The 103407-nt window shown below is 39.9% G+C and overlaps 1 protein-coding gene across 6 annotated transcripts; it reads left to right on the top strand.

Annotated features, from left to right (window-relative positions):
• The first annotated feature begins 1803 nt into the window (after positions 1–1803).
• Positions 1804–101190, top strand: Rbm6 (RNA binding motif protein 6). Of its 6 annotated transcripts, none has more exons than XM_021172247.3 (22): positions 1804–2186; positions 13508–13613; positions 14778–14888; positions 22646–23930; positions 25098–25187; positions 28699–28768; positions 43340–43413; positions 73928–74002; positions 78316–78376; positions 82084–82350; positions 82719–82879; positions 84067–84164; positions 85174–85216; positions 85355–85436; positions 85678–85763; positions 86148–86294; positions 89639–89734; positions 90896–91162; positions 94375–94449; positions 95512–95609; positions 100059–100188; positions 100948–101190. In XM_021172247.3, exons 3-22 carry the CDS (start codon positions 14845–14847, stop codon positions 101071–101073), a joined length of 3375 nt encoding a protein of 1124 aa, XP_021027906.1. In that variant the 5' UTR covers positions 1804–2186; positions 13508–13613; positions 14778–14844; the 3' UTR covers positions 101074–101190. The 6 variants fall into 6 exon arrangements, with proteins under 6 accessions (XP_021027906.1, XP_021027905.1, XP_085684129.1 ...); XM_029481231.2 differs by lacking the exon at positions 1804–2186 and adding an exon at positions 2211–2635; XM_021172246.3 differs by lacking the exon at positions 13508–13613 and having other exon boundaries at positions 1805–2186.
• Positions 101191–103407: the final 2217 nt, after the last annotated feature.

The raw sequence follows: 103407 nt of genomic DNA, 5'->3' as shown, positions 1-103407 counted from the left end.
CAGGTGCCCCTTTAATATATTTTATATACCATTTGATATACCATATATTTTTAATATATCATATATTTTTATTTTTTTATTTTTCCTTTCTAGCTTGCTATGTTTGTTTAAAATGCTCTTCATGAGACTTAACCAGAGAACAATAAAGTCCATGATGGGCGATTCTGAGACTTCCTTTGTCAATGTAATTAAGTTGAGTCTCATCACCTTACCCTCAGACAGACTCTTCAGACAAAGGCAAGATGTAGTCACATTCTTCACAAAGATACCACAAAAACAGTCCCTAGACCACACACTGAAATTCTCCACTGAAACCTCTTGGGCCAGGTCCGCACAGTTCAAATCACTCTCAGTAACAAAGCCTTCCATATTCCTACTAGGTTAGCCCATTAAGCCCCATTTAAAGCATTCCACTGCTTTCCAAATCTAAAGTCCCCAAACCCACATTCTTCCAAACAAAATCATGGTCAGGCCTGTCACTACAATACCCCAGTCTCTGGTACCAACTTCTGTCTTAGGTTTTTACTGTTGTGAACAGACACCATGACCAAAGCAAGTCTTAGAAATTACAACATTTAATTGGGGCTGGTTTATAGGTTTAGAGGTTCAGTTCATTATCCTCAAGGCAGGAACATGGCATCCAGGAAGGCATGATTTAGGAGGAGCTGAGAGTTCTACATCTTTACCTGAAAGCTGCTAGCAGAATACTGACTTCCAGGCAGCTAGGATAAGAATCTTATAGCCTACACCCATAGTGACACACCTACTCCAACAGGGCCACGACTTCTAATAGTGCCACTCCCTGAGCTGAGCATATGCAAACCATCACACAGGGGTTCCTTTTTGTAGCCCAGACTGTACTAGAACTCACTCTGTAGAACAGGCTTGCCTTGAACTCAGATCAGAGGTACATCTGTTTCTGCCTCTGGAATGGAGGGATTAAAAGTCTTGCACCATCACTTCCTGGCTCCATGCCCAGCTTTTTCCAGTGGGCATTTATGGCAGCAGCATTTATTGATATTTTATTTGTCACATATGTACAGTCCCCTCAGAGGCTAGAAAAGAGCATTGGATCCCTTTGAATTGAAGGAACAGAGGATTGTGAACCGCCACGTAGTTTTTGGGAATTGAACCTCTGGAGAACAACCAGTGTTTTTAACTGATGAACTGTTTCTCCAAGTGTCTTTCTTTGACCTTGAAGAATTGAGTTAGGCTACAATACCATATCATATCGCCAGGGTATACACACAAGGCACCAGGTGGCTGGGACCAGCAAACCCCTCACAAGGTAGACAATCTACCTGAGAACTTGGGAGTCAGGTGTTTTAAGATCATTAGCTAGAAGATTCTGGAAGAGGCTGCGTATCAACAGTTACTTTGCTTGCTTTCCGTTAGAATTACGATGTGCAGTTTTTGTGGCGAGTCACGCGTGTCTACATTTATTGCCTAGAGCTAGCGGGACCTGTAGAAACAAGTTTTATTATTATTTTTTTATGGGTTGAGCTACTGAACCCTTTTACACGGATGATTTCCGCCTGGAGTGTTTGACTAGAAGTCTGTCGGAAGGTAAAAAAGGACGAGTCTTTGGGTCCTAATACTTCAACTCAAGCACTACTTTTGCATTTATTCTCTGGATGGACTTAGGCAGAGAGGTATTATGTAGCGGAAAAGCCAGCAGCCCTTTGCCGTAAGGGAATAAGACCGGAAAGATCCCCTCCCATTTTCTGCACCCGAACTGACAATCTCTTTCCCAAGGGGCAAGGCAGGATCGTCCCCCAGCACCTGGCAGGGAGTGTCACTAGGCTGTCTAAGCCACCCGGACCCCTTGCACACTTGCGAGGAAAGCACCAGAGAAGCAGCGACAGCACTGAAGCCAAACCATATCTCCCGGCAGGCCCTGCGGAGAAGCGTGCCTTCTCATTGGGCAGTGGCTAACAGCGTGCCTTTCCATTGGGCAGCAGCTCCACCAGCCGTCAAAGCCGCTGCGCGCAGGGCACGGCGGGAGAGGAGGCCGCGGGATTTGCGGCCGTACTTCATCTCCCGGCGGGCCCAGCGCTGAAGGCGGTGGCGCGACGCCTTTGTGGAAGCCGGAGCCCACCGGGAGGAAGTTCCGGTCTCCGGGACGCTGGGTCCGTGGCGGCCACTGAGGAGGAGGAGGAGCGGGCCGCGGCGGCTACGCTGCTTTGGTAAGGGCCCAGGCTAGGAGAGAGGGCGTGCCCGAGCTGCTGGGACGCGGTCAGCGGGCCTGGCGGCTCTGGTAGTCGCGGGCCCGCGCGGCCTAGCAGCCGTGGCTTCGAAGACACGGGGCGGCCGCGGCCTCCTCGCTCGCTTGCGAAAACAGTCGTGTGTCGAGGGAGGCGCCGCTCGCGGCAGGAACGCCCCGGAACGGTCGCGGGCCCGGGGCGGGGCCCGAGGCGGCTGTAGAATTACCGGTCCCTGCACGGAGCGGCCAGCTGTGGGGCGAAGGACCCGCGCGTGGTAGCGGTTCCGGCGCTCAGCTCTGTGGAGCTGCAGGAGGGATTTCTTTCTCTTTCCCCTTGTGTTTGTGATCCTGTCCTGAGAGACATCACTAGATACGGAACTCTTATGCCCTGCAAGTAACCTTGGCCGCCCACCGAGACACCCAGCCAGGAAGGTGCGAGAGCTCAGAACCTGGCCCACGGGCCCGTAGAACCGGGAGGAGGGCGAGGGTGACTGGTGGGTTCTGTACCGGTTGGGCGAATGTAGGAGGAGAGTGATGTTCCCACATATTCGTGCTTTAGATTCCTTTCGGCGTTGTAAATAATGTGCTTTTCTTTTAACTTTATAATTGACGTTGAGCTAATGAATTCAAGTGTAGGGTTGCGTTTCTTAATTAAAAACAAAAGGCCTGATTTGTAGAGCACATATACTGGAGGTAGTTTGTATATTTTCTCCTCCCCCTCACTCTAGGCTTTCTTATTAATTTCAGACTAATTGGATATATGTGAAGGAGTAGGGTTTTTTTCTTTTTTATCCGCTTGATCAGAACGTTTTTCAGAACTCTGGATTGTGCCTTAGGATTGTTAGTTTCCAACTTCCTGTTGACTAGATATGCCACAGTTAACATTACTAAGCTTGTGAGAATCAAAGGGAAAAGTGTCAACAGCTAATGACAATGTGGAAAGTAACTTAGCACTATATTACCAACTTGAGGAAACATACTGGTTGAATCTACTGCCAGGCTTAGTGGAGTTTAATTCTGAAGTTTAGGAGGATGAGGCAGGAGGATGTCAGTTTTGAAGCGTCCTAAGCTGCATTGAGACCCTTAGAAACTGAGTCTGAATTTTAGCTCCTTAACTAGTAGTACACTTATATAAATGCTTATCTGTTTATAAAATCTATAGGATTATCTATAGTATATGTGGTCTCTAAGGTAGGTTAGGTAGGACTCAGTTCTCAACCGGCGGAGCACCCTTGCTGCTCATTGAATCCAGGGCGCAAGTTCTCTACCACTAGGACCAGCCTCCTTACAGAATTTTCTTATCGGGCTTGAGTTTATTCTTACCTGCAGGATCCTAGGTTTTTGTGGCTCTTCACAAGAATTTTTGGTGGGAGAATTATTGTTGTCGTCCCCCACACCCCCAATAATACAGGGTCTTTCATAGCCAGGCTGGATTTGAATTAAACTTGCCTTTAAAAAAACTCCTAATCTTTCCACTTGAACTTTCTAGGCACTACAATTGGCAGCTGTCATTCCTAGCTAAGGAAAGGTTATTAAATATATATACTCTAGGCTAAAATCCTTTGCTACTATACTATATACTCAGCTCAAAATGTACTCTTGAAACAGAAATTTGCCACCATGCATAGATGTATAAAATGATGTTAATGACTTGGTTCAGAATCAGAGTTAAGTAGATAATAAAACTATTGAAAAGTTTTTTTTGTTGTTGTTGTTGTTTTTTGTTTTTGTTTTTCGAGACAGGGTTTCTCTGTGTAGTCCTGGCTGTCTTGGAACTCACTCTGTACACCAGGCTGGCCTTGAACTCAGAGATCCACCTGCCTCTGCCTCTCAAGTGCTGGAATTAAAGATGTGCGCCACCACACCCAGCTTGGAAAGTTTTAATTTATTTATTTGAGACAGGGTTTCACTATTCAGCCCTGGCTGGCCTGGAACTGGCTATGAGGACTGGGCTGGTCACAACTTACAGAGATCTGTCTGCCTATGCCTCTAGAGTATTGACATTAAAGGCACATGCCTACAAGCCTGGTGTGAGTCTGTTTTATAACAATTGGTGTGTAACTCGGTATAGTAGAGTTGATAACTGTAGAGTTTCAGAAGTCAGATGTTGAATCCATGTACCCTTCACTAACACAGACAGTGAACAAATTAACTTATTCAAGCTTCAGTTCTTCATCAGAAATAAGGTTAATGAATACAGCCATCTCATGTAGGATTGTTGTTTTGGTGAGTTAGATTTATTTATTTATTGTGGTACTGGACTTTTTCCACCATTCCAAGCTTGTGGGATTAAAAAAAGAACCCATAGCTTTGTGAATTTTAGATAATCGATCTCCCACTGAGCTATGTTCCCAGCTTAGATTTTTTTTTTTTTTTTCGAGACAGGATTTCTCTGTGTAGCCCTGGCTGTCCTGGAACTCACTCTGTAGACCAGGCTGGTCTCAGAAATCTGCCTGCCTCTGCCTCTGCCTCTGCCTCTAAATAAATAAATAATAGCCACCACTGTTGCTTTTTCATTTTCCTTTGAAATCATAATTTTGTATATGTAGCGCAAGCTAATGTAAACTTATAGTTCTGTCTCAGTCAGGTCAGGACAAGTTGTGGAAGTTGGTTCTCTTATCCTACCATGGGGGTTGTGAGAATCAAATTCAGGTTGTCACGCCTGGCAGTAGGTACCTACTGAGCCATTTCACCAGCTCCCACCTTTTTTGAGACAGAGTCTCTCCCTGGGACCTATGACCTGCTAGTTGGGCTATATTGCAGCTGTCTTATCTCCAGGATTCTCCTGTCTGCACCCTCCAGTGCTGAAATTACAAGCATGAACCATCACTCCCATCTTTTTATTTCTGATCCTGGGCATTCAACTCAGGAAGCAGTTTACCAACTGAGCTATTTTCCCAACATCCTCCATCCCTTTGAGATAGGGTCTTGCTAAATATCCTGGCTGCCTCAGCTTCTCTGTGCTGGGATTTACAGCCTGTGCCTCCAAGCCTGGTAACTTGTCTTTTTTTTTGAGCTACAGTTTCATGTAGCCCATGCCAGCCTAGAATTCCTACTACTACTGCAGTCTCAGAGTTATAAGGTGTGTCACTTTACCCTACATTGTACTGTATATACTATAACAAATTTACCTTTTAAGCCATTTTAAAGTATACAGTTCTGCAGCATTAGTTACATCCATGTTAAAAACAACAGTGGCTATTGCTAAAACTTTGTAACCATTAAGCAAGTAACTTTCAATTTCTTTTTGTAGCCTCTGATAACTTTTACTCTGTTTCTCTATGAATTTTGTGTTTCAAGTATAATAGAATGATACAATATAGTCTTCTCTGTGTTGGCTTATTTGGCTTAGTATAATGGTTAGTATAAAGTTGATTGATTGGATAGTATGTATCAGAATTTTATTTCTTATCTCATTGAATAGTATTTCATCCTTTGTGTAGAGGACTTAATTTTTTTTTTTTTTAACAAATGTATGTATGTGAGTGAGTCTGTATGTATGTGCAAGTGAGTGTAGTTGCTTATGGAGGCCACCAGCATTGAGTCCCATGGAGCTGGAGTTGTAAGTAGTTGAGAAGCACCTTATGTGGATGCTGGTTCTCTGCAAGAGTAGTAGTCATTCTTAACTACTGAGCCATTTCTCTAGCCCTTAGAGTACATTTAAAAAAAAATCCCTGTCTCAAAAATCAAAAAATAAAAAAAATAAATTTAACACTTGGCTATAGTAAATAGTGCTGTGAATGTTGATGTACAAATGTCTTTGATACTTACTGTTTGGTTGTTTTTGCAATGTACTGTCAAACCAAACCTCAGGTTTTATACATAGCATGCTATTCAAGCGTCCTACTAGTAAGCTAAAAACCCCACTCCAGCTCTATTTTAACCTTAAACTTTTTCCTTTTTAAAAAATGTAATAATTTCAAACTAAAATGTAAATAACCATTAAGCTATTAATTATTAATAAATTATTACATTACTAAATAATTAGATAATAATAAAATTGATTTTAAAAACTAGAGTATCACTCTGTAGCCCATGCTGTCCAGGAACCAACTTGCCGTTGTAACCCAGACAAGCCCTGAATTTGTGCATGTTACCTCTGCTTTGGTCTTCCGGCTTTTGGTCCACCAGCACTGGGAGTGCTGGTGTCAACCACCATGCCCAACTTTAAAATATGTATTATTTTGTATTTTTGAGACAGGGTTTTATGTAGCAGCCTGAGCCTTGTAATCACTATGATTAGTGACTGACCTCTTATCTTTCAAGTGCTGGGGTTCCAGGTGTTCACAGCCTCCTGTGGTTCCAGCACTTGGGAGGCAGAGGTAGGAGGATTGCTGTAAGCTTGAGGAGAGCCTAGTTTACAAAGAAGATCTAATCTCAAAACAGAAATCTTATAATCCAGCAATTATATTTATAGGTGTACCCAAAGAGATTGGAGGCAGAATCTCAAACAGGTATTTGTATCCATGTCCATAGAGCAGTCACTATTCATAATATAGCTAAAATATGAAAGCACTCAAGGGCTCAGTGATAGGATGAACGAAATGACACCTGTGGGTATATTTATACTTTCTTTGGAGTGAATACTCTTCAGCCTTAAGAAGGAAGGTAAACATCTATAATCACTACCTTTCTTGTGTGCTAGCCTAGGGTATGCAGCACCAAACAACAGAGACCTGTTTCAAAGGAGGTGGGCAGTGAGGAACTATACCTGAGGTTGTCTTCTGATATCCTCAAGCTTGCCAAATGAATATACATACATACATACATATACATTCCATACACACATGTATAACACGTACAAAGATAATGTTTTTACAATTTTTATTATTTAAATTTATGTGTATGGGTGTTTTGCCCACATGTATGTCTTTGTACCAAGAGTGTGCTTGGTGCCCCAGGGGCCAGAAGAAGCTGTTGGATCCTCTGGGACTGGACTTACAGAAGGTTGTCCAAGTGCTTGTAACCATGATCCATCTTTTGTTGTTGTTGTTGTTGTTTTATTTGTTTGTTTTTTCAAGACAGGGTTTCTCTGTATAGCCCTGGCTGTCCTGGAACTCACTCTGTAGACCAGGCTGGCCTCAAACTCAGAGATCCACCTGCCTCTGCCTCCCAAGTGCTGGGATCAAAGGCGTGTGCCACCACCGCCCACCATTAACCATCTTTCCAGATCAAATATAAGATTTCCTAATATGTTTTTTTTTTTTTAAAGATTTATTTATTTATTATATGTAAGTACACTGTAGCTGTCTTCAGACACTCCAGAAGAGGGCGCCAGATCTCGTTACAGATGGTTGTGAGCCACCATGTGGTTGCTGGGATTTGAACTCCTGACCTTCGGAAGAGCAGTCGGGTGCTCTTACCCCCTGAGCCATCTCACCAGCCCCCCTAATATGTTTTTTAAGAACTTTTTTTTTTTTTTGGTTTTAAGGTGTTTATTTCAGAAAGGCAGAGAGAGAGAGACAGAGAAAGAGAGAGGGGCCAGCCATGGCCATGTGGGGGGGGGGGAGGGAATGCGGAGAGAAGGGGAGCAAGAGAGAAGCAAGCGGGAACAGCTGTAAGAGAGCAAGAACTTTATTTTTATTTTGTGAGTATGAGTGTTTGCCTACAAATATGTATATGTACCATGTACATGCCTGGTTCTTGCAGAGACCAGAAGAGGTTGTCAAGCCCCCTACAACTAGAGTTGCAGATAGTTGTGAACTGGCTACCATTATTATTCCAGACATATAAAGGTGCTGACTTGTAATGAGGATTCCTTTTTTCTAATAACCTACTTATTTTTTGGTTTCCTGGAAGTCAGTTTTGCAATTATTTGGTGATGTTTGTTTTTATGAGACAGAGTTTTTCTGTGTAGCTCTGGCTGTCCTGGAGCTAGTTCTGTAGACCTAGGTAGCTGGTATTAAAATTTTTTTTTTTTTTTTTAAGGCAATGTCTTAGATAACCTAGTCTGGCCTCAAATCCTGTGTAGCCAAAAGAAATGTTTTTATCTTATTTTAGGTGTGTAAATACTTTGCTTAATGTATATGTGAGCACTCTATGTACCTGGTGAGAAGGTATATCAGATGGTTTAGAACTGGAGGTGTAGATGGTTATGAGCCACCACTTGGATTCTAGTAACTGAACTCAAGTCCTCTTTAAGAATTGTAAATTTAGCTAAGCCATGTAGCCCTGGCTGTCCTGGAGCTCACTCTGTAGACCAGGCTGGACTCAAATCCAGAAATCCACCTGCCTCTGCCTCCCAAGTGCTGGGATTAAAGGCGTGCGCCACCACGCCCGGCTTAAACTACATTTCTTAAGTGCTTTCAGTTTTCCTATCTTGATTTTTCTTATCTACTTGATAAAGGTTTGATAAATCTTTTGTCCTATTTTGTCCACAGCTTGTATCCGAGATTAGTGAGTTCTGATTTCTCCAAATCTTAATTGATCACTCCTATCCTTTTTTGTATTGGGCTTGAAGTCTGAGTCTTGTGTTAGGTACTTGCTCAGTCACTGCCCTGTCTTTTATTTTTTAGTTTGTTTGTTTATTTATTTATTTATTTTTGGTTTTTCGAGACAGGGTTTTAGTTTTTTTTATTTTACATACATTGGTGTTTTGTCTGCATGTACATCTGTGTGAAGGTGTTAGGTCCCCTGGAAATGGAGTTACAGCAGTGCTTTGCCTTGTGGGTATTGAAAACTGGACCCAGGTTCTTTGGAAAAACAGACAGTACTCTTAACCACTAAGCCATTTCTCCAACCTCCAGTCTTTGATAAGACCTGAGCTGCCAGTTTGGTTTCTCTGTCTTAAAACACAAAACAAAATTAAAATTATATTTCTTTGGTGCTAGGGATTGAATGATGGGCTTAATGTATCATAGTCAAGTGATCTGCTCAGGTACATTTTCAGCCAGGTCTTTCTGGAAATCCTGTGGTTCATATGTTGGCCTGATGATGCTCCTTCATTTGTGATATTTGTCATTCATTTTAGTTCATGCTTTTCATTTCTGCTTCTGTGAGTTGATAATTTTATACTCTATTATTTTCAAGTTTTGTGATCCTTCTGCTTGATCAGTTAACTATTGTTGAAATCCATTTTTTTGTTTGTTTGTTTTTGTCTTTTTTTTTTTTTTTTTTTTTTTTTCGAGACAAGGTTTCTCTGTATAGCCCTGGCTGTCCTGGAACTCACTTTGTAGACCAGGCTGGCCTCGAACTCAGAAATCCACGGGCCTCTGCCTCCTGAGTGCTGGGATTAAAGGCGTGAGCCACCACGCCCGGCTGAAATCCATTTTTATTATAAGCAGTGTACTTTCCAACTCCAGAATTGATTTTTCAGTTCTCTGTACAGTTTCACTGCATTTATTTATTTATTTATTTATTTATTTATTTATTTATTTATTTATTTTAGAGACACAGTTGGTGGTGGTGGCATAAGCCTTTAATCCTTGTTTATGCACTTAGGAGGTATAAACAAGTTAATGCCTGCTTGCCTGCCTGCCTGCCTGCCTGCCTGCCTGCCTGCCTTCCTGCCTTCCTTCCTTCCTTCCTTCCTTCCTTCCTTCCTTCCTTCCTTCCTTCCTTCCTTCTTTCTTTCTTTCTTCTGTATATGTGTAGCACAGGAGGAGGAGTATGGGGGTCAGAGGACAACTTTGTGGAATCTATTCTCCTCTTTAACCTTTGTGTGGGTTCAAGGGATGGAACCCAGATTATCAGGCTTGTGTGGCAAGCACTTTTACCACCAAATGAATCATCTTGACATTATCAAACATGGTAGAAATGTTTTCACTTTATAATATGACAAAGACAGCCACTTATTAACTGTTAAGGAAATGTAATTAAGCAGAAAATTTCAACAAACTTTAAAAAAATTTTTTTTTGAGACAGAGTCTCTCCTTTCTCAGTTTTCTGAGTGCTGGTGTTATATATGTGTGCTAGTGAATGCAGCTTTAAACTATTTTCTTTTTGGTGGGTATGAGGGGAGACAGTCTCATGTAGCCCAGGCTGGCCTTTGAACTTGCCATGTAGCCTAGTATAGTCTTGAACTCCTCATTCTCCTTCCTCTGCCTTATTTCTTTGATTATAGGTGTTTATCACAATGCCCAGTTTTGAACTATTTTCTAAAGAGACCTCCATTGCCAGAGATCTTTGAATAGTTTCCTAGTCAATCATCTTGAAGCAGTTCTTTTTTTTTTTTTTTTTTTTCATTTTCCATCTCCACTTTTATTATTATTTTTTTTATTAGGTATTTTCCTCAATTACATTTCCAATGCTATCCAAAAAGTCCCCAATACACTCCCCCACCCACCCACCCCCACCCCTTGGCCCTGGCATTCCCCTGTACTGGGGCATATAAAGTTGGCAAGTCCAATGGGCCTCTCTTTCCTAGTCCGCCATCTTTTGATACAAATGCAGCTAGAGTCAAGAGCTCTGGGGTACTGGTTAGTTCATAATAATGTTCCACCTATGGGGTTGCAGTTCCCTTTAGCTCCTTGAGTACTTTCTCTAGCTCCTCCATTGGGGGCCCTTTGATCCATCCAATAGCTGACTGTGAGCATCCACTTCTGTGTTTGCTAGGCCCTGTTGAAGCAGTTCTTAAGTTTTCTTTGTGAAGGGAGTCACCTTTTTTCTTGAATTTATTTATTTTTTTTTTTAAAGATTTATTTATTTATCATATGTAAGTACACTGTAGCTGTCCTCAGACACTCCAGAAGAGGGCGCCAGATCTAGTTACGGATGGTTGTGAGCCACCATGTGGTTGCTGGGATTTGAACTCTGGACCTTCGGAAGAGCAGTGGGGTGCTCTTACCCACTGAGCCATCTCACCAGCCCTTTCTTGAATTTATACCTTAATATATTTATAGTTAGTAGGTCCTTTTGGATTTGTTTTCCTCTTCCTGTTTTTTTGTTTGTTTCTTATCTTATGTAGGTTTCTTTTTTTTTAATTAATTTATTTTTTTTTTAGGTATTTTCTTGATTTACATTTCAAATGCTATCCCAAAAGTGACCCAGGATACCCCTCGGTGCTCCCCCCCCCCCACACACACACACTCCCACTTCTTGGCCCTGGCATTCCCCTGTATTGGGGCATATAAAGTTTGCAAGACCAAGGGGCCTCTCTTCCCAATGATGGCCGACTAGGCCATCTTCTGCTACATATGCAGCTAGAGACACGAGCTCCGGGGGTACTGGTTAGTTCATACTGTTGTTCCACCTATAGGGTTGCAGACCCCTTTAGCTCCTTGGGTACTTTCTCTAGCTTCTCCATTGGGGGCCCTGGGTTCCATCCAATAGCTGACTGTGAGCATCCACTTCTGTGTTTGCCAGGCCCCGGCTTATGTAGGTTTTCTTATGTAGCTTGGGGTGTCATAGAGCTTGATGTGTAGATCAGGCTCATCTCTGCTTTTATCACATCAGGCTCTTCTTGCTTTTTGAAAGATTCTTGGCCTATTGATCTTGGTGTTGAAGATGTTGAATCTTAACATTTCTGTTTGATTGTGTGTATTTTTGCCTGGAGTATTTTGTATAGATTTCTTTGCTGGAGAATTTCCTTAGTTGTTTTTATCAAAATTATCTACCTATATGTAGTGTGGTGCATGCTTTAAGCTGCTCTGGGAATGTGGAGGCCAAAGGATTAGGAGCTAAGATCATCCTTGGCTTCATACGAAATTTGAGTCTAAGTGAGATCTTGTTCCCCAAGACTAAAACAAACTAGGTGTGGTGGCTCATGTAGTAATCAAATAGTTCAAAGGCTGAGACAGAAGATTACGTTGGTTTCTAGGCTAGCCTAAGTTACACAGCAAGTTCAAGGATAGCCGAGGTTATAGTGTGAGACCATGACTTATGAAAACCCAAGCAAATCAACAGCAACAATTAAAACAAAACAAACACAAAGAAAGAGAAAGCCTAGCATAGCAAGCTGTTTGCCTAAAATCTTAGCACTGGGAATGTAGAGGCAGGAGGATCAGACATTCAAGTCAGTCTAGCTAAGTCCTAGCTTGAGTTATATTTCTGACTAAACTATCTTTCCAGTTCCTACATGCTGCTTTTGAATGGCCTGATTTCCAGGTACTTCAACTGACTCCTGGTTTTCTACCCATTATCTGTTAACATTGATATCTGCACCTATAGCTTGCTTTATGGTTTTCATTAATTCTGAAAAAAAAAAGGCTTCCATGAGATCCAAGAGATTTCTGAATAATAATAATTATTATTAATGTTATTATTGTTGTTATTTTGAGATGTGGTCTTAACATGCTGATCTTGCTGGCCTAGAATTCACAGAGCTCTGCCTGCCTGAGTATTGAGATTAAAGGCATGGGTTCCTGTTTGAATTCTGAGTTAGATGAAATAGAAACAAGGATTTTGTTTCAGTTCTTCAGATACCCTTCCCTTCCATCTGACAAAATGGAACAAAAGAATAAAATAATTTGCAAATATATTTGCTCTTTTCTTACAAAGGAGCTCAGAACTAGACTGCACTGTTTAAAGATCAAAATTACTGCTATATTGAAGAGGAAGAGGGCAAGGGAAGATAAAAATACCATGCAATGTTCCTACTGTTTTTTTTTTTTTTTTTTTTCTTTCGAGACAGGGTTTCTCTGTATAGCCCTGGCTGTCCTGGAACTCACTTTGTAGACCAGGCTGCCCTCAAACTCAAAAATCCGCCTGCCTCTGCCTCGCAAGTGCTGGGATTAAAGGCATGCGCCACCACTGCCCAGCATTCCTACTGTTTTGAAGATGGCTTTTTCTTTTAGTTTTTTACATTTTAATTATTTGTGTGAGGGCAGGTACATATGTATGCATATGCCATCACACATGGAAGCTAGAGGACAGCTTTTGGGAGTCAGTCCTCTTTACCCCTCTTTAGTCCCAGGTTGTCAAGCTTGTTGGCAGGTGCCTTTATCCTTTGAGCCATTTCCATCAGCCCAATTTTTAATTGGATTTCTTATTGTATATGAGGTGTATGAATGTGGGTATAAACATCCCACATGTGTGTGTGTGTGTGTGTAGTTCAGAAGACAATTTTTGAGAGATGTTTTTCTCTTTCCACTATGGTGTCCAGTGATGGAATACAGGTGGTCAGGCTTATTCTGAAAGGACTTTTACCCCATCTTGCTATCTTGCCATATGCTCTTTAGTTTTTTCCTTCGGTTACTGCTTGTTCTTTGGATGAGTAAGACCTTGAAAACTTCGTTTCGGCCATTTTCATGACTGGTGGATTGTTTATTTATTTTTTATTCTCTTGACATCAAGTGTCCTTACAAAGTATTTAATTTTGATGGTACGCTTTATTTTTTTTCCTTTTATTTGTTGTGTCACATTTAGGAAACCCTTGTAAATCCACGAAGATCTTTCAGTAGCTACAAGAAAAGTCCTGGAGATAAGTTCTCAGCTTCATTTAGTTACATGCCTGCCTTCAAAGCAATCACTGGTGAGGATAATAAGTATTGTGATTAACTGAGCTAGTTAGTGTAGGATTAGCCACATAGACTGAGGAGGAGCTTCATGCTAAGATGGCCTTTGTAGTAGTAATGGGCACATAAGTGCTGATAAAATTACTCAGGAGAAAACTATTGGAAGGGAAATATTCTTTGTTCACTAAGAAGTATAGGATGCCCCAGAATATACATTTTTTTTTTAATGAAACCTTGAATTTTGAAAAAAAAAGCTTTTAAATATTTTTATTTATTAAATTTCAAATGTTATCCCCTTACCTCTTAAATATTTTTTTGTGTGAGAGTATTTGCATCCTACATTACTTGTATGAAGGCAAAGGCATCTGTGGGAATCAGAACACACATTTTTTTTTCTTTTCTCCATCATTCCTCTCCCCAGCCCTCCTTTCTTGAGGCTGGGCTTCTCTGTGTAACAACAGCTTTGGCAGTCCTGGGACTTGTCTTGTAGACTAAGCTGGCCTGGAACTCATAGATCTGCCTGCCTCTACCTCCAGAGTGCTGGGATCAAAGGCAAATGCTATGCTACTGCCTGGCTTAGAACACACATTTTTAGTTGAAAAAAATTTTAATTTTTTTTGTGTATGTTCTTACCTGTATACATACCACAACATGTTTGTGGAAGTCAGAGGACAGCTTGGGAATTAGCTCTTTCCTTCTACTGTAGGTCCTGGGGGAAAGTAGTCAGGCTCGGTGGCAAGTGCTTTGACGTGCTGACCATCTCACAGCTTTAAACTTTTTTTTTGGACAATGTTTCACTGTGTATCCCTGACTGGCCTTGATTTTACAGATATCCAAGAGCTTCCAGAGTGCTGGGATTAAAAACATGTGCCACCACCCTAGGCTGAAAAAAAATTTTTTATAAAGATTTTTTTAAGTGTGTGTGTTTGAAGAAATTAGAGGATAACTTTTGGGTGTTGGTTTTCAATATTGTATAGATCTAGGGAATTGAACTCAGGTTGTCGGGCTTGGGGACAAGTGCTATAACCCACTGAACCTTCTCACTAGCACTGTATAAATATTTTAAAGTGACTTCTGAGAATATCCTTGATATTTATCCCTGATAAAATTAGCAGCAAGGATTAAGTAGTTTGGCCTATACTTTATGTTCTAAAGTACTTACCTAAGTTTCTTTTATACAGGTACCACCGTGCTAGAGTTTGGTAGGAAAAAGATCTACTTACTGAAGCTTTCTTGACATAGAAAGAGATGTGGGGGGATTCTCGATCTGCTAACAGAACAGGACCTTTTCGGTAAGTCTCAAATTTTAAACATTGAATCTGTCAATTATTTGTAGTGTAACTTTTGGCCTAGCATAACAGCAGATGTTTTCTTTGTGGAGAACTAACTAAGGGTTTAGAATTTCTCAAGTGACTGAGAGTATATAACCAGTGTGCCAGGTGTTTTTCACTTCTCTCTTTATGTGCAATTGAGGATAAAACCTAGGACCTCCTATGTGCTTGGCAAATGCTTTGCCTCTGAGCCAGAGCCTTAGCCCCTTGATAACCTTTTACCTGTCCTGGAACTTGATATGTAGACCAGGCTGGCCTCAAATTCACAAGAGATCTGCCTGCCTTTGTCTCCTGAGTGTTAGGATTAAGGGCATGCACCACCGTCTGACTGAAATCATTCATTCTTGTTTATTTATCTATCTATTTTCTATTATTTATTTCCTACATGTGCAGGCATGTGAGTACTGCAGCACAGGTGTGGTCAGAATACAACTTGAGAATTCGTTCTCTCCTTCGACCACATTGGTCAGGGGTCTGAACTTACATTTTTGGGCTTAGCAGCAAGTACTTTTACCTGTTGATCCATTTTGCTGCCTCCCACCCTGCCAAGTCAAGGTTTCTGTGTAGCTTGGCTCTCCTGGAACTCATTTTGTAGACCAGGCTGGCCTTGAATTTAGAGATCTGATTGCTTCTACTTCCCACTTGCTGGGATTAAAGGGTTGTGCCATCACACCTGGCAACATTTTTAAAATATTAAAAAATTGCCAGATTCATTTACTCATTTATCTGTTTTGTTTTTTTGTGACAAATTTTGTGAAAAATGGTATGGACTCATTAATAGCCCAACTGGCACTGTAGTTGTGGCAATTTTTCTTTAGTATCCCACGTGTGAGATTATTTACTTTTGAGATAAGGTTTTACAGTGCATCCTGGGCTATGATCTTCCTATCCCAGTTTCCCAAGTTGCTTGTATGCATCACCACTCTTGTCTTCTTTTTGAATTTGTTAATTCTTTCATCTCTTTTAACAAAGCAGTATAGACTTGGAAAGCTAATAAAATATGTTGTTTATGGGAGCTTAATTAAGGGGCTGGAAGGATGGCTCAACAGTTAAGAGCATTTTTGCTATTCCAAAAGATCCAAGTTGGGTTCTTAGAACTCATAATCAGAAGCTTACAACTTTCTGTAACTCTGGTTCTCAAGAACCCCACTTCTGTTCTAAACTCCTCAGGGAACTACACACACACACACACACACACACACACACACACACACACATATACACACACATATACACACACACACATATACACACACACACACACATATATATACACACACACACACATATACACACACACACACACATATACACACACACACACATATACACACACACACACATATACACACACACAAATAATCTTTGAAAGCTATGTTAATTTCATTGATTTATGTCTGGCTCTAGAGCTGTGTCTTGCTAATGACATTGATATGCTTTTCTGAGTGACACATATGGACACATATGTCAGTTTTAGGGGTTATTGAGTACAAAGAAGAGTGAAAGAGTGGTTGTACCACTGAGTTATAAGTGGATTCTGTTTTAGTTTTACAGGGAATATTTAAAAATATTTATGTTTATGTTTATGCACATTGGTATCTGTGTGAATATATGTTGAAGCCAGATGCCGATGACAGAACCCTCAGAGCTGGAGGTACAAGTGTTTGTGGGACTAGGCATGACAGTGTCTCTTTGCATAATCCAAATTGACCCTAAACTTGCAGTTCTCCACTCTCAGCTCCTCAAAGTAGTGGGAATAAACTTTTTTAAAAAACTAGATAATTATTTTATTTTATTTTACTTGTATGAGTTTTTTGTTCACATGTTGTCATGTGTACCACATGCCACATGAATGCTGGTGCCCACAGAGGTCAGAACAGTGTTTAGAATCCTTAGAACTGGAATTATAGATGGTTGTGAGCTGCGATGTGGGTACTCTTAACCACTAAGCCATCACTGTATCACTGACGTAAACTTAACCAAAGCATAGTCATGCTCAGTTATTTATAGATTGTGTGGGGCTGCTTTCATATTGCAGTTATAGATTAAATAGTTGTGGTAGAAACTGTATACGCTATAAAGCCCCAGTATAGTATATGAACTATCTGGCTTTTTAATATATGAACATTTAGTCCAGGCATGGTGGCACATGCCTTTACTCTTAGCACTGAGGAGACTGAAGCAGGTGGGTCTTTGAGTGTAAGGCCAGTCTGGTCTACCTAGTGAGTTCCACAATATTCAAGGTTATGTAGAGAGACCTCAAAAATAAATAAATAAACTAAATTAAAAAAATTTCAAACTCCAGGCTAAATTGGTGCTTATATGTAAGATTTAAAAAAATATTTATATTATTGTCTGTCTTCTTAGTCTATATGGATAATTAATTATTTTGTAAGTTAGGCTATTATACTATTAAGGTGGTTTAAGTAGTCATTCAAAAACATTCACTCAATTTTAAGAACACCATTGTTTTGTTTTGGGTTTGGGTTTTTCTTTCTTTTTTTTTTTAAAGATTTATTGTTATATATGAAAGTACACTGTAGCTGTCTTCAGACATACCAGAAGAGGGTGTCAGATCTTATTATAGATGGTGGTGAGACACCATGTGGTTCCTGGGATTTGAACTCAGGACCACTGAAAAGCAGTCAGTGCTCTTAACTGCTGAGCCACCTCACCAGCCCCCAGTTTTTGGTTTTTCAAGACGGAATCTCTGTGTAGCCCTGGCTATTTTAGATCTCATTCTGTAGACCAGTCTGGCTTTGAACTCAGAGATCCAGCTGGCTCTGCCTCTTGAGTGCTGGAATTAAAGTCATGTGCCACCAACGCCACCCATCTTTTAAAAGAATGATTTATTCATGTATGTGGGTATATGTCTGCTTACCGTGTGTGTGTGTGTGTGTGTGTGTCTGCTTACCACATTTATTCAGTACTTGTGGAGACCAAAAGAGGGCATCAGATCTTCTGGAACTGGAGTTATAGCAAGTTATGAGTAATCCTGTGGGTGCTGGGAATCAAACCCACTTCCTTTGGAGGAACAGTCAGTGGTCTTAACTAATGAGCTATTTCTCCAGCCAAAGCGTCTTTTAAAAATTATTTTTTATAGAGTATTTTGTCTTAGAACCATTATTATTTTTTTTGTTTTGTTTTGTTTTGTTTTTTGTTTTTCCAGACAGGGATTCTCTGTGTAGCTCTGGCTGTCCTGGAACTCACTCCGTCTACCAGGCTGGCCTCAAAATCCACCTGCCTCTGCCTCCCAAGTGCTGGGATTAAAGGCATGGGCCTCCACCTCCCGGCCAGAACCATTAAATTTACTTAAAATTTTATTTTCTTATTGTAGGTTAATAGTTGACTTAAAAATTTGTTTTTATTTTTGCTTTTTGAGACAGTGTACTGAGATCTGTGAAACAGCTCTAGCTACTTGCAACTTGATTTGTAGACCTCCAACTCACAGAGGTGCTCCTGCCTCTGCCTCTTGGTATTAAAGCCTGGCCTTTTTTCCTTTTCCTTTCTTTTCCTTTCTTTTCTTTTCCTTTCCTTTCCTTTCCTTTCCTTTCCTTTCCTTTCCTTTCCTTTCCTTTCTCCCCCCCCCCCCTGTTTCTCTCTCTGTCTCTCTGTCTCTCTCTGTCTCTCTCTCTCTGTCTCTCTCTCTCCAGAATTTCACTCTTTCAGGCTGGCCTTGAACTGGAGGTGGGACTCCTGCCTCAGCCTGAGCTACTTGGATTATAGGTATGAGATACCATACCTGGCTTTTTAAAGTTTTTGTTTGTTGGTTTTGTTTTGTCTTTTTGTGTAGGCCAGGTTGGCCTTGAACTCATGATCTTTATGTGTTCAATCTCACTAGTAGCCCTGGTGAGCCTGAAACCTACTATGTAAACCAAATTGGTCCCTAACTCACAGAACTCTTGACTCTGCCTCCAGAATGCTTGGATTTTTCTTTGCTTTTGTTTTTTGTTTGTTTGTTTGTTTGTTTTGTTTTCAATACAGAGTCTCTATGTAGTCCTGGCTGTCATAGAACATGATATGTAGATCAAGCTGGCCTCCTAGAGATCCTCCTATCTTTGCCCAATTCACTAATTAATAATTGTTAAGATTTTTACCAGAGGGAGATAGTAATCCATTTTTGGGAGACTCAAAAAATAAGAAAGGCTATTTTTCAGGAAAATGTCTTATTTTCTCTTTGAAATACTTTTTTTTTCATAAAATTGTTTTATGTTAGCTTAAAATAATTTCTATAACCTCTGGTGTTTATTGTTTTGAAGTAGGGTTTCACAGTGTAGCCCTGGCTAGCCTTGAATTTGGCTATGTAGACGAGGCTGGCCTTGAGCTAAGAGATAAAAGGCATGAGCCATCACACATGGCACTGCTGCTGTTTATATTAATAGAACTGACTTGATTAGACATAAGAACTGCAGTGTGGTAGGTTACTCTAGGTCTGCTTGACTTAGAAGGGTAAGATAGTCTTCATGGCAGGATTTAAGGACAATGCTGGGTGTGCTCTGGTCAAAAAAGTGCCTACTTTTAGATGCCTCAGCAGTCATTGCATGAGGGTCTGAGGAAGCTTGAGTATTCTCAAAAGCCAATGAATGACTTTAATGACTTTTAAGTATGGGAGACACTGTGGTTAATGGTAACATTCTAATTTTTGTGTTAAATTTTATTCCTTATGAATATTTAAGCTTGCTTATGATGAACCAAAGAGACATAAATAATGTTAGTGTTATTGGGAACCAATAGAAGCTTTTATGTTCTGAAAATCCACTAAATGTACATTCTAATGTTTAGGATAATGTTTCAAATTTCTATTTATGCCGGGCGGTGGTGGCGCATACCTTTGATCCCAGCACTTGGGAGGCAGAGGCAGGCTGATTTCTGAGTTCGAGGCCAGCCTGGTCTACAGAGTGAGTTCCAGGACAGCCAGGGCTACACAGAGAAACCCTGGCTCGAAAAACCAAACCAAAACAAAACAAAACAAAAAAAATTTTTCTATTTATTTTATGAAAGGGCTTGGTACTCCTGAGGAGACAGTTTTTTGGGAAAGAGTGCTTGCTATTAAGTCAAGAGGACCTGAGTTTAAATCCCTAGTATATTTAAACAAAACAAAAGAAAACAAAAAAACCAACTAAATAAAAGAAAACATGTTTTTGTAACCTGTGTTGGGTGGAAATTGAAGTGTTTTGTAAGCTCAGTTTAGTTAGCCTAGCTGAAACTGTAAACTTCAGATTCAGTGAGAAACCCTGTCATAAAAAATAAGAAGAGAGCCATAGAAGATGCCCAGTGTCCTCCTTCAGCCTCTGCATACATGTACCCATGCAAATGCACCCCCACACGTGTACATATATAATACCCAAATAATAAATTAAAAAACCAAAAGATAGAAAGAAAGTGGTGATGGTATTGGACCAGTCTTCCTGAGCTGAGTTACCTAGTGTTGGTTGTCTTTGGCCTTCTACTGTGGGGGTGGAGCTTGAGCTCAGAAGGGTCTTATGATAGAATCAGTATGTCTTGGGAGGAGAATCTTGAGTTGATTCTGATAATCTACATGTTCTTGTTGTCTTGCCAAGCAGTAGATAGCTCTGTAGCCATTTTTATTTCCTTTTTCATGTGCCTTCTCTGGGATTCCCCGGTGTCTAATTGCCTACTTAAGTTCCTTGATTTTTTTTTTTTTCGATTTGTTGAAATAGGTTCTCATTCTAAGGCTACTCTTAAATTCAGGATCATCCTCCTCAACATTCCAAGCAATGAGATTAATAGTTGTAGACCACCCTTTGTGGCTGTCTCTTGATCTTTGATAAAAGCCAAAATGTGTAAAATGCTCTAGTGATTAGGCAAAGGAAAGATGTTGAGTAGTTTGAAAGGCTGGGCAACTCTTATTTATTTCTCCTTTATTTTTATTTTGTTTTTTGTTGCGGCCTGCCCGCAGTCCACAACACGAACGGTTCAACTGAGAATGGCAGTTCGAACTGAAAAGAGGAATCTAGACGGGGGCGGAAGAAAGAATGGAGCCAAGACAACAAACATTCTGATCAAGGCTCAATTTTACTATTTCCAGACACTCAGTTATAAAGGAAGGGGGAGGGAACCCAACTTCCCGCCAAGTAACTCAGGGTCCAGTAGCAGGACGAACACGTGTGTGCCTCCAGGCAGCAAAGGCAGGTTCCAGCAGTAGGCGTGGCAGGACGAATGAGCCGGTAGCTCCACCCTTGAGCAAGCAGGTTCCAGGCTGGGGGAAGGGAGGCCACAGTTTTTTGTTTTTTTTTTGGTTTTTTTTTGTTGTTGTTGTTGTTTATTCAAGACAGGGTTTCTTTCTCTATGTAGCAGCCCTGGCTGTCCCAGAACTTACTCTGTAGACCAGGCTGGCCTTGGTACACTCAAGAGATCTGCCTGCCTCTGATTCCTAAATCCTGGGATTAAAGGCATGTGTTACCACTTACCAGCTTGTTTATTTCTTGAGTTATATGAATGGATGTTTTGTCGAAATGTGTATAGATCATATGCATGCTTGCTTCCCAAAGAGGCCAGAAGCGGGTGTCAGATTCTCTGGAACTGGAGTATACAGGTTGTGAGCTGTCACATGGGTTCTGGGAACCAAACCTAGGGCTTCTGGAAGACCAGCAAGCACCTTTAACCATCTCTCCTGTCCCATTTATTCTTTTTTGTTGTCCTTTTTCTAACTGTAAGTATTTTAAAAATTTGTTTTATTGCAATAAAAAGTTAGCTTGAGGCATTAGAATCTTGTCAGCTTTTTCATTTTGGACATGAAGATAATGCCTAAAGAACTAATGTTCTAGGTGACTTTCAGCTTTAAGTTCTTACATAATTTAGCTTGGTGTAGATGACCTAACATGCTTTGTGGAATGATTCATGTTGTCCTCTGTGATAATATACTCTTGGAGGGCAACATGAATGGGAGGGCCCAGCTGAGGATCTTTCTGAGTAGAGGCCCAATAGAGCTGGCATTAATGCTGCTACTGGTCACAATGATATGCAATGACTCCTTTCTGGACTATACTCAATTGGATTAATTACAATCCATGATGTAGATATAATGAAACATTTGGAAATGTTTACCATTGTGTGCAGCAATTAGAAAGACACTTCCTGAAACTTACAAGAAATTTTATATTTTGAGGCTGAGCATGGTTGTTTATTATAATCTAGTATTCAGGAAGCAGAGGGAATAGAGGGTTACTTCAAGTTCAACACCAGCCTGGTCTACATAGTGATTTCTAGGCCAGCCAGGTTATTATATAACCAAGTCCTGTCTGAAAATCAAAAGAAAAACCAACCAACCAAACAGAAAATTGCACTGATTACCCCGGACTCCACATGTGTAGTAATTGTCATAATGACCTTGGAATTTTAAGTTCCTTGGCTGTAGAAACTGGGAATTTTTGTAGTATGTTACCTTTGTTAGCTTATCTGGTATTGCGGATTTTCCCTGTTGCAGGACTGGGTGAAAGCTTTTTCTGCAGCAGTCATGTTGAAAACCTTGTGTTGACTTACCTCGTGTTCTGAAATGGGAGCATAAAAGTTTACTCGGACACCTCATCTTAAAATAGCAAAACTTGCTGTTTTCTGCAGATCTAGGACCTTGTTACAGAACTCTGCCCCCCAAAATATGTTTACAGAAGAATATGCTGTGATTAGAGAAGAATATGCTGGTGTGTAGATTTCAAACTCTCTGGACAATATGAATAACCCTGTCTTTGTTTCTACAGTGGGAGCCAAGAAGAAAGGTTTGCTCCCGGGTGGAACAGGGATTATCCTCCTCCTCCTCCTCCCCTTAAGAGTCATGCTCAAGAGAGACACTCTGGCAACTTTCCTGGCAGAGATTCACTTCCCTTTGATTTCCAGGGGCACTCAGGACCTCCCTTTGCAAATGTAGAGGAGCATTCTTTCAGCTATGGAGCTAGAGATGGACCACATGGTGACTATCAAGGAGGGGAGGGACCTGGACACGATTTCAGAGGGGGAGATTTTTCATCTTCGGATTTCCAGAGTAGAGATTCAGCACAGTTGGACTTCAGGAACAGGGACATACATTCTGGGGATTTTCGGGATAGAGAAGGACCACCTATGGACTACAGGGGTGGAGATGGTACTCCTATGGATTATAGAGGTAGGGAGACACCTCATATAAATTATAGAGACAGGGATTCTCATACTGTTGACTTCAGAAGTAGAGATGTTCCTCCAACTGACTTTAGGGGGCGGGGCACTTATGATTTAGATTTTAGAGGCCGAGAGGGACCCCATTCCGATTTTAGGGGAAGAGACTTATCAGATTTGGATTTCAGATCCAGAGATCAGTCTCGTTCTGATTTTAGAAACAGAGATGTATCTGATTTGGACTTCAGGGATAAAGATGGAACACAGGTGGACTTTAGAGGCCGAGGTTCAGCTACTACTGATCTAGATTTTAGGAACAGGGATACACCACATTCGGATTTCAGAGGTAGACATCGTACTAGGACTTACCAAGATTTTCGGGGCAGAGAGGTAGGACCTTGTATGGAATTTAAAGATAGGGAGATGCCTCCTATGGATCCAAAAGTTTTGGATTACATTCAGCCTTCTCCACAAGAGAGAGAACATTCTGGTATGAATATGAACAAGAGAGAAGAATCCATACATGACCATGCAGTAGAAAGACCTGCTTTTGGTGTTCAGAAGGGAGAATTTGAGCATTCAGAAACAAGAGAAGGAGAAACACAAAGTGGAACTTTTGAACATGAATCTCAATCAGACTTTCAAAACAGCCAAAGTCCAGTTCAAGAACAAGATAAGCCAAAGCTTTCTGGAGGTGAACAACAGAGTTCAGATGCTGGTCTGTTTAAAGAAGAAGGTGATTTGGACTTTCTTGGCCAACAAGACACTGATTACAGAAGCATTGAATACTGTGATGTGGATCACAGGTTGCCAGGAAACCAGATTTTTGGCTATGGCCAGAGCAAGTCATTTTCTCAGGGCAAAATGTCCAGAGATGCCCAACAAGACCTTCAGGTATGTTGATGAGGTGATTCATAATCCTTTTGTCAAGGTTGAAGTATAGAATGGAAGATGTTTAGTCACTAAAGCCTTCTTATACAACCACGCAAAAGGAAATTCTGTATTTGAGAGTGGAATATAGGAGTTTAAACATCCAAAAAAGGCCCTTGGCTCAGAACATGTTTTTGATGTGTGTTTAATCATTCTTTTGCTTTATTGTGCTTATTTAAATGTCCTGTTAAATTGATTTCAAATGATCAATCTTTGGGGAGTGGTCTTAATACTATTGCAGTCCCTGTGATTTAGGATTTATTTCCTTATTTATGTTCATTTAGAGAATAGTTAGAAGTATTTTTGCAGTCATGAGGATATGATGATGTTAATGTTACATACATGATTCCTCTTATAACTAGCTTACTCAGCTTAAAGGTTAAGTTTCTTTTTTTTTTTTTTTTTGGTTTTTCGAGACAGGGTTTCTCTGTATAGCCCTGGCTGTCCTGTTAAGTTTCTTGAATATAAGCAAGTACAGTTATATTTTCAATTTAATTTTGAAAATTATCTTAAAATAGATTTTACCCATCTCCACTTAGGTTTCCTATGTGATTTTTTTTTTTAAGACAGGGTTTCTCTGTGTTACCTTGGTTGTCCTGGAACTCACTCTGTAAAACAGGCTGGTCTTGAACTCGGATCTACCTCCCTCTGCTGCCTCCCAGGTGCTGGGATTAAAGGCATGTGCCACCACCTGGTTTTTTTATTTTTTGTTCTTTTTTTTAAAGATTTATTTATTTTATTTATATGAGTATACAACTGCTCTCTTCAGACATGCCAGAAGAGGGCATTAGATCCCATTACAGATGTTGTGAGTCACCATGTGGTTGTTGGGAATTGAACTCAGGACCTCTGGAAGAGCAGTCAGTGCTCTTAAATGCTGATCCATCTCTCCAGCCCCTGTCATTGATCTTAATACCAAATAGTATGTTTTGAGAATTTTATTTTCTTTAATTAGTCTTAGCATACTTATAATCCAGTGATATTAGGAAGAATGAGAGATTATAATTGCTCATATTTTTACCATAATGCAAATCACTTTTGATCTTGAGTATATATTATGTTGACTTTATTTTTTTTTTTACATGCAAAAATAAATCTATTTGTGAAATAACTTTACATTCTGAATTCAAGGATCAAGATTATAGGACTGGCCCAAGTGAGGAGAAACCTAACAGGCTTATTCGATTAAATGGGGTTCCAGAAAATGCCACAAAAGAAGAGGTAAGACATATATTTTCTCTCTCTTTCAATTAAAAAAAAAAGAAAGAAAAAGCCCAGATGTGGTAACACATGCCTATAACTCTACCACTTGGGAAAAATATGCAGAAGGATTGTCAATTGAGGCCAAACTGGACTACACTGTGAGATCTTGTCTCAAAATGAAAAATAAAAAATAAAATTTATGTTCAAAAAGTATAGATTTATGGGAATATATAGAGGTACAGTGTCAAGTGTTGTGATATATGCCTATAATTAATACTCATAAGGCTGAGAGAGAAGGATCAAGAGTTTGAGCCCTGGGGGAAGATAATGGGATGAAGTAGCAATGATATTTATGTATGAAAATATCACAACTAAACCAATTTGTATGCTAACTAAAAACAATAATGAAAAGTCCAAAATGATTCAATGCCAAAGTTGGGCTTGCTAACAGAAGCTAAAGCTGAGCCTGGTAGCACAGGCTTATAATTCTAGCTATTCAGGAAGTTGAGGTAGGAGGCTACAGAATGAGCTTAGGGCAACCTGGGCAATTTAGTGAGAACCTGTCTCAAAATATAACTATAAGGAACTGGAAATACAGTGTTTACTTTATGCATACCTTAAGTTCTATTTCCAGTACTCCCTCCCCCCCTTCCCCCAAGGCCAGCTGGGACTAGCTACTCAGCCATTTTATTTTGATAAATAAATAGCCAGGGATGACATACATTCTTTGACCTATATTCCTCAGTGTTAACATCTGTAGTAACTCTAGTATGATGTCTAATTAGGCCAGGAAGTAATTTTGGAATAACCTGTAGAGCTTATTTGATGTCACTGACTTGAAAGTTTGAAAAATGACTCATGACTGCTATCTTGAGACTTGATAATATCCTTGAGACCATATTATATCAGGAGTACATGCACAAAGATGCAGTCGACTCACAGTAGTAAAGACTGGGAGCTAAGCCAAGTATGGTGGCACATGTCTTTAATCCCAGCACTCAGGAAGCAGAGCCAGGAGGATCTCTGAACTCCAGTGTAGCCTGATCTACACATTGAGTTCCAAAAGAGATATATAGACTTTGCATCACAGTCAATCTGGGAGTTACCTAACTGCTCTGTTTAAAAGGACTTTCTGTCCAAATTATGACAAAAAAGGGGAAAATTAGTTAGAAGTAAATATGCCAGACATTGTGAAATGCTAACAAGCATTTGTTCATTTAATTATTACAATGTTCTATGAGTTAGTACTCTTAATTTACTCCACTATTGAGAAGCCCTTGTTTAAAGGTCTTGGGACAAGTTATATTTCAAATGTTACAACCTTTAGATTTTGGAATAGTGTATATATTTTGCTAGCTTGACATTCCTAATCTGAAATCCAAAATGGTTACAAAGTTTCATATTTTAAGAGCATTTTGGATTTCAGAGGTGGGGGGTGGGGTGGGGGTTGTTTGCTTCCCCTCCCTCCTGGTTCCCCTTCTTCTTCTGGATACAGCCTTAACTATGTAGCTTTGGCTGGCTTGCAGCTTTTTATTTTATTTTATTTATTTATTTGTTTTTTTTCGAGACAGGGTTTCTCTGCCTCTGCCTCCCAAGTGCTGGGATTAAAGGCATGTGCCACTACCGCCTGGTACCTCACCTCAGTTTTTAGTTACGGATATCTTTCCTGTATTGTGTGTGCACCAGGCACTGTTATAGACACTGAATAGTAGACCAGTGAGTATAGTAATGTTGCTGCCTTCCTAGATAACACTAAAGTAAGCAGAAGTTAAATAGTACAGGGCTGAAAAGGTGGCTCAGTAGTTTGAGGCCCCAAGATTGGTTGGTTGGGCCTGTTCAACAGTTGTGAACTCCAGGGAATCTAACACCTCCTTACCAGCCTCTGAGGCCCTCTGTACCCCTGTGCACATACGCACACATAGACCCGGGTACACATATCACATAATTACAATTTTTCTGGTTTTTTTTTGTTTGTTTGTTTGTTTTCTTTTGGTTTTGTTTTTTTAAGATTTATTTATTTATTATATGTAAGTACACTGTAGCTGTCCTCAGATACTCCAGAAGAGGGCATCAGATTTTGTTACGGATGGTTGTGAGCCACCATGTGGTTGCTGGGATTTGAACTTGGGACCACTCTTAACCACTGAGCCATCTCCCCAGCCCTTGTTTTTGTTTTTCCAAGACGGCATATAATACTGTTTTAGAAAAGAGAATCCAGGTGTAGTGGCACACACCTTTAATTCCAGCACCTGGGAGGCAGAGGCAGGCGGACTCTTGAGTTTGAGACCAGCCTGATCTACAGCTTGAGTTTCAGGACAGCCAGGCTTACACAGAGAAACCCTGACTCAAAAAAGCCAGAGAGAAAAGGGGAGGAAGAAGAAGAAAGAAAGGAGGATAGTTTTTAGTAGTGATAAGTTTTCTGGAGAAACAAAACAAAACAAAGTAAAACACTAAAGATTTAAAAACTCTTGAGTAGCCAAGAGAAAGTAGAGTCAAGAGTTTCAAGGTCATCATTGGATTTGAGACCAGTCTGAGCTAAACGAGAAGAGTTAGCATGCCATCAGGATTGGACTGTTTCCTTTTTTCTTTTGAAAATACATTATTTATTTATTTATTTATTTATTTATTTATTTATTTGTGCATGTATATGGAGCAAGTGTTTGCATGCCTAGCACACATATGGAGGTTAGAGAACAGGGTTGTTTGTTTGTTTTGAAACAGGGTTTTTCTGTTGTCATGGCTGTCATAGAACTTTTGCTGTAGGCCAGGATGGACTCAAATTCAGAGATCTGCCTGCCTCTGTCTCCCACGTACTGGGACTAAATGTTCGTACCTGCTGAGCCATCTTGCCAGATACAGGATTTGGCTACTTTAGATTGAACTCAAACCTGAATGTAGTGAAAGAACCAGGTTGTTTGTGGATAGAAGAAAACAGTAGACTAAGTTCAAGTTGTGTGGCTCTGCACTGCATTGGATTTACTCAGTGCAGCATAGAAAGTGCTGGGTATAAATCTAATTCCTTCAATATGCTAGGCAAGCACTCTATTACTGAACCTCTTTTTTTTTTTTTTTTTTTTTTTTTTTTCCGAGACAGGGTTTCTCTGTGTAGCCCTGGCTGTCCTGGAACTCACTTTGTAGACCAGGCTGGCCTCAAACTCAGAAATCTGCCTGCCTCTGCCTTCCCAGTGCTGGAATTAAAGGCGTGGGCTTTGAACCTCATTCTTAACCCAACTCTTATTCCTATGTATATTGTATTCAGTTTCTGTCCCTTTTTCTCTGTGGTGTGCTTCCCTCTCTCTGTTCATGGTGACATAAAGCCTGTGTGCCTCCTGGCCAGCTGGGATTATAGGTTTGTGTCATTATGCCTAATTTCATTTATCACATTTTGAATTCTTACAGTGTGTATGGTTTAATTTTGTCTTCATAAAAATTTGTAGATTTAGTTATATAAAGTAAAAACCAGTAGGGAAATAAAAAATTAGCACTTACCATGCTTTGTATAATTAGTGTAAATGTCATATTTTTGCAGATTCTTAATGCCTTTCGAACTTCTGATGGCACGCCTGTAAAGGAGTTGCAGTTGAAGGAGTATAACACAGGTGAGTGTTTTAAATGTGCATAGAGTCTTGGTTTAGGAAGAGTCTTGGAGATATGTCTGCATCATATGCTACTCAAAAATTTGTTTTTTAAGAAATCACAAGTATGATTTCCAGAAGTTTCCTGTCGGTGCCTTCAGATAACAAGCAGCTTTAGTCTTAACTGTGGTTCTTTGTATGGCTCTGTGTCCACACGTGGGCGATGAGGATGCGTGTTCCAGTTCTTCTGAGTGCCTGTGAGATATAAAGTGAGTGTCATAGCATCTATCCCTGCTTTACATGATTAAATTATTAAACCTGGTATTTATGTTCTTCACAATGGTGGTATGTTTACATTTGAGCCTAGTGAGATTTAATAAGCTTGCTGTGTATGACGTTTTACATTTCATTGTCTCAAAGTAAAATTTAACAGCTTACCAGAGAAATTGCTAGCTCTGAGAAGAGTCTTGCCTTAGCTCAGGTTTGAAATTCATGAATAGATCTAGAAGAGCTTTCTGCTTGACTTCTGTCGCAGTCTGAAATGCGTGTATGTTTTAGTGTTTTTGAGTGCCACCTTTGGATTACTTCCTTTAACTCTTACTACAAGAAATTAGGAAGAAGTGGAATACCAAGCTCTCAAAGTTTTAAATTTTTATTCTTTTCTCAAATATTTTATCTTGACCCTTCCCTCTCCTTTTCCCAGGCCCTTCTCTACCTCCCCTTTGCCTCAGATCCACTCCTCTTCTGTTCCTTCAGAAAAGGGCAAGCGTCCCACAAAGCAAATCAAAGTGTAATAATCATTGGCACATCCCCTCAAGGCTGGATAAGGCAACCCAGTAGGAGGAAAAGGGTCCCAAAAGCTGGCAAAAGAGTCAGAGGACACCCCCTCCCCCCACATACACATTAGTACCATAAGCACACCAAATTACACAAATATAACATATATGCAGAGGACTTGGGTCAAATAAATATTTGGCAAATATTTTTTTGGATCCCATGATATGAAATAGATTAAAAATAAAGATAATTAGCCTATCTCAGGAGTGGCATACTCCTTTAATCCCAGCACTTGGGAGGGAGAGGCAGAAAGATCTCTATGAGTTGGAGGGCATCCAGGGCTGTACAGAAACCCTGTCCTCAAAAACCAAACCCAACCAACCAAATAACTAAATAAATAAAATCTAAGTGATCCGTTTTGGAGAATTTTAAATCGAAGAAAATGGAGCATTTATCTTTTCACAGAACATAGAGTCACAGTAATATATAGTTAAAGGCATTGTCAATCATCATGTTGTATTTTGGAGGATTCAGCTGGTTTCTATTAATTCATTGTTTGTTTGTTTGTTTGTTTGTTTGTTTGTTTTATATGGCCTGGGCAAGCATTCTATCTCTGAACTATTAATTCAATCTTACTTTACTTTTAAATAGTTTACCATGGAATGAATTTTTTTTTTAAAGATATATTTATTTATTTATGAGTACACTGCAGCTGTCTTCAGACACAACAGAAGACAGCATCGGATCCCATTATGGATGGTTGTGAGCCACCATGTGGTTGCTGGGAATTGAACTCAGGACCTCTGAAAGAACAGTTGGATCTCTTAACCTCTGAGCCATCTCTCTAGCCCTGTTTTCTTTTGTTTTGTTTGAGATCGGGTTTTTCTGAATAGTCTTGGACTTTTACTCTGTAGACCAAGGTGGCTTTGAATTCAGAGATCCTGCTTCTGCCTCCCCAGTGCAGGGATTAAAGGTGTACACCACTACTACCTGGCTAGCTTGGAACGGAGTGTTTATATCTAATAACTTCTTTTTTTCATGAGTTCTGCAGTGAAAAGTTACACACAAAAATAAATTATTGTTTTTAAAATAGTGTGGCTTTTTTTTTTTTTTTTTTTTTTTTTTTTTTTTTTTTGGTTTTTCGAGACAGGGTTTCTCTGTATAGCCCTGGCTGTCCTGGAACTTACTTTGTAGACCAGGCTGGCCTCGAACTCAGAAATCCGCCTGCCTCTGCCTCCCGAGTGCTGGGATTAAAGGCGTGCGCCACTATGTCCGGCTAGTGTGGCTTTTAAGTTCAGAAAGTATACTTTTCCTGTAATTTGGGAGAAAACCCCAGAAGTATCATTTCTCAGAAAACAATTATTTATTTGGTTTAATTATACCACACCTTTACTTTGTGGAAAATTGATTAAGAGTAGATATGTTGTTCCTTTGTGCCTCAATTTGTCATGTTTGTGGCATGTGTCTGATATATGCTCTCTTGGTAACTAAAGGTAGACTTTATAGACTGGATAAGTATTTTAACTTAATTTAAAGGGTGATAGGACAGCCTGAGCTTCAATCTTGTGTCATGAACTGTGCCTTCATTAAATATTGATACCTTTAGTGAAGAAGAGATATGTGGGTTTTTTTTGTTTTTGGTGGTTTTTGGAGACAAGGTTTCTCTGTGTATCCCTGGCTATTTTAGAACTTGCTCTGTAGACCAAGCTGGCCTTGAATTCACAGAGATCAGCCTCCTGAGTAAAGAAGAGATATCTTAATGAGTAAACAGATGATTCTCAACCATCTGTAACCAGCCCTAGAGGATCTAACAAGTCCCAGCCTTCTACTGTCTTCTCTGTCTACTAGGCACATACTTGGAGCATTGATACACATATAGGCAAAAAGCCACAGACATAAATGAAATAAATAGAAGGAAATATATGATGAAGAGTGAGTATCCCTCTTGACACACACACATAAACACACACTCATTTATGTACACACATGTATTATCCCTCCTCCACCCCAAACACAAATTGTACTTAAAAGGAAGAGAGACAGAAGGTCTGCCTAAGGTATATAAAAAGTTCAGTTCCTGTTTGTGCCTACTTGAGACTCGATCTCAAAACTACTATGACACCTGAACTAAGCCAATTGTTTTAGATTGGGTAATGTCCTGCCAGAGTTGAAATAGGTGTTACTTATAATGGGTAGTTTTAGAATATATAGATTTGATCCTTTTAGTTTCATTACAAAGCCAGGAATGATGATACACATTTGTAATTCCACTGAGGAGAACAAGGTATAGAATCAAAAGTTCTATTTGATCTGTTTACTTCTCCCTACTGCCCCCCCACTCCCCCCCCAAAACCCTTAAAAACCATCTACTGAAAATTTGCCCCCCAAAACTTATTATATAATGTCGTTTTAGATTTCAGGATTACAAATGAGATTATACACCCTGTACCTTTCATTTGGTGTTTATAAACAGCTTTCTTAATTATATATCACCTTGACTTTTTATATTCCTGGGAAAGTGAAATGTCTTTTGATGGTTAGATAATAAATACTACGTACAATTGGAATAGAATTGAGCAGTAGAAATGGGGAGACTGCTTATATACATTTCAACAAAAGAATTGTGTTGATAAAAAGAAGCCAGTTGGGCTGGCGAGATGGCTCAGCAGGTAAGAGCACTGACTGCTCTTCCAAAGGTCCTGAGTTCAAATCCCAGCAACCACATGGTGGCTCACAACTATCTGTAATGAGATCTGATGCCCTCTTCTGGTGTGTCTGAAGACAGCTACAGTGTATTTACATATAATAAATAAATAAATCTTTAAAAAAATATTTAAAAAAAAGAAGCCAGTTAACACAATATATACTTATATTAATCTCCACAGAAAGGGATGAGATGTTAACATATACTGAAGTGTGGTTCAGCCTTGAAAACAATGAAAAAATCAGACACAACCAACAACATATTTTTATGACTTTTTTTTGTTTTTGTTTTTGTTTTCGTTTTTTTTTGGTTTCTCTGTATAGCCCTGGCTGTCCTGGAACTCACTCTGTAGACCAGGCTGGCCTCGAACTCAGAAATCCGCCTGCCTCTGCCTCTGGAGTGTTGGGATCAAAGGTGTGCGCCACCACGCCCGGTATGACTGTATTTTTATGGGTATCCATTAAAGGTTCCAGAAATAGAAAGGAAATTAGTGGGAATGAGGAGTGGCTGCTTAATGGATAACTTTTCACTTTAAGGCAGTAAAAATGTTTTAGAACTAGATAGTGTAGTACAATATCGTAACTATAATTAATTATATAGTTTAAAAATATTACTTTTTTGTATGTGTGCACGTTTTTGTTTGAGTTTTTGTGCACCATATAAGTACAGATGCCTGTGGAGGTTGGGAAAAGGCAATAGATCCTCTCTAATTGAAATTACAGATGGTTGCTGGGCAATGGTGGCATACACCTTTAATCCTGACACTCAGGAGACAGACACTGGTGGATCACTTTAAGTCCAACATGGTCTAAAATAAATAAGTTCTAGAACAGCCAGGGCTGTACAGAGTAACCTTGTCTCAAAAAAAAAAAAAAAAAAAAAAAAAAAAGAAGTAAAGGAAGACAAAGCAATCAATCACAGATGGTCATGAGACACCTGTGGGTACTGGGAACTAAATCCATGTCCTCTGCAAAAACAGTAAACCTGGGGCGGAGAGATGCTCAGTGGTTGGGAGCACCAAAGGACCTGGTGTCTGTAGCTCCATGGTTCCACACATGCACATGGTGCACACATATATGCTTGGAAGCAAAATACCCATACACATAAAATAAAAACGTCTTTTTAAAAAGCAGTAAATACTTTCAACCAATGAGCTATGTTTCTAGATTTATACTTTTTTTCTGGACAGTACCTTGGGCTAGCCTCATATTCTTGGTTTCTACCTGCTAAGTGCTGGAATCATGGGTACCCACCACCATTGCCACAGTGAACCCAGGGCATTGTGTGTGTTATCAACTGAACTATATCATCAGCCTTTTTTTTTTTTTTTTAAGGTGGTAGGGGGTGATAGTGATGGTAGGGTAGTGGACAAGTTTTTACCAAATAGCTTTGACTAGCTCGAACTCTTTTTGTAAACTAGGCTTCCTTCAAACTCAGAGACCTACTTGCCTCTGCCTCCAAAGTTTAAGGTTTTTGTTACCAGGCATACTCTAAAGCATACAGAATTTAGAAAATGGGTATTTGGGTTATGTATCCTATCTTACTGAATAGTTTGTAACATCTTATAATTCAGCTTTTTTTTTCTTAATTATTATTTTATTAGATATTTTCTTTTTTTAAGATTTATTTATTTATTTATTATATGTAAGTACACTGTAGCTGTCTTCAGACATTCCAAAAGAGGGCATCAGATTTCGTTATGGATGGTTGTGAGCCACCATGTGGTTGCTGGGATTTGAACTTGGGACCTTTTGAAGAGCAGTCAGCACTCTTAACCACTGAGCCATCTCGCCAGCCCATAATTCAGCTTTTTAAGGGCATTTATTACTTTTTTTTTTTTTTTTTTTTTTTTGGTTTTTCGAGACAGGGTTTCTCTGTGTAGCCCTGGCTGTCCTGGCACTCACTTTGTAGACCAGGCTGGCCTCGAACTCAGAAATCCGCCTGCCTCTGCCTCCCGAGTGCTGGGATTAAAGGCGTGCGCCACCACGCCCAGCTCATTTATTACTTCTTATGCTCATGGGTTCTTCTGCCCTCAAAATTTAAAGAATTTACTATTCTGTTAGCTTTTTAAAGATTTACTTTTAAGTATATGGCTATTTGCCTATGTATATGAACTTGCACCACATGTGTGCATTGCCCACAGACTGATTACAGTTGATGTGGCATTGAATGACACCTATGCTAGGTGCTGTTCTAGAATTGGGGACACAGGAGTGAAAGGAAGACTTTGGTCTCTACCTAGGACCTCAGTTAGTCATTGGTTCCAGATACTTTTCTCCTGTATTGATCCTCTCATTACTCCGACCCTCAAGTCTGTTCTTTCCTTATGAAAAACAGATTTACAGTTTTTTTTTTTTTCTTTTCCTGATTGATTATTTTGTGCCCAGGGCGTTTGAGTGAAGAGGGAAGTAGGGGTGGTGTGAGAATATGATTTGGATCACTAGCTTTTTGAAAGGATCCGCACTCCTCTTTGACTTTAATAGCCTCTTTAAAGCACAAGTAGATTGTGCTTATTTCTTCTCATCTTGACTCTCTCATTAGAATAAGCTCTTTAAGGTAGGACATTAAATGCTTTCATTGTATTTATATAGTACCATCACTGCAAGTAGACTGGAAATAAAATGGAAATTAATGGTTATTTCCCTGGATGCAGAGAACTATAATATCATTGTAATCAGGATAAGATGACCCCTGGGATTAAATTTAGATTTTGAAATAAAAACCCATACACTGTGGTGATGCTTACTTACCACCTATAATCTCAGCACTAGGTAGATTAACTCCAGGGTTCCTGGGGAGTTGTGGCCACATAGTGAGGCCAGAGAGAATCTAAGTAGCCGATACCTTAGGATCTTGTCTCAGACAAAGGAAAACAACATTTTTTTTTCCTTTATTTTTTTATGTGGTGCAGAGGAACAAACCCAAGGTCTCATATATGTTCTACCACTAATCCACATCCCTACCTTCTCTCTCCCTCTCCCCCATCTCCCCATCTGTCTAGGATAATCAGTTGGCACAGCTGAGAAACTAAATAAAAGAGAACCACATCTAGTTTCAAGATTTAGCAAGTAGGCTTCTGTTTATTTTCCTTATTTCATCTGTTCTATTGTAGGCTTGCAACCCTTATATGCATAATTGCAGGGAAGCAAATTAGAGATGCTCATAAAATACCAAAGTGATGAGTTCTGTGTAAACCAAATTCTTTCTTCCAATGTTAGTTTGATATAAAATTAGAGATTTTCTTAATTAATCCCAGCACTCGGGAGGCAGAGGCAGGCGGATTTCAGAGTTTGAGGCCACCCTGGTCTACAAAGTGAGTTTCAGGACAGCCAGGGCTATACAGAGAAACCCTGTCTCGAAAAACCAAAAAATAAAAAAATAAAAAATAAAACAACTTCTATACCTTTCATTGTACTCTTCCCATTGATAGGAATGCAGATACCTGAATCAGTTCTATTACTTTTCTTTTAAAATCCTGTATTTCCAATTAAGTAAAAATAGGTAAGTAGGACCTATTGAACCACGTTTTCTACAATTTCTATCAGTCTTGGTTTTTTTTTCTTACTTTCTCCTCCCACCTCCACTCTGTCCTTAACTGTGAGTTTCTCAGTGTAGCCCTGGCTGTCCTGGAACTCACTCTGTAGACCAGGTTGGCCTTAGACTCACAGAGTGCTGTGATTAAAGGCATGCACCTCCACCACCGCCTGGCTGTGTCTGTCTGCCTTTCTGATTGACTGAATCTCAATCTCTCTCTCTCTCTCCCACCCCTCCCTCAATTCCTCCATTCCCCCCCCCCTCTGTTTTTCAAGTTAAGGTTTCTCTATATAGCTCTGGAACTCACTCTGTAGAATAGGCTAGCCTCTAACTCAAGAGATCCACCTGCCTCTGTCTCCTGAGTTCTAGTATTAAAGATGTGCACACTATGCCTGGGTCTATCATGTGCATTTTACATTTATAATATTTGCATCTACAGACATAATACTTTTGTTAAGAGAAAAGGTTTTATTTAAATCAGATTTTAATAAACACTGACTTTCACAATCTTATAAAATCCTTGAGAGAAAGCTTATTGGTTAGGAGTGCTTGCATACCATTGGTACCAGCACTCTGGGGGGCAGCCAGAGTTACATAGTGAAAACCTGCCTCAAAAAGAGTGCTTCTGTACTTCCAGAAGACAGGTTCAGTTCCCAGCACCCATGTTGGTTACCTCATTATTGCCTGTCATTCAGCTATAGTGCGTCCGATGCCTCCATGGGTGCACATGAATACACATACATAAAGGGGGGGCAATAAAAATGAAAAAATCCTAATCTTCCTCTTACATTTCATAGTTGGCATATCTATTTTGCAATTGTTGAAAGTTAACCAATAGTCTCTTTTTTTTTTTTTTTTTTTTTTTTTTGGTTTTTCGAGACAGGGTTTCTCTGTGTAGCCCTGGCTGTCCTGGCACTCACTTTGTAGACCAGGCTGGCCTCGAACTCAGAAATCCGCCTGCCTCTGCCTCCCGAGTGCTGGGATTAAAGGCGTGCGCCACCACGCCCGGCTCCAATAGTCTCTTAAATAGGAAATTAATTTAGGCTAATGTTATTTGAATTTTTCTAGATCAGTTTGAAGATAGGGCTACCTATCTCATTTACATAAATAAATTTTTGTTAGGAATGTTGGCCTTTTGTAAACTAACAATTGTCTTTAACAATTTTGGATTGAGTTTGTTGGCATTGTGGAATCAATCCTTGTAGGGATAGACACCAAAAACTAGTTTTTGAGTTGGGGTGGCTATTTCTTATCGGGTCTCTGTTTTCTCTACCTTACCCCTCCAAAAACTATCTAATTAGTTTTCATAGATACTTTTGATAACTAAATGATTAATGAAGATGGAGAAGATTTGAAATTATATATATGTATATATATACACATATGTAACACATATGTGTACATATATATATACACATACACATATGTAACACAGGGTATGTCACAGTGCTTATGTGGTCAGAGGAACTCTGGGAAGTGCTTCTCTCCTTCCACCATGGAAGCCCTAGGGTTCAATTTCAGATCATCAGACTTGGTAGTAGTATCTTGCTTGCCAAGATTTGAAAGTATTACCTTTTTAAAATTTTCTTTCCCTTGTTCTTTTCTTATCCTTCTTAGCTACCAAGAAAAGCATAAGGAATATTTCTAGAAGATTTGTGTATTTAGGTTAAAAAATAGATTCAGGTTTGCTTATTTTAATAGTTATGTAAGACCTGTTAGCCTACCAAGATGTCTTCCCAGAAGACCACCATTAATAAAAAGGTAATAAAATAGATATTTTGTTCCTTCCTTTGGTAAAAATATGTTTGTGGAATTGTTTACCATCTTGAGTACAAGGAATTCTGAATGCAGGATTCATTGTCAGGTTTCAAAATATTACTTCTCTAGGTAAAATATATTCTGTGACTATTAGAACTTTTCCTGTTAACTATCAGATTAATTCTGATAATTGTAAAATTTGGGAAAAAAGAAAATCCCAGGTTATTCCATTAAAGCAATGCAATCATTTTAATTTTTTATATTCAGTTGTATTGCATTCATCCATTTTCAGATTTTTGTATAATCAGCTAATGTTGCTTGAGTCCTGCCTCCCACTCCTGCATCCATACCCCTTTCCTTCTCACTGAGTCATCATGGAGGTGGGGATAAGACTTGGCTGTGGCTTCATTTGGTTTCTGATTCCAAGTTTCTCTGAGTGTGAGAATTTACTGTGGTTGGTGGCTGTGCTTCTGTTGTTTAAAGTGCTGTATTTTTCATACATTATGGCCCTTAAATGCAAGCCAACCTCTTCATCTGGTGTCAACCAAAGGAACACTGATCTGTTGCAACGCTGGAGGAAAAACTGGCAATGTTGGATTTACCTATATTGAAGGATGGTATGTTGTTCTTCACCTTGGGCTCTCCAAGTATAATTTTGACAGTGCATGGTTTTTATCTTATATGCTGATTTTTGTCTCTAACTTCTGAGTTAGATTCAGTTTGTATTTAATTCCAGTCTTTTTTTTTTCCTGTATAAATTTTACATAATTATCCAGAAGGATATATTTATTTTTAATCCTTTATATGTTACATATTTCCATATTGCTACATAATTTTTATAGTCATCTTCTATAATAAGAATTTCTAGTTTTTGTCCTTTCAGCAGAATTGTGGGAGCCAATGGAGTCACTTACTGAGAGTGAATACTTTCTAACTTGCTTATTTAGCTCAGTCAGTGATTCACTATACATATTACAATAGGAGTAACCATTGTGCCCATTTGTTCTCGGGCATGTGGGACTCATCCTGCATTGGGGCTGAATAAATTTAAAATTAAATCTAAATCAATCTAGCATCTTCTTAAAGAGTGAAAGGCTAGGACCTGGAGACACATGATTATAATCCTAGCTACTCAGAAGGCTGAAGCAGGAGAATAGCAAGTTTAAGCAGCCTGGTCTACACAGTAAGGTTTAAAGTTAACCTAGAATCCAAAAATAGAGGCACTGTCCTGTAATCCCAACACTCTTTAGTACAGTCAGGAGGATTGCTCCAAGTTTGAGACCACACAGGGCAATGTAGCAAAAGCCCTGTCTCAGAAAATTAAAATATGTAAAACAAGACAAAAGAAAAAGAAGTCAGCCTGTGCAATTTAGCCTTGTCTAAGAATAAAAATACCATGTGGGTAACCCTGAAATTATGTACATTCAGAAAACACTAAGTGGACTCAGCAGATTGCGTTTATATATTTATGTGCTTATACATGTAACAGTAACAAATAAAAGAGACCTTGAATTTTAGAAGAAATGTCGGGGTGGGATATGGGAGAGAGGTGGAAAATGACATTATTGTATTTTAATTTTTAAAAATTTTGAGTATCGAGCTAGACGGTGAGGTGGTTCAAGGGTAAAGGAGCTTGCCACGGAGCGTGACAATCTGAGTGTCATCTCTTGAGACCTACATGCTGAAAGGAAAGACAATGATTCCCAAAAGTTGATCTCTGAGCCTGACGATAGAGATGCAAACCTTTACTCCCAGCACTTTGGAGGCAGATGCAGGTGCATCTCTGAGGTTGAGGCCAGCCTGGTCTACTGTGCACAGTGAGTTTCAGGACAGCACAGGGCTACATAGAAAAACCTGTTTCAAAACAAAACAAAACCAAAAGTAAAGAAAAAATAAAGTTGATCTATGATCTCTCCATACATGTAAACACACACATGCCACACACACATGTATGCGTTTTTAAAAAGTATATAGAAGACTGAGATTAGATTGATGGTTTAATTGTAGAGCTCTTACCTATCATGTTCCAAAGTTCAATCCTTAATACTGAAGAAATGGGGCTGGTGAGATGGCTCAGCGGTTAAGAGCGCCGACTGTTCTTCCAAAGGTCCTGAGTTCAAATCCCAGCAACCACATGGTGGCTCATAACCACCCGTAACGAAATCTGATGCCCTCTTATGGAGTGTCTGAAGACAGCTACAGTGTAATTATATATAATAAATAAATAAATAAATATATTTTTAAAAAAATACTGAAGAAATGAAGAGATACAGTAGTATGGTTAATATTATCCCTTTGAATGTGAAGTGCTTGACTTTAAAAGGCTTTGTACTGATATTAAAACTAAGGTATATTTGAGCAAATTACTTTTCCTGCCTTTGTTTGTTTTTCCATCAGTTAAATGAATTTAATAATATATACTTCTATAGTAGTCTTGTGGGGATTAAACAGTATATATAAAATAATTTTGTAATAGAACCTTGTTTATAATAGATACTGTGTAAATGCTTAGTGTCATTGTCTTCTGGCAGTTTCTGAAAATCGTTATGACTATGAAGTTTGAATGCAGAGACTATTTGGGATCAAGATTGGACACCTTAAAAAAACCTATATAATTAAAATTTAAATATGTTTTCTTTTGCTAGTTACACTTTAGTGCAGAAGAAACTTGAATGATAGGCTTGTAAACTTAATGTTATTGTAAAGTTGATATGTACAAAGTGATCATTGTTCCTCTTGTAGTCTATGTATTTTCCTTTCCAGTGATTTTAGTATCAATACCTGCTTTTTCCTTAGCAAAGTATCAATTGTCATGAGTCAGCTTGTTTGTTCTTCCCACACAGCCTTTGCATTCCTTCAGGCCACAGTGTTTTGATCTTTTGGGTGTCATAGCAAGGAAAATGTAGGGCTTTGCAGTCTGGTTTTAGTGTCTGGTTTTTGGTGGTTTTTCTTCTTCTTTCCTCCAGCTCCCCATTTTGTCAGTTGTGGAGAAAGTTTGTTCCCTACTCTTGTGAACTCCTTTGATAATGTTTTCAGTGGTAATCAAAGCCTTCAAGAGAACATCTGTTTGATCTATTGCTTTTCCTTTCTGATTATGGACATGATTTTGAGTATTTGCAGTAGAAATCTGGTGATAAAAGGTATCTATGCTCCTGGTGTTATTCTTCATTGCTTTCAAAGTATGTTTAGAACCATTTACAAAATGTAGAAAAAATATATTTTTTATATATACATACATATATATGTATGTATATATGTGTATGTACATATATGCACACACATATATATATCATATATATATGTGCACATATATAGCATGCATATATATATATATATATATATATATCTCAGACTGAATTTGTTTAGGAAATTCCATTTGAACTGAATAGAAAAAAATTTCCATATTTAACAGGTTGCATACAAGTATGTATACCAAAAGACTTGTGTTTCTTCAAAGATTGACTAGTAAGAGAAACCTGACTTGTGATACTTTAAGCAAGTTGGTATTGGCCAAAACTATGAAATAAGGATAGAGAAATTTGTCTCTAGATAGGTATGGTGATGTACACTTTTATTCCCAGCACTCTGGAGGCAGTTGCAGGTGAATTTCTGTACTTTCAGTAACAGCCTTTTTCACTTAGAGAGTGCCAGGCTAGCCCAATTTACATGGGTGAGACTTTCTCTTTAAAAAAGAGGATGTGGGTCACACACACTCTTTTAATTTCAGCACTTGAGGCAGAGGCATGCAGATCTCTGTGAGTAAAAAAGGCCAGCCTGGTCTATAAAGTAAGTACAGGTAGCCAGGGTTCTTTAATCCCAGCACTGGGGATTAGTGGATCTCTAAGAGTTTAAGGCCAGCCTGGTCTACAGAGCAAGTTCCAGGACAACCAGGGCTACATAGAAGAACCCTTGGTGGGGATATTTGTGGAGGGGTCGGGGGCAGCATAGGACTCTCTGAGATAATGCTGAGGTTTTTAGAAGCTTTTGGTTGTTCTTTCTGGTTATTTGGTTGTTCTTTCTGGTTATTTCCTAAATTAAAGCAAGAATATACACCATTTGTAGTTACCAGGTCTAAAATCATAGTTGTTACCATAAAACATTTAAGTCCATTTATTATACCATGTAACAAGGAATCCAACCCATTTTACCAAATTTGTTATGTTTATTTTTTATTTTTTTAGAAAGAATCGTTAAAATTTGTGATCTTATGTGTATAAATGTTTTGCCTGCATATATGTCTGTATACTATGTGTGTATGTACTTGGTGCTTGTTGAGGTCAGAAGACGTCATTGTCTGTAGTTTCAGAAGTGAGACACCATGTAGTTACTGGGAACCTGAGACCTTGGGAAGAGCAAGATTATGCTCTTAACTGCAGAGCCAACCCTCCAGCCCTTATTTTATTTTCGAGACAGGGTCTTACAATTTAGTCCAGGCAAACTTTGAATTTTCGTTCTCTTGTGTCAGCTTCATCGGGGCTAAAACGATAGGCATATGTCACCAGGTCAACTTCTCTCTGTCTTTTTGCCTCTTGTTGGTTGCAAATTTTGAATCCAGAATCTTATACAGCACTGAATTAGACTCTAGCTATTACCTTTGTTTGTTGTCTTTAATGCTTTTTAAGACAGTTTTTCTATGTAGCCCTATCTGTCCTGGAACTCACCCTGTCCTTTTGATACCTCAAGGAGTATCGGGTTTTTTCTTGTAATATCTACTTTATATTTAAAATTTACATAGGTTTTATGTTGTATTCTTTCCCTCTATTTTATTTTTTTATCTGAATAAATCACATCTATTTTTTCTGTTCCATTTGCATACTATAATTTCTAGAAGTTTCTTTATCTTGACAGGAATGAAGGAAACATGGAAGCCACATGTGGAACATTGCAATAAATCTATCTTCGTAGTTATGTGGTGGCAGTATCAGGAACTATGAGGCAGGTTAATGAGGAGAGTTTAGCAGCCTGTAAATCCCATGACTTCCTAGTTTCATGGGTCATTAGAACCTCAGGTCTGAGCTGCAGACATTTTTCAGTGTTAAGGTGAAAGGTATTTTATGATAATACCTAAAGTTATTGAACATACATTGATTACTAACAACTGCTATCTTTCCCTCTGCTTGCTCTACCATCAGCTTTTTGCATGTAAGCACAATTTTGGATCCAGTTATTCATATTTATGCTTTTATATCTTATTTTTTCATAAAGTTTTTATCTGGCTTATGACTTGAGTGTGAAACCAGGGGAGGGAGGGTGGTGGTGGTCGTGGTTGAAGTGGTCTGTTCCCTGTCGCCCTCCCGGAAGCCTACTGTGGTATGCAGATCTTGCATCATTTAGTCAGTACTTCTTTGAAAGTGGTTTCTGCTAGAAGAATGGTGACTCTTAGCACAGCTTTGGAATAATTGCTTTTCTTCCTTCTCTCTGGATACATTTTTTTTTCAGATACTTTCCTGTTCTTGTTGGCTGTATTTCCAGAAGATTCAGCCTGTCATTAAAATGTTTTGGGTCTCCACATGAACTTTCTGTGAAATTACTCAGTTCTGTGGTACCTTTTCTTGATCAGCAGTGATAAACAGGGCTTATAATCGTCTTAGTTAATAGGGGGGAAAAGCCATTTGGCATGAATCCCAAAGTTCAGAAACACACAGACTTTTCCTTCAGTACTTTTTTTCTGTTTGAGAAAGCCCTTTTGCTTAGTATAGAGGAGGGAGGGAGTGAATGGGAGGGCTTGTGTTTAAGGGGTTCAGAACAGGGGATATAAGTGTGTCTTTTATGTTTGCAAGGCACTAACACCACTCCCGTCTGTATTTAAATGCTGTCCCCAGGTTACGACTATGGCTATGTCTGCGTGGAATTTTCACTCTTGGAAGATGCCATCGGATGCATGGAGGCCAACCAGGTTGCTTTATACTTCGGTCAAATGATGCTGAAAGGATATATATTTTTATATATGGGGCGGGAGGGTTTCAAATAATTTCACTTTGGAAAGGTACAAGAAATCTTCAACTTTAGAGTGTACAGTACTTCCAAATACCAATTGTGCAAAGAAACCTTTTTAAAAGCTGAGAACTATTGGACACAGTACATTTTAGAAACTAGGTTCCGGATCCAGTTCCAGATTGACTGGGTTCCAGAGACTGTACATGGAACTATGACAGATCTGGAGTGGTCCCTCTACGGTGTGATAAAGATGTGTGGGCTCCTGATATAAATGATCCTCAGTTATCGAGGCTCTCTAGGACAGTTGATGGCAATACACAGACTTAGTTCCTTGAAGGCAACTAATGATGATTTTTGTGGCACTAAGGACCTACCTACCTGTGTTATGTTTGAAAGAATGCCATTGAGGAGAAAAGAGGAATGGATAGTTTGTGCCCATCTCATTCCTTCCTGTTCCTTGCCAGTTGTAGTGTTGTCTTCAAGTTGTTGGCTGCTTATAGTCAAAGCTGGAGAATCCTGAGTTCAACTTGTTGTTTGGAGTTTTAGGAGTTATTCAGCTTCCCACCATTTATTGTCATCTATGTCTAATTGAACCCTGACTAGTAACATGAGAAGAAATTAATAAATAGAATCCTTCTTGTTATGTTTTTTTCCCTTGGAAAAATCAATTTGCTTTGTCTCAGGTCCTGTATCCTGAGATAGAAGAGCAGCCTAGGGATGTAGTTTGTCTTGTGTGTCTGCACATACAAGTGCACGCTCACGAGTACTTGCACAAGCATCAGTGCAGCACAACAGAAGGCTCTCCCAAAGGAGACTCATGATATGTAATCTTTTCTGTAGTCTAGTGCTTTTTCATCAGCCTAGTGCTTTGTTCAACTCAACATGATTCATGACATTTACTGTCCCCTACCTCCACCCCACCCCACCCCTTTTTTGAGACAAGGCCTCACTATGTAGCCTGGTCTGGCCTAGAACTTACAGAGACACATCTGTCTCTGCCTCCTGAGAATCAGAGGCCTGCGTTACTATGCCCAGCTTTACTGTTCACTTCTTTTTGGGGAAGGGTTTTCCCGCATTGGAATGGTTGTAGTATTGTGGGTTGTTTGTTTGTTTTGTTCATTTATTTTAAGGCATGATCTCAATCTGCAGCCTAAACTGGCCTAAAATTAACTGGGTAGCCGAGGGTAAATTTGAAATTGTGGTAGTCCTCCTGCCTGTTTAGGCTTCAAAGTGCTGAGATTATAATTTTGAGTTGCTGCCTTAGTTTGGTTTTTATTGATGTAACAAAGCACCATGACCATAAGCAGCTTCAGGATGAAAGGATTTATTTTAGGTTAAGGTTATAGCTCATCATGAATTTTGAAGTAGGGTAGGAAGTCAAGCAGGAACTAAAGCAGAGACCCTAAAGGAATGCTACTTACTGGCTTGTTGCCCATGTCTGTGACTTGCTCAACCTGCTTTCTTAGTCTGTCAAGGACCAGTTCCCTGGGTGTGGCATTCTTTCCCATAAGCTGGGCCCTCTCAAATCAAATCATAATAATTAATAACAATAAAGGCCTAATAAGTATTAATTATGAGAAATTGTGTTAACGTCTTATTTTGTAAAGAAGATTTAACCATCTTACCATTGTCTCACTGTCAGTAGTTGAAATACAAGTGGGAGGAACTTGACAGATGAGATCTCTTTCGTACTATTCTTTCCTAAGAATGCTGGGTTCTGATTGTTTTGTTGGTTTATATTTGTTTTGTTTTTAAAAGACAAGTTCATATAAAAAAAATAGAACAGGTTGACCTGGGACTCTATAGTAGACCAAGCTGGCCTGGAACTGTCAGAAATCCATATGTCTCTGCCTCCTGAGGGCTAGAATTAAAGGCCTGTGCCACCACACCCAGCTTATCAATGCCTTTTTTTGTTGTTGTTTTTTCGAGATCAATGCTGTTTTTAATCTTCAAGAGTATCAATATTGCCTGGGGAAATAGCTCAATAATTGAGTTTGCTTGGCAAGCACAGGGCCCTGGTTTCAATTCCTAGCACTCAAAAAGTACTATATATTAAAAGATTAAACATTATCTTTTCCCTCCTCTAAAGCATCTAGTCCTTAAAGAGTATTGTCAACTAGAACTAGGGCATCATTCTTTACAAACTCGTTCTTGCTCATAATTCGTGCTCCTAAGTTCTGTTGGACCTGTGCCTGGAAAAATGTTGATTGGTATTAACAACATTCAAGAGAAGGTAGTTTTAAGATGCCTGTTGCGCTCCTCAGCTATTCTGTAAACAGTTGCAGGGCACTCAGGTCCCCTAGTAATTAGGGTATTAGAATAAAGCAGGAGCAGCGCACCAACAGAACACCTCTTAAGAGGTGTGGGAGCCGCTGTGATAAAGTGCCATGAGAGGCTTTGTTCCAAAGTGCAATTAAGATAGTCCTCTGTCTGAGCTTGGTTGTTTACCTGTAATCCCAGCACTTGAGAAGCCTAGGGTGGTAGGATTTTTAGTCCATCCCAGGCTACATAGTAAGAGTCTGTCTCAAAACAGAACAAACCCTCAAACCAGCTCTATCTTTTCCTTTTAGGACCTTAGGATTCTATACCTAGAAAGGAGACAAGCCTTACCTGGGTTGGCAATGATAGCTTATTAAGTAAAGGCACTTGTTGCCAAGACTGGGGGACTGACTTCAATCCCCGGGACATACTCCCCACTGCAACCCATGGGCTGGAAGGAGAGACAACTTTTCTGAGTTATCCTCTGACCTCCATATAGATGCTATGGTGCATCCCTCAAATTAAATATTTAAAAGTACATCTTAATATTCTTTACAGTCAACCTCATTTCCTAGACTTTTATTCCTCCCCTGACCATAGAATCCTCTCTTGCTGAACCCCATAGTCCTCATGATTAGAACATTATTCTTTTAGTAGCCTTTTTCATACCTCTGGGTATATGTAAGTCATCTTGATGGGAAATTTTTTGATGAAAGAAACATGACATCTCCAGGAAATCCTTTGTACTTGTACAACATGAAGAAGGAGGAATACAGGTTCTCGAGTCAGGTCTTAGTTCTTAGAAGTTGGCTTACCTGTGGCAAATGTTTTAACCTCCCTTGGTCTGAAGTCCTACTGCTCCTAGCATCTGGATGTGCTTTAATAGTATTTGGGGGATAGTCTTCACTCCCTTTGCTCCCAAATAATTGCAGGGCTGTTCTACGCCTGTTCTAGCCTATTTTAGCTCCTGAATAAATAACACAGAAACCTAGTGTTTATTAATAAGCTGCAAGCACTAAACGAGGTAGCTTCTGACCCATTCTAACTCTACAGCTTCCTATTTCCTAGTCACATGATCCTTTACCGTCAGTCATGCTCTTGCTCTAGCTTGCTGTGCTCCATTCGTGTCCTTATAGGGACTTCTCCTGGTCCCTACACATGGTCTCTTCTTCACACTTTTCTTCTCTTCCTCTTTTCCTCTCTTCTCTCTCTCTTCTCTCTGTTTTCTCCCAACCCCCATCCTCTTCTTTCTCTCTCTCCTTGGTATTCCCTCACTGTGCTTGGATGCCTCACCCCCTCTCCTACCCAGCTGTAGGCTGATCAACTCTTTATTAACCAATCAGAGATGATGGAAAACAAGTGTAACATAACATCGAGACTGATGATTCTGAACACACGGTAGTCAGGACTGCAACTAGATAGATATCTGGGCATAGAACTCAGCATCCTAATATTCAGTGCACAAAACCATCTCCCAACAATGAACCCCAGTGTGGATTGAACGTGGTCATTCATTTTTGAGTGTTGTGTGCAAGGATGCTGAGGATTCTTCAGGGAACAGAACTATATAACTTAATTTTAGACTATATAACTTAATTCTCATGAAGAAAAATAGGACAAGTAGGTTGACAAAATTAAAAATAGCACAATATATGTTAGTGCTGAGTGCTATTTAAACATGAAAATGACTATTGAGAGAACATATGTAGTTAGATAAGCTGAGTGATTGCATTTGAAAAGTGATTCTTGACTAATCTATGCAGAATACGTAATAGAGCAACTGACACATGGTGAACATTTGAAACTAGATAAACTTGTCTTTTCTCCATCTTCTCTTTCTACATATCAAATGATTTCTGATCATAATTCTAGCAAAATAAAGGAGTTTTTGGGATCTAGATTTAGATTAAGATCCTTAATGCCACATTAGTTATGGGACTTACATAGGACAAGAATGGGACTTACATAGGACAAGAATGCAAAGAAAGGTCTGATTCCCTAGGTCTATCTAGTTTCCTTTTTCCCGAGTTTTACTTAAAGTACTTAACAAATTGATAGATCTCTGATATGTCAGAGATCTGCTGAAAGCCTCTGAGCAGGGCCAGGTTGTGTTTATGGATAGTTCTAAGCCCAGGTTTCTATCAACTGCTGTAAATTGACTTTGCTGTTTTCATGACTTTCGGCTGTCTTAATAAGAAATCTCTTTATCATTGATTGATATTTGTAGATCTAGGGGATGGAAATAAAGGAGGATTCAGCTAGCTAGCTTTGTGTAATATGGTAGATTATGTATGCATTTGTGAAGCTGCTCAAGATGATAACCAAGGCCCCTTCTAGCCTCCTCTATCCTACATCCAGAAGTAAATGGGAATGATCTCTACAACAGTAATGTGACTAGGGAATCTCATCAGAGTAATAAGTCAGTGGTCTGTCTGGAGAAATCACTTCAGCAAATATGAAAATGTGAGTTTATTAGCTTGTGCCCTTGTCACCTTTGACTAGATGAAATTTAGCAACTTTGTGAAGTAGGACTTTCATTTTTATCCTTCATTGAGAATTTTTTGTTTTTTAAGGTAGGTTTTCTCTATTGTGTGGTTCCTACTGGTCATTACTTAATTGTTACAGTTGCATTTAATATTTATTAATTCATTTATTTATGAGATAGGGTCCCACTGTGTAACCTTGGCTGGACTGTAACTCACTATATAGATCAGGCTGGGTTTGAGCTCATACAGATCCAGTGCCTCTGCCTCTTGAGTGCTGGAATTAAAGGTATGCACCACCAAGCCTGGTCAGGAAATGAATTTCTTTTCTTTTCTTTTTTTTTTTTTTTTTTTTTTTGTTTGTTTGTTTGTTTTTGGAGACAGGGTTTCTCTGTATAGCCCTGGGTGTCCTGGAACTCACCCAGGTGGCCTCGAAATACGCCTGCCTCTGCCTCCTAAGTGCTGGGATCAAAGGCGTGCTCCACCACTGCTCGGCTAGGAAATGAATTTCTAGCAGTGTCATATACCTTCTCTTTTCTTTGTTGTCCAAGTTTAGTACTGAGGAAGAATATCATGTGCTTTTGTTGCGTGTACTATTGCACTAAGATTTTGAGAGATAAGTAAGAAGTATGATGTTCAGGTATCGAGCCCTTTCCTTGGTTGCATGAGCTAAACTCAATGAAATGGTTGCTAATTGTTCAGCAGGAATTTGCAGATTTGGTACTGTGATGCTGCCTGTTCTTTTTGTTCTGATCTTTTCCTAAGAAATTGTTTCTCAGGATTTTTAACTGATTTTTGTTGTTTGTTTTGTTTGTTCATTTGTTCCCTGGGAGGGGGTCATTTCAAAACAAGAGTTTCTTTGTGTGGCTCTGGTTGTCCTGGTTCTCGCTGTAGACCAGGCTGGCCTCTAACTCACAAAAGTCTATCTGCTTCTACTTCCCAGGAGCTTGGATTAAAGACATGTGTCACCACTGCCAGGCTCTCAGCATGTTTTTTGTTTGTTTGTTTGTTTGTTTTTCTGAGAAAGGGTTTCACTGTATAGCCCTGGCTATACTGGAACTCACTGGCCTCAAACTCAGAAATCTGCCTGCTTCTGTCTCCTAAGTGGTGGGATTAAAGGCGTGTGCCACTACTGCCTGGCAGGCTTTCAGCTTTTACATGACACAATTATTCTGACTTTCTAAGGTACAAAGACAGAGGCTGCTGTTACCATCTAACATAAAAATTTCTTCTAACGCTATTTTTTTCTTCTGTGAGAAATGAAGGCTGTGAAATATGTGTTTTACAAAACTATTTTCCTGAGTTTGGATTATTTGAAAAGACTAGAGTGGCGAGGGTCTCTGTGGCGGTCTGTTCAGGAAGCCAGGTCTTACTTACTTTTTGTGTCTTAAAATATCTTAATTTTAAAAAACAAAGCAAAACAGGATGTGTTTATGGGTACCCATGCCTGTGTAGATGTCAGAGGACAACTGTGTGTAGAGTTTGTTCTCTCTTTGCACTTTTACTAGGGTTCCTGGAATCAAACTCAGGTATCGGGAATGGGCTGCAGGTGCCTTTACACAGTTAATTATCTCACTGGTTCAGCAAATCTTTTTTGTATTTGAACCAGGGCCTGTTTCAGATCCAGGCTGGTTTCCAAGTGATACTTTTCTGGCTGCAACCTGTAAAAGTGTGAAAGTTTAAGTGTGTATATTACTATGCCTCCGGAAAACCTTTTTTGAAACAGTTCTCACTATGTAGCCTTGGTGGGATTATACCTCCCTGTATAAAGGGAGGTCCTTGAATTCACAGAGCTCCTCTACCTGTCTCTGCCACTGGGACCAAAGGTGTGGGCCATCATTCCAGACCTAAAACAAAATCTTAAATGTGATTTGTCCTTGTGATTGAAATTGATGCTGTGGAGAAAGACTTATTTGTGGTGACCCATCAAGGAAAAAGTGAAGACCCAGATTGTTGGATTCATAATCAAGTTAGTAATAATGATGTAATGTAATCTGAAACATTTCAGAACTTCAGTTCTGTGCATGTCAAGAAGCAAAGGCAGCAAGAGAACCATTATTATTCCCAGCAATAAAAAATTGATCTGTTTAACTCTTCAGGTTGTATTTTCACCTAACAATTCTCACCTCAAAACATTTACTGAGAAAAGTTGTGGTTTCCTAGACAAAACAGTTTATATAACTTGTGTTTAGGTCATAAATTAACTGTGCCCGACTTCGTGGAAACATCAATTCCAATACCTTTTAGATGTCCTCAATACAGGTATAAGCAGAAACATGGGGAAATGCAGAAAAATAGAGTGTAGAGTAAGAGTTATTGGAGGCTCTTGTTCTTAGGAGAATTGGTGTGTTCAGTCAAGCCAAAACACAGGCTGAGGTAGAACCCAGAATCTGTGGCTTCTCAAGAGAGTTGCCAGCATATAAAATCTTAATTTGTTTTTTAAAAATTAATTTGTTTTATTTATTTTGTGGAGTGTGAGGGGAGCACCTGGATGTGTTTGGAGATCAGAGGACCTTTTGCAAAAATCATTTCTCTCCTTCCACTGTGTGGGTGCTAGGGATTGAACTTAGATAGTCAGGCTTGGTGCCAGGTGCTCCCACCCACTGAAACATCTTGTTGGATCTAGTTTGTTTGTAAAAATATTTATTAGTTTTGACTTTTGAAATAGATTTTTTTAGCCGGGCAGTGGTGGCGTACACCTTTAATCCCAGCATTTGGGAGCCAGAGGCAGGCGGATTTCTGAGTTTGAGACCAGCCTCTTCTACAGAGTGAGTTCCAGGACCGCCAGGGCTACACAGAGAAACCCTGTCTCGTCACACGCCCTCCTCCCCCCCCCCCCCCAAAAAAAAAAGAAATAGATTTTTGTAGCCCAGGCTGGCCTCCAGCTTATTGTATAGCCAAGGCTGATATTTCACTGCTGATTCTCCTGTCTCTATCCTTTATGTGCTGTGATTGTCAGCTAAGTAAGTCTATTGTTATTATTATTGTTGTTATTTTATACTTATTTTATGTGAATGAATGTTCTGCCTGCCTGTGTGTTTGTGCAACACATGCATGCCTGATGCTTGAAGAGGTTGGAAGAGGGTGTGGATCCCCTGGAACTAGAATTGTGGATGGTTGTGAGTCACCATGTAGATGATAGAAGTCAAGCCTGGGTCTTCTTTCTGCAAGACCAGTGAGTGCTCTAAACCAATGATCCATCTCTCCAGCCCTCAGCTAAGTAAGTCTCAAATTATAGCAGTTCCTGTATTAGTGTCATGTAGTATGTTCTAAAATAGAAATTAGTGGCAGTTCTCAGAAGTGGAATGCATTTTTTTGGTGGGCGGGGGAGAGTGGTTGAATTTGTGGTTTGTTTAGTTTTTCTTTCAACAATATTTCTCTTTTTAAATAAATTTTCATTTTATGTACATTGGTGTTTTGCCTGTGTGTATGCTTGTGTGAGGGTATCAGATCGTTGAGTTAAGACAGTTGTAAGTTGCCCTGTGGGTGCTGGGAATTGAACCTGGGTCCTCTGGAAGAGCAGTCAGTGCTCCCAACCACTGAGCTATATTTCCAACCCTTCAACAATATTTTATATTTAGGCTATTTGTTGAAATTGTTGGTCAGAATACTGCTATATGGCCTCCATATGTCTTCCAGTGCATTAGCTCTTGAGAAAATTTTTAAGTTTTTTCAAGTGAAAGCAAGGGAGGAACAAACAGTGCAACATGAAGTATGGTCAGACCACAGTGAACATGTAACCTATGCCTTTAAAGCTCTAGGCACTGACCGCCAGCCTCTAGCTTTGCTATAGCTCTGGCACTAATTCTACTAATTACTTCTTTTATTTGTTTTGTTGTTTTGTTTTCCAAGACATAGTTTCTCTGTGTAGCCAATATATAGACCAGGCTGCCTTGAAATCAGAGATCTCTGCTTCTCAAGTACTAGGATTAAAGGCATGCTCCTCCATGCCCAGTTTGTATAAATAGTACTTCTTGTAAATGTCCTGGACTTGCTTTGCAACCAAGGCTGGCCTCGAACCTACAGAGATTTGATTGCCTCTGCCCCGCTGAGCGCCAGGATTAGAGCTGTTTATCACCATGCTTGGCTTTGTGAATAATTTTGCTATGCATAAATCATGACTCATTTTTATGGATTGAAATAATTTAGTTTTAATTTGTTCTAAATTGGAAAATGCTTAGTATATATATTTATCACATCTCTTTGTTTGAGCCAGTATAATTTTTTTTTTTTTTTTGGCTAATGTTGAATTTCTATTAAAATAGCGTTTTTGTAAGGTACTAGTTTTCTTAGTTTTGTGGTTTTTAGAACTTGATTGCATATGGTGTCTTGGTTTGTTTTCTGTTGTTGTGATAAATACCAAGACCAAAAATAACTTGCAAAGGAAAGGATTTACTTCATCTTACAGCTTTCAGTCTATCATGAAAGAAGCATTCAGGGCAGGAACTTGGAGACAAGAACCAAAGTAGAACCATGGAGTAATGCTGTTTATTGGCTTGCCTTTCATGACTTGTTTAGTTTGCTTTTTTTATATAACCAAGGATCACTTGGATGACAGTGCCCTATCAAGAAAATGTCCCACAGGCTTGTCCTCAGGTGACCCCAGGTTATGTCAAGTTGACAGAAACTGAATAGCTCAGTTGGATATTGGGGGAGAAAAACAAAAACAAAACAGAGCGGGCTCGGCAGTTAAGAGCACTTACTGCTCTTGCAGGGAGCCTGGGTTCAATTCCCAGCACCTACCTAGTGACTCACAAGCATCTGTGACTCTCCTTCTAGGAGATCTAGTGACCTCCTACTGACCTTCTCAGGCACCAAGCACACATATGTTGCATAAAATACTTATACATAAAATAAATGTAACAAAAAATTAATGGTTAAAGAAAAACTAAAAGTATTTTGATTCTGAAGCCAGTGGTTAGACAGAGACATAGCTGAGTTTGTGTTTTGATGGTAACTTTGGCTTATGGCCTTATAAATGCGTTATGATAGAATCTTTAAGGACTTGGGGTTGTGGGGCTGGAGAGATGACTTGGTGGTTAAAACAATAGGCCACTCTCCTACAATATCCAAATGAAGGCTTAAAGCTGTCTTACTTCCTGTCCTTTGCAGGCAACAGGCATACACGTGGTACACAGACATACATGCAGACAAAACATTCACATACATTAAATACATAAATTAAAAGAAAGAGAGAAGGAGGGAGATGTAGGAGCTGATAAGAGATCTTTAAATCTAGCCGAGCAGTGGTGGCGCACGCCTTTAGTCCCAGCACTAGGAAGGCAGAGGCAGGCGGATTTCTGAGTTCGAGGCCAGCCTGGTCTACAAAGTGAGTTCCAGGACAGCCAGGCTACACAGAGAGACCCTGTCTCGAAAAACCAAAAAACAAACAAACAAAACAAACAAAAAAAGATCTTCAAGTCTTTGGGGGTGTGCGTTCGGTGGTGGTGGTGGCGGTGATGAACTCTGTGAGTTCTTAGGAAGGGAAGTACAAAAGCACCTCCACAGCACTCCCCGCTGCTTTGGTGAAGTGTTCACTCTTACACACTCCTTCCATAGTGTGGCATCTTTTACGTTGAACAACTGGGGCTGCTTGATCTTGAACTTTGTGCCTTATAGAACTGCAAACTAAATAAATACCTTTTGGTTTATAAGTTAGCCTGTCTCAATCATTTCATTATGATAGCAATAAGCTTTCCAGTACAGAAACTTGATACTAAGAATACTTTCAGATAGTGTAAACTTGTCAGTCACAGCAGTGTTAGAATTCCACCATCAATACTCACTGGTTTTTTTTGTGTGTGATGTTAATTTGGTTTTTGTTATTTTATATATGTTTGCAAAGCAAAGCCTAATACATGTTAAGCAAGTGGCCTACCACTAAGCAAGCTTGCTTGCTCACTCTATCTCACTCCTTATATATCTTGTTTTTCTTTTCTTTCTTTTTTAAAATTTTATTTATTTCATAGATGGGGTTCTCACTGTGTAGTTTTGGCTGTCCTGGAATGTGTTATGTGGCCTGTCAGCCTGGATTCTCCTGCCTCTACCTCCCAGGTGCTGGGATTAAAGGCCAGTGGCAATGTGCCTGCAATCTTTTCTTACTGTTTGTTAATTTGTGTGTGTGTTGAGGGGAGTGGAGTGGGAGAGGGTGTTAGTCAAGGCTAGGAGTAACCATGAGATTTCCTGGTGCTGGAGTTAGACTGTAGTATGAGCAACCTCATGTTAGTACTGGAAACCAAAATTGGATTCTCTGCCTCTTAAACATAAAACTGTTTCTCGGAGCCTAGCTCATCCTTCTTGCAGCAGGATCCTACTGTGTAGTTCAGGCTGACCTCAAAGTCTGCATCCTCTTGTCTCAAGCTCTAGGGTTCCATCTGGCTTCCTCTCAAGCACTGTTATTACAGGCAGTTCATACCCAGCTCTTTATGTAGCTGCTGTGGATCTATCTGAGCTTGGGTACTTGTGCTTGTGTGGCAAGCACTTTGCTGACAGAGTCTGCCCAGCCCCTTTATGTAACTTTTGAGAGTTTGGTGGTTCTAGCAGGAGAGCTTGGATACTCAAGTAGCCTTGGCTGGAGTGGTCTTCATTTGTTGAGGAAGTTTTTTCTCTTGAACCGGTAGCATAGCTTGAGAAGAGACAAGTTAAAATGTTTGTAAAAGTATGTGACACAGTTGCTAGTATGAAGTAATTGCTTTATAAAATAGAAATCTTTTTAAATGCTGTTGGACTTCGAACTTACCGTTTTTTATTTGCCTTCTGGAAGTCACAGATGCTCAAAAAATGATATCATGTTTTTTTATAGCTGCTAGATTCTTTTCATTTTTGTTATTTTGAGACGAGAGCTTGCTGTATTGCCCTAGTGGCTGCAGCTTTCTGTCTAAACAAGGCCAACTTCAAACTCGTAGCAACTCTGTTTCTGCATCTTGAGAGCTAAGATTATAGGCAGTGGTCTAGCTTCTATATGTTTGACAGCCATTGCCTGTTCTTTTAGGGAATTGAGATGCTTAGATAAAACTTGGATGGATGGATGGATGCATGCATGCATGCATAGGCATATAAAGACAAATGATCCTTACCATTAACTGCAATCCTAGCTGAGAATTTTTGGGGTGTAGGTGGTGGTGGTGGTGGTGGTATGTGTTCACATGAGTTTATTTGCCTAATGTATATAGGCTAAAGGTTAACAATGGTATTTCGGGCCGGGCGTGGTGGCGCCCGCCTTTAATCCCAGCACTAGGAAGGCAGAGGCAGGCGGATTTCTGAGTTCGAGGCCACCCTGGTCTACACAGAGAAACCCTGTCTTGAAAAACCAAAAAAAAAACAAAACAAAACAACAACAACAAAAAAAACATTGGTATTTCTTCCTCAGTCACTCACTCTACCACCTTATTTACTTATTTGAGACAAAGTTTCTCATTAAACCTGAACTTCCGTGTTTTAGCTAGATTGACCATTGAGTGTGCCCTCAGGATCTCCCCTGTCTCTGCCCCCACATTGGGTTACAGATGCTCACTGCTGGATCTGCCTTTTAACGTGCGTTCTAGGAAGATCTAAGTTCAGGTCCTTATGCTTGAATAGCAAGCATGTTACCTACTGAACAGCTTCAGAAGTGTGACAATGTTTTGAAGTTATTGCAAGTAGTTCTTTCATCTCATAAGTTTTGAATGCAGTGAATGTTACTGAATACCTTTGAGTATGCTGAACTTAGGTATTTTTGTCTCCTATTTTCCACAAGATAAAGTGTTTACATGTTATCCACCCTCTACTTCATACATTATGTAGTTACATTTCTGAGAAAGTGTATTGGTGGACATGGGTCAACTTATTTAAAATAGCAGTTGCTTTTGGGCTGATGAGATGACTCAGCAGGTGAAGGCAATTGTCTTCAGTCTAAATTTTTCCTCATTTATGGTCTCTTGTAAGAGATTTATCGTTTTCATTTACATGTGGGTCTAAACATGTTTTTAGTTAGCCTCCATGATAGAATAAGATTACTATTTGCATATGGATATATAATTGTTTATGTGTCGTTTGTAAGAAAAACTGTATTGAGCTAGGTATGGCAGGCCACTTGGGAAACTGAAGCAAGATGATTGATTACCTTGCATTCAAGGCTAGCCTGAGGTACTTTGTGAGTTGCAAGCTAAGCTGAGGTATAGAATGAATGAGTCTGTCTCGAAAAAGAAAAAACAAAACCTAACAACAACAACAAAACAATATTCTAATCCTACTGAAGTGCAGTTCTTCCTTGTCCAAGATCTTTGCATGAGTCTTTTTTTATTTTAAGAATTATTTTTTTGGGGGCTGGTGAGATGGCTCAGTGGGCAAGAGCACCCTACTGCTCTTCCGAAGGTCCGGAGTTCAAATCCCAGCAACCACATGGTGGCTCACAACCATCCGTAACGAGATCTGACTCCCTCTTCTGGAGTGTCTGAAGACAGCTACAGTGTACTTACATATAATCAATAAATAAATCTTAAAAAAAAAAGAATTATTAATTTTATGTATATCAGTACACTGTAGCTGTTTTCAGACACACCAGAAGAGGGCGCCTGATCCATTACAGATGGTTGTGAGCCATCATGTGCTGGAATTGAACTCAGAACCTCTGGAAGAACAACTAGTGCTCTTAATGGCTGAGCCATTTCTCCAGCCCTGTGCCCCACCCCCCTTTTTGAGCCCTCTCTCTGTTTTGTCTTTTGTTCTTTCATCAGTCCCATACTCTCTTGTTTACTGTGTCTTATTTACTCAGTTTTAAAGTTAGTGTATATCAGTCTTTTACTAATTTTTCAGTATTGTCTTAGTTTTAATGCTTTGCTTCTTCACACAAACTTTTTTTTTTTTTAATTAAGTCTGAGTTTATGGGCTGGAGAGATATTACAGAGGTTAAGTAAGAGCAGGTGCTGTTCTGGACATATGGTACATGCTTTTATTTCCAGCACTAGAGGTAGAAGCAGGTAGATCTCTTATGATATTAAGTCCTGATCTAGTGAGTTCTACAACAACCAGGACTGTGTAGAAAGACCCTGCTCCAAAAGACAAAAAAATAAATAAATAAAATAAACCTTTTTACAAACATTAAGATTACTTCCATATAAACTGTAGGATTCTTTATTGATGTCCACAAATACATTGCTTGAATTGCTACCACATTGATGGCCTTGAAAAATATTTGGCTCAGTGGTTAGATCATAGGCTGCTCTTTCAGAGTACCCAGATTCTGTTCCCAGCACCCACATGGTAACACATAACTGCCTGTAAGTAGGCTTCCAGGAGCACTTGCCTTCACATGGTGCACATACAGACAACCAGGCATACATTTGTATTATATTTACAGATGAAATTAGTAAGAACTGACATCTTAGTGATATTAAGTGTGTCTTTCAGTGAAGTTGAATCAATTTACGTATTAATTGATTTCTTTGATTAGCATTTGCCTTGAACTAAAGAGTCACTTGCCTCTCCCTCCAGGGTGCTGGCATTATTATGCCACTATGCTCCAAATGACCTCTTATAATTTTTTCACATGGTTCTTATACATATTATTAGGTTTGCATATTATTAGGTAACCAACTTTTGCTTATTAATTTAGTATTAATGTCATATTTTTTATTTTGTTTGTTTGACTGCATGGTCCAAGCTGACCTCAAATTTATAATCCTTCTACCTTGGATTTCTCAGGGCTGGTATTGCAGATGTGCATCACTGTCCTCAACTACTATTTTTCCATTGTTATTTTTTTCTTTTGTTTTTTAATTATTTATTTTATGTGTATGAGTGTTTGCTTGCATATGTGTCTTCCTTCAGAAAAGGGTGTCAAATCACCTGGAACTGGAGTTGTGATTGCTGGGGACTGAACCAATGTCTTGTACAACAGCAGTAAGTGCTCTTACCTACTTATCCATGTTTCTATCCCCAAGTCTAGTTGTCTTAGTCAGGGTTACTATTGCTGTGAAAAAACACCAACCAAAAGCAAGTTGGGGAATGTGGTGGTTTGAATATGCTTAGGCCCAAGGAATAGCAATATTAGGAGTTGTGGCTTTGTTGGAGTAAATAAGGCCTTTTTGGAGGAAGTACATCACTATGGGGGTCAGTTTTGAACCTCTACCCAGGACAGCAAGAACAGTACAGTAGAGTCAGTTTCTCCTGACTGTCTTTGGATCAAGATGTAGAATTCTCAGCTCTTCCAGCACCTGCCTGGATGCTGCCACAATTCCTGGTATGATGATAGTGGACTGAACTTCAGAACCTATAAGCCATCCCCAATTAAAAGTTGTCCTTTATAAATGTTGCCTTGGTCATGGTGTCTCTTCACAGCAATGGAAGCCCTAACTAAGTAAGACAGAGAGGAAAGAATTCTTTTGCTTACACTTCCACATTCATAGTTCACCATTAAAGGAGTTCAGGGCAGGAACCGGAAAGCAGGAGCTCATGGAGAGGCCCTGCTTCCTGGCTTGTTCAACCTGCTTTCTTAAAGAACCCAGGACCACCAGCCCAGGGCTAGCCCCACCCATAAGGGGCTGGGCCCTCCTAATGACAAATTAAGCAAATGCCCTAAGGCTCTCCTGTAGCGGGATCTCATGGAGCCACTTTCTCAATGAGGCTCCCTTTTCTTTAGTAACTTTAGACTATGCCAAATTGACATAAAACTAGTGAGCACAACTGACTGCTTGTTAACTTGACATACACACATTATCACTGTTTAGCCATAACCTAACCTTACCTTATCTTTCCTTTCCTTTTTCTTTTCCCTCTCCTCTCCTCTCCTCTCCTCTCCTCTCCTCTCCTCTCCTCTCCTCTCCTCTCCTCTCCTCTCCTCTCCTCTCCTCTCCTCTCCTCTCCTCTCCTCTCCTCTCCTCTCCTCTCCTCTCCTCTCCTCTCCCCTCCCCTCCCCTCCCCTCCCCTCCCCTCCCCTCCTCTCTAAAAGAGGACCAGCCGCCTCCTCCTCCTCCTCCTCCTCCTCCTCCTCCTCCTCCTCCTCCTCTTCTTCTTCTTCTTCTTCTTCTTCTTCTTCTTCTTCTTCTTCTTCTTCTTCTTCTTCTTCTAATTTATTTATTCAGACACACCAGAGGAGGGCATCGGATCCCCATTCCAGATTTTTGTGAGCCACTATGTGTTTGCTGGGAATTGAACTCAGGACCTCTGGAAGAGCAGTCAGTGCTCTTAAAGGCTGAGCCATCTCTCCAGCCAACCTTCCCTATCTTGTTCATTGCTAATATTAACATTACAACATAAAACATCCAAACTTTTAAGACCCTCAACTGTACAAATTCAAACACATAGTGTTCAGTCTCTTAAAAAGTCAAAATTGTCTTTTAAAATTCAAGGTCTCTCCATTGTGAGATCATAGAAAGTCAAATATCAGATACTTTATTTTGAGAGGGAAGAACTAGAACAGGCTGGGCAGTGGTGGCGTACGCCTTTGATCCCAGTACTCGGGAGGCAGAGGCAGGTGGATTTCTGAGTGTGAGGCCAACCTGGTCTACAAAGTGAGTTCCAGGACAGCCAGGGCTATACAGAGAAACCCTGTCTCGAAAAACCAAATTAAAAAAAAAAAAAAAAAAAGAACTAGAACTAGAACAGAGTCAAAAGCAAAGCAAACTGAATTCCAGGCTGTTTAAATAACTTTCTGGCTCCTGCTATCTACAGAGCCAACATAGACTGTTTCCTAAATTCAGGCCCCCTCTGTTTCATAGCTGCTATTCTTGCTGGTTCTCCCATGCTGGTACTGGCATCTCTAAAATGCTAGGGGCTCTATCTGCAACTGGGCTGCATTTTAACCAATAGCCTCTTCTAAGCTCTCTCCAGGGACTCCCCTGCTCTCTATGGCCCCTTAATACTCAAAAATAGTACCACCTGGGTTGCTCTATACTAAGTTTGACTGCCAGCATAAGGTCCACCTTTGTCCACCTTTGAATCACAGCTTCTGTATGCTAACTCTGAGGAATCACTTTCCTGAAGATTTCACCTAAGTGACAGTGGTCTTTTAATCACTACTAATTTCTCAGCTCCAATGTACCAGTAAACCAAAGGTACTGGTCTCTTGTTAATCACAGGTGACTCTTCAGCTCTAACTGACCAAACCAGTCTTACTCAAAATAACAAATGACTCTGATGGAGTTTTTAAACTTCCTTCTGAGGCAGGCCGTGATGGAGCATGACTTTTGATGCCAGCACTTGGGAGGCAGAGGTAGGCAGGTCTCTCTGAGTTCAAGGATAGCCTGGGCTTACACAGAGAAACCTTGTCACAAAAAAGCAAACAAAGAAAAAAAATATTTTAAATTATGTGAATATATAGGTGTTTTTTTGTTTTGTTGTTGTTGTTTTTTGGGTTTTTTTTTTTTTTTTTTTTGAGACAGGGTTTCTCTGTATAGCCCTGGCTGTCCTCGAACCCACTTTGTAGACTAGGCTGGCCTCATAAATCCGCCTGCCTCTGCCTTCCAAGTGTTGGGATTAAAGGGATGCGCCACCACTCCCGGCTTTTTTTTTTTTTTTTTTTTTTGGTGTGGATATATGCTTATTTAATGAATATGTGTGCATGAGAGTGCAGATACCCTCAGAGGCCAGAGGCATCAGATCCTCTTGGAGCTGGAGTTACATTTACAGGCAGTGGCACTGTGAACTGAAGGTGTGTTTTCTACAAGTGCTGTTAGCTGCTAAGGCCATTTCTCTAGACTCTAGTATGGACTGCTTTTAAACTTTTTGACATTTATTTTTGGGGCTTTATATTATTTAGAAATATGTCACTTAATTTCATCGTGTTTGGGGGTTTTGCAACTGGATTACTGTTCCTGACATCTAGTTTAATTCTCTAAGGAGCATATGTTGCTTAATTTGTCAAAGTATGTTTTATTTTCTGTAATGTGGTGTATATTAGTGAAAATATACATGTGAGCTTGAAAAGGTTTAGAATGTTTTTGATAGCTCACAGATGCTGATTAGATTACTTATTGATGCATTTTCTTCCAAATTTTTCTTGGTAAATACCATATATAATTTTTATAATCATTTAGTAGGATAGTTGATACAAATTGTTTGGTTTTGTTCTTTTGAGACAGAGTCTCACTCTGCAGACTTCTGGAACTCCGTACATAGACTGATATGACCTCAAATTCTCCAGGGTCTGCCTGCCTCTACCAAGTGCACAGATACAAATAAGTAAATCTTTTTTTTTAATTTAGTTTTGAAATTATGGGGGGGGGTGATTGTCTGTGCATGTGAGCACAGAGCCTGTAGTTATCAGAGGCCCTGGATACCCCTGGATCTGGTGTTATAAACAGTTGGAAACCACCTGACATGGATGCTAAGAACTGAACTTACATCCTCTCCAAGGACTTTTAACTATTGCACAATCTCTCCAGCCCCTTAGAAAAAAATTTTGTGTGTGTGTGTATACATGAAAATTATACATGGTTTGGTTTGGTTTTTTTCTATTTGTTTCTCTTTACAGATGGTTGTGAGCCACCATGTGGTTGTTGGGATTTGAACTTATGCCCTCCAGAAGAGCAGTCAGTGCTCTTAGCTGCTGAGCCGTCTCACCAGGCCCCAGATTTTTTTTTTTTAAAGATTTATTTATGTACCCGACACACGCCTTTAATCCCGACACTTGGGAGGCAGAGGCAGGTGGATTTCTGAGTTTGAGGCCACCCTGGTCTACAAAATGAGTTCCAGGACAGCCAGGGCTATACAGAGAAACCCTGTCTCGAAAAACCAAACCAAACCAAACCAAAAAAAAAAAAAAACCAAAAGCAAAAGGATTTATTTATGTATTATATGTAAGTACACTGTAGCTGTTTTCAGACACTCCAGAAGAGGGCGTCAGATCTCATTACAGATGGTTGTGAGCCACCATGTAGTTGCTGGGATTTGAACTCAGGACCTTCAGAAGAGCAGTCAATGCTCTTCATCGCTGAGCCATCTCTCCAGCCCCAGATTTTTTTTTTAAACGTTGAAATTAAGTATACTAGTGGAATATGAGGTGGAAATTCTCAGAATCCCTTAATTTTGTTTCCTTTGTGTTCTTTAAAGTCTTCGCTATTCTGGAATTTTCTCTTAATTATCTTTTGAACCAAAAAGCACTGAAGGAAGGTATATTTGTTGTAAATGTTATTCCATATAGTTTTGAGTATTTATAGAGGCCAACTGATAGAAATGTATACTTTTTGGGGGTTTTGTTTGTTTGTTTTGTTGTTGTTTTCGAGACAGGGTTTCTCTGTGTAGCCCTGGCTGTCCTGGAACTCACTCTGTAGACCAGGCTGGCCTTGAACTCAGAAATCCGCATGCCTCTGCCTCCCGAGTGCTGGGATTAAAGGCGTGCGCCACCACGCCCGGCTTTTTCATTTTTTTGATGTATTATAAGTGTTGATGATTCTTTAATTTTCATCATTGTACAGTTTTCTAGTCTTAAGACTATGTCACTAATTGTGTGTGTCTGTCTGTCTGTCCTGAGCTCACTATCCAGGATGGAATCTCTGTCCTGAGCTCACTATCCAGGATGGAATGTTTGAATTCAGAAATTCATACACAGCATCATCTTTTTTCCTTTTTTAAAAAGATTTATTTATTTATTCATTTATTTATTTATTATGCAGTGTTGTGCCTATATGTATGCTTACATGCCAGAAGAGGGCACCGGATCTCATTAATCTCATTATAGATGGCTATGAACCACCTTGTGATTGCTGGGAATTGAATTCAAAACTTCTGAAAGCTTAAAATAGAAGACCTTTGTACTTTAAAGATGTGTGCCACCAGAGCCTGCATCATCATTTTGTATGCAGTTGTCAACATAGTTGACATAGAAATTCTCCTGTGTTTGGTCCCTTTTACTGTCAGCAGCATTAAAGGATTCTTTTTATTCTGTTACTTTGCCATCAGAATATATCATAGAATGGGATTGGGAGTATAGGTCAGTTATAATAAAGTGTTTGTTTGCGGCTAGACCCTGGGTTCAATTTCCACCACCGCTACCCAAATGAAAGTTTATAGTATATATGCTAATGTGTTTGTCTGTTATCTTCCCACATAAAACATAATCTTAAAACGGGTGGTAGGCGTACACCTTTAAGCCAAATAGGGAGGCAGAGGCAGGCAGATAGATATCTTTTGAGTTAGAGGCCAGCCTGGTCTACAGAGTGAGTTTCTAAACTGTTTCCAAAAACCAAAATAAAATTAAGTTAAAATTAAAGACATAGATCCTGAGTCTCTCTGTGTTGCCCAGAGTGGCCTCTAATGCCTGGGTTTCAACACTGTTCCTACCTCAAACTTAGACTTCTAAGTAAATGGCTTTATGTGCATACAGTGCTGTTCTCAGCTTCCCTTGGCTGTTTTGATTACTGCAGCTCTCATTCATCCAAAAACTATATATTCTATACCCAGTTGATACCTGAAGCCATAAATACATCTTGTTTATAGTGTTATTACATATTTTGTTGCTACATAGTTCAAACTAATGCTTTTTTCTATTTTACCTAAGTACTTAACACTCATCCTTATAATTTTAGAGAGAAAAGATTCATTTTATTGCAGACTGTAGAAGCCACAACATAGGTTGTTATTTTCTTTCATTATTAAATTGAAAGCTTTAGCCTTTTTGATCAAAGGTAGAACTTTATAACTCTTCTTTAATATATTCCAATTGTGAGCAGCGTTTGTACCCATAATTTTAGAAATGAGGACATCTTGAATGTTAGCATTGTGATGATCTGGTAACATGCTGCTGCTAAATGATCAACATAGTGGGTACCATGTGCATATGTCTCAGGCCTAATGGGGCAGAGCAATGAAATGTCTTATCATGCTACTCAAAACTTCCCAATTGTTTGTCTTTAGTGTTGTGGTTAGTATTTTGAAGTGCTGACTATTGGCAACTGAAGCTTTAAAGGGAAACCAGGGACAAGAGTGGAAAGCTGCTTTGTTTGTTTGTTTGTTTGTTTGTTTGTTTGTTTATATTTTGTATCTTTGACACAATTGAAACTTTTGTTTGGTAGGTTTTGGGTTTTTTAAGACTGGATTCCTCTGTGTAATAGCCCTTGCTATCCTGGACTCACTTTGAAGCCTCCAGAATGTTGGGATTAAAGGAAAGTAACACCATGCCCAGCCACAAATGAAAATTTAATGCAAGTTTAAAATGGAAGACCTTTGTAGATATCCTTATAAACATGTCTATTCCTCCCAAACCAAAGTCCCTCCAATATCTCCAAGATTCGTATTCTTTAGTGACTAGAGTTTTCTTTCTTTCTTTTTTTTTTTAATAAGAAATATGATATTTAGGGTCTGGAGAGATGGCTCAATGGTTAAGAATACTGACTGCTCTTCCAGTGGTCCCAGCCATCTCATGGTGTCTCACAACCATCTGTAATGGGATCCAAAGCCCTCTTCTGGTGTGTCTGAAGAGAACAACAGTGTAGTCACATACATAAAATAAAAACATAAATCTTTTTTTTAAAAAAGGGATATTTAAAAGTAGCCAGGAGCATATGTGGTAAAACATGCCTGTAAGCCTTGGAGCTGGGGGATCAGGCTTTATCATCACCTACATAAAAAGTTTGAGACCAGTCACAGATAGAGGAAGTGAGATAGTTCAGTTATGAAGACCCTCGTGGTAGAAGAGGAAAACTCAAAACTACCACATGTTATCCTCTGATGTCCACACGTATGCATGACATTGCCTGCCCTTTTCTCCCACATAAATAACCCTTATGAAAAATTTTAAACTCTCAGAAGTTACCCAAAAAAAGGATTGAAAATAGTAATTGAATGGGTTAATTATGTATTAGATTCTGCTAAAATAAATAATATTCTATGTCAAGGACTGGCCTCAAGTGTATTGTGTTCCTGGAACCAAATTCATCTTGAAACCTTTGCTAATTTTGACTGTAAGGAGTAGGTTTCAGTAAAATATGAGTTCTCTAAGGATACTGCACACTTGTGGTACACAAGTTGATGTGTGGCAAAACATCCTTACATATGAAATAAAAATAACAGTTAAAAATATTTTTTTTAAGTGCAAACTAAGACATAATGGTACATACTTATTATCCTAGTACTGGAGTTGGTGGCAGAAGGGTAAGAAGTTCAAGTCCAGCCTTACATAGTGTGATGGTTTGTATATGCTCAGCCTAGGGAGTGGCACTATAAGAACGTGTGGCCCTGTTGGAGTAGGTGTGTCACTTTGGGTGTGGGTTTTAAGACCCTCATCCTAACTACCTAGAACCCAGTATTCTGTTAGCAGCCTTCAGATGAAGATATAATACTCTCAGCTCTGCTACACCATGCCTGCTTGGATGCTGCCATGCTCCAACTTTGATGATAATGGACTGAACCACTGAACCTGTAAGCCAGCCCCAGTTAAATGTTGTCCTTTATAAGACTTGCATTGGTTATATTGTCTGTTCACAGCAATAAAACCCTAAGACACATAGTAAGTTCAGTGTTAACCTGGCCCTATAGGGAGACCCTATAGGACCCTCTGCCCAATATAAAACAAATACCAGGCTAAGGATGTGGTTTCAGTGAATAAAGTACTTACTGTACAAGGATGGGGACCTGAGTTCAGAGCCCATGCACCTTTAAAGAAATGGGTGGAGTGTGACAGGGTAAACCTTTAGTCCCAACTCTGGGAAAGTGGAAACAGGCAGATTTTGAGAACTCTAGTCCAGCAGATTATTGGGCTCCAGGAGTTTTGTTGTTTGTTTTGTTTTTCAAGACAGGGTTTCTCTGTGTAGTTTGGACTGTCCTAGAACTTGCTCTGCACAGCTGGGTGGCCTCAAACTGACAAGAGATTTACCTGCCTCTGCCTCCTGAGTGCTAGAATTAAAGGCAAGTGCCACCACTGCCTAGCATGAGAAGTCATGTCTTTAAAAAATTAGAGGGCTGGTGAGTTGGCTCAGCAGGTAAGAGACTGACTGCTCTTCTGAATGTTCTGTGTTCAATTCCCAGCAACCGCTGGGCAGTGGTGGCGCACGCCTTTAATCCCAGCACTTGGGAGGCAGAGGCAGGCGGATTTCTGAGTTCGAGGGCAGCCTGGTCTACAAAGTGAGTTCCAGGACAGCCAGGACTACAGAGAAACCCTATCTTGAAAAAACAAAAACAAAAACAATAAAAGAAGTATCCTCTGTTTTGCCTAGAGTTGGTAACATGGTTCAATGGGTAAAGACTCCTGTCACCAGACCTTACAGACTGAATTACATCTCCAGACCCACATGAGAAGAAGAGAACTGACTCTTGAATGTTGTTCTCTGACTTCCACATATGTGCTGTAGTATTCATGCTTACACACACACACACACACACACCCCGTATCAGCTGAGCATGAAGCTAAGTGGTAGAGCACTTACCTAGCATGCCAAAGACCCTGGGTTAAAGGCCCCCACCTCTATGTAGGGGTGCAGGGGTAGTGTGATTCCAATGGCAATAGCTTGTGCCTCAGCCATAAATTGGATTCTGTAGTAGGATTTTGTTTTCAGTGGTGGTCCCCATAGTGGCCTCATCACTTGGATTCTCAAAGGAAAACACAAATGTTGTTCAAAGATGAGTGTAAGCATAGTGGATAGAAAAGACAGCCAGCTAAACTACAGAACTGCTACAAAGAAATCTTTGGTATTTCCCTCAGAATTTCTGTTCACTACTTATTTCTTATTCCTTTGCTTTTGTCCTGTTTTCTTTCTTGTTCTTTTGTTTGTGATAGGCTCTCTCTATGAAACGTAGGCTGGCCTTGAACTCGTGATCTTCCTATATTAGCCTTCTGAATGTTGGGATTGCAAGTGTATGCCACTATACTTGGCTTGTTTGCAATATTCACAGTCACACACAGAGCAAATATCATTGTGTAGCCTTGCTGATTTGCCTGCAATTTGCTTTGTAGACCAGGCTGGTTTTATCTCCCAGAGATCCACCTGACCTCAGAGAACTAGGATTAAAGGTGTCTGCCACTTTGCTCTTTTGGCCATGGGAATTTTACAGAATATTTGAACCATAACATAATCCTTGCATTGCTTGGGAGGCATGGTGTGAGGTGGCACTTGACTGCTTGACACAAAGAGTTCTATAAAAAGTACGCTTTTTTATTCTCAAAGAGGTGTCTTATGTTGCTTGCTGTGTAGTGCCATGGATTGAACTTAGGGCCTTGACTATGTCAGGCAAGCAGTCTACCACTGAGCTATAAATGCTCTCAACTAAAGTTATTGTAGAGACTTTAAGAGCAAAGCAATCACTTTGACAGGGCTAATTTGAGAGATAAGCAGTGCTTTTTTCTTTTCTTTTCTTTCCTTTTGTTTTTGTTTTTCGAGATAGGGTTTCTCTGTGTAGCCCTGGCTGTCCTGGAACTCACTTTGTAGACCAGACTGGCTTCGAACTCAGAAATCCAGGTGCTGGGATTAAAGGCATGCGCCACCATGCCCGGCTCAGCAGTGCTTTCAAGAAGCAAGGTCTGATGAACATAGTAATCCCAGCTCTCAGGAGGCTGAGGCAAAATGATCATTGTGAAATTCTGTCTTTAAACTACATCAACAACAGGGGCAAGAACAGTGTCTCAAGTTAAAAGTATGTACTATTCTTGCAGAAGACCTGAATTTAGTTCCCACATCAAGTAGCTGGCAACTGCTTATAACTCCAGTTCCACAAGGCTCTGATGTCTCTAGCCCCCTTGGGTACCTGCATGTGTGGACATGAGTACAATAAAAAGTCCCCCTTTAAATTGATGTCTCTGTAAACTCACTCTAGGTCCGTTGCCTTTGCATTTATTTAATCTTTATTTTAAAGATTAATTATTAATCTTTATCCTCTCATCAGAAACCACCTATTTGGTGTAACACGTATTATGAAGCAACTGACTCTAAAACTAAGCTTAGTTAAAAAGAAAATTTTACTTCATACTATTTATGTATGTATGTATGTATGTATGAATGACTAGGTCTGTAATCTTGGATAAGCTATTTCACATGAGTAAGTTTTCCATATACTCAGGAGAGTCTCAATTTACTAAAGTTGAAATGATAATTGTGAGAAATGTCTTTGTAATGAATTGTTCTATAAAGAAAGGTTAGCCAGGTGTGGTGGCACACGCCTTTAATCCCAGCACTTGGGTGGCAGAGGCAGGCGGATTTCTGAGTTCCAGGCCAGCCTGGTCTACAAAGTGGGTCCCATTCCGGCCAGGGCTACACAGAGAAACCCTGTCTCAAAAAAAAAATTTTTAAAAAGGTTAAAGATATTTCTGATCAACAGAGCTAGTTCTCAGCTTTCAGTGACCTCATTCTCTCACCCTGTGTTTGCAAGAAAAGTAAGCAAAGAGTTTTTCCATGTGAGTTACAATCACAAAGCTTACATAATTTTTTCTACTTATGAACCTTTTCTTTGTATACATCAATGTTTAATGAAAACATCTATTATGTTACACAATGTGGTGGTTTGACTATGCTTTGCCCATGGGAAATAGCACTATTAGGAGATGTGGCCTTGTTGGAAGAAGGGTATATAGGCAGACATTGAGGGCTCCAGTGCTCAAGCTCCACCCAGTGCAGAGACAGTCTCCTCCTGGCTGGTCTTTGAATCAAGATGTAGAACTCTTGGCTCCTCAGAAACCATGTCTGCCTACATGATGCCATGTTCTCACCATGATGATAATGCACTGAACCTCTGAAAGTATAAACCAGCCCCAGTTAAATGTTTTCCTTTATATAAGAGTTGCTTTGGTCATGGTGTCTGTTCACAGCAATGAAACCCTAACTAAGATACATAGCAGTCCTAGTGTCCGTATCAAGTATATTTTTGTCTAAGCATTTACTGGCAGTGATCTTGTGCAGAACCTTCAGAATCCTCAAGCCTTGGTTACTAGAAACTGGGGTAAATGTAGAGTCTGAAATGTAACATAAGTGCTCACAGGCTGACTGTCTCTAAAAGCAGCTAGTGAAAAAGAAAATGGATGTAGATCTTTGAATTCCGAAGTCTTCAGTCTCAGAATTTGCTCCACTTCAGTATAAGTGTAGTAGAGAGTGAGTTCTGTTGCTTTGCCATTCTCGGCATAAGTGTATATGTCTTTTTATAGCTTCCTGTTAAAACTCTGAATACCTACATGGTATTTTGTCAAATGAGGGTCTTGGGCTTGAAGGGTTTTTAGTAGCTTTTAGTCTAATGTAAACTTAATTGAGTACTGTAGAAAGACTATCTTGGATTTTACTTTTAAATACATGACACTTTATTAGGAACCAGGCTACTATATTTAATTAGGCTGATGCCCTTCATAGTACCTTTGCTTTATTAGCTTAGTGATCTTTTACATGATGAGTAAAAGTGCCCTAATATATTCAAATGGTGGGTAATAGACAATTAAGAGTGGACAGCCACTAAAAGTCTGTGTCATTCTATCAGTTTACTAACCTATTCCCTATCAGGTTGTTTCCTTAGAAGATACTGGCAGATCTCTGCTCTGTGAGAGCTAGAAAGGGGACTGGCAGGGCTGGGGAAGGGTGCAGTGAATATCTGTCACTCCCATATTTTGTATATTTGAGCTACCCTTGTTTGATGATAGCTGCATAATCAACCCATAGATAACCCTGATTTTTTGTTGTTGTTGTTGTTTAAGTTTTTTCCATTACTGTTCTTATTAGAACAATTGATTGTTCTTCAGCGGGAATATTAAAACTATTTCACAGTCTTTAGCAGTTTCATGTGCCTTGATGTCTCTAGTTGTGTATGGATTGACTATAAAGACTGCTTGTGGGCTGGTGAGATGGCTCAGTGGGTAAGAGCACCCGACTGCTCTTCCGAAGGTCCAGAGTTCAAATCCCATCAACCACATGGTGGCTCACAACCATCCGTAATGAGATCTGACTCCCTCTTCTGGAGTGTCTGAAGACAGCTACAGTGTACTTACATATAATAAATAAATAAATAAATAAATAAATAAATAAATAAATAAATAATAAACTGCTTTTTAAAAAAAAATCTTAAAAAAAAAAAGACTGCTTGTATTGTAGGAGAAGATAAGGAGTCATTGCTATCAAGCTGAGCACTGGGGAAGTAGAGATAGGAGAACTGCTGGAAGTTTGAAGCCAAATGAAAAGTACATTTGATACAGTATTACATGCCTTTATTCCCAGAACTCGAGAGACAGAGGGAGGCTGATTTCAGTGAGTTTCAGGCCAGCCAGAGTTACACAGTAAAACCAAGGCTCCAAAAAGAGAAAAGGGAGACTGATCTTGAAACATATGAGATAATCTTAAAACTTGACTACCTATGGGACTCCTGGCTGGGCTGGACTAGTAGTCCATTCCTATGATAAGGATTATCCATCAAAACTGCTGGAACAGCATACTTGTCTGTTGAGAATTATAAAAACTTACCTTTTGCCTTAGGAATTCCTAAATCTACTGATGTGACCATGTGGTGAATTCAGAATATACAATTTCACAGTAGTGCTTTGCTCTAGTGATTGTTCAGTGTTCAAATGGCAAACCTCATGTTTTGGAGATTGAATACACAGATGTGTACTGTAAAAGCAATACCTCTCTCCTGAGGTACTTTATGCCAAGGGGTATCTGGGAATGGTTCTATTCAGTTTTTTGTCTTTGCAACAAGAACTATCTAAACTATATTAGCTACATTTGGTGCTGATTCAGAAAGCCAAAAAGATTTATTGTGAACCTTTAAAAACTGGATCAGCGGGCCGGGCGTGGTGGCGCATGCCTTTAATCCCAGCACTCGGGAGGCAGAGGCAGGCGGATCTCTGAGTTCGAGGCCAGCCTGGTCTACAGAGTGAGTTCCAGGACAGCCAGGGCTATACAGAGAAACCCTGGATCAGCAATTTAACAACTAAAACAAAATGTTATCACTAAGGTATAGGTTTTGCCTAGAGTAGTAGGATACATCTTTAATTATAACATTGGAGAATCTAAGACAAGTTGTTCTCTGAGTTTGAAGCCAACTGGGTCTAGCCAGAGCTAAATATAGTAAGACTCTGCCTTTTATAAGAAAGTTACACACGTTCACACACACACACTACTATGTAGTAGCCATTCCTTTTGAAAGCTTAGCCTTTAAGAAGACTGAATTAAGCCTAACCCTGGTGATATATACATCTTTAATCTCAGCCCTTGGGAGGCAGAGGCAAACAGATCTCTGAGTTCTAGACTAGACTGGTCTACAGAGGGAATTCCAGGACAGCAGTGCTATACAGAGAAACCCTAACTTGAAAAACAAATTATAGCAAAATATAAAAATAACAAATAATAAAACAATAAATAAGAGTGAAATAGGTTGAGAAATGTCCTATTTGACAAACTAGCAAGGTAAAGTGAATATTTGACTCCATCTAGTTTTTACCTACTGATACTAGTCCTTTTTTGAGAATTTAAGGCTCAAGGTAATTAACATTTATTTAAATCCTCACTTTATGATCTGTAATAAGCTTTTTACATAGACTAATTAACATAATCTTTAACAATTATTTTATCAGTTAAAAATTGTTAATTCCAGGGCAGTGGTGGCACACTCCTTTAGTTCCAGCATTTGGGAGACAGAGGCAGGTGAATCTCTGTGAGTTCTAGGCTAGCCTGGTCTACAGAGCAAGTTTCAAGACAGTCAGAGCTACACAGAGGAACCCTGTCTTGAAAAAGAAACAAAACAAAAGAAGGAGAGTATTGTTAATCTCACTTTATGGAAGATGAGGGCCTTTCTGAAGGTCATGGAATAGAAGCAAGATTCAAATTTAAGGAACCTGCTCCAGAATCCAGATTGTTTTAGCATTTTTTGTTTTTTACCTTTATTTAAGAGAGAATTTATCAGTGGAAAAGTGTGCCATGGTGTACATGTAGACGTTAGAGAACAACTTGCAGGAATCAGTCCTCTCCTACCATATGGGTCCTGTGGATTGAACTCAGTTTGTCTGGTGTGGTGGCAAGCACCTTATGCACTGAGCTATCTTACTAACCTGGGTTGGTTGGTCCTCTTTCATCCATTAGTTCGTTCGTTCATTGGAAACAGGGTTTTCCTGTGTAACCTTGGCTGGCCTGGAATTTGCTATGTAGACCAGGCTGGTTTTGAACTAAGAATCCTCCTTCCGCTAACTCCTGAGTTTTGGGAGAACCTATGATCTTCCAGATGAGATGCACGGAGATGCACTGTCTTCTGGTTTGGAAAGGTGTTGCATTGACCAGTTTTCCTACATGGATAAAGCTTAACAGAAAAGTATAACCCTGGTTCTCCCTTCATACAGCTCTCTTTCTCTTTCCTGAATGGCTCCTGGGGGTAGATTCCCTGTTCCTAACACCAAGCACAAGTTGGTGGCTAAATGAGCCAAGAGGACCTTCTCTGTAGTCAAAATGAGTTTTGTGTTGACATTCAGCAGCTGGTCATCAGCCTCTCTGAACATGGTTCCTTATCTGTAAAGTAAAAGTGCTGCTTCTTGGGATCATTTAGGGGATTAAGTGATATAGCACACTTAGCAGTTTCTGGCTCTGAGTAAATGCTTAGTATATGTTAGCAATTTTTATTGGTATTGTTCTTTAGATTTTAGAACAATACTTAAGCAGTTTGTCAGAAACTAGATTGTAAGACCCAGTTAGGTGGTCAGTTTTGTTTTGGTTTCATTTAATAAGACAATAATCTTATTCTATGTATTTCTCTTGACTCTTTTGGTGTGAAAAGCAGAGAGGTAAAGCATTATTTGACAGATGTATGGATTCAAGCAAGAAACTGAGGTCCAGTTGCAAGGAAATGACTTGTATAATTCAGAGCCCTATCTGAGGAGACACAGAGGACCCTAGAGGGCGGAGAGTGAACACAGCGCAGGGGCTAGTTCCAGAGTCGCATCTTCGGTTAGTTCAATTACCAGCGTGGGTGAGGGTCCCTTGTCAGTAAGCAGAGATCCTTCCCCTCTCTGCTCCAGTATATTGGCTGGCTCGTATTTATTTAAACTTTTTTTTTAATGTGAAATATAATTTGTGACTTATCCAAGATAGGCAGGGAAGCTCTCTAACTAGAGGTTTGTTGAGACCCCTTGTTCCACCCGTTCTGTGCCAGCTTTCCCAGAGGCTTATGTGCCAATTGTTGCTCCTCAGATTTAGGGTTAGCTTGCTCTGTAGGCTCCAAATTTGGTGATGTCGCCGCCTCTGTCATGTAATCACCACTACCACCACCACCACCCCCACCAAAGGTGTTGCTGCTCCTGACCATTCACAGTTTGCTGCTATTAAGAATATAATCTGCTGTGGAACTTTTACCTTCCTCCTTTCTTCCTGTCTATGGTGTTGTACTTCTTTCTCCTGGTGCTTTTGCTGTACAACCAATATGTTAGACATTGAAGTTACTAGCTTAAAACCTCTCCAAGGAGACTTGTTAGCCACAGAAAAGAAGACAATTGAGAGAGAACCTATGCCTCTGTGCTTACTAGTGTGGGAGTGAGGAAAGGGCACTTGCTCAGGAGAATGCTCTACGTGACCTGGAGAAGTAATTGGGCATAGCCTGCACAAGGACAGTGCCCTGGCCTGCTGGAGGCAAGGCGGAAGACAGGATTTACCTTCTCCCACCCACTCCCTAAACTTAGTCTCATCTGCCACACACACTATTCCAGGTCGCTGGCATGAAACAAACAACCTTCTCATGTATTGGTGAATATTCTTATTTTTCATAAAATGTTTCAGCTTGGGGATTGGGAAGGCCATCTGTGCCTTCCTTTCTCTGTTATTCTTAAGGGTTATAGTTAATGGCTTTTTTTTTTTGTCTTTCTTTTTATAGGGAACTCTAATGATCCATGACAAAGAGGTCACTCTTGAGTATGTACCAAGCCCAGATTTTTGGTACTGTAAACGAGTAAGTACTAAAAATTCTATTTTAGAAATAAGCATTCCAGAGGCACTGTTCTACTTGCCACCTAGCCCACTGTTTCCCTGCATTACACTCAATAAAATAGTCTTTAAGAGAAAAGAAGTTAACATTCCACATCTCCATATCTCTAGGCATGCTACCTATGAAAATTTTAAGCCATACTCTTATTGGAGACCTTATTGCAGTGAGACTGAAAATTCAGTTTCAGTTTTTATTTCTAATAGTTTAAACTTAACTACAATGTAAATGTGGTGGTGCATGCCTTTTATCCCAGCAGCTCTTGGGGGGTAGAAACAGGCAAATCACACCTCTCAGTTTAAAGTCCAGCTGGTCTAGAAAATGAGTTCCAGGACAGCCAAGCATACACAGTGATCCTGTCTCAAATAACTACCACAACAAAAAGTGATTTACAAAAAATGTGTAAAGTTTATGATGCATGGTTTATCAAGTCAGAATGTGTGTGTACATATACACACTTAAAACATTTTATAGATACACATACATATAGATACATGTATATATAAGTATATATATGTGTGTGTATGTATATATATGTATATATAAATGTGTGTGTGTGTACAACGTACCTAGTGCGTACCTGGGTGGATGACTCATTGTTAGTTAAGATCACTTGATGTGAAAGCAAGAAAACATATATTTATTGCTCGATTTCCATCTTTCCCATATAAAGCCCATGTAGAGCTGTTCTTCCAGTTTTCTTTTTATTGTTGTGGTAAAACATCATGACCAAATTAACTTAGAGAGGAAAGGTTTTATTTTGTCCTACAGTTATATTGCATTATGAAGGCGAAAATTCAAGTCAGCAACTTGGAGGCAAAAACTAATGCAGAGGCCATAGAGGAATGCTATTTACAGGCTTTCTCCCCATGACTTACCTTGCTTTCTTAAACAATAAAACCCAGAAACACCTACCAAGGTTTTGCATTACCTACAGTGGGCTAGGCCCTCCTATATTAGTCACATATTAAGAAAATGTCCTAGGAATTTGTCTACAAGGAATCTAATAGATACTTTTTTTTTTTCAAGGATTGCTCTTACCAAATGACTCTAGCTTGTCTAAAATTGACCAAATAAATAATAAAAAAAAGTACCCAGGACAGCTGTACCTGCTAACTCCAGCATGGGACAAGGTGGACAGAGACAAGTAGGTCCCAGGAACTTGTAGATTAACCTGTAACCAGCATTGGATGGAACACTGAACTGCAGGTCTGAATGAGAGACCCGCTCTTTAAAAATAAGATGATATCTTCCTCTAGTCTCTGTTTGCGCACACATGTGTGCAGACAGAATAAATACACAGTAAATTATATATGGTTTGGAGAGATAGCTTAAACAGGGAGGAACTTGCCATGTAAACGTGAGGACCTGAGTTTGATCCTTAGGACCCACAACAGGTGTAGTGGCACATACTTGTAATCAGCTCTGGGGAGAAGAGATAGGAACTTCCCAGGGCTCCCTAGCCAGCTGAGCAAGTTAGATGACTTGTCTCAGAATACAGAGTTATTGAGAAGTGACACGCAAAGTTGAACTGTGGAGGTGGGACACCCCCCCCCACACACACACACACACATACCCAAACATATATGCTTGCATGTTAGGGTTGGGGGAATATAGCTCAGAAGTAGAGTACTCACCTACCAGGTTGATAACCCTGGGTTCAACCTACTCACCTATCAGGTTGATACCTTGGGTTCAACCTCCATTATTAAATCTTTTTTTTTTTTAATTTTTTTGTGAGTGGTTGTTTTGCCTGTGTATATGTCTGTACATGACTTGTATGCTTGATGTCCATGGAGGACAGAAGATTGCATTAGATTCCCTGGAATTGGAGTTACAGAGAATTATGAGCCATGTAGGTGCTTTGAATCAAATCTGGGTCCTCTGTAAAAGCAAGTGTTCTCAACTGCTCAACCTTCTCTCTAAGCCCTGGGAAGAGAGTCTTAATAAAGAATTTTCTAGATCAGATTAGCCTGTGGAAATGTCTATGGGGGATTGTCTTAGTTTTTAGGAAGGCCTGTCCATTTTGGGCTAAACCATTCCCTAGGCAGGAAGGTGTGTTTTTGTTGTTTTTTTTTTGTTTGTTTTTTTTTTTTTTTTTGGTTTTTCGAGACAGGGTTTCTCTGTATAGCCCTGGCTGTCCTGGAACTCACTTTGTAGACCAGGCTGGCCTCGAACTCAGAAATCCGCCTGCCTCTGCCTCCCGAATGCTGGGATTAAAGGCGTGCGCCACCACCGCCCGGCTTGTTGTTATTTTTTTGAGACAGGGTTTCTCTGTATAGCCCTGGCTGTCCTGGATTCTAGCCTTGTAGACCAAGCTAACCTCAGACTCAGAGATCTCCCTCCCTGCCTTGAGTGCTGGGATTAAAGGCATGCACCATCACCACCTGGCAGGGAGGCTTGAACTGTATAAGAGAAGAGAAACCCAGCTGATGCAGAACAAACAAAGGTGCACTTATTATTTTTGTTCTTGACTCTGGATATGTTGCAACTAGCTGCATAAGCTTATGCCTTGACTTTCTTGAAATGGAGAAGTGTAACTTGAGTTGTAAGTAAAATAAACACTTTTTTTCTCCCCTATGTTGCTTTTTGTCTGGGTATTGTCACAACAGAAATGAAACCATAGCAGGAAATTAAGGCAGGAAGGAAGATGACAAATTCGTGAACATTCTGGATCTTGACCCTATCTGAAATACAAAACATAATAAACAACAAAAAACCCACATAGTTCAGAGGCACATTAAGTACCTTCACAATATTGTACAAATACCACCACCACCACCACCCCCAGAGATGGAGCTGGGGATTGCTGGTGAGCAAACATTAGACTTGACCTATGCTAAAGTCTTCTGCTATTGAGTCTCACTGGGTGGTAACAGTTTACACATTTAATCCCAGCACCTGGGAGGTAGAGGAAGATGGATCTCTGAGTTAGAGGCCAACCTGGTCTACAGAGTGAGTTCCAGTACAGCCAGGGCTACACAGAGAAACCCTGTCTCGGGGAAAAAACAAACAAACCAACAACAACAACAACAGAAAAAGATGGGGTCTTATATGGTCCAATCTGTCTCAGCCTCCCAAATACTGGGAATAAAGGTATGTGTTACTATGCCTGGCATATTTAGGTGTTTGATCTATTGCAGTGTTTTAATTATATTATGGTGCTAGGGCAATACCACAAAGCCATAATTAGCCTCTGACAGTTCACCTTGTGTTGTATGATGTTAAGGGTGTATGTAACTTTGGTGTTTGGCACATGGCATTTTTAATTCTTTTTTTTTTTTTTTTGGTTTTGGTTTTTGGATTTTTGAGATAGGGTGTCTCTGTGTAGCCCTGGCTGTCCTGGAACTCACTTTGTAGACCAGGCTGGCCTGGAACTCAGAAATCCGCCCGCCTCTGCCTCCGGAGTGCTGGACTAAAGGCGTGTACCACCACGCCCGGCTTGGCATTTTCAATTCTCAATATTTCATTTGAAGAAACTGTTTCACCAACTGAATCATTTTGAAGTCTTATCAGAAGTCCATTTATCACTGGGGAGGGGGGGCAGTGGTGTACACCTTTAATCCTAGCACTCAGGATGAGGAAGAGGCAGGCTGATCTCTTGAGTGCCAGAACAACCAGGGTTACACAGAGAAACCCTGTCTCAAAAAAATCAAAAGAAAAACAAGTCTCTATTTTATATTTATATATTTATTTTAGATTCTCTAACTTTAGTATAAATTTTTATGTTTATCCTTAAAGTCAGGACAATGGATATTGGGATTTTGGGTTTGTTTTGGTTTTTTGTATGTTTGGGTTGGTTGGTTGGTTGGTTGGTTTGGTTTTTGGTTTTTCTGGGTAGCCTCAAACTGTCTTGGAACTCATTCTGTAGATGTTATGCCAGACAGATGACCATATATTGGATAGTTTAATGGCCGTGGTGTTAAGGGTGGAAAATAACTTCTAGAGTTTCTTTGGGAGTAATGAAAGTGATTTTAAATAAAATTATGTCAGTGGTTGCACTACACACATACTAAATATTATTAAGCTGTATACTTAAAATATATAAATTTTATAATACCTAACTATTCCTACCTACCAAGTTAAGATACTGACCCTGCTGTTGGAGCATGGTAAGCAGCAGGGTCAGTCTGCCATTGTTAATAAATGGAGCTATCAAATACTTTGAGGGTATCCTAGGATAGCCTCAGATATTTTGTCAGTTATTCCTGTCTTAGATATTCATTATTGTTTCTAAAAATGGTTTGGGTCACATTAAAGTCTTTCTTTTTTCCCTGCAGTGTAAGGCTAGCACTGGTGGCCATCAGTCTTCTTGTTCATTCTGCAAGGGCCCAAAGGAAGGTAAGTGTCCTAAGCAATGAATAAATTATTTACTTTTATTTTATTTTTAAAATAGACATCTCAGAGGCTAGAGAGATGACTCAGTGGTTAAGAAAATACACAGTTCTTTCAGGGACCTAAGTTTGGATCTCAGAACCCACATAAGGTAGCCCACAGCTGCCTTTAGTTCTTGCTCCAGAGTATCCAAAGTTGTGTTCTGGCCTCCCTGGGCACTTAAATTCATGTGGATACACTCAGACAGATACATATACATAAATAAAAATAATATATATTTTTAACTGACCCAGCCTATAATCCTAGTACTTGAAAAATTATAGCAGGATTTTGCAGTGTTTGAGGCCAGTATGTGCTACATTGCAAGAGCATTGTCAGAAAACAAAAGTTAAAAAGCATCCTTAATGAAAACTAAAGATTAGGGAAAAAATAGTATAAGCTTTAAAAGAAATGGATGAGGGAAGTAGAGAAGAGAATTGACACCCTAAAAACAAATCTATGAAGCTTTAAAAAATATAGTTTAGATCTGGCAAGATGGCTCAGTGAGGAGAAATGTGATTTCAGTTCCCAGAACCCATGTTAAAAAGCCAGAAACTGTAACACACAACTGATTACTGGCAAAGGTCTGCAGTGAGATGAGAAGCTGACTGACCAGCTTCCTAAAGTATAAATCAGTGTCGCTGAAACAAGAGAGACCTTGGCTCAACAAGGTAGGAAGAGAGAACAGACTCCTGATAGTTGTTTCTGACTTCAACATGTGCACTGTGGTAGTTAGACACAGGTCACGTACGAACACACTGATTTAAAAATTTGGAGAGGAATAGGCATGTTTGTGCATGTTTAATTGCTGTACTCATAAAGCAGAGATAGGTTTATCTTTTATGAGTTAGAGGCCAGCCTGGTTTACGTAGTGAAAAATGATGATGATGATGATGATGATGATGAGGTTTGTTTGTTTTGGGGTTTTGTTTTTTTGGGTTTTGTTTTGTTTTGTTTTGTTTTTCGAGACTAGGTATCTCTGTGTAGCCCTGGCTGTCCTGGAACTCACTCTAGAACTCAGAAATCCGCCTGCCCCTGCCTCCCAAGTGCTGTGACTAAAGGCATGCGACACCACTGCCCAGCTTATTTTATTTTTTGAGGGTCTCACTATGTAACCCTGGCTGTTCTAGAACTTGCTCTATAGGTCAGCCCTGAACTAGGAAATCCGGCTGCCCTCCTGAGTCCTGGGATTAGGTGTGTGCCACTGCTGCCCTGCTAATTTTTTATCTATTTTTTTCTCCCCTGAGTACAGTTTAGGGTTAGTAGCCTATTTGCGTAGCATTCAACTCTAGAAAGACTTGTTAAGGTGCTTGGGCAGATGAAAACCCTTACATGGCAAGTATCAGAGATGAACCCGTATCACTTTCTGAGGGTTTGATCCTCAGTAGGTTAAAACACAAGGAAAAAGAAGAGGAGAAGCACAATCAGATATGCTCACTGGTCATCTGCTATTAGTATGTCATAGAATGTCTCTTTTTGAGCCACATGGCTTCCTTAGTGTATGAATTACAAAAATAAAAACAGAAAAGGCTTATTGATTGGGTAGCTCTTGACAGTTATTCTTCAATTTCCACACATATGCCATGACATACAGCAATATGCATAAACTAAACAAATGAATAAATTATCTTTAATTATAAGAAGAAAATGAATCGCAGAAATAAATCATAAAAACTTATAAACAAATAATCTGCCATAGGCTGTATTGTGACAGCAGAAGAAGCCTCCAGACGTGTCCTTTGGGTGTGTGCTTCTAAGTCCTTAGCAACATGTCTTTGCTCATTTTGTTCCTATATTGTTTCTCCTCCTCTTTCTCTTCCCTTTATTCTTTTCCCCTTCCTGTTTTTCTCTCCTGTATACTGAGGCTCTAACACAGGACCTAGTATGAGACTATGTAGTTTCTTAACTATGTAGCCCTAGTTGGCCTGGAATTGCTATGTAGACCAGGCTGGCTTTAAAATCACAAAGATCTTACTGCCTCTGTCTCCCAAATACTGATTTTGATTTTGGGCATGTCTAATATAGCCCAAGTTGACCTTGAACTCACTGTGTGAACCTTGAAGAACTTCTGGTTCTCTGGCCTGTACTAACCAAGTACTACAGTGTTGTTACAAATGTACCCTGTCATAGTCAGCTATTTAGGCTCTCATTCTGTAACCCTAGCCAGCCTCAAACTCGTGATCATCATGCTAAGCTTCCCAAGTGCTGGTCCCTACATATGTGTCTATTGTTGGTAATATAATCAGGCCCAGCGGGTATTAAGATAAATTTATTGTATATGTGTAAGCATTTAAGTGATTAGTTTTATTGTTGGGTTTTGTTTGTTTGTTTGATGATGTTTTTTTTTTTTTCATTTTTTTGATGATGCTTTTCATTTTTGCATGTATGGGTTTTGCCTACATGTCTGTCTGTGGCCCATATGGTGCCCACAGAGCCAAGAATGCAACTGTAACTGAAGTCACTGGTGGTTGAACCCACTATCAATTCTGGGAACTGAACCCAGGTTTTCTGGAAGAGCAGCTAGTGTTCCTAACCACAGAGCCATCTCTCTAGGCCCTTGCCTTTTGTTTGCTGGTTGGTTGGTTTTTATGAGATAGGATTTCTCTGTATAATAACCCTGGCTGTCCTCACTTCAGGCTTACAGAGATCTGCCAGCTGCTGCCTCCTGAATTCTCAGATTAAAGGCATGGGTCATCATGCTGGGCTTTTGTTGTTTTTTATTTATTTATTTATTTATTTATTTATTTGGTTTTTCTAGACAGGGTTTCTCTGTGTAGCCCTGGCTGTCCTGGAACTCACTCTGTAGACCAGGCTGGCCTCGAACTCAGAGATCCGCCTGCCTTTGCCTCCCGAGTGCTGGGATTAAAGGCGTGCACCACCACGCCCGGCTTGTTGTTTTTAAAGATTTATTTATATATGTGAGTACACTGTCACTGACTTCAAACACACCAGAAGAGGGCATGGGATCCCATTACAGATGGTTGTGAGCCACCTGTGGTTGCTGGGAATTGAACTCAGGACCTCTGGAAGAGTAATCAGTGCTCTTAACCAATGAGCCATCTCTCCAGCCCTTGTTCTTTTTAAATTTATTTTATTTATATAAGACTGCTCTTCTTCTGAGCCATTCCTTCATCTTCCATTTAGGATTAGGTGTTTTATTTTAAAATTTATTTTTATGTGTCTGTGTGAGTGTAAACCACCTTTGTATAGGGGCCAGAGAGGTCAAAGAGACAAATATTAGCTGCCTGGCCTCATAGACATGCTAGGACACAAATGCAGTTTGTTGGAAACAGTATCAAGCACTCTTTACTGCCAGGCAATCTCTCCAGACCCATGAATTTTTTTTTTTAATTTGTGTGTATATTTGCCTACAGGTATGTATGTGTACCACTTGAATGTTTGGAATGCACAAATGTCAGAAAAAGGAGTAGGATTCCCTGGAACTGGAATTACAGATTCACTGACATGGGATATTCAGAACTGAACCAACTTCTCTGCTAGAGCAGTAAATACTGTTAGCCACTGAGCCATCTCTCTAAACCCTTTTCCATTTGTTTTTAATGACCTCAAGAACCATCAGAAATCTTTTGTAGGTATTTCTGAGATGATATTAAAGGCCTTTGTTAGTTTCATGAAGTCTTATATATTTTCAATTTAAATTCCCCTACTGACAGAAGTCAAGCAGGAACTAGTGTCCTATCCTCAACCTCAGAAAACATCCATACCAGTACCTTCAGATAAACAGCCCAACCAGCCACGACCTGCTGATAAGGAGCATGAACTCAGGAAACGGGAGGAAGGCCAAGAGTCAAGATTAGGACATCAGAAGAGAGATACAGAAAGATACTTCCCTCACTCTCGAAGGGAAGGGCTTACTTTCCGAAGAGACCGGGAAAAGGAGTCATGGTCTGGAGAGACACGCCAGGATGGGGAGAGTAAAAGTGAGTGATTTGTCAAATTATGTGACAGGTTGGAAGCACAAGTGGCCTCTATGCAGCTGCTGTGCACAACAGCTAGGGGAGCTGTGCCCAGCTTAGAAGGCGTTGCCTTCACCTAGCTTTCCTAGTCAGAGGGATCTGTATCTTCTACATAGGAAATTGCTATATATATATATATTTTTTTTTTAATGCAGTAAGATGTGATTTTTGGTTTTAAGTATTGATAATAAAAAAAGTGGGAAGTATTTCTTTATGAAAAAAAAAACATTAGTAGAGCAAAGTAGTATGTAGACTAAAAAATGGCCATTAAGTTCTCTGAGCTTCAAGTTTTATGTCTTTCCTTAATATCTGTCTGTGCTTGCTTCATACAGCAATCATGCTAAAACGTATCTATCGTTCCACTCCACCTGAAGTAATAGTTGAAGTGCTGGAGCCCTACGTGCATCTCACTACTGCTAATGTCCGCATCATCAAGAACAGGACTGGCCCCATGGGTCACACTTATGGTTTTATAGACCTTGACTCCCATGCAGTGAGTATTCTTGCTTTAAAATGAGGAGTGATGACTAAAGAGCCCCTGGTAATATTTGGGGAAGCAGTGAATGGGGGTGCATGCCTAGAGACCTAGCCGTCTAAAACCTGAAGCCTGTAGATGACAAGTTCAAATGTAGCCTGGGCTACAAAGTGAGCCCCGGTCATAATTTATAAAGGGAGAGGGAGCTTGAGAAGAATCAGTAGTGAATTCTCTCCTGTGGGACTAATGGTCATCTAGGGCATGGTGGCACTTGCCTTTGATCCCAGCACTCGGGAGGCAGCGGCAGGTGGATTTCTGAGTTCCAGGACAGCCAGGGCTACACAGAGAAACCCTGTCTTGAAAAAAGTCAAAACTCCATATGGACTTTTAAGAACAAAGCTAAGCACCAAACTCTTGTACGTTTTAATTTTAGCGTGCTTTCTAAGTTTTTCTTAATTACTTTTTTTCTAGTCACAGTTTGTTTTATATTTCTTCTTTTCTGAAAAGTATATAATAGATTGTTTGTTAGGACATTTCTTCTTTTCTGTAAAACATATAATAGATTATTTGTTCCTTTGTTTGTTTGTTTTTGAGATAGGGTCTCTCTACATAGCCCTGGCTGTCCAGGAACTCACTCTGTAAACCAGGCTGGCCTCGAAACAGTGATCTATCTGCCTCTGCCTCTGCCTCTGCCTCCTGAGCATGGAAATTAAAGGTGTGTGTCACCATGCCTGGCTTTAATACAGTCTTGTGGTATTTGTGCACTTTTTCAAGACAAGACTTTGTAACTCTGGCTATCCTGTAACTCAACCTGTAGAGTAGGCTAGCCTCAAACTCACAAAGATCACCTGCCCCTGCCTCTCTATTGCTGGGTTTAAAGTCATATGACATTACACCTGGCCACATCAAATCATTTTTTAAAAATATTATTACCGCAAGGCAGTGGTGGTGCATGCCTTTGATCCCAGCACTTGGGAGGCAGAGGCAGGCGGATTTCTGAGTTTGAGGCCAGGCTGGTCTACAGAATGAGTTCCAGGACAGCCAGGGTTATACAGAGAAACCCTGTCTCAGGAAAAAAAAAAAAAAATCCAAAGCATTATGCCTAGTAATTTTATCTTCTAACAAGTTGAAAATTATGTTCAATTTTTTTTCTAAGGATGTAGCCCTTTTTATCTTTGGGTTCAAGATTGTCTTTGGTTCTTTAGGAAGCTCTTCGAGTAGTGAAGATTTTGCAGAACCTTGATCCACCATTTAGTATTGATGGGAAGATGGTAGCTGTAAACCTGGCCACTGGAAAACGAAGGTAAGGCCTCATTCCAGTTTTAGGGAAGAAATTGTTCCTCCTGGATAAGAGACAGATAGTAGGGCATTGTGACTTCCCAGCATGAGCTGTCTCAGGTACATACTTTTAACATTTTCTTTTTCTGTAGTGTGCTTTATTCTAATTATAGAATTGTTTTCATTTTTAAATAGTAAACCTGGACATGATGTTGCAATCCCAGCACTCAGGAGGCAGAGGCAGGTGAATCTGTCTGAGTACAATGCCATCCTAAGTTTCACAGCAAACTCCAGGCCAGCTCAGTGTCCATTGCAAGACCCTGTCTCTAAATGCATGCATACATACATAAATACATAGATAAAGAAATAAGTATAAAGTATTCCTGGATGCTTTAGGCTTTGACTGCCTGCTATCTTTATGGGCCAGAACAGTTGGGATAGTTTGGGGTTTATGAGTGCTTTGTTTTTTATATATATACATATATATATATATCTTTTTTTTTTTTGTAAAGCAGAATCTCACGTTATACCCCATACTGGCCTGGAACTCACTGTGTGGCCCAGAGTAGCCTCAGTCTTGAGAAGGCAAAGGGCACAGCCAGAGGCTAGCACACCTGGTTGATGTGTTTAAATGTGCAGGAACAAAAGCCTCTCAGGAGATCTTCATATGTTACTATCCTAAGTAAATGTATGTAGTCTCCCATTGTCCTAGCCTCAGTCATCCAGGAATGTCTGATTCAGTTACTCTTTCCTCATCTTGACCAATGTGACACCTGGGAGATAACTCATCAGAGGGATGAGTTTATAGAGTAACTTAGCACCTCTACTTAGTTGATTGTTTTGCTCCAATAAGTTGTTTTGCAGGAATCCCACTGTTGTTTCAGTCAGGTATCTGGAGCAGCTAACCTGCTTGCTGTCTGGGTTGGTTCATTTTTCTGCACAATGAGGAAGAATTTCAGTGAATCTGTATGATTAGGCATTCCCTAGGTAGTTTTTGGTAACAGGCTTTTGATATGTCATATTTTGTATTGCAGAAATGATTCTGGGGACCATTCTGACCACATGCATTACTATCAGGTAGGCCTTTAACACATTGTGAATGTCATTTTAAAATAATCAGGCAACTCAAAGGATGACAGAATTTCCTGTATGGTGACCATTAAGGATAGTGACTGTTGTACACTTTCATAATTCTAGTTTTGGTTTCTCTAATAGGGTAAAAAATATTTCCGAGATAGGAGAGGAGGAAACAGAAATTCAGACTGGTCCTCGGATACAAATCGACAAGGGCAACAGTGTAAGTAACTTGTTTTGTTTTTCTTGGCTTTTTTCCCCCTGACTTACCAGTCATTACTTAAAATCTGTGTGGTCACAAAAGTAGCAAAGAAATTGTTAACTTATCAATGAGAGTATATCTCGTATAGGCTCTTTACTTAATTGAATTGGCCACTGTAATTATTAATTTGTTCTTAGTGAGCTCCCCAGTAACAATTTTATTTGACAGGAACTAATGCTGGATCTGATTTTATTCCATGTAGCATCATCTGACTGCTACATATATGATTCTGCTACTGGCTACTATTATGACCCCTTGGCAGGAACTTACTATGATCCCAACACCCAGGTTAGTTTTGTTTTTTTGTTTTTGGTTTTGTTTTGTTTTTTTATTTGCTCTGTCAGTAGTTTTTTGAGAAAAGTACCCATAATGTGTTACTTTGAGTATTTTATTCTCTGGATTCTCTGGATGCTCTTTGCTTGAAAAGTGGAAACTTTATGGAATCTGAACTGTTTCCTATATGGAAAATCAGTGCCCTGTGGCATTACAGGTAAGAACAGCGCCGTTCTGGGAACAGCAGTGGTGGTGTCCGTGTATCCTCATTCGCCCCTGAAATGGGTTCTTAGATTGATATGGGTTCTTCTGCTGCCTTGAAGGGAAGTATATTCCATAAGCCTAAATTCTTTAAAAACAAGCATTCTGTAGACTTACTTCTTTCATACTGTATCACAGCAAGAAGTCTATGTGCCCCAGGACCCTGAGTCACCTGATGAAGAAGAAATCAAGGAAAAGAAATCTACCAGTCAAGGAAAGTCAAATAGCAAGAAAGAATCGTCTAAAAGAGATGGCAAGGAGAAAAAAGACAGAGGAGTGACAAAGGTAAGGCAGCTCATTAAGTCTGCGCTGTTCATCACATAGTTACATGGAAAACATGGCCGCTATGAGCAGAGAGAGTGTGGGTTTAAGGTGTAAAGTCACTGTAAACATTCTCTAGGAAGAGCTGGAGACAGAGCTCAGCAGTAAAGAACTCTTGTTCTCCCAGGTTTGATACCCAGCACCCACATGAGGCCCACAGCTGTCTATAATTCCAGTCAGCTCCAGGGGATGGAAATCCTTTCTGAGTGTATGCACTGACATAAATGCAAGCAAAACACTGGGGGTGTGGGGGTGCAGTGGTTCTGTACACTTTTATTCCCACCTTGTAGAGTCAGAGGCAGGCAGATCTTAGAATTTGAAACCAAAAAAAAATAAATTTAAAAAAAAAAAAAAAAAAAAAAAAAAAGCCGGGCGGTGGTGGAAGCACGCCTTTAATCCCAGCACTTGGGAGGCAGAGGCTGAGTTCGAGGCCAGCCTGGTCTACAAAGTAAGTTCCAGGACAGCCAAGGCTATACAGAGAAACCCTGTCTCGAAAAACCAAAAAAAAAAAAAAAAAAAAAGAATTTGAAACCAGCCTAGTCTGCATAGCAAGTTCCAGGACAGCCAGCTAGAGCCTACACAGAGAAACTCTGTCCCAAAAAGAAAGCCAAGTATAAATACATGCATATATATAATTTATAAACTATATAAATTTTGTATATGTGTGTATATATATATATATGTGTATGTGTGTATAATATGTGTATATATTTATATATTATATAAATGATAAATCACTTTCTATAAACAACAACAAAATGAGGAAGGGACATCTGGAGAGATAGAACAATGATTAAGAGCACTGACTGCTCTTCCAGAGAACCCAGGTTCAATTCTCAAAACCCACATGGTAGCTCACAACTGCCTGTAACTCCAGTTCTAGGGGATAGAACTCCCTTTCTGATCTCCCTGGGTACCAGGCATGCACGTGGTACTTAGAGATACATATAATTAAAATAGCCATACATACTAAAAAAACAGTTTTTTAAAATACTATAAGTGGGAGGGAGGATGGGATAGGGAGTTTGTGGAGGGGAAACCAGGAAGGGGGTGGGGGTAACATATTTAAATAAATATAGTAACTGGGACTGGAGAGATGGCTCAGCAGTTAAGAGTACTGATTGCTCTTCTAAAGTCCTGAGTTCAAATCCCAGCAACCACATGGTAGCTCACAATTATCCATAATGAGAGCTGATGCCCTCTTCTGGTAAGTCTGAAAACAGCTACAGTGTAATTCCATATAATAATAAGTAAATCTTTATAAATGAATAAATAAATAAATAACCAATAAGAAAAAAATAAAATGACCAAAAAAAAAAAAAACCCAATACTGTAAGACCCTGGAGAGATGGCTGGGCCCAAGTTCAGTTCCTAATATATGCAAATCATCTTACAATCTTCTATGGCTCCAGTTCTGGGAATCCAGTACCCTCTTCTAGTCTCTGAACATACCAGGCATGCACATGGTGTATGTAGGAGCTCACACAGAGTAGCATATTCACAAAGATATGTAGGGAAAACACTTAAACACATAAAATAAAAACAAATCTTTAAAAAAAAAAAAGTAGACCAAGTTTAGTGGTGCACTAGAGAGTCTGTCGTTCAAAAAAACAGCTAAGCTGATTTCTTGGTGTAGTAGTCCACTTGCCCTTTCCCCCATATGGTAGCTCTCTTCCTTTTACAAATGGTCCATCCCTGTGATCCCAACCGTCAGAAGGATGGGGCAGGGGGATTGACAAAAGCTCCAGCGCATTCACAACCTTATTTTAAAAATTAAAAACCAAAATAAGGACTGGCAAGATTGCTTGATGGGTAAAAGTACTTGCTGTATAGCCTGATGACCTGAATTTGATCCTGAGGACTCAGATGATGGAACAAGAGAAACTGTCCCAGCAAGTTGTCCTCTATGGAGACCAGCACTGTATGCCACTACTACGAGCCCGGCTGGGCTTTTCTTTGTCTGTTTATTATTGGTGGGCGCACAGCCATGGATGCACATCCCCTGGCATGTATGTGTGTGGCTATTGGAAGACAGTTTGTAGAGTTGGTGCTCTCCTTCCCGTTATATGGACAGCACTGAACTTGGGTCACTAGCTGAGCTGTCCTGTCAGCCTATACCTGTCATTTTTATGCCTTGTCCTTTTAGTGTGTGATTCTGTATGTACACTTTTCTTGGTGTAATTGTAACAGAAGTAGCTTTTGGGGGATTGGGCACCTTCTATGTGGAGGCCATAGGACAAGTTTTAGGAGTCAGCTCTCTCCTTCCAGGTGGGTCCCAGTAGCTTTAGTATCTCTAAATTTTACTGTAACGTTTCACGGTTTGTTTGTTTTTTTGGTTTGGTTTGGTTTGGTTTTGGTTTTTCGAGACAGGGTTTCTCTGTGTAGCCCTGGCTGTCCTGGAACTCACTTTGTAGACCAGGCTAGCCTCGAACTCAGAAATCTGCCTGCCTCTGTCTCTGCCTCCCGGGTGCTGGGATTAAAGGTGTGCACCACCACCGCCCGGCTTACATTTCACTTTTTAAATTACTTTCTTAGGATAAAATTTCAGAATTAAAAAAATGTTCACATCTTGTCTGATTATCTTATGAAGAATTATATTGGTATTACCTCATCAGCACCCCTTCCCTCAAGACAATCTCTCTATGTAGTCCTGGCTATCCTGGAACTTGTTCTATAGACCAGTCTAACGCAGAGATCTACCTGCCTTTCATTGCTGGGATTAAAGGCATAAGTCGCCACATCTGGATCATCTCGTATCAGTTATGTATTTTAAAAAATGAGGGAATTTCTCTGAAGTTCAATGTGTAACTTTTTTGCTATTTGTTTGAAAATATAGAAAAAAGTTAAAGAGACTTATTTTTGTTGAATCTGTGCATCTAATAAGTTAAATTTTCAAATCATGCTGTCTTTATGTTTAGATTCTGTCTCTGCCTCTAACATATTCTTAAATCTTTTTGAAGTAGTAATGGTAATGCCTGCTAGAATCTAGAAGGGTTGTAAGTAAAGACCAAAGAAAAGAATGCTATGTATTAATGCCACATATGGTACCTAAAATGTTGTAAACACACAGTTGCACTAAATGTTTCCTTGGGTAGGTGTTTGTTGGTGGAGGTCTTTTCACATGCTAAGAGCTCTATTCTGATACACTCCAGGCCCAAATGTTACACTTTTAAAGGTTCTCTCAAAATCACTAACATGTTGCAAATGTTTGAAGACTTGGAAAACCAAACTGATTTTATCAAAACTAACTCCTTAATCCAGTTTTTATTAGTGATTATCATATGAAAATTACCTTTGTCTTTGGTCAGTTTCAAGAAAGTACCAGTGAGGGGAAGCCTCCCCTAGAAGATGTTTTTAAGAAGCCTCTACCTCCTACTGTGAAAAAGGAAGAGAGTCCTCCTCCAGTAAGGCTGATTCTAATATTATGGGCTGGGAGGGGAGGGGAAGGAGCCCCAAAGCTTCTGTCTGGTTTTGGCTTTTTGACTCTATGTATCCCAAGTTAAGATTCCTCTTGAGTGTAAATAGTAGGGAAAAAATTGTTACATGCTAATAGGGTATTACTAACTAATCAGAGGCTGTTGTCTGACCACTCTTTTTTTTTTTTTACTTTGCCGTATTTTCATCATACCAGTTATTGTCTCCTCTTTGTTTTGTTTTTTTTTGTTTTTTTTTTTTAATTTATTTATTGTTATATGTAAGTATACTGTAGCTGTCTTCATACACTACTATCTGAAGAGGATGTCATGCTGATCTCATTACAGATGGTTGTGAGCCACCATGTGGTTGCTGGGATTTGAACTCAGGACCTTTGGAAGAGCAGTCAGTGCTTTTAACCGCTGAGCCATCTCTCCAGCCCCTGTTTTGTTTTTTAAAGATTTATTTATTATTATATCTAAGTACACTGTAGCTGTCTTCAGAAGAGGGCATCAGATCTCATTATGGATGGTTGTGAGCCACCATGTCGTTGCTGGGATTTGAACTCAGGACCTTCAGAAGAGCAGTCGGTGCTCTTAACCACTGAGCCATCTCTCCAGCCCCCCTGTCTCCTCTGTGTGTGTGTGTGTGTGTGTGTGTGTGTGTGTGTGTGTGTGTGTGTATGTATGTATGTATGTATGTGTATGTATGTATGTGTATGTATGAATGTATGTATGTTTGTGTTTGTATTTAAGTGTGCTTGCACATATGCACAGAGTTTAAGACAAACTTTATGGAATTAGTTCTCTCCTTCTACCTTTATGTGGGTTTTAGGACTAAACTCAGGAGACCAGGCTTACACAGCCTGCAGTTTCATGTGCTGAGCCATCCCGCTGTTCCCGCTGTTCCTGCTGTTCCTGCTGTTTCTGTTTAAGTTAAGGTCTTGTTCTTGTCCTTTCTTTTCTAAACCATGTTTTCCTGGCCTTCACAAAGTCAAACTAAGCTGTGTCACTTTCATGTGGGAGGTGAACCATATGGATAGTGGACGTGTTCCAAACCTAGTCAGAGCAAAGAAAGAAGATACAGCCTTATCAGAACAGCCCCAAAATAGAAGTTAAATTTAATGCTAAGCCCTAGCTTTTTTTTTCTAGCCTAAGGTGGTAAATCCATTGATTGGTCTCCTGGGTGAATATGGAGGAGACAGTGACTATGAGGAAGAGGAAGAAGAGGAACAGGCTCCTCCTGTGCAGCCTCGCACAGCACAGCCTCAGCCTCAGCCTCGAGAGGAGATGACCAAGAAAGAGAATGAAGACGACAAACTCACTGACTGGAATAAACTGGCTTGTCTGCTCTGCAGAAGGCAGTTTCCCAATAAAGAAGTTCTTACCAAACACCAACAACTGTCAGACCTGCACAAGGTATTTCAGGACATTTTTGACTCTTACCATTGCTGTAAATTAAGATGCTTAAACCTCCTTTGGTTTTAATCATCTCAAATTAAGTGTGTGTGTACACGATATGTGTGTGCCCATATGTGCCAGAGCACATATGTGGAATTCAGAGGGCTATATAGTCATGTCAGTTCTCTCTCCAATTTTACATGGATTCTGTGGATCAGATCAACCAAGCTTGCATAACAAGCCCTTTTATCCACTGAGCCAAATTGCTAGTTCACACATATATATATATTGTTCTGTTTTGTCTTGTTTTTCATTTATTCTCTCATATTTTACATCCCATCTGCAGTTTCCCTTCCCTCCGCTCCTCCCAGTATCATCCCACCATGCACCTCCTCTTTCCTCCAGATCCACCCTCCATCCTTTCTCCTCCCCTCGTAAAAGAGCAGGCCTTCCAGGAACATCAACCAAATACAGCATAACAAGCTACTAAAGCCAGGCACAGATTCTCACAACAAGGTTGCATGAGGCAACCCAGGAGGAGGAAAAGGGTCCCAAAGGCAAGCAAAAGAGTCAGAGACAGCCCCCAGTCCTACTACTCTTCTGTTTTTAATTCAAGAGTTGCTATGAATTAAGAGGTTTTGCCTGGCCTTAGAAAGCATAGCAGTTAAGAGTTCTTGCTCCTCTTCCAGAGGATCTGAGTGCAGTTCCTAATACCTACACGGTGACCGCACAAGACTATAAGTCCAGTTCCAATGCCCTCTTCTGGCCTCTATCCTTTTTTGGACTCTGCGGTTACTGCACGCATACAGGCAAAACATTCATACATATAATTAATTAATTTTTAAAATTTGTACCTGCTCCCATATTAGAACTTCAGTATTCAGACCCAATACAAGCATTATGACTATCAAACCAGATACACAAGATGTGTAGGGAGAAAAGGACTTGTAGATAAATAACTTGCCATTAACTAACAGTTGAGATTCAGATAAGGTCCCAATCATCTTAGATACTGGTCAGCCTCACCTGGTTCTGTCCTGGTATGATAACATGTTGTTACCCCATATGCTAGTCCCTGTCTCTTCATGCAGTGATTATTGCTTTAAGCTGTAAACACAGGAGCTATTTGAGGGCATTATTTTGATATATGTTGATTCTCCCCTGTAGTCTCACCAGCAAGCCAAAGCCTTTAAATGGGCTTATGTTCTCAGAGTAATTTCTTTCACAGTTCTTCTTAGCAGATGTTGCAACATATTTAAAGAGACTAGTTTGAACTTCTCAGTATAGAACTAAAAGTCTTTCTTTGACAAAACCTGAGAAACCCTGTTTTTGTTCCTAAATGCATTGCTGTCCCAGCCACTACATTTTGTAAAACTTCTAGTATTCTAAGAAATTTCTCCTGATGATCCTTGGAATAGACAGCCTCCTAAGTGTCTATGACAGTGAGATTCTGAGTCATGAATTTATTTCAGCACCTGCAAAATTGCAATAAATGAGAAAAGAGATTAAAAAGTAGTTTGTTGGAAGAAGGAGCCAAAGATGTGGTAAATCCATGAGCTGAACCTGCCTGAGGACCACCCACGCACTGGAGCACTTCTCAGTTCCTGGACATTGACCAGAACAAGAAACACTGGGCTATATGAGAACTGTCTTGGGCTCCTGGTGTTCTATGTACATGCTTGAAGATTTGTGGAGTTTAGACCATGTTCAAGGAATGAGGGACTCTCAGAACAGTTTTTGTTCTTTCAAAATCTTGGTGTTTCTTTTTCATATTCCTCTGGGTCTCTGAAAGAGAGTCTAGGGTTTGGCTGGGAAAGTGGTAGGCAGAGTGGGACATGTGATTTTTCTTCTTTGACTTGACCAAACCCCTTTCCCATTATTTTTACCTTAAATCAGAAGATAAGCCATGGTCTAGAGATAGGTCAGTGGTTGTCTTAGTCAGTGTTCTATTAAGAAATACCATAACCGGGCTGGTGAGATGGCTCGGTGGGTAAGAGCACCCGACTGCTCTTCCGAAGGTCCAGAGTTCAAATCCCAGCAACCACATGGTGGCTCACAACCATCCGTAACGAGATCTGGTGCCCTCTTCTGGAGTGTCTGAAGACAGCTACAGTGTACTTACATATAATTAATAAATAAATAAATAAATAAATAAAAGAAAAAAATACCATAACCAAGGCAACTCTTTTTTTTTTTTTTCCTTTTTTTTTTTGTTTTTGGACATAGTGACACATTTTTTTAAAAAGATTTTATGTATATCAATACACAGTCACTGTGTTCAGACACACCAGAAGAGGACATCAGATCCCATTACAGATGGTTGTAAGCTACCATGTTGTTGTTGGGAATTGAACTCAGGACCTCTGTAAGAGCAGTCAGTGCTCTTACATCTTGAGGCATCTCTCTAGACCCCTCGTGGCAACTCTTATAAAGGAAAATATTGGGGGCTGGAGAGATGGCTCAGTGGTTAAGAGCACTGGTTGCTCTTCTGGAGGTCTTGAGCTCAAATCCAGCAACCACATAGTGGCTCACAACCATCTTAAGGCAGCTACAGTATACTTACATACATTAAGTCTTTATAAAAAATAAAGTAAAGGAAAATATTTTTTTGAATGGCTTACAATTTCAGGGGTTTAGTTCATAATTATCATGTTGGGAAGCTGAGCTATGGGGGCATTCATATTCAAACCACCACAGTAGTTAAGACTGGTGGCTCTTGTAGAAGTCCCCCGGTTTCTACCAGAACCCACATGGAGGATCAGAAACATCTGGAACTTCAATCCTGGATGATTCATACTCATACTTTTTTTTTTTTTTTTTTTTTTTTTTTGGTTTTTCGAGACAGGGTTTCTCTGTGTAGCCCTGGCTGTCCTGGCACTCACTCTGTAAACCAGGCTGGCCTCCAACTCAGAGATCCGCCTGCCTCTGCCTCCTGAGTGCTGGGATTAAAGGCGTGGGCCACCATGCCCGGCTGTATACTCATACATTTTTAAAAACATAAATTAGAGTGAAATTCTTTTGGTGTGGTTTACCATGTAATTTGTGTGTAAATTAGAATATAGTTTGCTTATTGATGAAGCTCAGGCAGAACCAGTTAGATATTGTTTGTTGCAAGAGAGCCAGTCAGAACAAAAGTTACCACCCTAAAGCCTCTGGGAAAGGCCTAGAAACATTTCTTGGCTTGTTTTGTTGTTTTCCTAGACCTGTACTCATAAAATTTCTTTTCTCAGCAAAACCTGGAAATTCACCGGAAGATAAAGCAGTCAGAGCAAGAGCTCGCCTATCTGGAGAGGAGAGAGCGGGAGGTAAGCTCTGGTGAACAGTTACTCATTTTGTCCAAACCTTTTTGACCCGTGGTATATACTTTGTACGTTGTACTGATTCCTCCTTACAAAAAGACAGAGAAGAAAAGGGGTCCCTGAACATAATATGTGGTAGGAGGGACTGAGAAAAGAGGAGGGAGCTGAAACTGCAGTCCAGGTATAATAATGAGAGGATAATAATTAATTATCTAAAAGTATATAAAATAAAACCACAGTAGAAGCTGAAAAAATATATATATTTATTGTTTATACCTTATTAATTATTTTTTTAAGATTTATTTATTTATTTATTTATTTATTTATTTATTATATGTAAGTACATTGTAGCTGTCTTCAGACACCCCAGAAGAGGGAGTCTGTTTCTTTTCTTAAGACAGGGTCTTACTATGTAGCCTGGGCTCTCCTGGAACACACTATGTAGACCAGGTTGGCCTTGAACCCAGAGAGATCAGCCTTTCTCTGCCTCTGCAGTGCTAGGATTAAAGGTGTGCATTACTGGCTTTCTTTCTTTTTGTTTTTTTTTTTTTTTTTTTTTTTTTTGGTTTTTTGAGACAGGGTTTCTCTGTATAGCTCTGGCTGTCCTGGAACTCACTTTGTAGACCAGGCTGGCCTCGAACTCAGAAATCCACCTGCCTCTGCCTCCCAAGTGCTGGGATTAAAGGTGTGCGCCACCACGGCCCGGCTCAATTTTTTTTTTAATTTAACTTAAAAAAAAAAAAAAAATTCAATCTTGGAATGGTGGCCTTGCCTCTACTACTTCCAGTGCTTTGAGGCTGAGGCAAGAGAAATTTCCTAAAATCAAGGTCAACCTAAGCTACAAGGCAAGACCCTGTCTCAGACCAAACAGCATTAACAATAAAGCCTGTGTATACAGAGCACTTGGGAGGCTGAAATATGAGGATCACATGATCTCAGCCTGTGAACATAGCAAGATCCTGTCTTCCTAACCCCAACCCCTTCCACAAGAATATCAGGAGCAGGGTAGAACTTCCCCCTCCAACCTCTTAAGTGGAAATCTCAGGTCTCCTCTTCTGTTTCCCACAGGGAAGGTTTAAAGAAAAAGGAAATGACCGAAGGGAAAAACTACAATCTTTTGATTCTCCAGAAAGGAAACGGATTAAATACTCCAGAGAAACAGACAGGTAAGGGCAGACATTCTTTATCCAGCCGCTGCCTACAGACCTAGTAATAGAACTGTCTTCTGCCAATGATTTTACTTTCTTTCTCCGAGAGAGAGAAAGTTGCTAGAAGCTGGTTTTGTCTGGACTCCAGTAAGACTGCCATGGCTATTTGTCTGGACTCCAGTAAGACCACCATGGCTATTTGACCACTTTTTTTTTTTACACTGAATATATGCATGTTTTCATGGAAGGCTGGCTGGCTGCAATGCTTCTGCTACTGAAAGCCAGGGCTAAAGTGGCTATCCTCAAAACTCTCATCAATAATACTATACCTTCTTATAAGCCTGATAATGTCATATTCTTGGACTATTTCTCTGTGGAGTTTCCATTCTCGAGTTGCATACTAACTGCTGCTGGATATAATATGACCTCTTAACCTCCTCTGCTTGTTTCCAGTCAAACAGTTCCCAATCATAACCCCAGAATTCCATCAAGTCTGCTAATAATCTGCGATGTATGCCGCTGTACTAAGTGCAAGAAATATTCAAGTAGACAAGACATACATTTGATCTGTGTACAGAGTAGAGAAGGCTTAGTGATAATGTGGCTCACAGGAAAGCTAGAAAGGAAGGGAACAGGAGAAGGTTTCAATTGGAGGAAACTATGTTCAACAGGATTTATTTGTTCTTTTTGAATTGTTTTTGTTTTTTTGGTTTTTTGTTTTTTCTTCCAAGATAGGATTTCTCTGTGTAACTTGGGCTATCCTAGAAATCACTTTGTAGTCCAGGCTGACCTTAAACTCAGATCTGCTTGTCTCTGCTGACCATGCACTAGCATTAAGGGCATGTACCACCCCCACCCAGCTTTTTTTGTTTAAGCATATGGTGTATTTGACAAGTGGTTTGACAGAGCTAAACAGTTGGGAGTATGTTGTTGAGTGACAGGAAATGAGGTAGCCTAACCGATTTAGAGACCAGTTCACTTTCAACATACTTTTAGGTTATCAGGAAATCATTTAAAGTGGGATACTAATCTACTTTAAGAATTATTTTTTTGTTTTGTTTTGTTTTTAAGATTTATTTATTTTATATTTTGAGTACACTGTTGCTGTCTTCAGACAACACCAGAAGAGGGCATCAGATCTCATTACAGATGGTTGTGAGCCACCATGTGGTTACTGGGAATTGAACTCAGGACCTTTGGAAGAGCAGTCAGTGCTCTTACCACTAAGCCATCTCTCCAGCCCTACTTTAAAAATTATTAAGTTTAGCCGGGTGTGGTGGCGCACGCCTTTAATCCCAGCACTTGGGAGGCAGGGGCAGGTGAATTTCTGAGTTCGAGGCCAGCCTGGTCTACAGAGTGAGTTCCAGGACAGCCAGGGCTACACAGAGAAACCTTGTCTCGAAAAAACAAAAACAAAAAAAACAACAACAACAAAAATTTTTAAGTTTACACTTAAACAGAGACTAATGATGATGCTTACTTTATGGGTCTAATGAGAGATGATTGCCAAAGGCAGGCTGTGACTGGGTTAAAGAAACACGTGAAGTCCACCTTGCTTTGTGAGTAGTGGGATTGAAGAGTCACTGATAATTCTTGAGTTTCTTTCGCCTGTTTATAACAAGAAAGGGTATTTGAGGCCTTGAAAGACGAAAAAGAAACTGACAAAAAATGTTCCTAAGCAGAAGGGAAGGAGGCAGAATGGCTTCAAACCAGATGAAATTAGCCTGCCTTCCCACCCACCCCTCCCCCAAGTATCTGGGTTAAAGGCAAATGTTACCTACCATGCTTGCTTCCTCTTCCTTTCCAGGAATATTCCAGACATCTTCTAAGGTCCTGCTTACTGTACTCTTTAATTCTGATTCCTCCACTTTCTCTGTTTGGACTCTAATATACTCAGGGCCTCAGCCACCACAGTAAGCCAACATGTCAGTTCTGTTTTCTGAATTTAAACATTTCTGGTGCCTCATACCTTTAATGCCAGCACTGTAAATGCATAGGCAAATGGATCTTTGAGCTTAAGACTAGCCTGTTCTACATAGTAAATTCCAGGCCAACCAAGTCATAATAAGACCCTATCCCATAAAACAAAACAAAACTGTGTTCAGGGACTGGAGAGATGGCTCAGTGGTTAAGAGCACCGACTTCTCTTCCAAAGGTCCTGAGTTCAAATCCCAACAACCACACGGTGGCTCACAACCATCCATAATGAGATCTGACGCCCTCTTCTGGTGCATCTGAAGACAGTTACAGTGTGTACTTACATATAGTAATAAATAAATCTTTTTTTTTAAAACTGTTTTCAGTTACATCTTGATTATTTCTTCTTGTGCTTGTCTGAGGCTCCACATTGCACCCCAGTTTAGTACTTCTAAACCTTCAGTCAGTTCCTTCATAGCCTTCTGTTTACCCTGTCTTACTCAATCTTTCTTCTTTATACTATAAAGTATATAAGTGGAATGAAAGTTTATTAAAGATAGTGTTTTTAGAATTATATATATGAGGGTTAGAGAGATGACAATGTTTATGAGGACTTATTGCTCGATTAGAGGACTCAGATTCAGTTTCCAGCATCCACATGTTCTTGCAACTGTCCATAACCCCAATCCAGGAAACCCAATGTCTCCTGACCTGCATGGACACCAGGCACTCGTGGGTCCATATACATGCAGCTAAAACATTCATGCACATAGAATAAGATAAACCTACAAGGATTATATATTCATGTATAAATATTACAGAATGTGTAGTAAGGAAGTTGTCTATGTGTGCACCATGCTTATGTAGGAGCCCCTGCAGGCCAGAGAACTGTGTGTTGAATTCCCTGAAATGAGAGTTAAAAGCACTTGTAGATGCTGGGAACTGAACCTGAGTCAAGTGTTCTTATATGCTAAGTATCTCTCTCGGCCCTATTGAAGATTTTTAAAATAGCTTTTTTTAAGCAGATGTATTAAGAGAAAGAGAGGGGGGCTGGAGAGATGGTTCAGGGGTTAAGTGCACCAACTGCTCTTCCAGAGGTCCTGAGTTCAATGCCCAGCAACCACATGGTGGCTCACAACTATCTGTAATGAGATCTGATGCCCTCTTCTGGTGTGTCTGAAGACAGCTACAGTGTATTCATATACATATAATAAATCTTGAGAGAGAGAGAGAGAGAGAGAGCGCGAGCGAGAGAGCGAGCGAGCGCCGGGCAGTAGTGGTGCAAGCCTTTAATCCCAACACGTAGGAGGCAGAGGCAGGCAGATTTCAGAGTTCAAGGCCAGCCTGGTCTACAAAGTGAGTTGCAGGACAGCCAGAGCTACACAGAGAAACCCTGTCTCAGAAAAAAACCAAAAAGACAAAGGGGTTGTGGGGGATCCAGATAAGAGACACCCCAGCAGTTGTAAGCGTCTCTAAACAGCTATCATTGTTTCTCCTGTTCTTCCATCCATTTTCTATTACCAGAAGTGTCTTGTATACAGAAACTTAACCTTTCTAGCAGCTGCTGAGATTTGAACTCAGAACCTTTGGGAGAGCAGCAGTCTGTGCTCCCAAACTGCTGAGCTCCCCCTTCAGGCCTAAACTTGACCTTTCTAATCTTGGGGATAAACTAACTTGCCTAACATGCCTGAGTCCCTAGATTTATTCTCTAGTACCAAAAGAAACAAGCAACAGTTTCTTATTACTTTATGCACATGAATGTTTTGCCTGTGTGTATATCCATGAACCAACAACATATAGTGCCCATGAAGGCCAGAAGAAGATAAAGAGATGTGTCCTTTTTGTGAGCTGAGAGTATAAAGGGCTTACCTGACATACCTGAAACCCTTGCTTTGGTTCCCAGGATAACAAAGAAGCAAAACAATCCTATCTTGTTTTGCATACACACACATGTTGCCTCGTAAGAGGCGCAAAGTATTTTTGCCTAAAGTATCAAATATGATCTAATGTTCAAGGCTTCTTTCTCTTACCCTCTCCCTCTCTTTCTCTCTGTCTCTCTCTGTATCTGTCTGTTTGTCTCTCTCTCTCTTTTTTTTCTTTTAATAATCTGACCTCAAAACCGTGCCTTTATCAGTTCCTGCTACTCCTCGAATAGACAAATACTTTTATATGCCTGCTACACATTTTCCAGCTCATAAGCCCCTCATTTGTCCAGATCCATTTCAGATGTGTCTTCTTGCTTAAAATCCTTTGACTTTTGATGATAACTGTTCAGATTTGTGTTCCCTTCATTGTATTTCTCTGGCACACATCCATCGTTGCTACATCCATGACTGATCTCCTCAGTGTCCTGTAAACATCTATTCATAAAGTCTTCAAGTTCTTTCCCATAATCAGGGCCCAGTCTTAATCACCTCTGAGCCCACAGGACAAGCCTAGTTACATGAATATCGGGTTGTGCTTAATATACTTATTAGGAAGCAGATCTCAACAAGAGATTAGCAGCTCACCTTGAAGATGGTGGTAGAAGTGTATCTGTCTCTCTTATAGTGATCGTAACCCTGTTGATAAAGAAGACACTGACACTAGTAGCAAAGGAGGCTGTGCCCAGCAGGCCACTGGCTGGAGGAAAGGGGCGGGCCTGGGATATAGCCATCCTGGATTGGGTTCATCAGAGGAGGTAAGATGAATCTGTCTTCCTGGGAGTTATATGACCCTTGAATATTTTCTGTCTGGCCTCATAGCACATGCCCAAAATAGAGATCAGAGGGCACTTTCTAGAAATCAGTTCTCTCTCTACCTTGTAGTAATTCAATCAGGTCCTCAGGTTTAATGGCAAGCACCCTTATCCACTAAGCCAACTCACCGGCCCTCCACCTAGATCCTGGGTTATAACTTGTTGTGCTGGGCCTTTGGTGATTTCCATGGCAGTGAGAAGAAGGCAGAGAGGTTGAATAGCGTTCATCATACTCCTGTGTAAGGAACAAGCAGTGAGGGCAGTGTAGGAGCAGAGCCAGGAGAGCTGACCGGTGACGAGGAGGTGGAACACTCACTTCTCTAGTAATGATACCAAAAAACAAACAAAAGGTAGGGGTTTTGAGGGAACACAGTGACTAAAAAGAGCCAGGAAGCCAGTAGTCAAAAATTAGAGAGCCCTATCTATGAGAGGGATCGTCAGCACAGATGTTTGATAACTAAGATGTGGTTCCCTGGAAAGAGACAGCTCGGCTTATTTTCAGGGGCACACGTAGCAAGGATGATCAGAGGAAGTATTTATTGCCCATTTGGATAGGGTTGGGCCTCTACGATTGCTGACCATCAAAGACTTACCCATTTCATTTCTGTTAAAACTCGTGTCTAATATTGAAATCTTTATTTTGAAAGCATGACCTTGTGGTCTTCCTTACCTAAAGATCTCTTTTGATTCTTTGTTCTGCAGATTGAAGGGCGGATGAGGGGACCTGGGGGTGGTGCCCCAGGAAGAACCAGCAAGAGACAGTCTAATGAGACTTACCGAGACGCTGTTCGAAGAGTCATGTTTGCTCGATATAAAGAACTGGATTAAGAGTGGAGACACCCCGCAGGACACAATTTCCTCTTTGTTTTGTTTGTCCTTTTCTCCTTTTGTTTTGTTACTGTTCTTGCTGCTAGAACTTTTTTAAATAAACTTTTTTTCAATGTGAATAAATTTTGTTAAAGTTTTTTTTCCTACAATGAGTAGAGATTAGAGCTTGATGTTAAAAAGTAGAAAATGGAGCTGGAGAGATGGCTCAGAGGTAAGAGCACTGACTGCTCTTCCAGGGGTCCTGAGTTTAATTATCATCAACCACATGGTGGCTCACAACCATCTGCAGTGAGATTTGATGCCCTCTTCTGGTGTGTCTGGAGAGAGCAACAGTGTACTCACATACATAGAATAAATACATCTTTTACAGAGAGAAGGAAAGTAAGTAGAACAGGCATGCATCATATAGGCCTCTGATTGAATGCTGAAATAGTCAGCTTGTGCTAAAACAGGCATGGAAGGACCACATTGATCTCAGTGGTGAAAGGAGCCTCTCTGACCTGTGGGTGTTGGTAACTGTAGAGGTAAAGCACACCTCCATTGTAGGTTCCCTAATTAAAGACTCAGAAGCTCTTTGACCACCTCAAGGCTATAGGGAAAACAAAGTCCTACAATTGCCTCAAAGCAAAGATGTCTTTCACTTTATTTTCTTTTTTTTTTTTTTTTTTTTTTTTTTGGTTTTTCGAGACGGGGTTTCTCTGTATAGCTCTGGCTGTCCTGGAACTCACTTTGTAGACCAGGCTGGCCTCGAACTCAGAAATCCGCCTGCCTCTGCCTCCGGAGTGCTGGGATTAAAGGCCTGTGCCACCACGCCCAGCTCTCACTTTATTTTCTATGGCAGTAGTTCCAATACTGGGACAAAACATTTCTTTTTTTATTTTTTTGCCAGATAATCAGAGAGGTGATTGGTTGGGTTGGTTTTAAAAGACTCATGAGCCCGGCGTGGTGGCGCATGCCTTTAATCCCAGCACTTGGGAGGCAGAGGCAGGAGGATTTCTGAATTCGAGGCCAGCCTGGTCTACAGAGTGAGTTTCAGGACAGCCAGGGCTACACAGAGAAACCCTGTCTCAAAAAAAAAAAAAAAAAAAAAAAAGACTCATGAAAGTGATTATGTCACTGGGTTAGGGGGTCTTTTGAAAGAATTTTACTCTACAGCCTAGCCCCAAACACCTTATATTCCTTCTATCTCCTCCTATCTGAGATTACAGACTTTACCAAAATCCCTGACTACTTTTATTCTCTTTTTTTTTTTTTTTTTTGTTTTTCGAGACAGGGTTTCTCTGTATAGCTCTGGCTGGCCTGGAACTCAGAAATCCACTTGCCTCTGCCTCTGAGTGCTGGGATTAAAGGCGTGAGCCACCACACCCGGCTTACTGTTTTTATTTGTCTCTGTGTGTAGTTTGGGTGCCTTTAGGGCCAGAAGACCACATGGGATCCCTGGAGCTGGTATTATAGGTTTGTGTGCTACCTGATATGAGTGCTGGGAACCAAATTTGGATTTTCTCATAGAGCAGCAAGCACTCCATCTCCAGCTTTTAAGTTTTTTAAAATGAAAGACGGAAGATTATTTTATTAAAACTGTGTTCAATAATATTATTTGCTTATTTGTGTTGCTTAAATTAGAACAATTTCCATTGTCTTTGTTACATCGACTACCAGATAGCCTAGGATATATAGTCCATCTACTCACAAAAACAATTCTACTCAACAGACAGACACAATTGAGAGGATGCCATTCATCCCTGGATGGAATCTGTCTAGGGATAGGGGAGTAGCTTTTTTTTTTTTTTTTTTTTTTTAAATATCCCAGAAATTTATTTGATGTTTGCTTGAATACATTTTATATAGAAAGATTGGGATTGTTTGTGTTTGGAGCCCCTGGTAAATCTCTGAACCATAAGGGTGCCATTCCAGAGACATGAGAAATGGAAACTGTAGGCCCAATATTAGGACTGCTGTTTAAGATTTGTCTCTGGTCAAATCAAGCCACTCCCTTGAAATAATGCTTGAGGTGTTAGAGCCACTATGTGAGAACAGCTGACATGAAGGAGGGCATTTAGATTCTGGCTTGTTGAATACTTAAATACTTGGAAATAAAAATATTCAGCTTTGAAGTTTTCAATACTGGAAAACTCTCAAGTCTAGGGTTTACAGCCAAGAAGGGCTGCTTCGTACTCCTTAAATTGGACTGTTTTCCAAAACGTTAATCTTCAGCTTTGGCTTCCATTTCTTCTGCATCATCATCTCCATCCACTTCTGCATTTTCTCTCTCAAGCCGTTCCAGCTGTCTTGCAAGTTCAGTCTCATCTGTATCTGTGACCACTTTGGGCTCCA

This window comes from Mus caroli, unplaced genomic scaffold (assembly GCF_978045245.1).
Source record: "Mus caroli unplaced genomic scaffold, Mus_caroli_1 scaffold_11, whole genome shotgun sequence".
Lineage (NCBI taxonomy): Eukaryota > Metazoa > Chordata > Mammalia > Rodentia > Muridae > Mus > Mus caroli.
Note: the sequence above shows the minus strand (reverse complement) of the source record. Positions and strands in the feature narration are given on the sequence as shown.

Bases quoted from the DNA above. Each gene is read 5' to 3' on its own strand.
- Rbm6 (XM_021172247.3), top strand. From the start codon at position 14,845: ATGTGGGGGGATTCTCGATCTGCTAACAGAACAGGACCTTTTCG. The intron at 23,931-25,097 runs GTATGTTGATGA...TCTGAATTCAAG, and splicing joins ATGCCCAACAAGACCTTCAG to GATCAAGATTATAGGACTGG. The intron at 94,450-95,511 runs GTAAGCTCTGGT...TGTTTCCCACAG, and splicing joins TGGAGAGGAGAGAGCGGGAG to GGAAGGTTTAAAGAAAAAGG.